Consider the following 121896-nt stretch of genomic DNA (forward strand, 5'->3'; position numbering starts at 1 on the left):
AGGGTCTGGATAAATTACTCCAGGCAGGCCTTGAACTCAGGGCTCAGGGGTTCCTTCTGCTTCAGTCTGCCCAGTCTGTACTAGGGGCTGCAGGTACAGTCACTGCACACGGTGGGAACTGACCTTTCTCTTTAATCTGTCCCACCTCCTGACAGGCTATATCCACGTGATGGTAACCGAGAAATCTCCACGAGGCAGCCGGGATGGGACCAAGTCTGCACAGGGAATAAAGAGGATTGTGCAGGGCGGTCTCAGGGCAGAATGCTTCTTTAGACAGGGTCTCTTCAGACAGAGTGCTCCCCAGGGAGGGTACTGCCTAGCCAGGATCTTCCCAGACATTATGCTCTCCAGGCAAGGTCCTCCTCCCAGACAAGGTGCTCCCTAGGTAAGGTGATCCCCAGCAGGGTGCTTCCTGAGGCAAGGTCTCCCAGGACATAGGGCTCCTGGGTCATTGGGGTCACACAGGCAAGTTGGGCATCGGAGTATGGACACAGCCAAAGAAAGGCTCAGCTCCTAAGAGTGTTGTGATGTGGTGGGAACACCTTGCTCCCACACAACTGCCCAGGGCCACCCTGAGCCCCACCCATGCAGCAGCTGCATTGCCCCAAGGTGTGAAGGAACCACTGGAGGAAGCCTGGGGTGGTAGGTGAAAGGGAGGGGGCTGGTCAGGTAGGAGGGCAGGGAGAGAGGGGGAGGAGGAGGACAAAGCAGGCCTGTGTGGTACCTGGGACATTCCCAGTCTCTGCCTTGTCCCTCCCTGATCCTACTCTGGAAGGGGAGGGAACAATGCCCCCATTGAGGCCCATTTCCCCAGGGATAACATCTCTGTGTCCACCGGGACAGAAGCCAAGCAGGTGAGCCTGGTGGGGGCTGAAAGCCTGCTCTACAGCAGCAGGGGCAAGACCTCCGAGATGAGGCCAGGGGTCCCCAGGAGGGAGACTGGAGGAAGACAGCCAAACTCCGCTCCTTGTTCTGGGGCCAGAGCAGGGGGCATGGAGGAGGAGAGCTTCGGGGGTGGGAATCAAGCACTCCCCAGGACAGTGGGGGCCACTTCCCAGTTTTGATGGAGCCCTCCTCTGTTCTGGAAGAAATACAAGTATGCCAGAGCCCTGATTGCTGACCTACCAATGTCAGGAGGTGGGTCCACCCTCTCTCTGTATGACAGATATACAGAAGGAGCAGGTGCAAGACAACTGTGGCTGTCTTGCGTTCAAGTTGTTCAAGTGTCTGGGGATACAGCTCAGTTGGGAGAATGCTTATCAAGTATACAAGAAGACTGGAGTTGGGTCTCCGGCACCATATAAAATGGGCGTGGTTGTGAATGCCTACAATACAGGTACTCAGGAAGTGGAGACTGGACGATCAGGACTTGAAGGTCATCCTTGGTTATGTAGGGAATTCAAGACCAGCCTGGCCTAGAAGCTGTCTCAAAATAAAGAAAAAATGCTGTTTATATCAGGGATAGCAACAGCTCAGGGCTTCTTCAAGCCTCATCTGAAGACTCCAACAAGATGGGAAGCTTCACTGGCTGCTATGTCAGTTGCTTGTGGCCTGTTCTGTTTGAAACAGAATCTCATTGGCCTCAACTCACAGAGGTCTGCCTGCCTCTGCCTCCCAAGTGCTGGGATTACAAAAACTGTGAATCTGTCCCTGAGCTGTGCCAGACACCCATCTAATTGGGTGATCCTGGACGAGCGTCAGTTTGGTATATAATGCAGGCTGGCCTTGTACTCACAATTCTCCTGCCTCAACCTCCTGAGGTCCAGAATTACAGGAATTCACCACCACTCCTGCCAATTTTAAAGCCTTGAGGTCACACCAACACTGAAAATAGCCCAGTAATGTAAAGGGAAACTCACTGAACTTTGGCCTCAAAAAGCCCATGGGCAATGGGAAGGTCACTGGGCTCAAGGGCTATGGGAATATTCCATCACAGTGGCTTAATCTCACATATGGGGGCTTCAGGAAAGGGGTTAGGGTCCAGAGGCACCAGAGATAACTCCAGAGGACGGTGAGACTCTGGCAAACAGCAACAAGAAGACAGTAGTCCTCCAAGCCAACGGGCAGGGTCTGCTCACCACTGACCCATTCGATGGCTAGCTTCTGTTTATTAAGCAGCTACTATGTACCAGCTACTGGGTGCTGGAGACACAAAAAACGTTGTGCCCCAGTCATCAAAGAAGCCACCCATCACTCTGTCAGCAGGAGCAGCAGCCACAACCTCCATCAATAAGGCAGTTGTTTCTAAGCCTACAATGGACCTCATAGTTGGGCTTAAGTCAGGTGGTTGAGAGGGGGCGGAAAGGGAATTTAGGTTATCATGTATTAGCATGGGTAAGAGTTGGGGGCCCATTAGTAGAAATCATTGAAAGGCAGATGAAGGGATATAGGTGTTTTCCTGTAGGCAACAGGGAGCAAGGGACTTCCACGTCTACAGCAAGGTGCTGGCGTGATGGCAACCAGAAGTTCGCTGCTCATCTTTTAGGCCCATTTTGTGATGGAACAGCCGGAGCCATCCGGGGAAGAAGGACTTCTGGAGTCCTGTTCAAAGAAACAGATTTTTTAAAAAAAAGGGTGAGCGGGCAGAAGGGGGGTGGGGAGGTGCAGAGAAACACACCAAGGCAGGAAGGATCAGGTCTCCCTAGTCCTTCCCTCCAGGCCATCTATCCTTCCTCCCCCAAGAAGCCTGCATTTCCCCCCCTCACTTCTAGCTTCTCTCCATCATGCCAGAGGGCCATTGTCTCACTAAGGCTTGCCTCTCTGGACAGACCATAGCCACAGGAGCAGGGACAGGGGCTGGGGTTCAGGAGGTCTCCAGGAAGCCTGCCTCTGGGGCCTCAGGATGGGGATGGAGATATCAGTGGGGAAAACGATATGACTGTCTTCCTGGCGCCGAATCAGGACCCAATATCACCGGGGCTGGTAGGTGTAGACAGGACAGCTGCCACAAGCCGACCCCCACGCAGGCTCCTGCCCCTCAGCCTCAAAGCCACTCCACTGAGCCACCTGTTTCTCACAGGTCCCAGTGGAACCTCAGAAACAGCCCCCTGAGGGGCTTCACGGTTCCCTGACTCATAGGAGAGGTAGAAGCCTGTCCGGCTCCCAGGTGGGCTGGGCTCTCACGCAGGCCAGGCTCCCAGGCATCTGGAAGGGCAAGGAGACCTGAGAGGAATGTTCTCCTCCCTGAGGTTGGGGGTGGGGATAGAGGACTGGAGTCTCAGAAGCCCATCCACCCATGCATCCTTCCTTCAAAATCTAGACCCTTCCTGTCCTTTTTAGAGACTTGCCCACATTTCCAGGCCTCTTTCTTTTCAAACAGCCCCTCTAGATTCTCCAGCGAATTATAAACAACAAGGCACTGTTCCAGTGTCCTGACCATCCTTTCCAACTCGATCCTGTTCTGAGTCCAAAGTCTGATATGCCTTACTTTGTAGATCTCAACAATGAGGCTCAGAGAGGGTAAGTGATTTGCCCCAGGCCCTATAGTGAGCAAGAGACAGAATATAAACCAGTACTTGGTTCCTTTCCAAGCACCAGATATCACAGAGGACATTTCCTTCTGACCATGGAGGCAATGGAACCCCGGTGTGTGACAGGGTTGAGCACAGAGGTTGAGTACAGAGGACACTGAATTCACTGCTTGACCTTTGATCTTTCCTTGGGCAGCCGCAGCACCTGGCCTGGGCAAGCTGGCCTAGGGGAGCAGTGCCCCGGGCTAATCCTTCTGGGATGAGACAAGAGGAGTTCAGAGGACAGGCAGGTGAGGGTTTGCTCTTCCAGCCCAGCTGGACCCTGACAGGGAAGATGGAGAACCACAGCAATTGTATCCTCCAAAAGGAGGGGTAGAGAGCTTGATAGAAAGTTCTGGGTATCAATACCACCTCTTCTGCGTCTAGCTGCATAATGGGCAAGCCACATTACCTTCCTGGGGCCTAGTTTTCTCACTGTAAAACAGGGAGTCACAGGGCCTATCTCACAGGCTGGTCCATGACTCCTGATGCCCATGTGGTTACTACCTGGCTAGCCATCAGAAGCTACAGTAGGGCCGCCCTGGGGTGGCTGCCAGATGCTAGGAGCCATGCTTTCTTACCCTGCCTCCTGGGAGTGACCCCAAAGATACTCCAGCTCCTCCCAATAGCCCCTGAAAGGCAGAAAAGAGCCATTCATCACTGTGACCTCTGTGGGGCTGTGGGGGCCTGCACCTGCAGGTGTCCAGCTTTCCCCCTTGGCAAACCATAGCTATGCCGCTCGCCAAAGGAAGCCGCTCGCCTGAAGGCTGGTGCTACGCTAGTGTCGACCCTGTGCAGACTCTGAGGAGGCCTGTGAAGGCCCCGCTGGCTCCTCAGCAGGGACAGGTATCTGCTAACTTGTGGAACAAGGCCTGGCTTCCCCTAGGGGAAGAGCAGATGTTTGCTTCCAGCTGTTTGCTGTTAATCAGTCCTGAGAGAGGACTGCTGGGCCTCCCCAGGGTTCCGCCTGACAGGGACTGAAAGGGGCTTCCAGCCTGAGGCAGAGGGCTAAGGCCTGGAGAAGTGCGGCCCAGGAGGCAGTTTCTCTCTGAAAACTATGCAAGAGCCCTATTTGGCCTTTGGGGTCTGAGCCAGGCTGGTGGAGGAGGGGAATGCAGCCAAACCAGACCTCTTCCTCATTCTTTGTCTCCTGAGTCCCTCCAACCATCACCAACAATGCCATGTCCTTTCCAGGGCACCCTAGTGCCCTGGAATGGCCAACTCCCACTAGCCATCTAGACTAACCCTTCCCCTCCTCCCACCCCTCCACTCCCCTGCTTCCTGCCCATCTTCCTCTCTCCTGCAGGCTTTTCAGGCCCAGATGGAGGCAAGGAGGGGGACAGTGGTCTCTGCTGCTCCTCTGTGAGGATCCAGCCTGAGTCCAGTGCTGTGCTAGATTTCCCACGACTTACCACCTTCAAGACAGAGCAGGCAGTGAGCTGGGTAGGTAGCCCAGCAGCTGAAGCTGTTACCATGCCAGTCGCTGCCATCTCGGCACCTAGGGACCACATCCTATTTAGGATCTCAGATTCTGGGACGACACAGTTGTTAGGTTTGGGGTGAGGCAGCTGGTTCAAGAGGACACCGAGATGGATTGCTGGGGATTAAAGAGGTTATTAGAAGAATTATTGGGTAGTGGTGGCTCATTCCTTTAATCCCAGCACTCGGGAGGCAGAGCCAGGCTGATCTCTGTAAGCTCAAGGCCAGCCTGGTCTACAGAGTGAGATCCAGGGCAGGCACCAAAGCTACACAGAGAAACCCTGTCTTGAAAAAAAAAAAATTATTGAAGCCATGGACAGACAGAGGGGTACCATCATGGCAGAGGCTCCAAGGGGAGTTCAGGACCCAGCACAGAGACAAACATGGCAGGGGTCTCTGAAGAGAAGCAGGGCTCTGACTCCAGTCAGGAATCCACAGGAAGCAGGACACAAGAGGTGTCAATGACGCCACTGTGGCCACTATCACCAATACCCCCTTTTGTGCAGAGGCTGGATCGTAACATTACATTCTTGCCGCTTACAGCAGCCCTGAGTGGCCACCTGGAGCACCTGGCTTTCCCATCTGCAGGGGCCCTCCTCCTCCTGCCTGGCCTTTCTAGACAAATCAGGCTTGAGTTCCTGACGACAAGGGCTCTCTGTGATTGTCGCTGCTCGAGGCACCTGCTCTGGGACATTTTGATAATGGGGATGGCCCGGGAGGGTGAATGAGCCTCACTCTAGTCCAATCCAGCTGTATCCCTTCCCAGAATTCTATGGGATCCAGGCAGGTGCTGAATCCAGAGAGTCATCCAGGGTCCAGCGCCTGCAGAGGACTCAGCTTCAGGACTGTACCCCCAGGAGGCAGGCTGACAGGGTAGGCCATGACAGGACAGGTCACTAACATCCCAAACTGTATGGTCTACACACTCCCTTCCCAGCTCAATCTGGTATAGATGGAGAGAGACAGGTAAACTATGTAAGAGCCTGTGTGGAGTTCAGGAGATGGCTAGCTCAGTAGGTAAAGGTGCTTGTCAACTAGCATGTCAACTTGGGCTGGACCTACATAAAGAGAAAAGGAGAGAAGTCTCCTGGCATCCACACAAGTGCCCCTGCACATACACAGTAAAAAAAAAATAAATGAATGAGTACACACATAACTAACTAACTAACTAACTAAATAAATAAATAAATAAGTTTGTGAAAAGAAGCCTGCCTGGTCTTTGATAACGTGAAGTATGAGATGGGTGTCGGGGGATATAGGGAAGAAAGGAGAAAAAAAAAAATATCTTCAAGGATTTCTGGAGAGCCCTTGGCCTGAGTGTGGAGAGTCCTGAGAACTACTAGCTCTGAATGTGGTATCTAGGGCATGTCCAGGCACTAAGAGCCTCAGTTTACCATTCCAAATCTCCTCTGCTCCAGAGCAAAGAAATTATCAAGGCTTCAAGGGAGAATGCCCAGAAGAGGTGGGGGCAGATACCTTGAGCTCTTCCAAAGAGAAAGATGGAGTATACAGGAGTGATACCCTGGGGCTACTCAGCTGTGGGGATGGGGCTTTCCCATCCCTCCTGCCATTCCTATCCAACAGGAACCTGGGCCCTAGTCCCCCTGAGAAAAATGGCCTGGCCAGTGATCTGAACGTGGGTGCCCCTGTGGTCACTATCCCTAGCCTGGATCCCTATTCCTTTTTCCATGTTCCCTCTTTCCCCAGCCCAACAGGGATGCCCATCAGCTGTCCAAGCTGAAAGCCTCCTCCTCTGCACTCAGGGCCAGGAGGAAGGGTGAAAAAAGTCAGGCCAAGCCCAGAACCCAGTCTCCTGTCTGGTCATTAAAACATGATTGGAGATCTTGCCTCGTCTGCCAGATCCAAGACTTCTTGGAGGAAAGGATGTGATCTTGGGGAGGGAGGAGTGTTCAGAGGTCGGAAGGGACCAAGAAAGAGCTATGATAACCCCACACCTCTGAGGAGACTCCTGACTCGGTCTCTCTGTTTCCCTCATCAGTCTCCCGCCTCCCAGGCTGTATCTTAGTCTTCCTTGGAGCCCCCTCTTCCAAGCAGCAGCCCCCCCATCTCCTTGCAACCACATGCGGGGTCTCAGGTTCCTTGTAACAGGGAACTGGTGCCACCATCTTTGACCCCATACCTGGTTACCCACTGGGGACCTCCAGAAGGCAGAGCAGAAACATGTGGCTCTGCTAGATGGTCCCCGGGCACCAAGCCTAGCAAACAACTTCTGCGGCTGCCAGTCCAGGAAACAACAAAGCCAGCTCCCCACACCTGGTGCCAGGAGCCCAGGGACATCTCTAGGTGTCCAATGCCCCATGAAAAGGAACTAGGAAGCCACACAAGGGAGCATTCTACATACCCAGGAGACTGTACCAGGACCTGGCACCGCCTACCTTCTTGTTTCCAAATCATGTTACTCCAGCAGGACCTGTTCATTTTACAATGGCCTCGCTTCCTGGGCTCCACCTCACTTCCTGACCCTCTCTCCTTTGAACATTGTTGGGCCTCCAGGCTTCCCAGCTGGGCTCCATATTTCCCTCTTCCAGGAAGTTTACCAGGACTGCCCAGCCTCTGCTCTGTTGGCCCACATTAGCACACCAGTATACCTCCTATATACCTACTGACAAGTAGAAGTGAGATCCCTTTTCTTTTCCTCCTCCTCCTTTTCCTCTTATTTTTTTTCTTTTTCTTTTTTTGTGATGGGTCTCATGTAGCCTAGGTTGGCCTAGAACTTGCAGCCAAGGATGACCTTGACCTCTTGATCTTCCTGCCTCCACTCCCTAGGATTGTGATTACAAGCATGTACCACCACATAGGAGGGTTGTTGCAGTTGGGCATTATCCCTCAGATGCTGGCTGAGCCCTCCTGTTGGAATCCCATTCCATACATGTGTTCAGACTACCTTTAAATTGCCCAGAGAGGGGGGACATTTAGGGTGAGGTATTCTCCCTTTTATGGAAGACCTTGTGACCCAAAGAGTAGAGATAAATCCCAAGAAGGTGACTGAGTCTTGCAACGGATCCAGCCTAGGCCTCCGGACCTTCCCTGACTCCAGGACACCTGATCAGATCGAAGGCTCTTCTGCGTCCTTGGAGGGGGAACCGAACCAGAGAGCGGAGGGGAATGTAGGGCTGGTGCCAGGTGGGGGCCAGGTGGAGACTGAGTCACGGTCATAGCCCGCCCGGCCCTGGGCAGCGTGGGAACCGGCTGGGAGTGGCTCTGAGCCGCGCGCGGGGAAGGGGCGCCGCCGTGCTCACCGCAGGATTCCGCCGCTCGGAGGGCGCAGACAATGGGGTCGCTGTGCCCGGCGCCCCCTCCCCTGGCTCGCCAGCCCGCGCCCGCCCCCTCTCCCCAAAGCTGCTTTCAATTTAAACGCCTCCAACCAGCGGGTGCTGCCCTGGGGGGCGCGACCGCAGTGCCGAGCGCCCCTGTAATTTCCGCGGGGAGCTGACCGGCTCAAACGCGGCCCCGCTGTGCCCCGACCGCAGGCCCCGAGACCGGAGACGGCGCCCAGACGGCCTTGCCCGGGTCGTGGGAGCGCCGCCCGGACGGCATCCTCCTGCCCAGTCCCAGTGCTTCCTCCTCCAGGCAGCCCACCGCCACCCGAGCCATCACCTAGCCGGTAACGCCCTGCTCTATCACCTATGAAGAGGCTGCCACAGCTCAGGGTTGGTTCTCTTGGGAGTAGATGCTCCACAGACAGGCATCCACTGAACTGCCACAGGGGCCCAAATACAGCGTGTTTATTAAACATATACGCCCATGCTCAGAGGTAGAGGCTCCCTGTGTCGTTCAGATTAGCCTTGACTTTGTCGTCATCCTTTTCCCTTGGCCTCCTGAATAGGGGTGTGTGTGTGTGTGTGTGTGTGTGTGTGTGTGTGTGTGTGTGTGTGTACGTGCACTCACACACATGAGCACCATTGCACCTGGATACATAAGGTTGTTTTTTTGTTTTGTTTTGTTTTGTTTTGTTTTGTTTTTGTTTTTCGAGACAGGGTTTCCTCTGTGTAGCTTTGGAGCCTGTCCTGGAACTTGTTTTGTAGACCAGGCTGGCCTTGAACTCACAGAGCTCCACCTGCCTTTGCCTCCCGAGTGCTGGGATTACAGGTGTGCGCCACCACTACCCGGCTTTCTTTTCTTTTCTTTTCTTTTCTTTTCTTTTCTTTTCTTTTCTTTTCTTTTCTTTTCTTTTCTTTTCTTTTCTTTTCTTTTCTTTTCTTTCTTTCTTTCTTTCTTTCTTTCTTTCTTTCTTTCTTTCTTTCTTTCTTTTTTTCTTTGAGATAGGATTTTATGTATCCCACACTGAGATCAACCTTTTTGTAGTGGAGAATAACCTTGATGGATCTTCTTGCTTCCACCTCTCAAGAATAGAGATTGCAGGCATGTACCACCACACTTGGTTTACTCTGTGCTGGGGATCGAACTCAGGGACTTGTGCATGCTAGGTAAACATATAGTTTGATCGATGTTGCCAGCCCATTTTTTTTTTTTAAGACAAGGTCTCTCTGTGTATCTCTGGCTGTCCTAGAACTCACTATGTAGACCAGGCTGGCCTCAAACTGATCCTCCTGCCTCTGCCTCTGGAGTGTTGTGATTAAAGGCATGCACCACCACACCCAGCAACATTTTGTTTTTCAGTGGCTAGCTAAACTAGCCATGGTAGCACACATTTGTAATCTCAATGAGATTACAATGCTCAGGAGGCTGAGGCAGGAAGATTACAAATTTGAGACAACCTTGAAGTATATAGGGAGACTCTGACAGGGCAGGGGTTTACTATAGAGCATGTGCCTAGCATGCTCAAGACCCTGGTTTGATCCCTAGCACCATGTACACCCAAAATATTTCTTTTCTTTCTTTCTTTTTTTTTTTTTTTTTGGAGCTTTGGATCGAACTCAGGCAAGTGCTCTACCACTGAGCTAAATCCCCAACCCCCCAAAAATATTTTTAATAAAAACAATAAAATGGCTAGCTGATATGATTGATTGTATAGCAAGTTTCCCCCAAAGAAGGGGCTTGGCGGAAAGCAGACCTAGTCTGTCCTCCACCCTACTTCTAGTACTAATGCTCAGCTCTCTCTCCCGACAGTCAGAATATGACTCTGGGAGACTGGAGTAGCCTGGGCCGGCACCTGCCAGGCCTGCTGAGGAATGGGGAGGGAGATCTGACCATGAGTTAGAGGCCGAGAGACCCCAGCCTCTTGGCTTGCAGAGATGGCTCTACATGAAGTGCTTTCAGTAGGGCAGGTGGAAGATGGGGGGGGGATACTCTGTACACGGGGCACATCTGTCCGTAGGTCCTTCCACTCAGGAAGGCCCAAGCAGAAATGATAGCTAGATACCAGGAAGAATTTCTGAGTTGCTCAGGGGAGGGAGGTACGTGCCAACCCCAAATCCCTTTCTGGCCTGAAACAGTCCTCATGCCCCCTCGTCCTCTGTCTGAAGTTCTGCCCTCTACCCTGCCCCCTTGGTGCCATGAAGGGGCATTTTAGGTTAATGCCATGATTGAGCTGTCTAAAGGATCTGATCACTTGGTTTACTATAGTTAGTCCCCCAGCCTGTGTAGATGGGGCCCTTCAGAATTTTCCAGTGCACTCCTGCTCCTCTCTGTCCTCCCCCTCACTCTGAGTGTGTGTGTGTGTGGTGTGTGTGTGTGTGTGTGTGTGTGTGGTGTGTGTGTGTGTGGTGTGTGTGTGTGTGTGTGTGTGTGGTGTGTGTGTGTGTGATGTGTGTGTGTGTTTGTGTGATGTGTGTGTGTGTGTTTGCGTGATGTGTGTGTGTGTGTTTGCATGTGTGTGTGTGTGTGTGTGTGTGTGTGTGTGGTGTGTGTGTGTGTATGGTGTGTGTGTGTGTGTGTGTGTGTGTGTGTGTGTGTACTCAGCCGCCCCAGGGAGGAAGCTCAGCTGGGGGCCATGGCTTGTCCTGAGTGTTCTGTTCAACCTTGTCCCCTCCCCCTCCCCCCATGTCCCAAACACCCCTCTCTTTTGCAGTCTGGCTGTTGCGGTGAAGCTAATCAGAAGTAATTATGGGGGAAGAAGGGATCCTGAGAGGAACCCCACAGAGACCACCTCATCTGCCTTGGACCAGCCCTGGTGGCCCCAGCCTCAAGGCCTCAGCCTGGCTCAGCTCCGCCTGGGGACGGGTGAACCCACGGGCACCTACTCCCTTATCCTACCCCTCCCTCACAGTTCAGCCTGAGCCCAGACTCTGCTCTCCTGTCCATGCTTGCCTCAGTTTCTCCACAGTCATTCCAGGTGCATTCAACACCCTCTGAGGCAGGCCTGAGCTGGGCAATGCGTGGAGACTGGTCCCTGCCCTCCCTGATGGGGACCTTGGTCAGGGTAGCCACTACAGAGGGAATTGTCTGGAGCCTTCAAAAAGGTGGTGGTGCACACCTTTAATTCCAGCACTCAGGAAGCAGACAGGAGGATCTCTGTGAGTTCAAGGCCAGCCTGGGCTACAGAGTGAGTTCCAGGACAGGCTCCAAAGCTACAGAGAAACCCTGTCTGAGGGGGAAAAAAAAGTGTCTTCTCTCCCACTATCTCTGATCCCAAGGAAGAAGAGCACAGCAGTCCCCAGAGCTCTGGGGGGCTTTTGACTTCTGCCACCCCATACACACATACATTCAACTCTTCTCCCACCCCCATAGAGGAATATAAGGCCTACCCTGCACTGGCCACTGTCTCTGGCCATTTTGCCCCTATAGCCTCCACCTGGTCTACCCTGTTCTTTGCAAGAAGGTCCCTTACTATCAATTGGCCTCTCTCAGGTACCCCTTTGGGCTTTAGGGCCCTCCACTGGTAGAGTGTTTAGAGACCAGGGTGACTGACGGGCTTTCTCCTTCCCACTTGGGGAGCTGGGCCCTAAAGGAACAGCACAAGTCAAACTCTACCAGAGCAGTGCTTTTCGTGTGTGCACCTGAGTGTGTGCACAAGTGTGTGTGCCTCACCTACAGGGCAGAACCAGAGTCTGGTCTTTCCTCAGTCTCCTCACCATGCCCACAAGGATGGACCAGCCACCATCAGCCTGCTTTCCTGACCGCCTCAGCTGCCTGGAACCAGGAACCAGGTGGTGGCATGCGGTTGGGTTGGGACGGACCAACCGGAGGGGGTCCAGTTGAGGGTCTCTCTCTAATTTGCTTCCGTCCCTTGATGTCCAGAGGAAAACAAGCCTCCTCTGCCCTAGAGAATGTCAAGCATAAACAGAGGTCAGTGCCCCCCTGCCCCTGCCCTGGAGGTGCCAAGGTAGTAATTAGGCGTGGGGGTACAGGCTGAGTGGGTGGGGGTGGGGAGGGCCTTATCCTGCGGAGCTGAGCTGGGCAGAGGAGCCGTGTGGTCTGGGCAAATGGGTGGTTTGTAGGTGGTCTGAGGATTGAATGGGTGTTTGGCAGGAAAGCTGGCAGAAGCAGGAGTGGAGGCAGCAGGGAGCACAAGCCTTGCAGAACAAGGATGCATCTTTCGTCCTGCTTTTCTTAAGCTGGGCTGCTGCCCGTGCATTAGAGGCATCCAGCTCCAAGGAGAAGCCTGGGCCACAGGGCAGCCTCAAGACAGCCTGGGTGCAGGCGCTCTGCCTAGGCTAAGGGATTCCAGGGAGCCTCCATTTCCCACCTGCTTCCTCAGCTTGGGGAAGGGAGGAAAGAGGGGGCTCCTGGCTGGAAGGAGGCGCTGGGGAAAGCATGCCCGTTCACTGAGCCTGCTCCCCCTCCCATTGTTGAGCCCACTCTCAGCCCGGTCCCATCCCCCTCACTGCAGGGACAAATTCCTTCTTGAGCTGAAAGCAAACCCCTCTTGGAGCTGCAGGTCTGCTGTTGGCTCCTCCCCAGCCCCCCGGAGCCCTGTCCACAGCTTCTTCAGGGCAGGCTGCAAAGGGACCTTGGGTCCTACCCTAACTCCATCTCCCAAGTGTCCTCGGTGTCTCCACCTGTAAAATGAGGGTCATCCAGTATTTAACTGCCAGGATTAAATAAGGCGGCACAAGGTCAGGGTTACTGAAGTGGCAGTTACAGCAGTGACTAATGCCCCACAAGATGCCCCTTGTGTCTAGAGGCCAGGACTCCTCCTGGGAATGGCCACACACGGAAGCTGGGACCTGGTTATGACCCTTAGCAGAGGGACTATGATGGTGGCTGGCAGGAGGTAGGGTGAGCAGGTCATGGGGAGGAGGTGGAATGGCTGGGAAGGTCCAGAGGCATCCTGCCCAGGCCCCAGGCACATTCTTCCTCCTTGGATCTCACCACCTGCTGGCCACCTGTACCTCCTGTACCTACCCCTGGCCTGGACTCTGCAGCAAGACAGTGTGAGGTGGTGACCAGACGTGGCACCTTGAGGAAAGGAAGAATCTGGGGGAATGTGGACTCTCTGCTGGGCACCTCACTGATGACTGATACAGTGGTGCTCAGGGTCTATGTCCTGGTTTGTCCTGGGTCTCTCATGGCCTGGGAGGTCCTCAGAACCAGAGCTGCTCCACAACCTCAGACTTAGAAGCTTCCTGAGGCCGGCATCCATGGCCCCAGGAGGCAGAGGTTGGGCACCCATTGTCAGACCAAAGGATCCCCAAAGGGGGAGCTTATATCAAGAACCTGGCCCAAAGGGGCTAGACTGGCATCAGCTGGGGTGGCCTCCCATCTCCATGCCGTCAACAGTTTCTCCATCTTGCTCGATTCAAGTTTTACATCTACGGGACTGATGGGAAGGTTCTGGGAGGAATGAGGCAGCTGTCAAGAACTGGGAAACCCGGGAAATTGCCTGGTGGGGCAGGGGAAGCATGGGGCAAGAGACAGTCTTTAGTTCAGGGTCATTCCCAGATAAGCTTCCCCTGCTAGCTCTCTCCCAGCCCCCCACCATTCCTGGGACATGTTGGGGAGGGGTGTAGAACTTGAGGTATTTCACAGTGGAAAACAGTCAAGGGGGTCACTTTCCTCTCTCAATCTGTAGTCAGCTGGCAGAGCAGCCTGGAGGGGGTACCCTGGTGGCTGGGGCATCAGATTGCCAACCTGAGGACACCATGGGTACACACCATGGTTCCCCATGGTCCCTCTCCACCCCATAAGGACGACCTATCTGAAGGGAGAGCCATTGGGTCAGTGTTCACAAAGTCCCCCAAGGTACCTGGGAGGGAACAGGCTTGGCGCAGGGCACATTTGGATGGAGAAAGAACAGACTTTCACCAAAAGGAATATCCAAGAGATTAACTCCTCATCCATCCTGTGCTGCTGTGCCAAACCTTGTGGAACACCTCCTGGAAGACTACTTCCTGTCTAAAGGTCGTTCCCATGCGTATTCAACACCGGAGTCGGCGTACTTGCACTTCAGAAGTAAGAAATGGCTGTTAAAGGCCTACTGTGTGCCAAGGTGGCACTCTAATAAGTAAGTAACATTCTTTCCTCAGATGCTCAGTCTTGGAGTCATGCTCCAAAAAGACTCAGGGATGAAGACCGGGCTAGGTAGGACATGTCAAGGAAACAGTGTACAAATGGAGACATTCATTCTGAAGGAAAGACAAAAACTTACATCCCCACCACTCAAGGGGTAACTTGAATCCCCTACCACCAAGGGCCTCCCATACTTCAAAGCCTTCTCTGAGACCCCATCTGAATCTGCCCCGTTCCTAGTCTAGCCTCTCCATGAGTGAGTTCCTAAGGACGGGCTGAGCTCAGGAGAGTATGTAAAGACATATTTATTTATGGGATTACGGGATTAATCCTCCTCCCCCACAACACCCTAAGAGCTAGAAACAAGCCCATCTGTGTGGTGTGCCAAGGTGGTCGGCCATGAAAACACACAGCAGGCCTGAGGTAAGACGAGCCCTAGGATGTGGCTAGGGTTGAAGGGAGTAAAGTACAAGATGGGGACCCAGGCTGGCAAAGTAAATTGGCACCAGATCAGGGCAGACTGTAAATGCCAAGCAATGCTGGGACTTTATCCTGCCGGCAATGAGGAGCCATCAAAGGTTCTGAGTGGGAGTGCATGCTCCAACCTGTGTTCTAGGATGTCTCTTCGTGCAGAGCGGAGGAGGGAAGGGAGCATGGGGGTGCTCCCTGGAGCTAGGGGAAATAGCCACTGTTGCAATAGTCTCAGGAACTGGTGAGAACAGGCTGAAGTGGGTCAGGAGAGAGGAACCCTTCTCACCAACAACTAAGAAAAGATCGACTTGACCGACAGAGATGGATCAGGGAACGGGGCGCTGAGGAAGTCTTGCAAGCCAGGCTTGGTCCCTCATGCCCATAATCCCAGCACTCTAGAAGCAGGAGGATTGTGGATTTGGAACCAACCTGGGCTACATACTGAGTTTGAGGCCGGCCTGAACCTAAGATATCTAATAAATACATAAATAAATACCTTACAAATTTCCGGGACCCCTGTCTTGGAGGTGGTGACACCTTCAGGCTGACTAAGCCTACCCAAGGCACAGTATTTGAGGAGTCACATTTGAACACACAGATCAGGAAGTTCTTTCTGGTGTCTAGCCCAAACCCATGTCACCAGGCCGCATGGAAACCCCTCTCAGGGTGTCATAGCTCCCCCAGAGTGTGAGGTTCTTAGAGGCCCTGCCGAAGGAGCAGAGGCAGTGAGGACTGTGGACAGTTAGCCTCCCCCTTTGACTACCCATGTTCTGCCCCTCATAGGTAGAGCGGCAGGAGGCGATGGGAGCTCTCAGGCCATGGCCCACTTTAGTGCTGGTTAACCACGTGACTTGATCTGTGAAAGATTCACTGGCAGGTAGAGGGTGGAGCTGAGGGAGGGCTGAAGTTGAGGTTCAGCAGGTTTAGCCCCTAGAGCTTTGCTCTCCTCACCTGCCCACCACATACTCGTGCACAAGTTAGAACAAAAGGTTTCCCCTTGCCCCTGGATCCTGAGAACTCTTAACCGAACAATAAGGAAGGAGGGTTTGGATGGGGTGTGGAACATGAGCACAGCTCCACCTGCCCGTGTGCTGGCTCTGGCAACATGTGAAGTGTGAACATGAGCCCTCGGGCTTCAGGACATGGGCTAGGACTGAGGACCCCAAGGTCAAAGGTATAGCCCTCCTCATAGAGCCTATCACCCAAAGGGGAGACAGCCCCAGGGCCTCAGAATACCCTCACCACCACCACCACCCCCACACACAGCCCCACAACTCAGTAAATGCCCAAGTTTCTAAAGTTCTGGCACTGTTGGCAAAGGCAAGACACAGAAAGACAACAGTGCTTAAACCTATCTTACACCATACCTAGCTTCCAAAACTGTCCTGGGTCCTGGGTCTGGGGGGAGTGTCTCTCAGGAGTGTGGCAGAGCCAGGATTGCAGGAACACCACCACCACCACCACCACAACACAACCCAAACCTGCCTTCGACCAGAATCTCTCCCTTTTAGTGTATACAGCCTAGGTATCCGCCTGAGATTCCACTCGGGGTCAGAATGGAGGTTGCTAGAGCTGGCAGGCCCTGGCCTTCAATCCAGGCTGTCATTCCCTACCCTGGGGGGAGGGGGGATTAAAAGCCCACTATCCGTTCATCACAGCTGAGCTGAGTCTGCTCCTAAAATGCAGAGGGATGCGTGGCTTTCTGGACTCTACCCTACAGCTGGCTCTACAGCTGTGTCTAGTGGAAAGTCCTGCTTTAACTGGTAGGCCTGTTTCCAGAGAAGTGTGCACATGGGTGTGGAGGGTCTGCGGCCACTGGGGTTCCCCACCGCCAGCACGCTGAAGCCTCTCCCTTCTTTCTAGTCTGCCCAGTCGGGCCCCATGCCTGGTCTAGTACACCTCCAGGTCAGCGACCACCCAGCAGCCGGCGGCAGTGAGGGGGTGCGGGCAAGAAAGGGTTAATCTGGCAGCGCCTTTCATCAGCAGCTTGGCGGTCTCCCAAGGCCCACAGGCTGGGTACCTGGGCGCCTACCTCGCCTGTGGGGCGGAGACGTGACCACAGGGCCGTCCTGCCGTCTGCATTCCTCCCAGTGAGTGACAGCCCTGCGGCCACGCCCGCCACGGAGGAGGGGCAGGGGGCTGGTCCACCTTGGAGTGGGGGGGAGGCGGAGGGGGGGGGCGCCCTGTTGCTGAGGCCTTGGGCCTGGATGGGCTCTCTGAAAAGAGAGGACATCTGAAAGAGCCAGAACACCTCGCCAGAGGTCAAAAAGGTGGTAGTGCTCTCTCCCAGATGGGGTAGAGACTAGGCATGGCCGGATGTTCAGGGCTTCCTAGAGAAGAGATGTTGCCACAAGATCAACCGAGCCAGGCCTAGGCCCAGGGCCCTGGGATGGGCTCTGTTCCCGATGTCCTTCCTAGGCTACCACCCTCCCATGACACAGTGGCTGGATGGCCATCCTCAATTCCTGGCCCCTGAACTCACCAGCCCTGGCCTTTGATCTCTTCTGGACCTGTTGGTGCAAACAGGAAGTTGCCTTAGGCTTGAAGCAAACTTCAACAGGGTGTAAACAGGCAGGCACCCCACCTGAGGCTTCTCCTCCAGGAGAAGCTAGGTGAGACAGAGTTCCAAAATGGAAGCCAAGACGTCCTGCTGGAGGAGTGTTCTTTAAGAGGATATACCCTATTTCAGCCTTGGGGCCAGGAAGCTTATCAAGATTGCAGAGGGGCCTTTGTAGAAGGGGACAGTTCCTAAGATGATCCTCTCCAGGATACAAGCTCAGCCCCAGGCCCAGCACCAGATCCTGAAGAAGATTCCAGACCCCCTCCTTCAAGCCACCCTCCCCGCTCCCAGGTCCGCTCAAGCACTCTAGAAAAGAGGGCTGAGTGACCCTGACCTCTGATGCACAGCCTCTGGTCTCAGGGTAGAGAACTTGCTGAGCAGGCTTGAGGCTCTGGATTCATATCTGAATTCTCAGACCCATAGTGAGCTAGAAAAAATGGATTCTCTGAAAACCCAACTTCCAACCCAGCTCCACTGAAAGAGCAAGCTCAGCCCAGCTTTCTCTGTGTAGAGTCTAAGGGCCCTCTGTCCATGCAGACACAAACTTCAGAGAAGCTGGGTCAGGGACATGTGGAGAGAGGCGGCAGAAACAGGGTTCTCTTTTCAAAACATTTTAAAGCCGCCTCTCACTCAGTTTTCTTTCCTGGAGGCCACTATGAACAAAGGCTGGAGTCTGGTCTAGTGTCTACATTTTTTCTGAAGATCTCTCTGCCTTTGCTATTCTGCCAGGGTGACCTCCTCCTCCATCTTTAATTATGTCTGTGATGTCTGGGGAGTGGAGCCCAGAATACTTTTTCTGGAAGCACTAGCAGGTTGCCTGATTCTGAGAGCTGAACTTACTCCTAGTCTCAAAAAAAAAAAAGAGCCGTCCACCAGGCCTACATGGCATATGCTTGTAATCTCAGCATTTGGGAGATGGAGGCAGGAGAATTGGGAACTTAAGGTCATTCACAGAGTGAGTTTGAGGCCAACTTGGGTCATATGAGACCCTGCCTCAAAAAAATAAAATAAAATAAAATAAAATAAAATAAAATAAAATAAAGAAAGAAGAAAAGAAAGCAGTCTGTTTTTCCAGAGCAACGGATTCGAAGGAAGGGGTCGACAGCCAGGAGACCTTGTTTCTCTCTCCCCCAACTCAGCCCTGGGGCCTCTGACTCCACCTCCCTCCGTTATCCCATCTCTAAAATGGGATAATAACTCCAGGAGCCAAACAGTGGGTGTTCTGAAGGTGCATCTGCTAATTAGAGATGGGTGTTGGGTGGTCGGGTGCCCTGGGAGGGCAGGGCAATCTGGTCACTAGGATCCACCCCAAGCTGTGGTTCTCAGCTTGAATGAGATAAACCACCAGCCCCAACCAAGTAAGAACCTCCTCCCACTATCCCAGGCATTACCCTGAAAAAACAAAAACAGCCGTGGACTTAGGAATGATAACAGAGAATCAAGCTACATCCAAGTAAGGATTGAATAAGATCCAGGATGACACCCAGCAGGTAAAAATGCCTGCCACCAAGCCTGACAGAGTTTGATCCCCAGGCCCCATGGGGTAGAAGGAGAGAACCAGTCCAGCAAGTAGTCCTCTGACTTCCACATGTGAGTGTATGCACACACACATACAATAAGCGAATAAACAAACAAACAAATAAATGTAATTTAAAAAAATTTCTGAAGCAGGCAGCAAGGTAGAAAACTGGTTCCCCTTACATTCCTCTGTCTGGCCTCTGAGGCTTGGGCTTCCGGTGCAGCGACCAGCTGCTGGAGATCGCTTCCGACTGTCCTAGCTTTCATACTGAAAGGCTCACGTCCGAGGCAACTTTTCATTCTGGAGCAAACTAGCGTGGCTGCTGACTTCCTCTAGCCAGATTTGAAGACTGGAGATGGTAGAGGCTACTGATGTCTCTCCACTTTGCCCTGTCTTCTATAACACCCATGATCTCTGCAAAATGTTGGAGGCTCAAAATGCTCGCACTGCCCACCCCCCAAAGATGCGCCATCACAACAAAGCTGCTCACCCACCACTGCACAGAAGTCTAGGACCTCTTCCTCAAGTTATCCAGTGACATTTCTCATCCAGGGACCGATATCCTGGGGCAATACACACGTGTGCTATCATATACATACACATGCATGCACATATACATGCACACACATACATGAATGCATACATATCTTGCCACGGACACACTACACATACAGGAACACAAATCTATATGGCTCGCGCGCGTGCGCGCACACACACACACACACACACACACACACACACACACACATACACACCAGAGCCTGGAGACACCTAGCCAACCAAGCAGCACCTTGGAGGAGACAAGCCCCAGGTTGCCATCTGGTGGTAATTCCTCAAGGAGGAGACTTGCCCAGGTGACCCCTAGGTCGGACTCCTTTAGACAGCCCCAAATTGCCTTTGACACAGGCAACCTGGGGTCACTGCTGGGGGAGGAAGACCCAAGACTTTGAAGGCCACACCCCCATTCTACCTTGAAGCCATTTCTGGGGTGAGCCCTCCAGCTGTGCAGCAGCCTTCCACAGGCATTCCCGAGGAGTGGCTGCATCAGAGGCATTATGGGAGGGGTATGGGTGCAGAAGGGTTGAGGAAGTGGGGAGCAGCCCAGCTGCTTTCTTTTAGAAAACACCAGATCCTTGTCTCTTTCACACACACGGCTCTGTCGACCTCAACACACAACCACTGTGGTGCAAAGAGAGAAACCAACTGTGGCCCAAGGGAGACCTGGGTGAGAAAGCTCAGTGACAGGACACCACAGGCTGGCTGAGGGTGGGCTAACACACAGCCGAGGTGAGACAGTCAGGTGTCTGGACCTGTAGGAAGTGTGGCATTGTACGGCATGAAGTCTCATGGTGGACAAGCAGCCTGGCCTTGGGCCTCTCACTCAGAGCCAGGCCCCCCAGGCTGGCCAGGGAGCTGTCAAATCCTCCACTCCAGAGACAAATGGAGCCGTCAGAGAAAATAGCTTGTAATGGGGAGCAGGAGCCAGGCTGGGCCGGGCTGGGGGAGGCCTCTGCTGGCCAGATGTGAATTCTTCGCTAATCACACCAAATTGGCCCAATTTGTTCACTGACACGTGGGGGACCAGCTTCATCTTTCTCCCACTGAGCAAGCTGGGGTGGGGGTGGGGGGGTGTCCCTCCATCCTGCATGGAAGCACCGTTGCTTCAGAGCTGGGGCTGGCCTTCCTCCCTGGAGACACAGGAGCTGGCTTGGGCTTGCCTCTCCTCTGTCACTGCTGGGGAGTGATCCTGGGGAGAAGGAAGAGAGAGGGCTGAAGTATCTGCTCCCTGGAAGCAGGCAGCAGAGGCGGGACCTAGAGAACAAGAACACTTTTGGGATGAGCAGAGAGGATTTCCAGGGGAGACAAGGGATACTTTAGGGCAAGACCATGTCACCTCTTAGGAGCTGCAGTTTTTTCAGACCCCTTTAAGACACAAGCTGGCAGACTGGGGAAGTGAGCTCAAGAGCTCCAGCCAATAGTCCCCGTACCCCTAGACTTTCCTTCTCCGGCCCTTGGCCCCCCCACTCCTCCACCCCCCAGGCCCCCACCTCCCCATCCCCGCTAAGGGCTCACCCCAGACCTGCCTTGAACTCACAGCCTTTGTGCCTCAGCCTAGGGGTTATAAGAGAGTGCCACCATGCCTAGCTTACCCCTTGAATCCTAGCACCAGAAACATATGCTGTGGCTGACAGCTTAGCTCCCTGTTAGAGCACTTGTCTAGCATGTGTGAGGCCCTGGACTTGATCCCCATCCCTTGGGGGGGAAAAAAGGAAAAAAAAAAGATAAAAAGGACAAAATATACACTAATGGCTCAGACTGTAGCAGGAGGAGTACCCTGGGCACAGGACACCCCCATCTCCCCCTCATGGGGTTTCAGAAGGCAGACTAGGAACACAGAGATCAGGGTCAGATAGGCGGGGTGTGAAGAGCCCTCACAGCACCTTCCTGTTGTACACCAGGAAGGGTGCTGGGCTTTTGAGGAGCTTAGTGCTGTGGTCCACCCTCTGGTTCCCTAACCTCCCCCTTATGTAAACAGCCTGAGGCTTGAGCGTGTGTAGGGGGAGGAGCGGGGAGAGCTGGAATACGGAGAAAGCCAGCAGACCCAGCCAGTGCCCCAAATGTTTAAGCAGGAATTCTGGGGTCCAGGGTCTCTCGAAAGGGGTGAGGTGAGCCTCCTCTGGATGTATCAAGCCCTCTCCTGGTAGAGGGGGAGGGTCTTTCTGGGAAATGGCAGGACTGGGGCTATTATTGACCCTTGAGGACAGAGTCGGGGACCCAGAGGCACTGAGGAGAGTGAGGCTGAGGGCCCCCAGTACCTGTCTGAGGACTAGGAGGAAGGTAAAAGCCTCAGGGTTCCAGGCAGGCCAGCTCTTGGGAAGAAAGCATCTTTCATTTTTCTGGTCCCCTCCTGCATTCCTGCTCTCCCCCACCTCAGGGTGAAGCCGTTCCTCCATTCAGGCTGGCTCGTAAGGACTTTCCCAGCTCACCTTTCGCCCCGGCCCAAACCTGTTACCCTCTGCCCTCCTTTAGAGCATGCCATCCAGGTGGGCTGCTGGGAATGGAGCATGGCTTCTGGGAAAGTGGGGCAGCACCTGATGTGGTGAGACCTTCTGACCAGGTGAGACTCACTGTTCCTGAGGGAAGAAAGAGCTGGAAGCTCAGCCCACGGGGAAGAAGGAAGGGTCATGGGGGAGAAAAGGCATGAACCAGGAAGGCATGCCTGACCATACTCCCTCCTGCCCTGCCACCGCCTTGATTTCTCTCAAAGAGAAAAATCTCAGGCAGATGTTGTGGGACATTTAGGAGGTTGAGGCAAGGCTACTGTCCATTCAAGGTAATCTTCAGCTATGTTATGAGCGCTAGGCTACAGAAGACTGTGTCTCAAAATAAAAGTAAATAAATAAATAAGAAACAAACAAAGAATAGAAAAACAAACAAAAGTATCCTATGACAAACCCTACCCCACCCCCACTGACCATGTCCCTGCTACCCTGAATCCAGGCACTTGTCTCCCTGGGTAACAGAGCGCCCCCTCTGGGCAGGGCCATTTCAGAGGAAATGGATTTCAGAGGAATGCCTTGGAAGACTGGGCTTCTCCCGGATTCTCTCTCTCTTCCTCTCTCTTCTTCCCTTCCTTCCTTCCTTCCTTCTTTCCTTCCTTCCTTCCCATTTTTATTTATTTATATGTTTTTGGGGTTTGGAGACAGGGTCTCACTCTGTAGCCCAGGCTGGCCTCAGGGTAATCCTTCTGCATCAGTTTCATCTGGTTTTTATTTTATTGCCTGATTTTTTTTTTTTTTTTTTTTTTAAAGATAGGGGTCTTACTATGTAGCTCCAGCTGGCCTGGAACTTACTCTGTAGCTCAGACTGGCATTGAACTCACAGAGATCCACCTGCCTCCAGAGGGCTGGGATTACAGACTTTTACCACCATCTCAGACTCCTCTGCATTTCTATTAGAAACACCTTCTCCCTAGGAGTTGTGTGCCAGGTTCCCCTCTGGTCTGCGGACCCACCTTCACTGACAGGTTTCTCTCTCCGGCTCAGAGTCACCTTGACCTGGGTATGGAGTCTAGCTCTGTCACTGCCCTGCTTTGTGACCAACACCTTGTCTCCTGTCACCGTGCAGTGTATAATCCATCTGGACAGCGGCTTCCTCGTGTGTGAAGTAGGAGATGTACTTTGTATGGCTATGAGAACCGCAGTCACTCACATAAGCCAACCACAGAGGGGTCTACTACACACACAGTAGCTCTGTTCAGTAACAGGCCTGGTGCCTATGCCTGGAGGCCCAGAGCTCGGGAGGCTTAAGGCAGAAGGATGGCAAATTCAAGACCAGCCTGGCTACTGTCAGAAGAAGAAAGCAGAGGAGGAGGAGGAAGACGAAGAAAAGGAGGAGGGGGAAGACAGAGGAGGGGGAAGACAGAGGAGGGGGAATGAAGTAGCTGGCATGGTGGTGAAAGCCCAGAATCCCAGCACTTGGGAGGTAGAGGCTGCAGGGTCGTGAGTTCAAGATCAGTCTTGAATCTTGGCTATTGAACAAGTTCAAGGCCTGTATGAGACCCTGTTTCAAACACACACACACACACACACACACACACACACACACACACACACAGACTTGAAGGAATTTCTATTTATGTTTTGTCTGACTTTCTTACCACGTCTCAGACACCACCACAAACAAGTGTCTTCCAACAGTGCAGGGAACCTGAAGTTGTGTGCAGATGTTTGTACAAATGTGGAGGCCAGAGCTGATGTTGGGGGTCTTTCCCTGTCAGTTTATACTTTTTATTATTTATTTATTATTATTTATTTATATGGTGTGTGTGTGTGTGTGTGTGTGTGTGTGTGTGTTTATTAGGGGGGAGCTGTAGCCCCAATGTGCTTGTAGAGGTCAGGTGACAACTCTGTGGAGTAGGTTCTCTCTTGCCACCTTTATGTGGGTTCCAGGGACTGAACTCAGGGTGCCAGGATTGTGTGGCAAGGGCCTTTGCCTGCTGAATCAACTTGCCAGCCTTACCACTTTATTTATTTATTTTTGTGACAGGGTCTCTCTCTTCCTCTCTCTCTCTCTTCTCTCCCCCCTGAGTACTGAGGTTAAAGGTCTATACACCACCACTTTTGTTTATGACATTTATTTATTTGTTATTTTGGGGGATGTGCACATACATATGCATCCCACGACTCTACCAATTCATGAGAGATGGTTTTATTCTTACATTATGTAGGCTCTGGGGATGGAACTTGGGTTGTCAGGCTTGGTGACCAGTGACTTTTACTCACTGAGCCATCTTGTCTGAGACAGGGTCTCTCACTGAACATTGAGCTGGCCGTTTATTTAGTCTAGGCTGGCCAGCCAGTAAGCACCCAGGATCCATTTATCTCTGCCTCTCGGTGCTGGGATTACAGACAGGCACACCTGGATTCTAAGTACAAACTCAGGTTTTCCTGCTTGTGCAGAGAGCACACTATTCCCTGAGCCATCTCCCCAGTGCAAGAGGAACAACTTAGTCTTCCCGTGCCTCTGTGCTTGCCTACAAGGTGAGCAACAGTCAGAATCCCTGCCTGCTAGGTTATTGTGAGGCTGAAATGCGGCAGTGCCGTGAAGATCATCAATCAGGGTCTTGTGCTTCTCAAGAGTTCAGTGAGCATGTACCATCAGTCCAAAGCTGTCTTGCTCAACTTGCACAGCAGAACCCTCCCTTAGATACACCAGTTTATGGTCTGCAGGCTTGAGCACTGTGCCACTGCCCCGGGGTCCCTCTCCTCTCTCCAATCTGGTTTCCCAGAACCATTCTCACTAAAGACCCAGAGATGGCAGACAGTCTGTCTGGTTCCACCCAGCAAGGCTGGTGAAGGCAACCGACTGTCTCCAGGACTGACCCTCCTGGTGTCCCTGCCCTGCCTCCTGTGACCTCCTCCTCCCTGTCTCTGTGTCTTCTTGCCACCCCTCTGGCACCCAGCCACCTCTCCCTAGGGTGGTACAGTGGTAGCGTGCAGACTGAGCCTGCACCAGGCCTTGGGCGGAGTATTGGGTGCAGGGACCAACTGGTGCCAGCAGCTCAGGCCTCCTCTTGCTGAAACCTGCCGCCTCCCAAGCCTGTGGACACACACTCATCCTCTTCCGCTGCCTCCGGGGAAGTACTGAGCTCCAAACAGCTTTCCCTAGAAACCAGCACTCCCTCCCTCCTGTTGCTTCTGTCCAAGGAGGGCGGCACTGCCAGCTTGATACCAGGGGTGGTGCCCAGAGCCTGCCTCGGCTCTGGCTCTGCCTCTGAGGCCAACATCCTCATTCTGGAGTGACCCCTGTCCCAAGAAAATGAAACACAGTGGGCTGTTGGCAAACAGTGGTTCTCAGCGTTCAGCTTGGGGCACCTCCATGAGCCGGCTTCATTTATTCATTTATTTATTTTTGAGACATGGCTTCAGGTATTCAGTCTGCCTCGGAATCACTGAGCATGACCTTGAACGATTTCTAATTTCTTCTTTTTATGCTCCTCCTCCTCCTCCTTTTGGTTTTTGAGACAGGGTCTCTCTACATAGCTCTGGCTGTCCTGGAACTCTCCATGTAGACTAGGATAACCTGCAACTCACAAAGATCCTCCTGCCTCCTAAGTGCTAGCATCAAAGGTGTGTGTTACCATGCCCAGTGACCTTGAACATCTAATCTTCCTGCCTCTATCTCCCTAATGCTGAGGTATGGGCATCTACCGCACTGTGCCCTATTTATTCATTACCAGAGACTGAATGCAGTGCTCATGCCTAAGAGACCAGCCCTCTACCAAGTGAGGTACATCCCCAATCATTATTATATCTTATCTTTATGACAAAAGTATATTTATGTACATACACCTTTTACTTTTATATGTTTCCAAATGTACTTTAATAAAAAGAGTCTCTCTCTCTCTCTCTCTCTCTCTCTCTCTCTCTCTCTCTTTTCTTTCCCCAATCCAGATTTTTCAAGACAGGGTCTCTCCGTGTAGCCCTAGCTGTCCCAGAACTCACTCGGTAGATCAGGCTGGCCTTAAACTCAGGAGATCGCCTGCCTCCCTAGTGCTGAGATCAAAGGCATGCATCACCACCACCCGGCAGAGTGTTCTAAAACATTTCTAGCTGACTTTGTTTTTCTTGAAAACTCTGTAGGTGCATCAGTATGTCAGAAAGATACAGCATGGCTTGCGAATCTCCTGGAGTATGCCATGTGTTTATAGCTGTGACGCTTGGACTTAGAAAACAGGGAGAGTAAGGTCTGGATGGACAGACTGGACAGATGGGTAGAAGATAGATATTGGGGAAATTCTAGTGTCTCTCCTTGGGACCGATCTGACCACCATTTATTCCATCAATAATTGGACCTTTATCTAAGACCAAGTTTCTCACTCGATTCCCCAACTGGCCCCATTTAGCTCAGGTTTTTCCACAGTGTAGATAAGATGGCTTCGCACACACCTCATTGTTCCCATTTCCAGCTGATCCGAGCCTTGGTTCCTGCCCAGAGAAGAGCCCTTGGCAGTTCCAATTCTGAGAGAGAGGCTGACACGCCTTGTTTCCTCCCCCACAGCATCTGTCTTCATCCGCCATCACTCCGCACCTCAGTTTCCTCCTCTGTAGTTATGGGGTTCAGCTCAGGTCTGCAAAGATTCCTCCCACAGTGAGCAACCTAATCTCCTTCTGGAAACTGTAGGCTTTGGTAGAAAATCAGTCTCTCCACCTAGCTAATATCCGGCCATTTGTTCTGCCAACATTTACTATGAAATTACCATATGCCCTGCCCCATGCCAGATGCCAGGGCTACAGGTAAGAAAGCACCCAAGACTGAAATGGAAGACCTTGTTATTGGAGCCTACCTCTTCTCCTATTTGATGGGCAGAAGGCCAAGACTAGGTTAGGGACTGGTTGCTGAAGCTCAGGATGTCATTCAGTTTTTAGAGTTTGTCCACCATGCACAAGGCACTGGGTTTGAGCTCCACACTATTTAAACTGAGTGTGGTGATGCATACCTGTAATCCTAGAGCTCAGAAGACAGGGGCAGGAGCATCAGAAGTTCAAGGTCATCTTTGACTACATATTGAGTTTGAGGCCAGGCTGGGACATATGAGATATGTCTAAAATAAAAAATACTAATAGCCAGGTAGTAGTGGCACTTTAATTCCAGCACTTGGGAGACAGAGGCAGGAGGATCTCTGTGAGTTCAAGGCCAACCTGGTCTACAGAGCAAGTTCCAGGACAGCCAGGGCTACACAGAGAAACCTTGTCTCAATAATAATAATAGCCTCACTTTGTAGTCTAAGGTGGCCTTGAACTTGGAACCCTCCTGCTTCAGCTATCCAAATGCTGAGATTATACATTTGTGCCTGGTTTAATGCTAGTACTAGGGAGGTAAAGTCAGGTGGATCTCTGTGAGTCCAAGGCCAGTCTGGTCTAAATAGTGAGTTCCAAGACATCTAAGACTGTACAGTGAAACATCCCCCCCCCCAAAAAAAAAGTATGTTTGTGTGTGTGCCACCATTCTTGACTGTATTTTCCTCCTTGTTTTTCTCCTTTTCTCGCCAGAATATCTATTCAAGAAGATTGGTTTTGATGTTGTTACTGGATCCATAGCCCCAGCGTCTACCATAATGCCTTGGCACATGGTAGATACTTGATAAATATTCCCTAAATGAACCTCTCTTCTTTTCCCAGTGCTCTAGATGAATTCAGGACATTTTATACCTAGACTGATGCTCTGTCATTGGGCTACATCCCTAGCTCCCGGCCTTTTGAGATAAGGGTCTTTTTCTGCAGTCCAGGGCCTCAAGATCTTCCTGCCCTCCGTGTATATTCCCATGCATGGTGGCCCTGAACTAATCCTGAAGAAACATATAGGTGAAGTATGGAAAGGAAGCTAGCTCGTGCCTGTCCAGAGCTTTTACATAGTCATGGGCACTGGGTTAGTGACCACAATGAGAACTGTTATTATTATACACACACCAATGGGCTTGACTGATAAAGACTGGAATTTCACCAGGAGAAAAGCAAGATTCAGCTAACATTACACAGATTGCTTCATGCCATAGATATTTCTCTTGTGTCTGTCATCCATCCTGATTAGAAGATGATTTACTTGGCTATATTTGCTCCAAAAATTCAGCCCGCTCAGCAATTGTCAAGACTTAATCTTCTCCAAGCAGATCTCATCCAACCTGAGAGGGAGATGCTTGGATCACTAATGAGGTGTCCCTTTCCTGGACTCGGAGCCCCCTCCCCACAGCTGCAGATGATCTGTAACCACCAAGAGAAGAAGAGGATTCCTACCCTCCTGAGGCATCCTCCCCTTGATCCTCCTGCCTGAGTCCTCTCAACTGGGAGCTCTGGGGGCACCCCCCACTCACTCCCCAAGTCCAATGGCCCACTCTGGGAGTTTTTCCTTTTCCTGTCATGGGCAGATCCTGTCTTCTGGGATCTTCGAGGCAGGGAGGTCACTAGTGGCTGTCTCTCCCTCCCCAGACTTATGTGGACAAAGGTCAGGGATGGTCCTAACTAGTCTAGCGGGAGATCTAGGTCTCTGACTTTGGCTACACTGTAAGATCCCATTCACTTATTAAACCAACTCATCCAATATCTTAATTCTCTAGTTTACGGTAGGGTAAAGAGTTTCAGAGCGACAAAGTTATCTACCAACCTGGGAGATGGGTTGGTGGGTCATTGACAAGGTGAACAGAAACTGGGCTTCCGGACCAAGCTGGCCACTCGGCTTGGGGTAGGCGGATAAAGACTCTAGCTCAAAACTGGCAGGGCTAAGGCAGAAAGGGGCAGAAAGCTGAGACGTGGACACAACGCTCCTGGCCTCGCCGCCGGACAGGCACAACAGGCACAGGCACGAGGCCCAGCCTTGCGGTCCCGGGTTCGAGCAGACAGCCGCCGCGGTGGAAATCTGGCGGTGGTGGAGCGCGACAGAGGGGCGGCGGGAGCAGGCGCCCAAATGGCCGGGTGGGGGCCCGCGGGGCGCGGCCCCGCCGCCTAATGGTTTTCCGAGGAGCCCCGGGGATTAGAGGTCGCTCCCCTCGGGGAGAGGCGGCGAGCCAGCACTAGGTTAGAGACGGGGACTCCGCACGTGCCAAGGGATGGGTGGAGTCAGGTGGCTTTTGTGCTAAGCCAACCCGCTGCGCACAGAGACGCGGGGCCAAGTTCCAGGGGCGGCGCTGGGACTCCTCCTAAAGCTGCGATGGCCCTTGGTGTCGCTTAAGACTCAAGTCCAACTGCGGAGCCACGAAGGGGGACAGCGTGAGGGGCGCGCTGACCAAGACTGGGGTTGAAACATCGCAGACTGCGTGTACTGACTGCAAGCTGGCGGTGGGGGACGCGAGGCGGGGACGGGGGGGGCTGTGGTTCAGGAGAATCCGCCTCCTCAAAAAGGTTCTTCACTCTGGCACCTAGGCGGCTGACTTTAAATCCTCTCTGTTTCTTAGCCCCTCCTCCTTGCTCATCTCTCTCCCCTACCCCCCTTGGGCTCCTGTCAATCCCCGTAGACCCTCGCACCAAGCTCCAAAGGGACTGTGGTGTGGGGGAGGGATGATGGCCTTGCTCCAGCCAGGTCCAGGCCTGCCTTATCCGCCCCCCGCCCCCAACTACAACAGCCCCTAGGCAAAAGCGGCTTTCTCCTGAGAAGACCCCACAAGCCTTTTTGGGGAGGCGACCCAGAATTGGGGCTGGGCTTTGAGTGCAGCAAGGTGACTTCAAAGGGCGGTGGGTGGGGTTGGCGCCTGGTCACAGGTGCCACTCAGGGTGGGCCAACCTGCCCAACCAGGTCAGGGCCTGTGCTGCGCCCGCCCTCCCGCCCAGAACATCACAACAGAAGCCTGACAGCAACCCCACCCACTAGAGATGCCCCGAGGGCACCGGCAGAAGACCTCAGACAGGAATCCCAGAACCCAAGCACCGAGGGTCAGGTCTTCTTGCAGCTCCCCACTTGCCAACCTGGAACACACCTGCCCCCACGTGTGCCCATGGAGCCCCCCCTATCGAGTGTGAAACACTTGGGCTCCAGGGCCTCAGGGCTGTCTCGATTTGCCCAAACTTCCTCCTGTCATTGACTCCACCTCTCCCGAATCCTTAGGAAACAGACACGGGGAAGCAAGCCTCCAGCCTGGCTCCACCCCTAGATTATGGAATCGCTGGCACGCTGAGAGGGGAAGGCTAGGCCTCTGCCTGGAGCCCAAAAGCACATGTTGTGTTAAGAGAACACTGAGGGGTTCTCTGAAGCTTAAAGACCGAGATGTGTCCCTTCAAGCTGGGAGCTGAAAGGCGGGTTTGCTCACCTGTGAAAGGGCAATACTATAATAGTACCTTCTGGGTGAGGCTGTCATGAGGCCTAAATGAAATTGCGCAGGGAAGTTCTTAGGACCTGACATACAGTAGGCACTCAGCATGTGGCAGGTCTCATGGCTGCTGATGTTAATATTACATTACTGAAGCAACCGCATCTACGACCCACATGCCCCGAGGGCAGCCTGACAGTCACAGATGGAGTGGGTCCCTGCCTTGAAGGAATCCAGCCTTTGCCTCTGGCCTCCTCAGGCTCCACCACCTGCTTGGCCTCCAGCATACTCCAGAGCGGCCATACGCAAGCATCAGACTGAGCTGTCCAGGACCAGCAGGGACTCCAAAGCCCCCAGGGAAAGTCAGGAATGGGCTGCTAGTGAACACTTGACTGAGGCTCCAGGGTCAAGGCTCACCCAGGGAGAAAAGTTTCCAGAGAGAATCCTCCATGATGGCATTGGGGGGCGGTGGAGGGCGGGAGGCTAGTAAAGGAGCTACTTCTACAAGGAAGTGGTGTTTTGGTGTAGGATAAGGAACGAAGGGGCCAAAGGGCCCCTCACATGCCCTTCTGAGCCCTGGCTGGCTGGAACAGGCTGGGTCAAGTGAGCCATGCCAGGCAGGTGGGTATTACTAGCCAGGTGCACTGTACCAAGCCCTGGGCCAGCCAGTTCTTATGTCAGAGATGGAGACAGACAGTGTCAGCATTGGGTACCTGAATCTGGAGGGAGCAGTGATCCCACACTCTCAATCAGAGAGGGCCTCCTGGAGGCAAGTAAGTGTCAAGTGAACAGGAAGGACAGACCAATACTGGTTAGAGAAGCAACTCTGTGTAAGAGGCCGAAGACACCCCCACCCCACCCTCCAAAGAAAGGGGACCAGGTGTGAAAAGTAGTTAATGCCTCTGAGGGTGAACCAAACCTGGAATGAAGGATGGAGCTGAAATTCTGCTCTTTGGCTACCTTCAACATCCTCAGTCAGTCGGTGGCAGCAGGAGCCTGATCAGCCACATTCCGAGGAGGCCTGGGTTGCCTTTCGACTGAGCTCAGAAGAGCCCCTGGGGGCGGGCAGGTCTCTCCACTGTCTCAGAGCTAGCTGGAAAAACTGGTCTTCCGCCCCCCCCCCCCCAGCCTGGAGTTGAGGAGAGGGTGTCAGCAGGAATGGGAGGTTCCTGACATTCCACTGGGTTGGGAATAGGAGGAGGGTGGGGACCAGAGAAGGCCCAGAGGAGCACAGGAATAAGTAATCGAGAATCTTCTCTACCCAGTACAGAATATGGCTTGGCAGGGTTGAGAGGGCTGAAGGAAGTGTGTGTGTGTGTGTGTGTGTGTGTGTGTGTGTGTGTGTGTGTACACTTTTTTAAAAAAAGACTTATTTATTTATTTATTATGTACACAGAAGAGGGTGCCAGATCTCATTATAGATGGTTGTGAGCTGCCATGTGGGTGCTGGGAATTGAACTCAGGACCTCTGGAAGAGCAGTTGGTGCTCTTAACCTCTGAGCCATCTCTCCAGCCCGCGTGTACACTTTTAATCAGCTTCAGAAACAGGACAGATATGAGTTAGGCCCCTCTCCTTCCCCCAGCCTAAGGGGGAAGATGCCTTCTTTGTCAGCAGGCGGATTTGAAGTTAGACGTTAAGAAGGACTTCTCTGATGGACAGATTCATCATTCCCATACAGCGCCACTGTGGGACACTGTACTACCTCCCTCACAGCTCATTTCTACTTCTCAGGGACCTAGGAGAAAGCCAGCCTCCAGCACTACCTGTATAGGCAGAGATGGTGAGAAATGGAAGGGGCTCTGGGGACCTGAGCATGACCACTCCATCCCCAAACTGATCTAGTCGCCTTCCCAGAATTCCCGCTTTGTTTCCTGATTTCCCACCCCCTGAGCAAGTGTTCCCCACCCCCATTTCCTCCCCAGGCCACAGCAGATGCCTGGCCATGGAATGGAGGGTTGTAGTGAACCAGCCACATCCCTCAGGCTACCTCAGCTCCACCAGTGCCCCTCTCCAGGAACCAACTGAGTCCCTCCCAGACAGGAAAAGACCAGGAAAGCTCCCACAGAAGGGATGGAGTTAGCATTTTCCAAACACAGGTGTGGGACCCCACTGCCTTAGACAGGGAGCATGCAATCAAAATGTGAACCCCAAACCTGCATGTTATCAGCATTCCCCAACAGATATCTCCTGCCAGCCCAGCGTGCTTCTTAGATAGGTAGGAAGCTCTTCAGGGGACCAGGCCAGTGAGCTGCTGGCCTGGTATGTGTGTGGGGGCTCCTAGACACGATTTCCCAAGGCCAGTCATCTAGACCAGGGCAGAAGCCTTTGCAAGCTCTGATTGCATGCTGTGCTGTGAGAAGAGGGGAAGGTCCCACCTCAAGTGGATGAGCATGAATACCTTCCCTGTGTCTTTTTTGTTGTTGTTAATTAATTAATTTATTTTTTGTTTTTTGAGACAGGGTTTCTTTGTGTAACAGTCTGTCCTGGAACTCTCTTTGGAGACCAGGTTGGCCTTAACTCAAGAGATCCACCTGCCTCTGCCTCCCAAGTGCTGGGATTAAAGAGACATGGTGCCTCACCACCACCCAGAAATGTCTTCTTTTTTAAGGGCTGAAGTTGGGAACCGGGGCCCTGCACATTTACCTAAATGTCCACCCACTAAACTCCATCTCCAGCCTCCTTCTCCGCTTTGCTCAGAGCAGGGTCTTGTTAAATTGCCCAAAGAGGCCTTGAACCCCCTGTCCTCCTTCCTCAGCCACTGCAGTAGCTAGATAACAGGTGTGCCCCACCAGGTCAGGCCACTGCTTGTCATTTGGTACTCACCTGCTAACATCTCCTGTGGGTCACGGAGCGTCAGGCACTGGGTCAGAGGCTGCTGTCAAAGATTACAGTTATGAGACCCCGCAATGTGTTAATGGGGAAGTCAAGGCCTCATTAGGCACTCTATCAACTGAGTTACACCTCATGCAGCCCCAGTCTTGAATGTGTTTTTGTTTAAAAAAAAAAAAAAAACAAAACAACAACAAACTTTTATGTCTGAGTGTTTTGCCTACACGTATATATGTATATTGAATGTATGCCTGGTGCCCACAGAAGCCAGAAGAGAGTGTCGGACCCTCTGGAACTGGAGTTATAAATGGATATGATCCACTGTGTGATGTTGGTAACTGAATCCAGGTCTTCTGCCAAAGCAAGTGTTCTTAACCACTGAGCCGTTTCTCCGGCCCCTTTGAATGTGCTTCTAACAGTGATTTTCCTCAGGCTGCCCTCCCATAGCCAACGGGCTAGGTCCCCTGTGTGCCTCAAGACCCCCACACTGTGCAGCATGCATTCAGCAGGGCTTTGCTTCCAGTAACTACAGCTACCTGGAAGAAGGGGATGGGCACTGTGCTGGAACTCTGGGCCCATATCACAGGTATTGGGTTATGGGTTTTAACAGAGTAGCCCCAGTCCCGTGGACTGGGTAAACCCCAAATTTACCCCCACACCGCAACTCTTAGTTGCAAGCACCTTAGTATTCTGAGATACTTGGTGAGTATAGAGGCAGACAGGTATACAGTGACATCCACTACCTAAAGCCTCTCACTGTGGCAGGTGGTGGAACCAGCCAGTGACAAAGACCACTTAGGAGGGCGGGACAGCTGGGTTCTTTCCCCAGCTCTCCCTGCACTCCCTTGGGCATTTGCAGAAGCCACTGCCCCCTCATACCTGAGAGAAATCTTTGTATAAATCTGATAAGTACTTTAAAATATCTAGTCCTAGCTGAGAGGACTTGGTATCCATCTCAAACCTTGGGACCTGCGAGGCAGGAAGTTCCCCTGGCTCCGCAACCCAGAGCTCTCAGAAAACAAGCCAGTACTCTTTATGCTGAATTTCCTGGGTCCTTTCCAGAACTTTCTCCCCTTTCTGCAAGAATTGCCCCATAAGGAGAGGAATGGTCCTCTTTTCCCAACACACACAATACCAGTCTGTAGGGATAGAGGATCTATCCCAGACCACAGCCAGCTGTCACCTCAAGGATGAGGAACCAGATCTGGTGATCTGGGAAGAACATTGCTCAGCTTCCCTTCCATGGGCTTTGGGTTAGACACAGACTAAAGGAAGAACTTCCTGACCTTCCTGTCCTAGGGTTGGATCTCTAAGGGAGAAGACAGTGTACCTCTTCTGGAGGTAGTTAGGAACCTCCTACACCCTGCTGGTCCTGCCGCCCTGCCAGCTGGGCAGGGCATGCTCACACCAGGGGGAGGATTCCAGCAGACTTTCTGTCCCAGTGGCACCTAGGAGGCTAGAACATAATGATGAGAGAGGGCAAACTAGTCATAGCACGGCCACACAACAGCAAGCACTCTGTGGCCCTGTGGGAAAGCTACAATTGTGTGCACAGATCTAGCACAGGAGTTAGGAACCATTTGCCAAGATGACTAGGTCTGTAAGCGTTTTTGTAACATTTAGAACGATCTGGAAGGAAGCACAACTGTTAATTCCTCCGGCAGAGGCAGGGCTTTGGGAATGCCTTGAACCCTGCTGACTTCTGTTTGAGGCTTGTGACAGGCACAGGGCACTAGTATAATTGTGTTTTCAGTGACAGAAACACAGACATCCAACCCGCCAAGTCCCTTCCTCAGGCCTGTAGACAAGCACTTACCACTGAGTTGCAGCCCTAGTTTTTTCCACTTAATTTTAACTTTTTAAAAAAGATTTATTTTGATTTTTTGTATGAGTGTTTGCATGTATTTAAATGTACCATGTGTGTGCAATGTCCACAGAGATCAGAAAAGGGCATCAGATCCCCTAGAATTTGAGTTACAGATGGTTGTGAGCCACCATCTGGGTGCTGAGAACAGAACCTGGGTCCTCTTCAAGAGCATCCAGTGCTCCTAACTACTGAGCCATCTCTCCAGCCCTTAAAAAAAAAAAAAAAAAAAAAAAAAAAAAAAAAAAGGTTTTAATTAGCCGGGCCATAGCAGTGCACGCTTTTAATCCCAGCACTCAGGAGGCAGAGGCAGGTGGATGTCTGAGCTAGAGACCAGCCTGGTCTACAGAGGGAGTTCCAGAATAGCTGGGGCTACAAATAGTTTCAAAAACAAAACAACAAAAAATATTGATTAAAAAATAAAGAGGCTGGAGAGATGGCTCAGCGGTTAAGAGTACTACTGGCTGCTCTTCCTGAGGACCCAGGTTCAATTCCCAGCACCCACATGGCAGCTCAAAACTGTTAACTCCTCTTCCAGGGGATTCCACATCCTCACACAGACACACATGCAGGCAGAATACCAATGCACATAAATTAAAAGTAAATAAATCTGGGTTGGGGATTTAGCTCAGTAGTAGAGCACTTGCCTAGCAAGCACAAGGCCCTGGGTTCAATCTTCAGCTCAAAAAAAAAAAAAAAGGGGGAAAAATAAATAAATCTTTTTTAAAAGTATGTATATGGGTGTTTTGTCCACGTGTATCTCTAAGCATCATGTGCATACCATGCCCATGAAGTCCAGAACGAGGCGTTGGACCCCCTGGAACTGGCATAGAAGGTTGTGAGCCTCCAAGTGGGAGCTGGGAATTGAACCCAGGTCCTCTAGAAAAGCAGCCATTTCTCCAGCCCCTTTTTAAATTTGTCCATCTCACTAACTTGTCCAGGCTGGCCTGGCACTCACTCTGAAGCCCCAGCAGGTCTTGAACTCATGATTCTCCCACCCCAGCTTTGGAGCAACTGAGATTACAGGCCCGAGCTGCCAGGCCCAGCTTGTAACTTCTTAAATGAAATCATCTCTTCCGTCTTCTCCTCAGGCCCTGGGGAACTGAACTCAAGGCCTACCACTGAGCTACACCCTATGTCCCAAAACATTTTGTTAAAACAAATATAATTTAGGGGTAGATGGGAGGAGCTGAGGCAAGTCAGGGGAGATCTTGCCTGATTCTTAAAGCAACAGGAAGGAAGCAATGACTTCTGGGACATTCTTCTTGCCTCATGGATAGGGGAGTGTGTGTGTGTGTGTGTGTGTGTGTGTGTGTGTGTGTGTGTACCCCTGTAGAGCTGCCCCAGCCACTTGTTGGTCACTGCCACCATCAATGGCAAACGGGCCTTACCCTCCTTCTCCCTTCCTTTATTACCCCAGGAAAGGGTCTGTACAGGACCCTCAGGGACAGGAAAAGAGCAGGGACCCTGAATCGGGGACTATAGGCAGGGGACAGGGTCCTTCACCTAAGCTGGCCTTAACTGCTCAGATACGCATGGTTTGCTTTTAGGATTTGTTTTCCAAATGAGATTTCCTTAGCTAGCCCTCAGAAGGGGAAATCTAACTGGTAATTGGGAAAGAGTGGAGCAGGGCCTCTTTCCCTTCTCCTTGGGACCCCGTACAAGCCAGAGCAGGCATCGGAGCCTCCCCACCCCCGGGCCCAGCTCCAGAGACTCAATTCTCTCTTCCTAAGACGTTTCTTGCCCTCCTCTGTAGATCTGAGGCAGGCCACCTGGCCTCTCCGTGCCTTGTGTCCCAGAGAGGTACGTATGGGACAGTCAGCGCACTAACAACAAAAGGATCAAATGAAGTGTTTGTGAAAATACTTCGTAGGGGTGGCTGTTTCTCTTTTCCTAAATGCAAGCAGCCGCTGCGGGGTGGCAAGACGGGAGGACCAGAAAAAGGTCAAGGGAAGGTGAGGATCTGCCGAGGAGGGGGTTGGGGTGGGAGAGAGGCGATGGACCAACAGCAGCCGTCGAGCGGCACCCAGAGGCCAGAGTGGGAACTGCATGCGGCCCGCCGGGGGGCGGGGCGGCCTCCGAGGGCAGGGCCGGGGTGGGGCGGGGCCTAGCCTTCACCTGCTTCTCGCTCCAAGTCTAGGCCTGGACAGCCATGGCTGAGCGAGCCCCGCAGGACAGTGTGGCCCGAGGTGCCAAGGTTGGGCTAGCCCCAGGCTTCAAGGGACAGGGGTGAAGTTTAGAGAACCATCCAAAACAGAATACCCATTTGGCCCAGGCCCCTGCCTCCAAGCTCCTTCACGCAGAAGGCACTGGATTTGCTTTCTGTGAAATTCCACCTGGAACAGAGTGTCCAGCCTCACCCCTTCCTCAGCTCCACCCCGAGGTCACTTCCCCAGGTCTCACCCTTTCTAAGGCGCACCCCCACTGCAGGCAGCCTCACATGTTCTCCCTCTGCTCAGCTGGGGGAGGGATACCACTGCCTTAGTCACGCCCGATAATCACCTCTGGTCACTCACTGTCTGGCCTCTTCCTCCAAGTCACTCAGAGTATCTCTTAGACATTATCTCACCAGGCAAGCTTGGTGGGCGGGTGGGTGGCAGGGAGGGAGGATGGGGGAAGCAGAATGCAGAACCAGCTCTAAGCCGGGAGAAACTGAGGCCAGAAAGGGACTGAGACATCCACCCACCCTGCTTCCTAAGGTGAGGTGGAGGGCAGACAGCAGAAAGAACTTTCTAGGGGACTGTGAATGCAGGAACACCTGGTGCCCACTGAACAGCATGTATGTGCCAAGCACTGTGTGAAGGCCTGACAGGAACTCAGCCTTAGGAAGGCAGACCCTGTCATCCTTGGTTCATGGATGAGGAAGCTGAAGACACAATTGTCCGAGATCAGCAAGGGGAGATGCTGGGATCCAAGCCGAGGATCCTAACTCCAGCAGCTGCCTTCTGGTGAAGCAAAGGAGCAATGAATCTGAGGCAAGGGCATGCCCGGGTTGACCCCCTATATGACCCTTAAGGGCTAACTGGGTGACCTTCAGGTGTCCATTAAAGCTACTGGTTCAGTCTACCCCATGCCAGACAAGCCCCTCTCCCATCACCATGGAAGGGCCTCACTGTGAAGCTTTTCTCTACTCCGGGTCGTCTGCTGTTTATTTGTTAGAGACAGTGTCTCAGTTAGCACAGGGTAGCCTTATATTCACTATGTAGCCAAGGATATCCCAGAACTCCTGATCTTCCTGCCTTTACTTCATGACTCCTGAGAGTGCACCACTATGGCCAGTTCTTCCAGTGTTTTATGTGACCTGCAAATTACGTCCTGTCCAGAAAACCCCTGCATACACCGTCACATGCCCCGCAGCAGGCTGACCCTGCAAAGCCTACAGAAATGAATAGACTGAATACTCTCCAAGTTGGGATCTGCGTATTTAATTGGGACTGTGTACTCCTGTGACCTGTGAAGTTCTTTCTACTGTCTGACCCAAATCCTTTCTCCACCAGAATAACCAAAGTTCTTCACAGAGTGAGAGAGGCTGCTACACCCCCCCTGCCCCCCCATCTTTGGTAGAGATATGAAGGACAGTCTAGATGCTTTCACAGGCAGACACTGTGGGACACTGGATGCCATACCACACAGCTCTTCTCAGCCAGGATGGGAAAACAGATGCCCCATGTCTGGAACACAGTCATCACCCAGGGTTGGCCCTCACTACAGCTGCCCATGGGGAAGATGCCCAAGCTGAGTCTCTGACGGGAGCCGGGCTTGCTCAGGGCCCTGGCCTGGGAAATCCTCCTCCTCAGCCCTTCTCCACTGCTGTCCTGCTGATGTGATGAGATCAGTACTGTTCAGCGAGTCTTCAAAGGGAGCCCCGGGCTGCGTGTAGGAGGGAGGGTGAGGGGGATAGTCTGAGCTGAGGTGGCAGGCAGGGACTCTACAGAGTGGACTGGGGGGGGGGGGGTGCACCAGGACTTCAGGGAATGCCGGAGTGTGGGAAAGGTAGCTCTGTCCCAGGAGCTAGAGGGATGGAGACTTCTTCCTCTCTCCCAACACACATATAAATGCTTAGTGGAGACACACACACACACACACACACACACCTCTTGGGATGTAGACATCAGGCTATGAGCAGAGGACAACAGTCCTGCTGTTCCCCCTCCAGCTCTGCCATCTTGCCTTGAACCCACAGCAATGCCACCAGCTACCCCAAGACGTCCCATCAGCCCCAGGTCTGGTAGGAAGTCTTCTCTGGTGTCTGCCCTTGGCCCTGCCTGCTGCACTCACACCTCTTCTTCTTGTGAAACCCTGCCTCTGGGCAGAGCCTTGTGGGCACTGGGGTAGTGAGGATTGTGTGCTGACATCCCACCAGGCTCTCTGGCACTTCTCTTCTTCAGCTGTCTGCACCCTTCCAGGGGGAGCTCTGTGGAGGACCCTCTCACACCCTTGCTCCTAAGAGGGTTTCTCAGCCCACCTGGTTTCTCTGCCTGCAAATGGGGATTCGAACAATCAAACGGCAGGATGATGGCAGACAAGGTATACAGGCTTGCAGTCTCCCAATCCTGCTCTCCAGCCCCTTTCTTCTTGGTTCACGTGACCTACAGGGTCTTTGTGGGAACGACCACAGGGTCACTGGAGCAGCGGCTCCTGGGGCAGACTGAAGATGCCACCAGCACAAATGTTTTGTCTAGAATAGTGACACTAACAGCAATGTTGACGGCCACAGCAGACTTGCTACAGCACAGCATGGTCACAGTGGACCAATAAACCTATATCTTGAGCCAGGCGGTGGTGGCGCACGCCTGTAATCCCAGCACTCGGGAGGCAGAGCCAGCTGAATCTCTGTGAATTGGAGGCCAGTTTGGGCTACCAAGTGAGTTCCAGGAAAGGCGCAAAGCTACACAGAGAAACCCTGTCTTGAAACACCCCCCCCAAACAAAACAAAACAAAACAAAACCATATACCTCGTATGGCAGTGCATGCCTATAACTCCAGCACTCAGGAGGAGATTAAGGGAGGAAAATGGCCACCAGAGGTTCATCTGGGCCAGTTGCTGAAGGTGGTAGGATGGAAGGTAGCTTTAGACCTAGCAATTGTTGATAGTTCTCTTTATATTTAAAAATCTTTTTTTATTTTTTATTTTTTTTTTGAGACAGGGTCTCACATTGCCTAGGCTAGCCTCAATCTTCCTCTATAGATGGAAGATCAGACTTTGAACTTCTGATCTCTTGTCTCCATGTCCCGAGTCCTGGGGTTGCAGGCATATTCCACCACACCCAGCTTATGTGGTGTGAGGGACGGAAGCCAGCGCTTGGTGCGAGCTAGCAAGTGCTCTCCTGACAGAATTCCATCCCCACCCTTAGTTCTCCGCTTTAATGTGTGTGTGCCAAACCATGATATCACAGACATTATTGCTCTGAAGTATCTGTGTCCTTATCATATGTCACAGACATCCACGAAGCAGTTTCTATGCACAGGCACCCTCTGGCCACTTTCCAGATAACGCTATGAGGCAAGTGCTATTAGCCCCATTTCACAGATGAGGAAACAGAGGCCCAGGGACTTGGGGATGGGCCCACGTCACACCCCTAGTAAGTGGCGGAGCTTCGCCTTCAGTATGGACTGACATCAAATTTGCTGGCAGCAAAACAGTCTCAGGTGCAAAATTGGCGATGGGTGGTTCCCGCTGATGGTTTAAGGGGCTGGAAGGCACTGAGTTTAAGGGATGTCCCTGGAACTTCCCGTGGGTCTCTTTCACTGCATAATTGTTAGCGAGGAGTCACTTAAAGGGAAAAGAACATGTCCCATGTCCCTAGGAGGTACTGCCTCCTTGCCCTGGTCCAGTCTCTGCTGATGTGAGAAGGCAAAGGTGCACTGGTAAAATCACTTGTGTGGGCTCTAACTGGAGGCCTCCTCTCTCTCCTCCAAGGACATTGCCCATAGCCTGTACAGGTTCCTTCTGTCCCACCACTGTCTCTAGGAACTGTACCCTGGAAGAAATCACAGACCATTTGTTTTTTGTTTTGTTTTGGTTTTGTTTTTTGTTTGTTTTTGTTTTTTGTTTTTGTTTTTCGAGACAGGGTTCTCTGTGTAGCTTTGGAGCCTGTCCTGGATCTCACTCTGTAGACCAGGCTGACCTCGAACTCACAGAGATCCGCCTGGCTATGCCTCCCGAGTGCACTACCACCCAGCCAGACCATCTGTCTTAAGCCCAGCTCGTGGGGTGAGAGTTCCTCAGACCCTCTGTGCCTGGGCACTGTGCTAGAAGAAGAATCAAAGGGAAGATACATGCGTGTATCTACAAGTTCATCACACACCTACACACACCCACAAGCCCATCACACACCTACACACACCCACAAGCCCATCACACACCTACACACACCCTCAAGCCCATCACACACCCACAAGCCCATCATCACTCAGGAAGCTAAGGCAGGAGGACCATCTTGGGTTCAAGGCCTGCGTGGGTTACTACAGCAAAACCCTGTCTTGAAACAAACCGATAAGGCCAGGGAGATGGCTCAGAAAGGAAAGGTACTTGCTGCTAAGTCTGGCAACCTGAGTTTGATCTCTAAAACCCATATGGTGGAAAGTGTCCTCTGCAAGTGTCCTCTTCACAGACACACACACACACACACACACACACACACACACACACACACACGCATGAGCGTGCACGCCACGCAGCACACAAGCCCCCCATCCCCAATAAATAAATAGATGTAATGAAAATTTAAGAAATGAAAATGGTAAGAGGGGACGGGAAAAGGGGCTGGCAGAGACCTCCTATGACTTTGCTCTGGTCGAGTCCCACCCCGCTGTCCCTTGACTCTCAGGTCTTGACTGGCCCGTCCAGGTCAAAGGACACAGCCCTCTGCTCTGTGGGCTCGGTGCCCCTGGCCTTCTGGTTGGCCCAAGAGCCCTTGCTGCTGATCCTCCATGGGGTTCAAGCCTGCTGAGGAGGAGCAGGCTCAAGTCAGCTGTCTTGCCTGGAGAGACCCCAGCCTCTCCTGAGCAAGCAAGATTAGGGCTCTCCAGACAGATGTCTTCATTTCCCTGGGCTAGGGCCAGCTCCCTTGCTGTCTGCCAGGCTCTTTGCCTACAAGCTCATCCACCTTCCCTGTGGGACTTACCTCGCCTCCCGCCTTACCATCTCCCCTCCTCCCAGGCTGCCCCTCAACAACCTTCTTCCTCCTAGCCCTAGGCTGCCCCATGTTGCCAGTCTCCAGGGGACTCTCTCCCCCAACACAGGCCTATTTATGCTGAGCGTGAATCTCTCTGGCTGCATGCTCAGCCATACCCAGGCATCTGAAAAGTAAGAAGATGCAGGGGTCCCACTGGGCCACACTGCTTCTTCCGACGTTCCTGTGTGGCCCTCCTTCAGATACGTATCCCTTCTGCCCAGGAGACACCTGCAAACCCTAGCAAGAGTGACAGTCAGGAGGCAGCAGTGACGTTTGGGCAGTATGCGAGCAATGCAGGCCCCTGTGAGCTCAGGCCACAGGTCATGTCCTTACTCAGGGCAGGGTCACTTGTTCCTCATGGAGGACAGGGAAGGGAGAGCTAGGGGTGTCCAGGAGGGAGCAGGTAGTCCAAACACATACAGTACTAGTGCTGTACATCACTAGCATCTAGGGCTCACGGACTCTCTCCTCCAAGCAAGCCTGTGAGGAAGACACTATTTCCATTCTCTTTTTACAGAGCGGAGAATGAGGCACAAAGAGGTTTAGTAACTTTCCTGAGGTCACACAGTCCGATATTGAGGGCAAGATTTGAACTTGGCCAGCCTAGCTCTTAGCTCCCCCTGGGTAGTTTTTCTGCTTAGAAGCTCTACACCTGAGATCAAGCTGAGGCTTGCTCCTCCTCAGACAGTCAAAGCCCTTCCCGGGCTGCCGCCGGGCACCCCCCCCCACCACACTTCTGTGCCCACTTCTTCTGTGCCCTACTGGGCACCCGACAGTTTGGATCTTGTCTCTGCTAGCTCCCTAGCAGGGAGACCTTGTGACCTCGGCTAAGTTACCCCACCCCACCCCCTGAGTTTCAGCTCCTCATCCCTAAACTGGGGGAATTACTGATGCCTGCTATTAAGTAGACTTAATGAGATCACTTGGGTAAAGTGCCTGCTACACATGCCTGGTACAAAGTAACAGTGCAGTACAGAGCAGAAAGAGAGGAGAGAGGTTGAAGTTTAGGTTGTTCAGTGGGCCAGGAGAGGAAGGGGTCTGTCTCTAGAGAGGGAATGAAGTGGGGGAAGGGTGCTCTGGAGTGGCTGGCCCATGACCACGAGAGATCACGTTGACGCTTGAGTTCCTGGGGTGGCTGGAACCAGATCAAAGGGCTCCCACTTGCCCATGGAGAGGTATCTCTGTCTGAGGCCAGCTTCCAGAAACCCCTAGAAACAGGGTGCTGCCCACAAGGCACTGGCTGTTCCTGCTGGGCCCCATCTCTGGGAGAAAGGGGGCAGCGACCTGGTGGGACTCCTATCAGGGGTCCTGAGCCGGCAGAGGTCTGGTGCTGAGGTCTGAGTCCAGCTGAGTCTGGCTCCTACTGTCCATTCTTCACCGGCTCCAGCCCCTTGGTCTGAGGCAGACACCGTTGCCCTGGATGGATCTGAGAGATTAAATTATCCTGGGAATTTGATAAAGAATAAAGGCATGGTGATGAGATGGGAGCTGGGTACGGAACCCGGGCTAAGGGGCAGACAGCCATGCCATCCTTACCCTGAGCCTCCAGGGTGGCTACCCTGGTGTCGCTGGCTGCAGGCGGGAGAAGTGCTGGCCCATCTCAGTGCCTGACTGAGAAACTCCAAATGGCGGTGGTGTCTGACAGTTCCAAAACTGGAGCCCTCACCTGAGACGCAACTGTATCTGCTAGCTTCAAAGAGAGTTTCCAGCACCATGGCTCGGCAGGATGGCTTGTATCATATTTGACAACTGCCTCCCCACACTCTTGAGGAAGGGAAACCAGTCTGCTTTGATCCTGCAGCTCCTTAACCTTCCATCGAGGAGGGGGCAGGGTGAGAATCTGTCACCAGTTTTATTCTAGACCTGCCCATGCTTGGTCATCCCATGATCTTCCTCCTCCTTGGAGCAGGAACCGTGTGATACATATTCTGTAATCCTCTGAATGGATGAAGAGGGGGTGCCAGGAGTCTGTCTCCATCCCCTAGCTTTCTTTTAGAGGCTACAGGCAGCCTTGAGAGCACACTGGGAATGGGTGAGGACGGAAACCCCAATTTTCTGACCTCTGGATCTTCCCCATAATAGCAGCCCTCTAGTGCTGGACCAGGGACAACCTAGGAGTTCTTTCCACTGGAATCCACCCCTCCCCTCCCCAGGCCTATAATCCTCCCCCTGAGGAAGCTGGGGTGCATCTGTGATTTCTAGGATCTAGGAAGGCAGAGAGTGGATTGTTGTTTAATCAGAATCAGGAGACTATTTAGGAGGAGGGCCCTTGCTGGGGAAAGAAGGTCACTGGAGGCAGGCTTTGGGAGGCATACTCACCTTCTTGGTTGGCTTCTCTCTCTGCATCCTGATCCACTGCTGTGTCAACACTCAGCCACACACTCCCACTGCCATGAACGGAGCTCCACCGCTTTGCCAAAAATCTTCCCTCCATTCATGTTATTTTGTCACAGCGACGCAAAAATAATTAACACAGGAGCAAGAAAGAGGTGGAACAGATATGGGAGCCCTAGCTGCACCCCGCTCAGCCTCTGTTCTGAGGACCATGCCTCCTTCTCAAAAGCTGAATGACAGACAGGTAGGGTGGCTCGGGCCTGCATCCTAGGACTCAGGAGCAGGAGGATCACAAGTTCAAGGTCATCCTCATCTACATAGGGAACTGGAGGCCAGCCAGAGGTACAGTGTGAGACCCAGGCTCACACAAGGAGATGGAGGCTGGAGGGAGAGCTCACCAGAAAAGGCACCTGCTTGCCAACTCAGGTGACTTGAGTTCCATCCCTCGGAGGGCCCACACGGTGGAAGAACACACACTCTATCTTCTCACCTCCGCACATATGTTGAAGCACGCACTTGCCACCCTCACAAAATAAATACATGTGGGGGGAAAAAATAGCAGGGCTGGAGAGATGGCTGAGTCTGCAAAGCACCTGCTGTGCAAGCCTGACGACCTGAGTTCAATTCCCCCAACCCCAGACGGAAAAAGACCACCAGCTCCTGAAAGTCCTTCACTGACAGCCTTGTGTTCTCCGTGGCTTGCACACCTACACTCGCACACACATAGACAAACAAACAAACAAATAAACAAGTGAATAAATAAGTAACTTTTGAAAAATACAACAACAAAATAAAAAGCTGCGTGTTTTGGGGGAGCACCACAGATGTCCTTTTACGTGTCCCCTGAGCTTCCAAGTATCAAGTCTCCCCAAAACATCAGTGGGAGACCAAGGCAGAAAGAGAAAATTGTCAGGAAATGGTGTCACAGGACATGGGCTTCAGAGTCTGGAGAGGTCCTTTGGCCGAAATAAGTACCAGAGGTCCACAAGTCTGGTTTTAGGGGATAGATTGGGCTGTTCTTATGCCCTGGCGGCCTTCAGGGAGCTGCCAGGGCCTGGCTCAGACTGTCCCTCCCTCTCCTCCCCTGCTATCTTCTTTCTTTTCATTTGTTTGTTTTCTTGGGGGACAAGGGGAAATGGGTAGGGGGAGGTACTGAGACAGCATTTGCTCTGTTTGTTCAGGCTGGCCCTGAATTCACAATCCTCCTGCCCCAGACTCCTGAGCGCTATAGGATTACAGGAGACCCTGCCCGGTACTTCATTCTGTCTAGCTCAGAGGCACCTCTTTATTTCAAGGTGTATGTGCCCAGCTCTCCGGAAGTCCAGAGTACCCAACCCCTCCCATCGTACTGAGGGGTTCCTAGGCCTGGTTCAGGCCTCCACTGAGTAGGATGCTCCAGGGCAAGTGCTCTGTGTACCCACAAGCCAGCCACCCCCGAGGGGTGGTAGGAGGAACAGGAGCTGGCCAGTGCTGGAGCCCATCCCACCCAGCAGCAGAGCTGTGCTTGGACAAGTCTGTCTGGAATGAGCAAGCCAACCTCAGCCCAAATCCCTGATTTCTAAAGGCAAAAAAACCTCCCTCACTCCTCCAGCCTCCACCCCAGCCAAGAACCTCAGACCGCAGGCCCCGCCACGCTGGCAGAGTCAGGGAAACAGGCCAAAGTCGCCGAGGAGGGGAGAGGGTCGAGCCAGGTCTTAGAATGTAGACAGACCCTTGCAGGTAATTCCCAGGACCCAGGGCATCAGGAACTGCTGCAGGCCACAGGGAGGACGAGGACCTCAGCCCACAGAGCTCCACTCAGGGCCCGGATGACAGTTCTGGGCCTGGGGCTGGTGCGGGGAAAGGAAGGCAGAGGGAGTCGCTTCCTTTAACTCCTCTGCTTCCAGAGAGCCCTGAGGGGACACTGGGGCTCTCCGGAGTCTACACCCGACCTGGGCTGGGAGAGTGGGCTGTGCCCCTCACTTCAAAGAGAGCAAGAGTGGCCTCACAATTGGAGAAGGGGACAGAACTTCATACAGTGGGCGCAGAGAAGGAAGGAGAAAGGAATGGAGAGAGAAAGAAAAGAAAACAGTTCAGTGCTGAGGGGCTAGAGAGAACGAGAAGGCGTGTGTACACATGTACTCCTGTAGCTCACACTGAAACACACCATGCACACTACATTCCCAGCCACCTCTTACATGGTCCTTTTTTTTTTTTTTTTTAAGATAAGGTCTCATGACGCTCTAGCTGGCCTCAGACTTTCTATGTGACCAAAGATAGCCTTGAACTTGATCCTTCTTCTGCCTCCACTTCCCAAATGTGGATGTGTGCCAGCTTGCCAGGTTTATATGACACTGGGAATTCAACTCAGGGCTTTGTCGGCTGGAGCCGAGCATTCTACGACTGAGCTACATCCTCCTCCCGTGCCAGCCCATCTCAGTCCTCTTGGCCTGGGCGGCAGAATCCAGTCATAGCCACAGGCAGGACTGGTCAGGACTCAGCTGTTGATACAATTGCCCTCACAAACCCCCATCCACTCACACAACCATCCTCATGCACACGTATCTAGGCATAAACCCTCCCTTCTGGACACACGGTGCACATGTAGAGCATGTCCACAGTCCCTCTGCTTATGGACACAGAGCCCACATCCCTCACACACACACACACACACACACACACACACACACACACACATCTGTGGATGGTAGGTCAAGCCTGTTTGTCCAGGTCTGGTCAATCCATCCTTGGTCTATCCAGCTCTTGGTGCCAAGCATCCCTGTAGACCTCCCAGGCAGGTCTTCTCTCTTCGGTTCCCATCCACTCAATGTGTGTCCATTATACCACGTCAACCTGCAAAAACTACCTTGAGCTGAAAACCAGTGAATGAGGCCCAGTCAGAGATGTGTGTTTTGTCTTGAGTCTTGACTTCTGGGGGGCCCTGAGTCCCCAAACCAGCCAGCCTGCCCTCCCTCTCTAGGAGGGGCCGTGGAGACAGTGTGTGAGACCCCAGTGTACTCTTCCGTAACAAGGACATAGCCAATCATGCCACACTCTTGTTGGACACACTGAGGTTCCCCAGTGACAGAAGAACACTGTCAACTGCAAAACATGGTATCTACCCCCACACATACTACCCTCCGTGTCCTGAGAAAACCAGGACCTCGGGAACTCAAGGTACCCATCTAGACAGAAGACCAGGAACAGAGCTGGGAAACAGAGATGGAGAAAGCGGAGACTCAGGAGAAAAAGGAGAACATTGCTGGTAGAGGGTCTGCTGAGCTCAGGGGAGTTCTAATTACAGCAGGCAAGCCGGTGGGGCAGCAGGGCTGAGAGCCTGTTTGAAGTCTGTGGCCAGGAAAGCATCAAAGGGCCAGGAGGCAGGCCAGAGGCAGGGGAGATGAAGGAGGGACCACACTGTCTGCCTGCCCTGTCTGCCTGCCGGGCAAGCCAGCACTTTCCTACCCAGATGTTCACAGAGCCAGAGCCCTGCAGTCCTGAGCCACTTGGTCACAGACAGGGCCATGGGCTTCCAGGAGCACGGCAAGCTGCTGTTCGGGCCAGCCCTGGCCTGAGAAAGGCTCTCTCATAGCCCCCATAGCCACCGTCTCCCCATCTCCCAGGAAGTGTGTCCTTGGCATCTCTCGGCCCCGTATCTGGGGACCTCAGGTGGGTTCTGATCCACTCAGCTTCGACACCCTGGAACCTGTCCCCATGACTCTTTCCCTCGAATTCCAAACCATCAAGCTTTAGTGATGCCCAATGAACGCCCAAGTGAGAATACCACCAGTCTGGGTGGCAAAGGGACATCCCAAGATGGCTCCGAGCAGTCTCCTGCCACAGGTCAGCAAGTTGGCCTCAGTGCATGAATGCAACAGATGGCTTTTCCAAGAATGTCGTCATCCCCCCCTACTGCCCCCACCCCTGCAGAGTTCCACATCCCTCAAGGCCAGACAGGGCTTCTAGGAGTCTCACCTCCAAATCATGTTGCCTCTTGGAGGTCTCCCACTTGGCCTTATCCTCTAGAGGACTCTGGAACATCTTCCTGGTATATTCTTTCAGGTCCCCAGCAGGAGCTGAGAAGGGATGGCTTCAGAAATGTCAGGCAGTGTAAAACAGGACTGTCAGGTGATATGGACAGGAATCCAGCCTCCAGGTCTCCTACATGGAGACCACCCTTAGCTTTAGCGACCATCTTCTCTTTCTCTATATTTTTTCTTCCTCCTCCTCTTCTACCTCCTCTCCCCTTCTTGCTCCTCCTCATCTTTCTCTCCCTCTTCTTCCTCTTCTTCTTCCCCATCCTCTTCTTTTGAAATAGGGTCTCACATAGTCCAGGGCAGCTCAAATGCACTATGTACCGAGGATGATCTTGAACGTCGGCCCTCTCCCAGTCACTGGGACCACAGACATACACAACTACATGCAATACTCAGTCTGTGCCATGCTGGGGAACAAGCCAAGAGCTTTACACATGCTAAGCAAGCACACTACCAACCAAGCTATGCCCCAGCCACATTCCTTAGCTTCCTCTGGTTTCTGGTCTGTGAGGTGGGTAGGCACCTACTCTCTCTACCTCAAAAGGACATTGTGAGAGTTCACTATGGTCATGCGTATAAGGTGCCTGGCTTCCAGCAGGTCCTCAGGACATGTCGGTGTTTATATAGACAGAGGATCAACAGACTGCCAAGGGAGCCATTTCCAGAAGAGAGCAGAAGAGACCCTTCCCTATGGATAGGCCCAGAACTCCTGCAGGGCAGGGAAGTGTCTACACAGCACAGTGCAAGCCTCCTGCAGGGGGCGCCACACTCCATCTCCAGCCCCCGGCTTCCATTTGCCTTCCCCTTGTGTCCACCCTCAGCGGTCAGGCCATTTTGCCACTGTCCATAGCTCATGATTGTCCCACCCCGCGGCAGGTGCTGGGCCAGCCCCCTTTCCTCCAGGCCACCGTGCTCATGGGGACAATTCCTTTTCCCTGCTCTGGAACAGCACCTGTTCAGCCTGGACTTTCGCCCACTGAGGTCACATGCTGTCCTCATGGGGAAGGAAGGTGGGTCAGGACAAGGGGAGGAAAGTGAGTCAGAGCCGAACCCTGAGCAAGCCATGCCCACCTGTACAACTTCACACCCTAGTGCTGGGGAGGGGGGGCATACGTCACAAGGGGGAGGGGACTAAGGTCACTCCAAATGTGACCTTGGTTGGGATGGAACCAGCCATCATATTTTTCCACACCCTAGTCTCTCTCCATCAGCCTAGATGATTGGGAGCTAACAAAAGCCAAGGCTGTAAATGAGGTATGGGGACACATGCCTGAAATCCCAGGGCCTTGGAGGCAGAAACAGGAGGTTCAGGAATTCAAGGTCATCCTTAACTACACAGGCTGTTGGAAGTTAAAGATCACCCTGGGCTACTTGAGACACTGACTCAAAACACCAGAACCAAACAACAAAAACCAACCAAGGTCTCGAAACATTCATACCCAATGTGTTATATGTGGCCTATCTTTTAAAGGCCCTGCCCTAAAACCTTCCCAGAGGCCCATCTGCTTCTTCCCTCATCCATCTGTGTTTTCCCCCTTTTCTGTCCATCCACCTGATAATCCAGCCATTTTCTCATTCACCTCCACACCTATGACTTAATGACCCACCCATACTTCAAACACCCTGTTTGCCTCCCGCTTCACCTTACATATCCATCCACTGACCTACTTACCCACATGCCTACTCTGACGGGCCTCCTCTCCAAGCTACCTACTTCCCACATCCCAGACGCTGGGCTGGATCCCCAACCTCTCTGGCCTCCCCACCTCATTGGGATATCCCAGTCTCCTTATTGGTAGCACACTGCCTGGGAAAAGATGGTCATTTCCTCCACAGCTCCATGGAAGACCAAACAGACGGGGGCAGGCTGCACCTGGGACAGGGGCCAACCTTGCACAAGCATTTACTAGAAGAGAAGGATATGAAGGACCTCTTCTTAAACTTAAAATTGTTTTTATCTGTTTTTAATGTATGGATTTTGCCTGTGTGTTATGTCTATACACCACGTGACTCCTGGTGCCCTCAGAGGCCAGAAGGAGGCATTGGATCCCCTGGAACTAAAGTTACAGATGGTGGTGAGCCATCATGTGGGTGCTGAGAATCAAACCCAGGTCTTCTGGAAGAGCATCAAGTGCTCCCAGCCACTTAGCCACCTCTCCGACCCCTGGGGGTTGGTCTTAAGAAGAAAGGAGATCTCAGCCCACTAAGCAGGAGGGAAGGTTTCCATGGATACTCCTAAAGTATGGGATGGACAATGAGAACTGTCCATGGAATGGGCTTCAGATATTTAAAGGTGAGGTGTGACTCGGGGAAGGGCAGGCGTCGCTCCCGGCTCTCCCTGACTTGTCCCCATTCCAGTTTCCCAAGAACACAGGAGTGGAGGGAACAGGGCCTCAGGAGGTAAGGGCCAGGTGACATGGATTATGAGGCATCTGAAGTAATGTAAGTAAAGTAAGGTCCTAGGTCACAGGGCAGGTGATGCTGCTCAGACTCTCAAGTCAGTGACTTTGGGTAAATCTCTCTCTGTGTGTCTTTTTTATTGTTTGTTTCCAAGACAAGGTTTCTCCATATAACAGACTGGCTGTCCTGGAACTCACTCTGTAGACCAGGCTGGCCTCGAACTCACTGAGATCCCCCTGCTTCTGCCTCCTGAGTGCTGGAATTAAAGGCATGCACCACTGCTGCTGGGTAAATCTCTTAATGCTCAGAGCCTTGCTTTAAACACCTCTGAAATGGAGGCTTCTGCTGCAGAAATCTCACAGGACATATAGAAGGGCTTGGAAGACCATCTCTAGTTGTTTTTATTTATTCGTTTATTCATGTATATGAGTGCTCTGTCTTCATGCACAACGAGAGGAACCTGATCCCATTACAGATGGTGGTGAGCCACCATGTCATCGCTGGGTATTGAACTCAGGACCTCTGGAAGAGCAGTCAAGTGCTCTTAACCACTGAGCCATCTCTCCAGCCCTGACCATCTCTAGTTTTGCACAATATGAAGAAGGTGCTAATACTTAAGGTCTAAAAGTCATGGATGCTGTTACCCCAACCATCACCTTACATCCCCAAGATGGAGGACAAATCACAAAGAGCACCCCAGAAAACTCAGACATGATGCCACCCCTAGTACCAACCCCCCAAATACCCAGTGTCACTCCAATAGTACCCCCAATGCAGCTCCCAGGGCCACTTAATGCGATTTCCAATGCCACTTCCAATGTGATCCCAAGCACGCTCTGGAGCTGCACCCCTCTGGAGAGCTCCCCTCTCTCCACTCACAGCCGATCCTGCCTTTCCCCACATAGACCAGGAAACAAGGGAGAGTCTGAGCGGCCATGAACAGTAAGGAGATGCACCAATGACGTCATGGGAGGTTTGAAAACATGGATCTCAACTGAGGTGGCTGGGGATGTAGCCCATTTAGTTAGCCTACACAAAGCCCTGGCTGGCTTCGATCCCCAGTACCGCATAAACTGAGTATGCATGTGCACACTTGTAATCCCAGCACCGGGAAGCTGAAGGCAAGGAGATCAGAAGTCCAAAGTCGCTTTTGGCTACACAACAAAGTTTGAGGCCAGTCTTGGACCCTCCCTGTCTCAAGACAAAAAGCGCATGCGTAGGGTGGGCAGCAGATACCAACCGAGGCACCGCCAAACTGCCAAGCATCAAGGCTGGGAAAGCAGAGGAGAAACTGAGACCTAACCCAGGCCAGGCATGGAAGGTAAAGCCCCAGGACCCACCTCACAACAGCCTGTAAAACACACACACACACACACACACACACACACACACACACACACACATACACACACACACACACACACACACACACACACTGATGCAGAAGCTGTGGCAAGGGCACCACCCCTAGGCTTGAGGTGTTGGTGCCAGCTGGGTGGGCTGGCATGAGATGGGGAGAGGGCGGCGCGGGGAGCTAATCCCCCCAGCGTCTCCCAGACGCCCACAGAGACCAGGGTGAGCTCTTTGTCTGCAAGGGGAGACGACAGAGGGCGGCGGGCAGGCGGGCAGGCGGGCAGGCAGCCGGCTCCTCTTTCTCTCCCAGCCTCCGCCCCGGGGCAGGTAGAAGCCTGCCTTGTGGAGGATGGGTTGGAGGGAGTGGGGGTGAAAGGATTAGAGGAGAGACAGCTGCTGGCTTCCAGCGAGTAGGGTTCCCTCTCCCAGACCCGAGGGTCTGCGGCTTTTGGGTGGGAGTCCCCGGAAGGGCAGTGGGGCATGAACCTCAGATGGGATCAGGCCTTGTGTGCAGTGGGAAGGTGTGGGTGGCTACTGGGACAGTGCTGTCACATATCCAGTCATACTCAGAGTACACACACACACACACACACACACACACACACACACACACACAGAGTCTAAACCAACCAGCACCCCCTGTGTTTATAGAGGCAAACTCACAGTGGTGCTGTTTAAAGCAGCTCATTTGGCCTCAGCCACCACACTCCCAGGAACCCCTTGGAAACACACACTGGAGTCACCACCATCCTCGCTACCCACGTCGAGCTACGCCAGTCACCGGTGGTCACCTCACACCCAGCAACAGTCCTCTACAGGAACAGGGCTGCAGCCTGGAGCCCATATAGCACCATGATGCCCAGAGGCACATAGAGGGTGTATAGGAAACACCGGCATCTTCCACAGCGTCAACACAGGCTGCACACTATGACCTCTCTTTCTGCTGCCTATGGATACCTGCCCCCAACTCTCTCACCCTCTGCAAATATGAACATCGAACATAGCAGTGAGTCTCTTAAAGAAAGAATGAAAAGGGGCTGGGATGCAGCTCAGTCAGTAGAGTGCTTGCTTAATATGGACTAAGCCTTGGGTTTGATCCCCTGCACTGCATAAACTGAGCACAGTGACCCATGCCAGGATGCATGAAGTGGAGGTAGGAGGCCAACCCGGGCTAATCAAAACTAATAAATAGGGCCTGGAAAGATGGCTTTGTTAAGAGCACTTCCTGCTCTTCCAGAAGACCCGAGTTTGATTCCCAGCACCCACGTTGGGCATTCTCAGACCCCTGTAACTCCAGCTCCACAGGAGACGATGCCCTCTTCCGGTCTCCTTAGGCAGTGCACCCGTGTGTGCACATGCACACCTGTGCACACATAAACACACACACACACACACACACACACACACACATTTTAAAATAAAAATCTTTTAAAATAAGTAAATCTTTTAAAAATCTTAAAAAAAAAGAATGAAAAGGATATCCCTTCCTATGTCCCAAGCTCTATTGTCTGCCTACCTCTCCTAATGAAGGCTGGACCCTGACACTTTGGCCAGAACTAAATACAGAGAATAAGCTCTCCCCAGGCTGAAGAACTCAGCCAGGCTGTGCCTGGGCTGGAAGAACACGCGGCAGGTGCCATTGTGGCCTCTAATATGTTCAGTAGCCCTCAACCTTCAGGGACAGATTCTCACCATCAAAGTCAAGCTCTGTTGTCCCTGTTGACAATGGCATCTGTCACCACCTCCTAGTGTCAGGGAGAGGCCAGTTCACACTGGACCCTTCCCTCCCTGCCCTGAAGCCTGCCCGCCCTGCAGCCCAGAGGCACAGCTGTGGCAAGCCGAGTCCCACTGTGGCCGGCGTCTCCAAGGATGAAAGATCTCTGGCTCCTCAAGAAACCAGGGCTAAATATACCCCTTGCCTGCTTTCTGGAGCCTAACTGGAACCAGCTGGGTGAGACTCACCCTTTCCCCTGCAGGACAGGCCTGGGGCCATCCCTGGGCAGACAAGCAGGCCACGCTATGCCTAATAGCCCCAGACCCAAGGAGCTGAGTATGGAAATAGACCAGGAAGGAATCAATGTCTAGATGCCATTCTCCTTCCAACCCCATCAAAGACAAGGATGAGAGAGTAGATCGTGTGAGACTAAGCCCAGCCATGGCGATGAAATACTTGAGAATCTCAGTTTTCCTATCTATAAAATAAGGACAAAATAACCCTGACCTCAGAATGTGATCAACAGTAGATTAATACAGGTAAAGGGCTGGGACAGCACCCAGCACACAGTAAGTGCTCAATAAACCCTGGTTGTAGGGGCTGGGAGATAGCTCAGAAATCAAAATGCTTGCTGCATACACATGAGGACCTGAGTTTAGATCTCCAGCACCCACACACAAAGCTGGTGTGGCAGCGTGTTCTTGCATTTCCAACATTGGGAGGCTGAGACAGAAAGATCTTGGGAGCCAGTTTTAAGCAATCTGTGAGTTAGGGAGATAGCTCTGTGGATAACAGTGTTAGCCTTGCAAGCCTGAGACCTGAGTTTGACCCCATGAACCCACTGTGGAACAAGAAAACTGATTCCAAAAGCTGTCCTGTGACCTACACACACTGTGGCACGAATGTACTTGCACTCAGACACACACACACACACACACACACACACACACACACACACACACCAACAACAACAAAAAGCAAACAAGGGGCTGGAGAGATGGCTCAGCAGTTAAGAGCACTGGCTGCTCTTCCTGAGGTCCTGAGTTCAATTCCCAGCAACCACATGGTGGCTCACAACCATCTATAATGAGATCTGGTGCCCTCTTCTGGTGTGCAGACAGAACACTGTATACATAATAAATAAATCTTTTTAAAAATGTCATTTAAAAAAACAAAAAACAAACAAACAAAACCCAAAACAGTAATAATGAACTTAAAAATAATTTTTAAAGGGCCACACAGGCCAGGCAGGCATTGTGGTACTCATCTTTGATTCCAGCCTTCAGGAGACAGGCTGACAGACCTCCGTGAGCTGGAAGCCAGCCTGTCTACCCAGTGAATTCCAGGCTAGCCAGGGTTGCATAGTGAGACTATGTGGGGTTTGTTGTTGTTTTCTTTTCAAAGGTGGAGATCAAGAGGAAGAGGTTGAACTCTGGCCTCCAGATGGGCACACATCAGTATGCACACCAACACAAACATACATACACACACATGAAACAATGATTGTTACTATGAACATTCTGTATCCTCCCTTGCAAGGCCACTGACCCAAAGATAATGGGTACCCAATCTTAGACTCAAAGACTGAGGACCAGGGCTAACTATTCAGACCAACAGGGTTGAGACCAGAGGGATGAGCCAGTATGGAGCAGATCAGTGAGGGGTCCATGAGCCAAGACACACCTCCTCCCCCAGCCCTGCTCTGGCCACGTCTTGAGTTCCCTGGACCAGGACTCCGCCCACCTGTGGTCTGCACTGTGGCTGGAGCTCCCACGCCTCGGCTTACTTTAGCGGCTCCAGGCCACGGCCCCAGGACAGCCCACTCTCAAGCCCAGTCCAGAGGCCTGAAATAGGAAGGAAGAGGGACCTAAAAATAGCCCTAATTACAGAGGGACCCTGGATGGGGGGTGGCGGCTATTCTCTGGCTCCTCTTGGGCACTGCCACAGCCTGTTCAGGATACAGTTCAGGCCCAGGGAAGGACTCCACCCTTGCCCTCTGTCCTCTGGTCTACAGGGGCCTCCCAGTGGGACAGGGAGTGAGGGGGCAAGGTTGGGGTGAGCAGGGAGCCCAGGCTGACTCCAGGGCTGTAGCAGCCAGCCTCCCCTGTTCCCCCACCACCACCACACATACCTGAAAATCACTGAACAATTCTCCTGCAGAGTTCTTCAAAGGATACTGCCCTCACCTTGTCCTGATGCCTGCCTCCTCCAGGAAGCCTGCCTAGACAACTTCCCCAGCTCAGCAGTCACAGCAGCAGAGACTCCTAGAGCACATTTGCCAGCATCAGCTGCAGAGACTGACCAGGGCATGGGAAATGCCAGCCGATAACCAGGTTTCTGAGTCCTGCGGCACCTAGTGCAGGATGATCACAGCCCATCTTGAGGCAGATTTTTTAAAAATAATTTATTTTTATTTTATTTGCATTGGTGTTTTGCCTGCATATAATGTCTGTGTGAGGGTGTCAGATCTTGGAGTTACAGGCAGTTGTGAGCTGCCATGTGGTGCTGGGAATTGAACCTGGTTTCTCTGGAAGAATAGTCAGTGCTCTTAAGCACTGAGCCATCTCTCCAGCCCCTTGACACAGATTTGAAGGAAACCCAGTGGTCAGTGAAAGGGGTGCTGGCAGAGACTTCGTATGAGACCCCTGACGCTCAGAAATCCCCAGGGTTTTGGAACCCACAAAGCGTACATTTAAGTCCCTTCCACGACGCAGGTACTGTCCCATCTGCATTTCTGAGATTTGTTCCTTTAGTACATACCTGAGAAGGATGAGCTGTGAGGAGTATGTCTTTGACCCACTGGCAGGAGACTCCTGAAGGAGTCAGCAGAGCCCTTGGCCTGGGAGCTGGGAGATCCTGTCTTCAGCTGAAGTTTCCAAGAGGCACTGGCCAGTGTGGGGATGTTGTGAGGGGTTAAGAATGGTGTGCACTCAGGGCCAGCCTGGTCTACAGAGTGAGTTCCAGGACACACAAGGCTACACAGAGAAACGTCTCAAAAAAATAAAATAAATAAATAAATAAAAGAATGGTGTACTGCAACTTGATATACCATGGCTGGCAGAGGCCTGCCCGTTTCTTAAGAGAAGCAGAGGAGGAGGTGTGGTGGGTGGCGGGGAGGTGGGGGGTCCAGGGGGAGAGGTAGGAGGGGAAACATTGGTTGGGACATAAAAACAGAACAAACAACAAACAAAAAGAATGTTGTGTATAGCCAGGTGGTGGTGGCTCACACCTTTAGTCATAACACTCTAGAGGGCAGAGGCAGGCAGATCGCTGAGTTCGAGGCCAGCCTGGTCTACAGAGCTAACTAGAGGACAGCCAGAGCTACACAGAGAAACCCTGTCTCGGGGTGGGGAGGTGGGAGTGGTGGTAGTGTGTTCTCCCGGGGTCAGGTGCTCAGCTGTCGGCATGGGAAAACATGCGATGTGCTGGTGCCATCTGGTGGCTACAAGTGGCAATAACAGCCATTTAGACGGCGGGAGAGTGAGGGATCTGAAAAGTGGAAGCAGAAAGGAGCCAGGAAAGGGGGAAGAGGAAAGGAAGACGGACCCGAAGCCTCAGCGAGAGAGGGCTGGCATTGCGGAGGACAATAGTCCCTGCCATGTTACTGTGAGCCAGGCAAGCTAGAGCAATAGACCAGGAATGGTTTCCTATGACATTGCAAGGACTCCCAGAGGCCAGAAGGGGCCTGTATCTTTCAGGTGCAGGCACATCCAGGTAAAATAAGGTATCACTCCTTGGTGACCACCAGTTCTAGACTGGGCTTCATATATTTTCAGCCCTCAAGCTCTAGCCTCTCCAAGAGCCCTGTTCATCTTCCAGTCCTCAAAAGTTTGGCTGTGGGCAGCCCCATGGATATGTGAAATCAAGGGTTCACCCACAGCAAGAGCCCAGTACATGCCAGCTAGTCCCGGGGGGGGGGGGTACCCACGGCATGCGCCTGGGTGGTGCAAGGGTCTTGGGGGGGCCTCATTTCATGCTTTCTCAGCTTCTTCACAAGGGTGGAAGGTGGACTTGTTTACCACTTCTGCTCCGGGCAGTGAAGATGAGCTCAGACTGGCCCTGTGCCTTCCACGGGCAGGGCCAGGCCTGAGTCATGGGGGTCAGATGACTGCTGAGGCTAAATGGGTCCTGTGCTACAGCCCCCGGGAGCCAGGCATACCCCGCCCTTCTAAAGCAGTCAGACACCTCTGGGCCAAAGAGAGAGAGGGTGGAGATGGTACAAGGTTCAGGCCACCACTTGCTCCTCCTCTGGCCAGAGGACACCAGGGAAGTCCATACTGCTCCATCTTTCTCCAGCCAGGCTCGTTCCCCTGAGTATCCTTTTAGGACTGTTCTTAGCACCAAGGGACAGCCTGGCTAAGCCAGCGCCCTTCTAGAATGCCACAAACCTCTGCAGTCACAGGCCCCACATAGACTTCTGACAAACTTCTGGGTTGTGTGGCTTCCACCTGGGCCTTAGTCTGCTATCCTGTACATCAGGGAGGGGCTTCCAAGTCCTCCAAGGGGTACATCCCAACTGATCTCTGCCTTTGACCTCCAATTCCTGCTCCTGGGGCCACAGCAGGGAAGACCTGAGAGAAGCCCTTAGCTCTGTCCCCAGGCAGGTACGGGGGCCTCAGGGATCTCTGCCTCTCAGAGACCCAAGTCCTGGCTCACTTAGGACAGGCTGACAAGGTCAGCCTCAGACACTTAGCAATACCATCTTCTCAATGGGTTTTGCCTTTCAAAGACTGTCCAGGCATCATGGAGCATTTGGTTTCCATTAAAAATCAGCCTTCTGGGGCTAGAGAGATAGCTCAGTGGTTAAGAGCACTGTTGTTCTTGCAGAGGACCCAAGTTCAATTCCCAGCACCCACAGCAAACCTCAGGTTTCTGGGTGCTGAGATCAACATTCAGCTCTTGAAAATAAATCCTTTTTTTTTTTTAAGATTAAAAAAAAATTTTTTATGTGTATTGGTGTTTCACCTGCATGCATGTCTTCATGAAGGTGTCAAAGCCCCCAGAACAGGAGTTACAGACAGTTGTGAGCTGCCATGTGGGTGCTGGGAATTGAACCCAGTTCCTCTGGAAGAACAGCCAGTGAGTGCTCTTAACCACTGAGCCATCTCTCCAGCCCCTGAAAATAAATTCTTAAGGTGGTATGGTGGTGCACACCTTTGATCCCAGTACTTGGGAAGCAGAGGCAGACAGATCTCTGTGAGTTTGAGGCCAGCCTGGTCTACAGAGTTCAAGGACAGCCAGGACTACATATGGAGACCCTGTCTCAAAAACAAACAAACAAACAAAGTCTTATTGGATATAAAAGTTTCTCATTTTTTGCTGCTCTGTAAAAGCTGGAGATTCTGTGGAACCCCCTTCTCTTAGGCCCAGAATCACAAGGTCCACTCCACTGTTGATCTAGAACATGTGCCCAGTAGTGTTCCTGGCCTTCCGTCTGCCCTGTTTGGAAGCATTTGGGCCTCATTGCTCGACAGTGGGGCTTTTGGCCCTGGTCAGCATGGAGCCCTTCCTCACACCCCTCCCATATGCCCCCTCCCTCCCACCATGCAACCCACAGGGTTGGCACACATCCAAACACAGAGGAAGCTCCGGTTCAGGTCTTGTCACTAGACTCACAGGGTGGCCTTGCCCAGGCCAGTCTCCCCACCCCTGGGCATGGCTGTCCTTTTCTGTACAGAGGGCCCCAAAGGCCCTCTGACCCTGAAACTCCAGGATACTACAATATGGTAACAGCAAAACTGTGTTTGTCACAAAACTGAACCGCTGAAGGAGACCTGAGGACACTAGGCCCAGAGTACCCACCCATGCCCTCTGCCCCCCAGCCCCAAGCTGGCACCAACTGCTTCCCACCACACTCTTGGCAATACCCACTTCCTCTTGGCCTCCCCCAGCTTTGCTGATCCCCCACACTCCACCCCCATCAGCCTCCTGCTTCAAGCCCTGACAATGCCCCAGCACCCCCATCCGCTCCTCTGATCTTCTACCCTGGCAGCCCCTCTGCCCAGCTTGGCACTGCATCCTTCACCCTGCTGCCTGCCAAGATGGGGCATCACCCACTCTCCATGCCCAGGCACTGGGGCTTGGCTTTAGTCTCCCCAAATCTTCAAGCCTCAACACTGTTCTTGCCCACCAGCCCCTGGGCGCTGGAGACTCAATGACTCCTGCGGAATTCAACATGGTCATCCCCCTGCCTCGGGGTTAACTACCACTCTAGCTGCACTGGCTAATAAGGTCACTGAAATGAATCATCCCTTCCCATCCCTGCTCATTGCTGGGGACTGAACTCATGGCCTCAGACATGCCAGGCAAGCATTCTGTCTCAGCCACATTTGAGGCTGTCCTCCATGGTTCTCAGACTCCCACTGGAGTCTTCTTTTCCAGAACTTACTCATTGTATAAGGCACACCAACGTGTGCAAAACCAGAATCACACCCGAGCTTTACACACCAGAACTGGGGCCAGTAAAATGACACTGCTTGGTATCAACTGTGATGATGTCCTGAGTTCAGTGTCTGGGACCAACATGATGGAGCCAACCTGTGTCCCTTCCAGATCCCCTCTCCTTCCCACTCTCCTTCCCCACAGGTAATGTGCTTCCCAGATGGATCCACTATCCTCAGAAGTGTTTGCTACTTCCATGGCATCTGCATGTATCCATTTATAAATGGGCCTGGTTTCCATGGTATTAAACAGATACAATCACCTTAGAGACATCCTACTATGCTAGCCCCACACCCGCTCCCCATTGGTTTTACCAGCTGCTGTACCAGCTCTAACTGACCCACGTCACGGTCTTCATCTTCAGTTCATTCACGTTTCTTTGGGCGTCCCCTGCTCCCATCCCCAACCATGTGTTCGTCTCAGAGCTCAGAGGACAGCCTCAGGGGTCGGCTCTTGCCTTCCACCCTGACAGGGCATGCCAGGCTGTCCGTCCTTGAAATTCTAAGAATTCTCCTGTTCCCGACTCGAATCTCATGTGGGATTGCAGATTCACGCACGTTACCCAGTCTGGCTTTTATGTGAGTCCTTGGTATTTGCACTCAGGTTCTCAAACAGCAATCTCCCCAGGCTTTGGGGGATTTCTTGGTGTTCCCTCACAGCCCCATGTACTGGCCTCACTTTACTCCACACCTTGCTCTCTGAGCCCTATGCACCTCCCCCTGGACAGTCACCGGCATTTCCACCTGTCAAACTGTCCAGAAAAACACTCAGGCATCCTATTTCCTTGAGACATATCCCCTTTCATCATCCCAGGACCTCTCATTTCCTGTCCTCCAGACCTCAAACCCAGGACACCCTCTGCTGTCACTGAGCTCAGCCCTCTCTTCTCTAGCTCAAGATCGGCCTCACCCAGCCCCACCCCAGGTCATCCCTGAGCTATTCCAGTGACCTTTCTCCACCCCTCCTCATATGGCACACACAAGCTCTAGACAAAACTCCACTACACCTGCTGAAGAGCTATGCATGGCCCAGGTTGACTGGAAGCCCTAGAGCCTTGTTTGTGAACTTTTTTTTTTTTTTTTTCAAGTCAGGGATTCTTTGTGTAGCTTTGATGCCTGTCCTCGATCTTGCTCTGTAGACCAGGCTGGCCTCGAACTCACAGAGATCCACCTGGCTCTGCCTCCCGAGTGCTGGGATGAAAAGCGTGTGCCACCATCACCCGACGTGAACTTTTTTTTTTAAAGAGAGGCTCAGCTGGGCATGGTAGAACATGCCTATAATCCTATAATCCTAGTACTAGAGAGACAGGAAGATTGAGTTCAAGATCAGCCTGGTCTACAAAGTGAGACGGCCTCAAAAATCAAACAGGGATCTGCAAAGATCTCTCAGCAGTTAGGAGCACCGGCTGCTCTTCCAAAGGACAGTGGTCGGATTCTCAGGAGCCACATGGTGGCTCACAACCATCTTTAACTTCAGTCCCAGGGCATCTGATGCCTGTTCTGGCCTCCATGTGCACGGGGCACACAAGTGCTGCATAGACATATACACAGACTAAACACCTATATGGGTAAAATAAAATATACATTTTTTTTTTTTAAGAAAAGAAATTTTGTAGTCCTTGAGGGCTGAGCAGAGATGGGATAAGAACTAAACCTTGGTTGTCGCAATCTGCAGGGTCAGAACTGCAGGAACAGGGATCAGGCACACTAGGAGTTGCAGAGCCTAGATCCCAGTTCCAGGTCTAGTAGACCCGGGGAACCCAGAGCATCTGGACTTGAACCTCCACAGCTGCCTGTCCCAGTCCTAAGTGCTCGCACAACGGGCCAGAAACGGCTTGGAATTCTCTCCCATCCCACAGCTCTCCCCATCTGTTCCATGGTCGCCTCAGACCAGAGTAGGGCTGGGCAGATCCAGGAAGGACCCAGGAGAGCATGGAAGCCCCTCATCTCCAGCTGCTCCCTTCCTCCCCCACCCCAGTTGTGGTGGCTTAGGTGTCCAGGTAGTGGTTAGGAAAAGCAGGACAAAGAACGTCCTGCAAGGATAGTCCCAGGTCCCCCTTGAGCCCAGCTTCCCAGGCCCCCACTCCAAGACACTGCATCCATACCAGTCTTTGCAGATGAGAGTAACACGCTGTTCTGCAGACAGTGGGAACTGGAAGCTCCGTTCAGGAGACCAGGGGCAATGCATTATGGACATTTTCAATTAGCAGTTCACTCTCCTCCAGCACTCAGACCAGGCTCCAGGAAGAGAGAGGGTGGATTTTAAACAGAGCTTCTCTCCCTTCACTAATGGGGTCAGATTAGAGGGCTTAAGGCTTGCAGGCCCTGGGAGAGATGAGCACTTCAGAAAGGTTCCTTGGTTCCCCTTGAGGCAAAGGGCAGTGCTAGAACCCAGAACTCCTAACACAGGGCTTCACCAGCTTCCCTGGGCCCACCCTTTAAGGTCTAGGGTGCTGAACTTTAGCTAAGGAAGAGACCTCACACAGGAGGGTGGCAGGCACCTTGTTGCCATCTTTAAAGAAGCAACTGGATGTCGAAACATCAGGGAATGCCCCAGTGACTTTCCTTAATCTGGGCTTTCCCAGGGAATGTAGATGGATGTTGTCGTTTAATTACATTATTAACGGCTGTAATTGCTGCCATTTATTACATGCTGACAGCGAGCTAAACAAACGCTGTACAAAGTTCTTGTGTTATCTTCTTAGCCCCAATAACCTCTCCCTCACTCTCTCTCTCTTCTCTCTCTCTCTCTCTCTCTCTCTCTCTCTCTCTCTCTCTCTGCTACAGTAAGGGAAGTTCAAAACAGTTAAGTAGCTTATCTAAGGTCGCCACCCATGGCTAAGTGACTAGGTCATACTTTGAACCTTAGCGCTCTACCCTGACTCTCTTGGTTTACACCCACCCTGGTGTTCCTTTCCCCGGGTGGTGTCTGACTTTAAAGAGATGGGCGAGCGGAGGCTCTGCAGGGCTGAGAGAAAAGGAGAGGAGCCCAGAGAGGGCCCCAGGCTCTGCACCCCTGAGCCTGTCTTTGACAGTGAGGGAAGGGACTAGTGACAGGGGTGATGCAGAACAGGGGTTCACCCCTCGTGATCATTCTCAAAATTCTGATGGGGGCTGGAGAGATGGCTCCGCGCTCAAGAACGAACACAGTGGTTTTCTTCCAAAGGATGCTGGTTCCATTTCCAGAATTCACATTGTGGCTCACAACGCCCTCTTCTGGCCTCCACAGGCAGAGACCACGTGTAGTGCACAGGCATACATGGAGACAAAACACCCATACACATAAAAGAAAGGTTAAAAGAACCAAAAACAAAACAACCGAACTTTGATCTTGGCAGTGGACTTGGCAACACATCAGGCACTTTCTAGACCCTTCCAGAGATGGGGGGGGCGGGGGGGGAGGCAGAAGCCGATAGCCTAACAGGACTAAAGATGCCAGGAGTATGAGAGATTTGGGTTAAATCCTCCAAATGTGGGCAAATATCTGGGCTCCATCTCCCAGTGTGGTAGAGACAGAGTTCTGCCCCGTGTGCCTGATCTTCTGCAGATGCCCTGCTGTGTCAAGAAAATCCACCATCAATGAAGGGGAACAGTAAGGCAACGGGGTGAGGGAGAGAGGTGTGTCAAGCTGTTGCAATGGAGGTCCAAGCACAGGGTTTATATTTGATGTTCTCCGGGTCTGGACTCCGGGGTGACCTGAGCCACTTTACTAACAGGTTATCAGAGGGCAGCACGCAGCTCCGGACCCGCATGCACAAGGTGGTCTAGGAGGGGCGGTGAGTCGGTCGGAAGCTTCCACATGGGGGCGCTGGAAGGGCATAGGAAGGACGGAAGCAGGGTCCGTTGGTGTCCCTAGATTGTTCTCTAACAACGCTCCTTATCCGCAGCCGAGACCTCTCATCCGAGCCCCTCCAACCTCGCCCTCCCCTACTCCGGTTCCTTGATTCGGGAGATGAACCAACACCCGAGCCAAATGCAGATGCAGGTTCGAATCCCGACTCTGCCACCCATGGCGCCTGGCCTCCTGGAGCCGGCCTGTGCAACGGGCCCACGACCCCCCTCCTCTGGCCGAGTGGGCGCTTGGAAGCGTCGGCTTCCTGCCCGCAGCTCGCCCGCCGGATCTAGTGTTTCCCTTTTCTCCCTCGTCTTTTTTTTTTTTTTCCAATCCCTCCTCGCTTGCATCTTTTTCTTCTCGGCTCCGTAATCCTGGCCAAACCGCAGCCTTTAGTAATCCTTCGCGCCCACCCGGCGCCCAGCGAGCCTCACCGCTGCCGCGACCCGCCCCGCGGCCAGAGCGCCGCCCGGGACCGGGCCGCCCACACGCGGCTGTTCCGGACCTGAACCTGCGGGCGTCGGTCGGTGAGGGCTGTTACCAGCCTCAGCCGATAGAGGGCGCTGCCCGCCCGAGGAGTACGGGAGTCCCAACCTGCCGGGCCCCGCCCACCCAACCGCCGGGCCCCGCCCACCCCAGCCTGCCGGGCCCCGCCCACACTGCGTTTTTCCCAGAATGTTACCCTCCCAGGCCCGCACACGTTCCTCCTCCGGTGGCCTTGTCCTCCTTCTGGCTTCGGCGCCCCAACCCAGCAGCCTCCCTAGCCTCAACTTCGAGGGAAAGGGACTCATCGGCCAGGGCCTCGCCCGGGTGGCCGAGGACACCGGGCGGGGCTGCGAACCCGGTCGCCGGGCCTTCCAGCCCCAGCCTGACCGCAAACCTAGGGCGACGCTGCAAATAGCGGCGGTTTCCAGCTGGTGCCCTGCTTCCCTCTCGGCCTTCCGGACCTTTGGGGTTTTCTCTCTCTTCTCTCCGCCCTCTCATCAGCCCGATGCCTCCCGCCTCGTCCACACAGTGCGCCCACCACATCCTGCCCCTGGCACGGTGGTTCCTTCGCCAGCGAGGTGGGGAGCCTCAAGACCAGTGCTGAGGCCCAGGCTTCCTCTGTGCCTGCGAGCACTTTACCCACTCCTTCATGAACTACTCGCCCCACCCTAGGTGGTTTGCAGTCAGGGAAACTGAGGCTCATAAACTGCTCACGGGCTAAGGTCAATCTGTCTGTGCCTGCAGATCTTCCATGGCCATCTTCCATGTCCAGGCCATCCTGCAAGCCCTAATGGCGCTGAGTAAAAAAGACAGGGTGACTTCCTGTGATGGGCTGAACCAGGAAATCTGCATTTTAGCATGTGCTGGCATTCTGAAACAATTCCCATTGCAACCCACCAGAGATTTCTGGTGATGAGGTCAGGCACAGTGTCTTCATCATCTTCCCATGCAGTCAATAATAGTAATAATAATAGCCGGGCATGGTGACACATGCCTTTAATCTCAGCATTCAGGGGGTAGAGGCAGAAGGATCCCTGATTTCAAGGCCAGCTTGGTCTACAGAGCGAGTTCCAGGGCAGCCAGGGCTACACAGAGAAACTCTTACCTTAAAAAAAAAAAAAAAAAAAAAAAAAGTTAACAATACCAATAGTTAACGGACATTAAATATTTACCTTTCTACACTCTGCTGAATGTTCCAGGAGCATTATGTTGCTTCCTCCTCAGCCTTGTGTTACCCAGGAGGGTCCTATGGTTTAGAGGGGTTAATAGCCAGAGGTCACAAAGCTATTCAACAATGATGCTCCAAGTGGACCCTGGGTCTCTGACCACAGGGCCCTGGTTCCAGATTGACAGATGACAGATGGATGAATGGCCAGGCAGAGGGAGGAGCTGAACAAACAAGGACTGAGCACACATGCTCAGGAGCTTCGAGTTCGGAGAAAGAAGAGGGACAGGGAAGCACATGGGGTACAAGTAGAGGGGACAAGGGTGGTGCAGTAGTAGAAGGTCATTTTGGCAATGGTGGGACATCACTGAGGGTCAATGGCTGACATTTGGACTCAGAGGCCATTTTCTGGCAAATCTCAGTTCCCACTTGCAAGACGCCTCACTTTTTTAATGACTGGCACCTCCTAGGGCAAGCGGTGTGTTCTAAGCACACGTGGGGGCTGTGGATGAGCAGAGTGAAGAGGGAGAAGAGATGGAGAGGGAGTGGTTGATCGGCAGTGACTTATTGGCCAACCTTGAGAGCGCAGGAAGGGAAGCGCCATCCAGCTCTCTTCCCATTTCCAACGACAGAGATACGGCCCCGGGGGGTTGTCCCTGGCAAGCTGTAATCTCCAGGCCCCACATACGATGCCATTGTGCACCTGTCACAGGAGGGAACTCAGCCAAAGGTGAGGCTGGCATCGCATCAGTGTTAAGCCTCGGGATCAAATGTTGGGGGTGGCTGTGGGGCGGTCTGGGCTCTTGATGGCATTGGCTCAAGCAGCCAGGAAGAGAGGCTGTTAGTGAGGCAGCCCAAAGATGGGATTAGCCACAGGAAGGAAGCAGAGGAGCTGGGGAGCCTGGAGAACAAGGGGAGATTTCCCACCCACACTGGAGTGACCGACCCAGTGGGGACTGCTGAAGGAGGTAGCATCAGGCTGAGGGGCTTCCTGGACTCCCTGGACAGAGCAGCACATGCTGACCATGCTGCCCCTCCTTGCCCTGTGTCTCCTGATTGGGCCGTCAGTGTGCAGGACAGCAGGGGACAGAGAGGAACTGACACTCGGCAAAGAAGCAGAGTCCTGGGTGACCGTGAACCTGAAGGTACCTTTCTGAGCTGATGACCCATGGTGGAGGGCTGGGAGATCCCTTTTGAGGCTGCCAGGATAGCAGAGTGCACCCCAAACCCTGAAAGGCAGACTGCTTGACTCCCCGGACTGGGTGGGGGAGGGGTCCAGCCCTGATCTGTCCAACCATCAGAGGCACTTTCTGGTTGTACGTGTGAGAGCAACAATGTGTGCTGTGTGTGTAGAAACACTTAGTTAACACCTACAATGTCCCTCATATTGTCCCGACTGTCTATATTATAAACAGGAACTTGTTTCAACTTCATGGGGAAACTGCCATTGTTATCCCCATTTCGCAGATGAGAAAACTGAGGTACAGAGGTCAAGGAGCTTGTCTAAGATGTACTGCTTCAAAAGTACGGCTTCCACCTTAGCTAGGTTCTGACTCTGTATCTGAGCATCAGAGAACTTATTTTCAAAGGACCAACTGGAGCAGGATTACTATTTTTGTCTCACACAAAAGAAACACTTTTGTCCCCCGGCAAGCACCAGTGTTTCACTAGAACCAGGAGGGTAACTGGAGCCCCTCTCCCCACAGTCCCAGGACGGAAAGGACACTCAGCTGATGTTGGGGTGTGTTGCTGGGCCACGTGAGGTCCCTGGAAGCTATTAGAACTGGGAGGTTGGGGCTGTGGCTCAGTTGGTAAAGGGCTTGTTTGAGACATGAAGCCCGAGGTTCGATCCACATAAACACCACATAAAACGGCATGGTGGTGCATGCCTGAAGCCCCAGCACTCAGGAGGTCAAGGCCAGCCTAGGGAGAAGAGGAAGATTCAAAATGAGACCCCAGGAAAAACCATGCACAGACAGCCCTACTGAGGGGGTCTTCTCTAGTTTGACTAGGGAAATGTGGGGAGTGGGAGAGGACAGCAGGTCTGGGAGACCTGGGTTCAAGTCTCAGCTTCTCCACGGACTCCTGCTACTCTCAGCCTCAGTTTCCTCATGTGCAAGATGGAGGGAAAGAAACTAACCCCTAGCTGCTTTGGAGCTATGACTTTTTTTTGAGTCGGTGACAGACATGCAACGTGTGAAGGTCCTGTTGGGTCACAGAGAACACTGGCGACGGCCATATGGAAGTGTGTCCTCAGTTTCCCGTGGCTTTGGCCGCTCTGGTTCCCACCTGCACTCAATTAGCTCCTCCAGCAGCAGTGAGGAGAGGCTAGAGGACCAGAAGTCCTGCAGACTGACTCTGTGGGTTGCTAAGTGTCACTGCAAATGGGATGATCTGACGGCTGCCAGTTCCCAGGGTGCCCTGCCTGCAGCCACCTCCGGGCTTTCTGGGTAAAATAGAATGGCCCTCCCTAATGCTTCCCCTCCCCTAGCAGAAACCTGGTGGATAGAAGGGTCTGCTCTATTTAATTCGTAAAAGACCACTCTTTCAAGTTCCTGCTTGAAGGATGGCCTTTATTAAGGCAAAGTGGTTTTCGTGAGCTTTTTCAAAGATGGGCCTAACTCTCCAAAGAGACTTTTCTCTGGTTTCTGGCTAGGCTGGGCGACTCCAGCTGGCGACAGCTGGCCCAGCCACTGACATCTCAGGGAGACAGATTGGGAGACTGAATCAGGCCAACACTTAGAAAACAATCTATCGTGAAAACAGTGTGTGACAAGCCCCAAACAGCCCACGGGTCTTCCCTGACTCCCTGCTGGATCCCTGGAGTCCTGTGATCCTACAGGAATCCTGAGTCACTGAGCTGTCCCCAGCTCCCAGTCTACAGCCTCGAGGCTGTGGCCTGTCTTCAGCCTTGTGGGAAAAGGCAGTTCCTACCTGTCTCAGTTCAGAGATGGTCATAAAAAAGGTGCTCCCCCAGAGAGTCAAGGTCACCGAGGGAGTTGGGGTGGGGGAAGAACTCAGGTTTACAGCTGTTGGGAAGGATAGTTGCCGTTGGGCTAGACTAGAGGATTAAAATGGCTTTTTCCAGGGCAATAGCTCCACCCAGACCCCATGTGGGACTCCTCCCAGGATGCCCAGCTCTGGGAAGGGTAAATCTGGGACAATGGGAGAGGGGACAGCCATTAGTCCTGGTTGGCCTGCTGTTAAGTGACAGCCACTTCTGGTCTTGGTTGACATTTCTCAAGACCTTTGAATCCTGCTTCTTCTGTTACCCTGTTTAGGGTTAGTTAGCTGCCTCCCTTTCCACATATGTAACATGGACAGGAGTCACACGTTTTGTTTTGTTTTGTTTTTCCTTTTCTGAGACAGGGTTTCTCTGTGTAACCCTGGCTGTCCTTAAATTAGCTCTGTAGACCAGGCTCAGAGATCCACCCTCCTTTGCCTACTGAGTGCTGGGATCAAAGGTGTGCACCACCACCACCACCACCACCACCAGGCACACATCCTTTTTGGGACAGTCATACTATTTATCCCTAGCTGACCTGGAACTACAATAGACTAGTTTAATCTCCAGTTTGGGGCAATCCTCCTGCTTCTGCTTTTGTGTGTGTATGTATGTGTGTGTGTGGAGGTGGTAGTGTTCTGGCTATGTGCCTCAGACTTACCTTGTTCTCACAATGCTCCTGCTTCAGCCACTCAAATGCTGGGGTTACCATCATATGCCCCCGTTTGCTCAGCTCCATAGTCTTAATGGTAGTTATAGTTATATTGAAATTGTGACTGAGTCTCTGAGAGCCTGCCCTTTGATCCAGATGGCTTTGGTTCAAGTTCTGACTCCACTTCTCACTTATTTTTGGACACACTATTTCATCTCTATGTACCTGTATTTCATCTGTAAAATGCTGACAGCAATCATACTGGGCTATTGTCATGAGGTCTGGGTGAGAATTAGTGAGTTACTAAATGAAAGTGCTTGGGACGGTACATAGGAACACAGCAGGTGAAATTTTACATCATCATTAATACAATGTTTGGGGTGAAATATCCACAAGACCCTTGTGCCAGGCTGTTATTTAAGTGGTAATGGCTCCCCTGTCTCAACAGCTCCGCACTCTAATGCTAACTCTTGGCTTCTCCAGGGAATCCCTATTGCCAGCATTGAACTCCAGCTTCAGGAGACGAAGAGAAGCAGAACTCGTCAGTTCTATGGCCTGATGGGAAAGCGGGTGGAGGGTAAGTGGCAAAGGCAGCAGCTGTGGTTCTGAGTGGCTTCTGCAACACCACGTAGAGGGTGTTCATGGGATGCTGAGGTGCACTGTCCCTACTGGTCATCATCCAGGCAGGATGCTGTGGGGACCGCCAATGGCAACAGGTGTATCGGGGCTGATGCTCGACACCCTGGCTCCATACCTGGGTGATGGGGAGTGTTGGGAAACGGACAGCCGCATCTAGATGTAAGGCAGGCTTTCCAGCCAGTTCTGTGCAGTTCAAGCACAGTTATTGTGGACCTGAGGGTACTAGAAACAAGGAAGCTGTCCCAGAGATAGAGGGAAGTCGTACTGCACAGAGCCCAGTTTTTCTTGGCTTGCCATTTTCTTCTACACTGTTGTCCTGAGCAGTGAGTCACGCTCTGGCTGGCACTTGCACTGTCCATCTGAAGCACACTGGCTGCATCCATCCAAGTAGGAAATGTGCGCTTTTCTCCCCCCAGACAGGGTTTCTCTGTGCAGCCTTGGCTGTCCTGGAACTCACTCTGTAGACCAGGCTGGCCTCGAATTCACAGAGATCAGACTATCTTGCCTCCTGAGTGCTGCAATTAAAGGATGTACACTTTTGACCAATAGTTTCACATCAGGGAATCTTAAATTTGTATGAGAATGTCACGTGTGCTCTGAGATGTTTGCAGTACAGGAAGGCTCATTGCCAAGTTGTTCATAACAGTAAGAATTTGCAAAACATAAGACAACCAGTGGGGGAAAGATCAAAATATGGAACGTAAGTGGGACATGGTGGCATATGCCTGTGATCCCGGTACTTGGTTGGGTGGACACAAGAGTATTAGAAGTTCAAGGTCATTTTTGGCTACATAGTGAGTTTGAGGACAGCTTAGGCTACACAAGACCACCTCAAAAAGAAAAAAAAAAAAGAGGTGGGGGAATCAGGGAGATAGCCCGATTAGTAAAGTGCTTGCAACACACGCATGAGAGCCTAGAGTTAGCACTCGACACCACGTGACGATCTAGGCAGCACACCTGTAATCCTAGCACCGGGGATGTAAAGACAGGATGATACTGGGGACTTGCTGGCCAGCCAGTCAGACCAAATTGGTGAGCGTCAGGCTCAGTGAGAGGCCCTGACTCAAAAAACAGAGTGGACATTGATTCAGGAAGACAATTAATGTTCACCTCTGGCTTCCATTTATGTACACACACACACACACACACACACACACACACCTTGTGACCAGACATTAAAAGAGATGAAGCACTAGCTAGGCATGGATCTCAATGGTAAAAGGGGTGTTTGCTATTTGTAAGGCCTTATGTTTAATTCCCAGCACAAGCAAAACAAACAAAATGCTTAAGCAGGCTGGGCATGACACATGCCAGCAGTCCTAGCACTAAGGAGGCAAAACAGGAAGCTCACTACAAGTCCCAGGCCAGCCTAGACTACATGGTAAGACCTTGTCTCAAAAACAGTTTTGTTTTCGTTTTTGTTTACCCCTGAGCACAGCAGAACCTCACATAGAGATAGTCCCATCTCTATGTCAACAACACCCCCATATGCCCAGTGGGTGACTGAGGTTCTGATAAGACCTTTCCCAAGGATGCTTCCTGGCTGATGCCAAGTCCCAGTGATGTCAATCAAAGCTCACTCTACTGCCTCCTGTGGGCACATTCCCACTGTGACATAAGGACAATGGGGTTCCTAGAGTCCCTGTGAAGAACCCCTCACATCTCTCACCAAGCCTCCAGGGAAGCAGCTCAGTTTTCATCCCCTTTCTCCTTCCAGGGATACGTCCGATTCAGCCAAAGGAAAGAATGGGTGAGTGCTATCCTGGTCTACTCTCAGCCTGCTTCTGGGGTGGGGCTCACTGTGCTGGCCTGGAACAAGCAGCGAAGCTCTCGGGGCATGCCTGGCTGGGGGCATGCCTGGCTGGCACTGCGGTACCATCGGAGGACTGCTGTGACATGACCAGAAGATGGATTTTCTGGTTATTTCCCCAAGGGTGGGATATGCTTGTTCAGGGAATGCCTGCAGTGGTGGGAGACAGGGCCAGAGCTTCAGAATGACTAGAGTTAAGAAAATGAATCTACCAGGAAGAGCTCGGAGATTCAACCCCTTGCCCCTTGAGGATGTTAGAAGTGCAAATCCAGGTAGGCTTTATTCTACTTAAGCCCTTCAGCAGAAAGGGAATCACAAGAGGGGTCAGATTACACCTGTAATCCCAGCACTTGGAAGGCTGAGACAGAGGGATTACAAGTTATAGGCCAACCCGGACTACAAAGCATGCACCTGTCTCTAATGAAATGAAAGAGCACAGCAAACACCAACTTGTCCCCACAACTCCTGAATGCTGTGCGCAACAGGCCGCCCCTCATGCCCTTTGGGGCCATTACTGATTTCATTGCCCCATCCTTAGCAGCTAATGTGGGCCTGCCCCTCCTGAGCGAGATAGCTTGTCTCCAGGTTCTCGTAGTGAGTCTCCTTGGCACACTGCATTGTGTCACACGGCTGTTGTTCTCAGCCTGGAAACTGCACAGAAGACCCAGGGCTTTGGTCACTCTGCTTGCTTAACATTCAGCCTAGTTTCTGAGCATGGAAATATTGGTGAAAGGTCTAGCAAGGGTGAGGAGTTGATGAGTAAAGCCATGGATGAATGGAGGGGTGCAGGGCATTCCTTCACCTCCCGAGTGAGAAAAGGCTGCAACTGGAAGGCCCAGCTCTACCCTGCCTGTCCTCACTCCATGCTCAAGGCAGCTGCCTTTATTCTTCCTCACTTCCCTCTCTCCTCCCTCATCAGGGTATCAGCTGGGACGAACAGTGCAGGACCTCCTTGGCCAGAGAGGTCTGTCCATAGAAGGTAGGAGAGGGCATCTAAAGGTGACAAGAGCATCATGGGAAAACAGCCAGGCACTCTGCTGCCATCAGACAGAATAGGTTCCTGTACCATTCTTTCTAGCAGAAGGGTCCATGGGAGGCAGGAACTGAGTTACAAATCATGGGAGAGGCTCCTGCGGGCTTTTTTTTTTTTAAAGATTTATTTATTATTATGTATACAGTATTCTGCCTGCATGTACCCCTACAGGCCAGAAGAGGGCAACAGATCTCATTACAGATGGTTGTGACCCACCATGTGGTCGCTGGGAATTGAACTCAGGACCTCTGGAAGAGCAGTTGGTGCTCTTAACCACTGAGTCATCTCTCCAGCCCTCCTGCTGGTCTTCTGAGTGTTTGTGTATGCCACAGCATGAGTGTGGAGGTCAGAGGTGAACTTGCAAGAGTTGGCTTTTTTTTTTTTTAAAGATTTATTTGTTATACATACAGTGTTCTGTCTGCATGTGTCCCTGCAGGCCAGAAGAGGGCACCTGATCTCCTTACAGGTGGTTATGAACCATGTGGTTGCTGGGAATTGAACTCAGGACCTCTAGAAGAACAGTCAGTGCTCTTAACCACTGAGCCATGTCTCCAGCCCCAAGAGTTGTTTTTTTTTTTTTCTTTCATCATATGCCAGAGACCCAACTCAGGTGGTCAGGCATGGTGATGAGTACCTTTACAGGCTGAGCCATTTTGCTAGCCCTGGTGAAGTTGTATCTTCCCAGCCCATGTCCTCTAGGTTCAGTGGAGCCCATCTCCTATCTTTGTCTGTGTGTAAAGTCCTAGTTGTTGATCCCTTAGTCCACAACTGTCATTAAGTGAGCAGCCCTAAGGGGAGGTGATACCTTGAACAGCTAACACCTTCCTCCCCAAGCAGAAGAACCCTTAAGTGGTCCCTGAAGCCAGGCATGAAAATAAACAGTTCAGGCTGGGGGAGGGGCAGAGAGCCAGTGGGCCACCGAAAGAAGGGAGGTGGTCAGATGCAGGCCACACTGAGCTGTTTCCAGGTCCTTCCTGACTTCCAGCTCCTCCCTATCTTTCCGGACAGAACATTGGCTATTGGGAGGACAGACAGGAATGAACTCTTTTTCCCCTGAGATTTTCTCAGGGTATGAGTCTCTGGAAATCACCCTGATATTAAGTTGAAATAAATGTTCTACATGCATGGAGTGAGGTGGTTGCTTACAGACACCACTTTCCAGGGATACAAAGTAATCTGTCCTAAGCCACACAGTGAGCTAGTAACAAAACCAGTTTCCTGGTCTGTGGCAGTTCCATGTCCCCAGGAAAATCTTTTGGGCTTTAGGATACCATCCCCCTTTCTGTGGCTGATGAGCGAGGGTTGGCTGGAAACGTGGCAGATAAACCTGTAATTTCTTTGCTCTAGGAACCTGCAGACAGGAGACACACCACCAGAGTGCAGAGCCTGAAGCAGTGGCCAGAGATGGCCTCCAGAGTCAAAGAGGAAGGTCAGACTCTCTCAGTCACCAGCAACGTGTAGCATTCTCCCTGGGCACAGAAGAGGATGACCAGGGTTCAGAGTGAGCGCTAAAGATCGCTTCCCCAATGATGCCATGCCCATCTTTCCCTGAACATCACAGCTGAAGAATCTCAGGCCAACAGTCCAGTGTCTTCTGTCCTCAGCTCCGGCATTTCATGGCAGGCCTGCACTGAACCCCGCATTTCCTCCAGGACTCTTGACATCAGGTAGCAATGGCACACAGAGCAGTGTTGTCTCACAGGCTGGAGTGACCCAGCTCTCCCTTGCGCCCAGGCTCTCTTGCCTATGTATTACAGGGTAAGCTTCACACCCTGTATCCTACGCCCAACATACAGTGGGACTCAATAAACGAGTGAGCAGTAACGAGTAGCTTCCTCGGCCGTATAAGGCAGAGGACAGGATGTCAGAATAGCAGATTAAGATTACACAGCCCAGGTCCATCCTCAGGTGGGAAAAGATCCTGAGGGGAAGGCACTGTGTGCACCTGCGGGTGAGAGGGGGGTGGGGTCAGGGGCCTCTTCTCCTTGGATTCCTGATGACCTGCCTAGAGCTCACCATCTGGGCTGATGATATGGCTCAATGGGTTAAGGCATCTGTTGCCAAGCCCGACAACTTGAGTTCAATCCCCGGTACTCACAAGGTGGAAGAGTAAACATTTCCAAACTGTCCTTTGACCTCTACATGTGTGTCATGGTATGTGTGTACCAACACACACACACAAATAAAGCTTTAAAAAAAAATTGTTTTTTTAAAGAAGTCACCCTCTAGTCCTAATTATAATTTGGTCCCGTTACTCATTAATCTTCTTGTATAAAGTGGCCCCTTCAACTGCTTGTCCCCATTCAAACAGAACTCTAACCTCAGAGAGCCCCAAACTAGTGGGAGACACCCTCTGCCTGCGACAGAGGACCCTGAGATGTCTAGAGACATCAGAAGCTAGGTATGATGGCATTTATCTGTAGTTTCAGCTCCAGGAGGCTGAGACTTGAGCCCAGGAATTCAGCCTGGACACATGCTGAGACTATCTGAGAGAAAAAAAAAAGATGCTGTTCCAGTGAGATGGTTCAGAGTAAAGTGCTTGGTGCCAAACCTGGTGCCATCCCTAAGACCCACTCGGTGGAAGAGATTCTCAGACCTTATCCTCTGATCACCACACAACACATGTGCTGCGGTATCCATACACACACACACACACACACACACACACACACACACACACACACACACACAAGTCAATATAATTTTTTTTCTTCTTTTTTTGGTTTTTCAAGACAGGTTTTTTTCTGTGGAGCCTTGTCTGTCCAGGAACTCACTTTGTAGACCTGAATGACCTTGAACTCACAGAGATCCACCTGCCTCCGCCTCCCAAGGGCTGGGATTAAAGGTGTTTGCCACCTCACCCAGTTAGTAAGTGTAATTTTTAAAAAGTTCCTTAGTCACAATGAAATCCAAGGAGAAACACTGGAAATGAGATTGGTAAGGAGATGGGGAACAGCTCAGCCTGCAGAGTACTTGCCATGTAAGCATGAAGACCTCAGAGCTGGATGCCCAGAATTTATACAAGATTAAAAAAAAAAAAATGCAGGGCTGTGGTGGTGCATGCCTTTAATTCCAGCACACAGGAGGCAGAGGCAGGCCCATCTCCGTGAGTTCAAGGTCATCATGGTCTACAAAGTGGGTTCCTGGACAGCCAAGGCTACACAGAGAAACCCTGTCTTGAAAAACCAAAAACCAACCAACCAAACAAAAATAACAAGCCAAAGAAATCGGGCATGGTCGTGTGTTTGTAATCATGGTGCTGGGGACAGAGGGTACAGACAGGTGAGCTCCATGCCAATGAGAGACCCAGCCTCAAAACAAGACTGTCCTCTGGCCTTCACATGCTGTGAACACAAATGACAGGGGCTGAACCAAAAACACACTGGAATTCCGTGGGTAGGGTTAGCAAGGTTAGGGTTAGGGTTAGCAGCAAACAAAGTCCATTCACTCAGTCACTGGACCACAAAAATACGTTTCTCTTCTGTGTCCCTCATTCTGAAGAGGAAATGGTTATTTTTCGGGGGGGGGGGGGGGGGACTTGATCCCTTGTATGTATGACAGGGTGGGGGTAGGGGATACTGAACAGGAAGGAAGGTAGGTGTTTGTATGCTTGGGTGCTGACAGCAGAGGCTCCTGAAGAGAGGTGACCGAACAAATCGAGACTACCACTAAGACAGCCTTCATTTTTTTTGGAGACATGGTAGCCTAGGATGGCTCTGAACTTTCAATCCTCCTGCAAGTTCAGCCTCCTGAGTGCTAGGATTACAAAGATGTACACCATGCCCAGCCAGCCAGCCTGCTTTCACTAGATCTATAATAAATCTGTTCTAAGACTTCCTGTTAACCGTTAAGGCCCAAGCCAACTTCAAGCCTTTCTTCCTTCTCACACATGGAGATGAATATGGGAGTGGGGGACAGTGTGGACTTCCAGTCTGTCCTTACAGCAGAATTTCCCAGTTCATACCTTCATCTGCTCACCTCCCAGGTGCATACTCCAAACAAAGCGGCACACCCACCCAGGTCGTGACCCCAGCATGATTCCCTACAGTCACTCCATTTGAGACTCAACAAGGGAGAGGACTTTTATTCTGATGCTTCAAGTTTGGGAGGCTTGAGAAAAATAAAATTCACCGAGTAGGCTCGTAGGCTCAGACACCACTAGAATTTGAAAGCCTTAGAAGACTTGACAGCTTTTGGGAGAGAGCTGAGATGTAACCTCTGAGAGCCCACTTCTGGGCACCTGTCCTCTTTCAAACCTGGCATGTTACCCCAAACTCCCGATCTCTGCATACCACACGGTCTCCATCCGGGTGATTTCTAGTACGTGGCCAAGCCAGTCTTTGAGTAAGGAGGGATTTCTCAAAGTCAAGTCTAACTCCAGCTAATGGCAGTGCTGGCGAAAGCTTTGGAGAGAATCTGGAAGGACTCACATCCCTTGCTCCCAAGGGGTCTGTCCCCAGAGAGCTACACAGTAACTGAAACAGTAGCCACCCTGGGCAGACAGTTATAGTTCTGAAACTCATTATGTCTCGAGTGTGGTAACACACACCTGAAATCCCAGCATTTGAAGAGGAGGATCAGGAGTTCCAGGTCAGCCTGCGGATTCCTGAGGAGGTTGGGAGTGTGGGGTTTGGTGCTGTCAGCAGGAGTACCTCAGATCCGTCTGGTCTCTATGCGCTGCAGGTCAGCTTCTGCTTCTGGGTTACAAGCACCAACCCACCACCCCGAATCCCAATTCTGACACACTCTGTCAGAAAGTGAACCACTCACAAGGGGCCTACACACACACACACACACACACACACACACACACACGCGGCTGCAGCAGTATCTAACACACTCTACACTGTGAGATAAGAGAACAAGTCTCCAACAACTTGCGGCAGAGTAAGCCCAGGGTAAACCATTTTCAGAAACAACCCCTACTGGAACATGACTTGTAGAGAACAGATATTTCTCTCTCACATGGAACGCCTGGGAGGCACCAGGAAGCCAAAGTGGTCAACAGGCCAGGTTATTTTCTTTACTCCAAGGCTCAAGTGAACAAAGCCAAGCGTCCGAACTTGTACCTGAAGGCACAGGAGGGGAACAACAAACTGATGATTCGCCCAGGGGGCACTTCCTCACTGCCAGCCTTGTTTCTGGCTCAGTGACATTCATTGGCATTGCTTAAGGTACCACAAAGGAAATGAGCAATTTACGCTGCCCCCACCAGTCTGGGAGAGGCAGCCATTTGCAAGCTTGTGGCCAAAAAGACCTGAAAGTAAAACCAGTTGAGATCCAATTCCTAGCACACATCACATCCTATTATTTAGCAAAGGTATTCTCATCTTCTATTCTCAAGACATAGACCCTGTGAGGGAGCCAGACCTCCCTCTCCACTTTACCATTCACCAGAATCGGTTGTGTTCAAGCACAACCCAGAACTAGTTCAGAGTCCCGAGTAAGAGCAAAGCAGCCAGAACATGTTTCCTGAATTACCACAGAGGCTTCTCAATCAGACTTCATTAATCCCATGTGTGGGAAGGGGCTTCAAAGGCAATTTCCTGAACTGTAAACAAATGTGTGCATATTTGCATTGTTGTACACACAAACTAATGCATTTATCAGCTTCCCAGAGGCCAGAAACAAACAGAAAAGATGACCGTGGCTCAGAGCCCTCCTGCTTGACCATGCTGGAAGATCAGCCGCTCTAGTCATTTGTCTTGGTACCTCTCTCCCTCTGGAGAGTGGGAAAGTCTAGGACTACCCTTGGAAGGTAACCAAAATGCTCATTTCCATTGGTTTCATGTTCCAGAATTGATGTGTGCTGCAAGCCAACTAACTGTGTTCTATTCTGTCTATAGGTTTCAGATGCTCCAGAGCCTCAAACTACAGCAGTTTGCAACCTGTGGATCATGACCCTTTTGGGGGGTCAAACGACCCTTTCACAGGGGTTGCATAGTAGATATCCTGCATCAGTTATTGACATTACAATAGCAAAATTACACTTATGAAGTAGCAACAAAAATAGTTTTATGGTTGGGGTCACAACATGAGGAACTGTATTAAAGAGTCGCAGCATTAGGAAGGTTGAGAACCATTGATCCAGACCAACCAGCCTAACAGATAACTCCATTCCAGCAGTACCTAATCCCAGCTGCACTACCTGTCTAGAACTACAGGGACTAATGATGGCCAAGTCTAAGTAGGAAGCACCACCATGCTCTACAAAGTGTATACTACACTGCAAAAATGCCTCAGCAGGATTTATTATTCCCATAAGAAATGGGAAAACAGAGGTATCAGGTGACCAGAGCTCACTACAGCACGGCTTTTGGAGGCAAGAGAAGCAAGGCTCTCATTCAGTATCCGAAAGTTCTCAGCAGATTAATGAGTATTCTTTCAAAAGAAGCCTCTAGAAACATGGCTGTTTCTAATGGGTGTATGTATCTACCTAGAAGAGGAAGGAGGATTCAACACTAGGGAACTGAAGCTGAAGAAGACACTGGCAGAGGCAGTACAGATTCACGTGGGACTGTACAATGGCCTTGTGGCTCCTGTGCTGCAGCAGGCTCCGGGTTTCCTTCTGTGTAAGCAGTGTGAGCAAACTGCACGGATGAATACAAGGGTCCAGGGAAGCAGTGCTAAGCAAGCACACAGACGGCCACTCCACAGGCCCCCGCTGAGTGGCTATCAGGAATCAGACCCAGGACTACTAACTGCAGACTATTGCTCCAGATTTCTTCTAAGGTAGGCAAGTCAAGTAGGCTGTCAAGGGAGGTGAACACTTGCATACCAGTTAGTGTCAGACTTCATCTAGAGACAGGATCAGGACCGTGTGTACCTTTCTCCCTCAGCATTCAAGTCCATGTTAACAACCTTCAATCTTCAAACCTCGAAAGAACAAAATTCCCCTCTGTCTGCTGCAAATGTTTACAACACGGAGACCTGAACAAACCCTGTTCTAAGATGAATAGAAGGGGGAGCTGTTTTTCTCCATTCCATTTCCCAAGTGCAGTAGGAGGGCCTGCCAGTGAGCAAAACCACCCTTCCACCATACAGATGGCAGTGCCCAACCTCCTATTCCTGCCCGAGCAAACACAGCAAAATACAATTATTTCCAGAAGCACAATCTGAGTTGGGTAATGATTAGAGATGGCAGAGCTCACTACTGGTGGACATACTTGGAGAAAAAGGCACACACTTGTTTCTGCCTCCTACGAGTGGAATGGTACCCCTCCCTACCTCAACTTTCCACTGGTTCCAACTCCAAACCAGAGGCAGAAGAATCCAAGAATGTTATACTAGCTAGCCACTGTTGTGCATAACTAGTTCCTGGAGCCAAAGGGAAGCAGATTCAATTTGCTCTACCAACTCTGAGTTCAGAGTAAACAGTGACTCTGTCAACAACCTGTTTCACAAGGGAAAACAATCCACAGCTACAAACCCCACTCCTAACACTTCACTGAGCCATGAACCACAGATCAATCATACTCAGATTAATCAGACGTGAGCAGAGAACATGCTTTATTGAGTAGATATAGAAGAGCACATTCTACCACATGTGGGGAAGGGTTCAGCATCTGTAAAAGGCCTTTACCCTTTAAGAAAAACCCCCAGTGAAGCGGCATTTGGATAAATTTTAACAGTGACACTGAAACTGGAGGGGCTGCCACTGAACATGCTTCAAATCAGTCCCCTCCAACCCACAGTGAGTATTAGTAGTGTACAGAGATGACAAGAGAAAGGCACAAATGACCAGAGTTAGGGTTGTGGTGAGGGTGCCACGTGAAGACAGCAGTGCTGGAGGGGACCAGGTTGGGAAGAGCAACATGTCAGACATCAAAAGCTGCCCCAAGATAGCAGGTTATATAACGGGACAGGGAGAAATGAGAGGGAACACTTCTTCCTTCACTTAACACCACTAAAAATAGGAAACCAGAGAAGAGGACGATGAAGTCCCACAAGGGGGTGGAGTTCTTAGAGGGACAGAGCACTTCAGCCTGCTGTGGGGAGTCGCTGGGGAAAAGGGAAGCAGACCGTAGTGGTGTGGCCACTGTCTTGCTGAGTCATGGGCTGAGAAACAGAAGTCATTTTCAACTACCTTCCACTTCTCCCAGGAAGCTCTGGACAAAATCAGTGCAGCGTATGTGGAAGTACAGCTGCCTAGACCAGACTGGCAAAGGCAGGTGGAAATATCTGCAGTATGATAAATCAATTAACATGTGGCACAAAAGAAAACTGTTAAAATACTTGGCAATTGCCAACATAAAAGGGGCAGGAAATAAAGAGAGGGGCACTTTCTGCTGTGGAAAAAAGAATTTCCATTTCTTTCCAGCAAGATATTGCCCCAGTGCCCACAAGTGTTAATACAAAGGAGAACATGAAGTCACCACCTCTTCCTCTTCCCCCCATCTCATTGGACCAGGGGCTGTGATCCCCTGGGAAATGCTTCAGGAGAACCTAGCTCGGGCCAGCCTGATCCTTTCCAAAGGCAAATCATTGGACAAAAAAGTGGGGAAAAATCAGTGACTGTGAGATGAAATCAAGGGCAATGGACCCCTCCCAGTAGACACACATATACTCACACGTGCTGCCTCTTTCCGCCCCTTCACGAGGAGTATGTAAGGAGTAACTGGAAAGGGCCTTCGGTGGCAACCATGTTTGGAGGTCTGGTGACCAGGTAGGAAAAAGCACTAGCACAAAGTTCAGGACACAACAAACCTCATGGGGATAAAGAGCATGAGGCGGGAACAACCAGTGACTGGACAGGTACAGTACCATAACACAACTCCTTGGGTCAGTGCTATGAGGATCTGTACTTGAGCCTAATACAGATCCGTCCAGGCAACCTCACTGAGGCCGAAACAACAGTTCCTCAGAACTAGTGTCTGCAGTGTACACGAAGGTCGGAGCCAGGACAGTCCTGAGGGGGGTGGCCTTCCCAAAGGATACTGTACTTGCCAATCACAAGAGCAACAGAAATGACAGACAGATCCCTAGGGTACGGATTCCTACTGCTGGGGCTCGCTGGCTCAGAATGACAGGTCACTTTAAGTGCCCTTGGGAGGGGTCCATTTTAAGCAGCTTGGATCCATGGTTTTATTGGAGTTGGACCTTTTGGCCTCTTTGGCTATCCATTCATCTATCAGGTCCTGTGAAGAATAAGGGAGCGATTATTACATACACGGAACTAACACACTTTAAAACAGATTCCAAAATGACTAGCAATAGATTCACCCAGGTTCCAATAATATATTAAAGGTAAAACATGATATCATCTTTGGATTTGCAAACTGCTTTCCTTTCTAATCTATTTCTTCCTATTCTGCCTTCAGTGAGTACTGTGGATAGCTCTCTGTATAAATAAAATGCTGACTGGCCAGTAGCCAGGCAGGAAGTATAGGTGGGACAAGGAGAGAGGAGAATTCTAGGAAGTGGAAGGCTGAGGCAGAGACACACTGCCAGCCGCTGCCATGACAAGCGAGACGTAAGGTACTGGTAAGCCAAGAGCCATGTGGCAACTTATAGACTAATAGAAATGGGCTAATTTAAGATATAAGAACTAGATAGCTAGAAGCCTGAGCCATTAAGCCAAACAGTTTAAATAATATAAACATCTGTGTGTTTATTTTATAAGTGGGCTGTCAGACTGCTGAGGCTTGGCAGGATCCCGAGACAAAACTCCAGCTACAAGTGAGAACTGAAAACTATTAATTCATGTATGCTTATTACATGTAAGGAACTAAAAATGGAAAATGGGCATGAGCTGAGGTGGCATTGGACAAAATAATCTCAACCCACTTCTGAGAATCCTAGAACTTATAAGAATCGGCATGGATGGGCAGAAGTATTACGCCACACAAAGCTGCTTGCTTGTGTCACACAGATCTGACAGAGCTGACCAAAAGCTCCGATAAGGACAAGGGAGGAGATCAGTTCAGCAACAAAGGCCATGTAGACCTCACTGCCAGCTGGAACCAGGCCAGAAGGAGCTTCCAGTCATAGCCTCTAAGGGGAGGAAACTGTGGGTAGTGCAGCCCAATGAGCTCTGCTACTAAGCTCTAATGACACCACGGGCAGCTGAGGGAACTCTCACCTGTCTCTTTAAAACTAGGTGCTTGCCTTTCCAATACTTGAGCATCTGAAGGGCTTGCAGAGTGCTGACAATGTCCACAGGATTCACAGCTGTTTCCTGGCTGATTTCTGTAACAGAGGAACTACTGAGATCCCAGCTGAAGCACAGACCCCCACACCCATGTCTCCCAAGGTTCCCTTTCATATAGTTTTCCAGAGCTCAGATCTGTGGTACTTAGGCTACTTGATCAGAATGTTTCACCAGCCCAAGTAACTAACAAAAACAGATTTAATGGTAAGAAGCTACTCTGGCCAGGCGGTGGTGGCGCGTGCCTTTAATCCCATCACTTGGCAGGCCAAGGCAGGCGGATCTCTGTGAGTTTGAGGCCAGCCTGGGCTATAGAGTGAGTTCCAGGACAGCCAAGGCTACACAGAGAAACCCTGTCTTGAAAAACCAAAACAAAAAAGCTACTCTAAGCCCCTCAAAAATCAAGGTCAAACTGGAACCCCAAATTCTTCCTGTATAAGGGCCAGATGTCTTTCCTAAAATTCCAATGTTTCAAAATCCTTAAAGTCTTTCTTGATTGTTTAAAGAAATGATATATATTCACATGTGTATGTATGTATTTTATGTACAAGGGTGTTTTACCTGGATGTATGTCTGCGCACATGTGTGCCAGAACTGGAGTTACATACAGTTGTGGGCTAAAATATGAGTACTGTGAAATGAACCCATGTCCTTCAGAAGAGTAGCCAGTGCTCTTAACCACTGAGCCATCTCTCCAGGTCTTCCTCTTGGTTTTTACAAGAACTGAGTGTTAACAACTCCAGATGGGAGAAACCACTTTATAGCCATTCCCAGGACCCAAAGTTCTGGGATCATGAGCCCTGTGGTGAAGTCTCTTCATTGCTCTCTAGTCACAGTCAGATTAAACAGAATAGGGTCATTGTCATCAAGTGCACCTACCTTTGATGGAGATCTCCTTGCCTTGGAAGTTGTGCAGGTACCGGAGCAGCACTTCCTTCCAGTAGCTCCGGTAGCTTATGAGGCCCAAGTCAGACAGGGGGCGCTCTGGAGAGCCAACTTTCTCTTCCACTTTGGAAAGTAAATAACCTGCCAAGAAAAAACACAGACTTGGTTTTTTGTTTTTTTAATTTGGAGAGAGGGCCTTAAAAAATTATGTTTACTTATTTTGTGTGCATACTGGTGTGGAAATCAAAGAACAAGTTGCAGGAATCAGTTCTCTCCTTGTACTATGTAGAGTACCTGGGAATCGAACTCAGGTCCTTAGGCTTGGCAGCAAGTGTCTTTACCCACTGAGTTATCTCACCAGCCTTTCAGTGAGGGCACTTTTTTGAGACAAGGTTTTCATATGCAGTGCTGGCTGGTCTATAATGCACTATATATAGACCAGGCTGGCTTGAACCTTCAGTGAAATCTTCCCCATTGCTTCTACCTCCAGTGTTGGGGAGCCGAGTCAGACTTTTTAAAAAACACTAAGCCTCATCCTAACAGCAAAAAATAGTGTGCAAACAAAAGACTTAAGGACATCTGCTTTGAAGTACCAGAGAGCCAGCCATTCAACAGAGTATGTTGTCTGGCTGTTGAGACATCCTGGCTTTGTATAAACAAGAGTGAAGAAATGCGTACTTACAGTGTATCTAAGCACCTTAAAACAGGCACTTAGAAACAACCCTGGAAGGCTTCACAAGGAACTTCAATAGCAATGGTTCTGTAAGTGTCTGCTAAGAACCGAGATGTAAGTCCTTCATTACAAAATACAACAACCGCGCTGGGCGGGGATGGTACACGCTTTTAATCCCCAGCACTCAGGAGGCAGAGTCAGGTGAATCTCTGAATTTGAGGCCAGCCTGATCTACAGAGCAAGATCCAGGACAGGCACCAAAACTACACAGAGAAACCCTGTCTCAAAAAACCAAAAACCAAAACTAAACAACCCAACAATTTCTTTTTCTTTTTTTTTTAAAGTTAAACCAAGCTGGCTATGAACATGTGGCAATCCTCTAGATACAGGAATGTTAGCATTATATGTTCAATCCACCATGTCTAGCTTAACATTTTTTTACTTGGGGTTGGAGAAATGGCTTTGCCGTTAAGAGCACTGACTGATCTTCCAAACAACTCAGAGTCAATACCCAGAACCCACATGGCAGCTCACAACTGTCTGTAACTCTACTTCCAGGGCACCTGAAGCCCTCACATAGACATGTGTGCAGGCAAAACACCAATGTATATAAAATAAAAATAAATATGGCCGGGTGGTAGTGGTACACACCTTTAATCCCAAACCAGGAGGGCAGAGCCAGGTGGATCTTGTGAGTTTGAGGCTAGCCTGGTCTACAGAGTGAGTTCCAGAACAGCTAGAACTGTTATATATAGAAATCCTGCCTCGGGGGCTGGAGAGATGGCTCGGAGGTTAAGACTGCTCTTCCAGAGGTCCTGAGTTCAATTCCAAGCAACCACATGGTGGCTCACAACCATCTGTAATGAGATCTGGCGCCCTCTTCTGTATACATAATAAATAAATAAATCTAAAAAAGAAAAGAAAGAAAAGAAATCCTGCCTCAAGAAAACAAAATAAATAAATATTAATTAAAAAATTTTCTTCTAGGGGTTAGGGAAATGGCTCTGCAAATAAAGTACTTTCCATGCAAGCATAAAAACTAGAGTCTGGATTCCCAAAACCCTCACAAAAGTAGGCCAGGCATGGTGGCTGCCAGTCACCTCAGCTTTCTGGAGGCATAGGTAGGCTCTCTGGGACATGCAGACTAGCTTAGACTAGTCAAAGTGAGTTCCCAGTTTAGTGAGAGATGCTGTCAATAAGGAAATAAAAAATGGAGGAAGACACCATCAACTTCTGGCTATCACATATGAACATAACACACATGCACATCACACATACCCATGACAAAAAAAAAAAAGACTTAAAAACATGTATTTGAGCCGGGTGGTGGTGGCGCATGCCTTTAATCCCAGCACTTGGGAGGCAGAGTCAGGCGGATCTCTGTGAGTTCAAGGCCAGCCTGAGCTACCAAGTGAGTTCCAAGAAAGGCACAAAGCTACACAGAGAAACCCTGTCTCGAAAAACACAAACAAACAAACAAACAAATAGATAGATAGAAAGATAAATAAATAAATAATAAAAATAAAAAAACAAGGGTTGGGGATTTAGCTCAGTGGTAGAGCACTTGCCTAGCAAGCGCAAGGCCCTGGGTTCAATTGTTAGCTCAATAGCTCAAAACAAAAACAACAAGAAAAAAAACCACGTATTTTATTTTATGTGTATTGGGTGTCTATCTGCCCACATGTATGAATTTATGTATGTGCACAATGTGTGGACAGCATTTGATCCCCTAGAGTGCTGGTTGTGAGCTGCCGTCTGGGTGCTGGAAACTGAACCTAGGTCCTCTGCAAGAGCAGTCAGTGCTCTCAGAGGCAGCTCTCCAGCCCACCTCCATTCTTCCTTTGACTAAAATTCAATGACACATGCTGGCAGCACACAGCTGACTCTTGTCTGCCCCAGTGGTTATATTCTATATAGGCACTGGGAATGCTGACTCAGGAATACTGAATCACTGCTCACAGGACAGTGAAGTTTGCTTCTTGAGAGCCTCTGACCAGAGCCATGCAACATTCTATGTATAATGTTCTCTTTGTTTAAAAACATCTTATGGCCGGGCGGTGGTGGTGCATGCCTGTAATCCCAGCACTCAGGAGGCAGAGGCAGGCAGATCTCTGTGAATTCGAGGCCAGCCTGGTCTACAGAGCGAGTTCCAGGAAAGGCACAAAGCTACACAGAGAAACCCTGTCTCGAGAAACCCTGTCTCGGAAAACCAAACAAACAAAAACTTACAACACCTTCTGCTGATTCAGAGGTACTGCCCTCGTAGTACTATAATTCATGTCTGCAGAGAGCTTATCTAATCCCTGCAGTCTTCCTGTGCTAACGACCATCACTTCAGCACAGTGCTCACAACCATTTTATTTTACACAACCATTTTATTTTATTTTATTTCATTTTAAAGAGTTATTTATTATGTACAGAAGAGGGCACCAGATCTCATTACAGATGATTGTGAGCCACCATGTGGTTGCTGGGAATTGAACTCGGGACCTCTGGAAGAAAAGCCAGTGCTCTTAACCTCTGAGCCATCTCTCCAGCCCTCACAACCATTTTAAATAACAGTTTAATTAAGATACTTGTCATCAAGCTGATGATCTTAGTTCAAACCCGGAACCCACCTGGAGGAGAAAGACTCCTGCAAGTTGTCTTCTGATCTCCACATATACCCTCCAACCAACAAACAAATGTAATAAGACCCTGCCCCCCATTGATCCGGGAGGTACACATTAGTGGGTAGACAAATTCAAACCAGTACCCATGATTAATGAAGAGTGAGCATAATGCCCAAAGCATGCATCAGGTTCATGGATTACCGCTGTAAGTGCTTACAGAAGTGAAATCCCAGGCATCAAAGGACAGCTTTAAGCCTTAGACACGCATCTGTGCTGTCTCAGTCTCAAATGGGATAATCCTGCAGAGCTTACTTTATTATTCTCTGCATCTCCTACTGATTCAGTGGCAACTCCTGGTTCTGTTTTCATTGGGAAATATTTGTGGCGTCACCCACCCCCCTTTGTTCATTCAGTAACTAGCTGTCAGGGTACTTCCATTACATGTTACAAACCACCAAGAGCACACATCAAAAGTGACCAACAACATCCCCAGGGTCCCTGGGGATGCTCAGCAACATCACTTACTGAAATCAATGAGCATTTTGCCATAGCCCTGTCTCATATACTGAGGCATGGTAAGGATACAGGATACATTGTAGTTGAGAAATGAATTCTTCTCCTAAAATCAAGAACAGACAAGCAAATCATGAGGCACCGAAGAACAAAAATTTCACCACCACCATCACCCCCATTCTAGATTAAAAAAAAAAAAAAAAAAAGGCTATCAGGCCTTGCAAAATTAAATTATTGTTAGTCCTAGGAAGTAACTATGATGTCCACAGCTGTTACCACAGCATTATGGTCAAAGCTATTAACCTAAGGATGTCTCCAGTTCAGACCTCCAGTGTCAATTTAGAGAGACAACTCCAAGAGCACGCACGCACACCAAAGCTAAGATTGCTGGGACAACCTACTGGGGACTCTCTTTAAGAAGCACTGTTCCAGAGACAGCTTGCCCATTGGGAAGACAGGAAACCAAACAGAATTCCCCTGGAAGATCAAAATACAACCAAATCACACAATAGCTGATTCCATTTATAAATATCCAGAATAAGCCAATTTGTAGGAGACAGGAAGGTCAGGAGGAAATAGGAACAGACTGCAATGTCCCTTCTTGAGACAAAGGAATGCGAGGACTGCACCAGCCACATGACTCGACATTACATTAGAAGCCACTGCCCTGTACAGTTTAAGGGATGAATTGTGTGGTGTACTGTTTTTATATTTTAATTAAGTTGTTACATTACTTTAAAACTGTTAAACTACACTAAAGCTCACAACCACAGCTATGATGACCTTTAATCCCAGCACCGAGGCGGCAAAAGCAGGTGGATCTATGTGAGTTCTAGGCCAGTCAGGACTACATAGGGAGACTGCCTCAACAAAATGAAAGAAAACCTTACGCTGGATCTAGTCTTACATATATTTTTAAAATATGTAATAATGGTAGTTATCAGTTTATTACACAGATTAATCATTCTTGAACGTACAAGTTGCAGAGGAGCAACTGGGTCTTTACACAAGTATTTCCACCAAATGAATTTTCACCTTTACATTGAAATAGGCCTACAGCAGTTAAAAACATAAGAAAATGGGCTGGAGAGATGGCTCAGAGATTAAGAGCACCGACTGCTCTTCCAGAGGTCCTGAGTTCAATTCCCAGCAACCACATAGTGGCTCACAACCATCTGTAATGAGATCCGGCTCCCTCTTCTGTATACATAATAAATAAATATATCTTTTAAAAAAGATAAGAAAAATAAGAGCTATTAGCTATGTATTAACTGAGAAACCACATAAAAACCAAAGATGGAAAGGGGCTAAAAGAGGAAGGCTGAAAGAAAAAGCAGGGAGATGGGAGAGTCCTGGGAAGAAAGCCCAGTACATTCTATGTACTAACAACTAACACTGAAATGTTCTTCAGTTAAACTTAGACCTTAAAATACAGCAGGCCGGCAGAATTTAATCTGTTTGGTCATAGCCTTCACCTAAGCTGTGGCTCCCTCAGGGTGAAATGAATACACAGCTTCATGTTCTTCACCAGCTTTTTATGATTATTTGAGATTTGATGGATTCCACTCAACAATCCCCCACAGGTCACTGGAGCTTTTTTCCTCTCATCCAAGCACACACTGTGTATCTAGCTCCCCTCACATCTTTCCACTATCCAAATTTAGGTCAATAAGGAAAACTTTTAGTCTCACACCTAGGTTACGCCTGGAGAACTGGCTTCTCACACACTTCTCTGCTGGGAGGCAATGTTGGTACAGAAGTACAGTATTTGTAGTTTATTGTTTCAAGTGTGTACAACACGCAGCATGGCTGTGTCAAGTAAACATGCACAGGGGAAGATGAGGCGTGGGCTCACAGAAAGCAGTCAAATCAAAAGGCCTTCCTCTTTCAGAGTTCCCTAGCTTTATTTGTAGAGGTTATCTAGTAATTTCTTTAATTAAATCGCATACTTCTGAGTCCATTCCTGAGCTATTCTGTTATACTTTTTTCTATCTGTCTTGTAGATCCCAGCAATCTCGGGCACTAAAACATCTAGATTGGGATCACACAACAGAGAACATTTTGTACCTTTTAAAGACAAAGAGGTATTACCACTAAAGGGACTAGTCATGCTACAATGATCCAACTGGAGAGCAAGCAACTAGAATATGTTCCTGGTTTTAACCTAACAACAAGGAGGAAGGCAAAACCAGCAGAGTTGGCTTGACTACAAGACGTGTTTTAAACTCACAGGAAGGGTCCAGGCCAGTAGTAGCTCCAATCCACAAGTACAGAAATGAATAAACTAAAACCTTCTAATAACAGCATCAGCCAAGTATCTCGGTTCATGTCTGTAATCCCAGCCCTGTGGAGATTGAGGCAGGAGGACTGTCCTGGGTTTCATGCCAGTTTAGGCTGCATAGTAATTCCAGGCCCGCTAGGTAACAGAAGAACCTTGACAGAATATGTTCATGAAGCTATCTGTCATACTTGTACTTGCCACCTTCTTTGGCTTACAGGAAGCCTAATCACCACTGTCTGCTTCCTCATCAGAGATCTGAGCTCTCTAACGCCAATACCCACAATGCTGCTGAGGTTGTTAAGCTTCTAAATTACCAGATCCTGCTGACCTTAGAAAAATACCCAATCAGGTGACAGCCAGTATTGTCCGCTTCTGTCATAACATAGAACAGGAAAGGTTCTACATCATAGTATAACGTCTTATGGTCCAGAAAAAGCTTCGCCAAAAGGCACAGGTTTTGGCAGTAGATCTAGAAGCAGAGAAAGAGTTTATGTGTGTGGGGGAATCAGTGACTAGAAGAGTTTAGAAAACACCCAAAGCAAAGAACGGCCAAACCAGCACTATCCTGAAACAGATCTAAGCCCTAGTCCCACACAAATGTTTTGTGAAGACAAAACACACCTGGGAACCAATCAATGCTTGACCCTAGCACCTCTTTCTCTCACGTCACCACTTTTTACCTTGTTTTTCTTGCCATCTACTTCAAACACAGAGATGGAGCCTTTGCGGTATATCTCATCACCAGGGGGATGTTTCCACACACACTTGGCCTACAAGAGAATGGAGTCCACATGAAGCAATCAGATTTTTCTACAACCCTGTTCCTTAAGAGGGAAAAGGAACTGTAGGTTAAAGCTGGTTAACTGAGTTAATGGACAGCTGAACACACTAGAGGACAGTGAGATCATTGTCTTCAGAAAAGCTAGAGCCTTCTTAAGCTGTTGCACTGTATCTCTGGCGTTTCTATGGCTGTTTGGCTCACATGTCTGGATTATTTCTGGCATTATCTCAGCCCAAGATATTAAATCACCTATAACATAAAAGCCAGATAAATAAGAATATCCTTGCTTACAATAAAATGTCTCATGCCAACGGGAAATTCTTAAGCAGCTTATTCTGGCAGCTTAGTGTTGCTAAGTATGTTACGCTCACCTTTACCAGTCATTTCCCATTACTATCCTGCCTCCAGCATCCGTTCTCAGACTGGAAAGCTGATCCACAATGATGAAGATCAGGAGCCACTCGATTATCTGCCCACCTCCTGCCACATGTTAGAAAGAGAAAGCCTTTCTCTGGCTTATTGTAAAAGGCAGGAGGGCTGGCTAAGCAGCAGGAAGCTGGAAGGTACTTGGTTCCAAAGTAACCCCATTTTCTGAGTCTCAAGATGTTCGACTCCTGGTGCCGAGGACAGTACACAGCATCTGAGGCAGCAAGCCAAGTCCTCTTACCCTGCCAGGGAAAAGTTCCAAGCAGGTACAGGCGTTTGCTGCCAAGCCTGATGACTCAAATTCAATTCTGGGACTTAACATAGCAAGAGAGAACTGACTCCCACAAGTTGTTCTCTCATTTTCCATGTGTGCCATGGTGTATATGCACATGTACACACATCTGCGCGCGCGCACACACACACACACACACACACACACACACACACACACACACACACACACAAGCTCACACATATAGAAAATTTCTTATTAAACAATTCCATTGGACATAGTGGTTGGTCCACAATGGTAAAGTCAAGAAACAGAGATATGAAAACAGCTACAAGTTTAAGCCTGAGCTAAAGACCCTACTTGTAACAAACAAAAACCATATACACGCCTGCCAAGAATGATGTTCCAGGTGTGGGAATGTAGCTCGACGGTACAGTAGTAGATGGTTTAGTACTTACCCAGTAAGTGTGAGACTGCATTCTCTCCCTAGCAGAGGGCTCGAGTGCATGCATGCGTGTGTTTAAGGCCTGGATACCATGTTCTAATCTTCACAGGTAACTCAAAAACTTAATTAACTGGAAATGTTTCAAAGTTCCATCTATGTTCCTATCTCCTCCCCTTACCTGTTGAGGAACTGAATATTTGTTTAACTATGTAAAGATGTGTTGCATTTGTTTTACTTTGCCTGCCTAAGGCACCTGGTTGGCCTAATAAAAAGCTGAATGGCCAATAGCTTGTCAGTAGAGGGATAGGTGGGGCTGGCAGGCAGAGAGAATAAGTAGGAGGAGGAAACTAGGCGCCAGGAGAGAAAGAGGGAGACACCAGCCAGCGAGATACGAAGGAAGCAGGAAAGTAGGACACACAGAATGAAAGAAAGGTAAAAATCCCTAAGGCAAAATGGAGATGAAGAGAGAAACAGATTTTAAAAAGTTCGAAGAGCTAATGGAACAAGCCCGAGCATTCATAACTAATATTAAGTCTCTGTGTCCTGATTTTGGGGGCTGGTGGTCCATGAAAGCTTGCTACACTTATTCCTGCTGGTTCTTTCCATGATAACCAAACCCACGCAACACCTATTTGTTTAAAACATTAGCCAAGCCAAAGAAGCCATTTCAGTGATTAAACCTGTGGCAATGGGAACACAAGCAAGCTTGCATTTCCTGAAATCTGACTTTTATACTCATAATTCACTAGACCAAGGTGTGCACATTTTTCTTATTTTAATATGAAGAATGTTCAGAAATACAAACTATCAATCAATTCTGTTACTTTCATCATCATTTACAAATGGATCTCCTTTATATATGCATTCATTCAACACACATTTCATAGACACCTACCACCTAAAATATAAGCCACACTGTCCTGTCTTATCTAATGAAATACATGTATTTCGTTGGAGTTTGGGGAAAACACAAACTGTAGGGAGGGCAAATTAATATTCTGAGGAAGATACAAAAAAGATAGGAAAAAGAAAAGATGCTTGTGAACAGGATGAAGTTAAGGTGCTCATACAGCACTGGTCCTGGTGGACAGTCACCCTGAGATGTAACTTTCAATTCCTTCAGTCTCCACTCCATCGCTATGGACACTTGGGAGACGTCTTCTCTGGGACACAACTGAAAAACCATATAACAGCCCCCACCCCCCCATGGCCATGGTCACAGTAGTGGAACTCAAGAGAACTTACCATGTGTCGGCGGAGTATTGTTTGGCTCTTCATGTATTTTAAACAGAATTCACACATGTAGAGACGCCCCAGCCGTGCATATTCTTCAGGATAGGGAGAATGGTACCAAGTATCCAGCTCATAGCGGCCAAAAGCAATTGTTTTAATCATGTTGCTTCCCTCTGTTATTTGGCCTTGAAGCCTTAACTTCTCCTATTGCCAAGAGAAACCAAAACAAATAAAGATTTAACCAAAATAAATAAGGATTCCTTATCTTTGATTTTAAAATTAGGTTTTTGTTTTGTTTTTGTTGTTTTTCAAGACAGGGTTTCTCTGTTTAGTCTGTGCTGTACTAGAACTCACTTTGTAGACTAGGCTGGTCTTGAACTCAGCGATCCACCTTGCCTCTGCCTCCCAAGTGCTGGGATTAAAGACATGTGCCACCACTGCCCAGCCTTAAAATGAGATTTTTAATCTATACAGTATGTATGGATGTTTTGTTTGCATACATATATGTGCAACACAAGTATGCCTAGTGCCTACACAGGGCAAGAAGGACATCAGATGCCTAAAATTGAGAGTTATAGGTGACTGTCAGCCACCAGGAGAAGCTGGGAACTGAACGTGGTTCTCTGCAAAAACAGCAAGTGTTCTTAACTGCTGAGCCATCTCTAGCCTCTATCATCCTTGTTCTCAAAAGCCTCTGCCAGGCCGGCAGCTAAGCTATAAAAACCAGCTAGATTTGGCCTCTAGCCATGAGATGGCCACTAATGAGGGTTACCTGAGCATGGAAAATCAAGCAGCTCACACAGAAAACTTGTCAGCTGTATTGCCCAGAAATCCTTAAAAAAAAAAAAAAAAAAAAAGGCTCTTGCATTTTAGCTTGGCCTCAAATAATGAGGATGACCTTTAACTCCTGATTCTTCTACCTTCATTTCCAGATGCTGCAATTATAGATGTGCACCATCACACCAAGTTATGTAGTGTTGGAGATGGAACCCAGCAAGCACCGTACCAAAAGAGCTACAATTTTAGCCCATTCCTGGTTCTGTTGGTTTTTAATTTTCTTAATTTTTATACTGTATGTATGTAAATGCAAGTAGAGGTCAGAGGTCATCTTGTGGGGAGTCAGTCTTCTCCTTACAAGAGGATCTTGAGGATTAATTTAGGCTTGAACTCAGGTTAGACCTGTTTGTCAAGCAGCTGCCCTCCTGGTCTTCTTTCCTCCACCTCACAAGTGCTAGCATTACAAGTGCATACTAGGCAATTACTTGTAACCATCGGGAGAACTGGGAAAGGCTGGCCTTAGGCATTATCTTCATGATGGAAAAAAAAAGCAGGAGGTGGCAACCAATAAATATTCCAGCCCAGAGAAGCCACCAAACTCTGCCCCCTGCAACTGATATAATAAAAGGAAGGAGTAGAGGAAATCAACACTACAAATTAAATTTCCTTGGGCACATTTAATTTGTTTTATCACAGGTAGTCTGTCGAGGTGATGGGCATGGTTGAACATGACTACAATCTTAGCAGGAGAGACAGTGGCCAGCCACCAGTGAATTCTAGGCTAGCCACAGGTACATAACAAGACCATATCAAAGTAAACAAAAAGGGGCATTTCTGCAAAGATATGGAGTGCATCTATGATTAGTGGGAGGATGACATGAGCCCAGAAGTTTCAATCTTGCTTGAACAACAAGATGAGACCACCCTCCCTGTCAAAAATCAATAAAACATCTGATTGTAGTCTTCCTTACCATTTTTCTTCACTGTTATTTTCATGCTTTAGGGGTAAATGTATTTATTAAAATGAAAAGAAACCCTATAAAAGGATGGTGCTGCAGCCCCCCAAGTCCTGAGGTTCTCAGAACTAAATTTTATCCAAGACAAAAGGGCACCCAGAGTTTTAACCAGCCTCACTACCTCAAGCCAAACTGGATCTTCCAGTTGAGAGAGATAGAGGAAAAACTTCAAGGGGAAGGGATGAGAAGAGGGTGATGTGTTTTACAGAAATGGGAAGATTGTCTCTAAAGACAGCTGGGGAAGGAAAGAGATCTCAGCAGTAAAGCACCCAACTCCCATCAGACTAGTTGCTAATCACTTTTCATGGCAGTTGTAAGGGCTTTTCATAAGGGTCCTCCCCTCAGTGTGGGGTTTTTGATACTCACCAAATCCTCAGAAGCCCGGGCTTGTGCTCTTCGGAAAAGATCTAAGTCATATTCGCTTGTCAGGTTTTCCAAGAGAGGCTCCCGAGTGTTCCCATAGGTCTGTCTGTGTTCCTAGGAAAAACAACCAAAGGTGATACTGTCTGTAGACCTTGGTTTATTTCATTCCCATGAATGCCAAGCTGAACTAGAAGCTATTTACAAATTACTTACACACTGGGTGTGGGGAACTGAGCTCAGGCAAACTGGTAACAGGTCAGTGTCAGAGGATACCCCTATATGGATCTGAACATGTAAACGACAGCAGCCCCCATGAGGCACCATAGATCCTGGAATCAGGCTGGTGACACTCCCTGAGAAGTAAGCAGATCCTCTGAGATGCCTTAGTGCTTGAAGACGCTGCCTGGAAGGGAATCTGCAGCAAGGAGAGCCGCTGGACGTGGTCCTTGGGAAACTGCTCCTGACATGACTTCATGACTGCAAATGTGCAAGGCTCCCACATTACAACCCCAGCCCAAGTGCACAGTTGGAATCTCTAACAATGTCTTGCTAAACATCAAGAAAAAATAAAAATAAGAATATAAAAGAAGCCAGACCATGGTGGTACATGCCTTTAATCCCAGCACTCAGGAGGCAGAGCTAGGCGGATTTCTGTGAGTTCCTGATCTACAGAACGAGATCCAGGACAGGCACCAAAACTACACAAAGAAACCTTGTCTCGGAAAAAACAAAAACAAAAACAAAAACAAAAACAAAAACACAGAAGCAATCCTTTTCACCAAGATGGCGCCAAAAACGAAGAAGGAAGCTCCTGCCCCTCCCAAAACCGAAGCCAAAGCAAAGGCCTTGAAAGCCAAGAAGGCAGCGCTGAAAGGTGTCCACAGCCACAAAAAGAAGATCCCCACATCACCCACGTTCTGGCAGCCCAAGACCCTGCGCCTCCGGAGGCAGCCCAAACATCCTCAAAAGAGCGTGCCCAGGAGAAACAAGCTTGACCACTATGCTATCAAGATCCCCCTGACTACCGAGTCAGCCATGAAGAAGACAGAAGACACCACCACACTGTGTTCATTGTGGATGTCAAGGCCAACAAGCACCAGATCAAACAGGCTGTCAAGATCAAACTCTATGACATTGATGTGGCCAAAGTCAACACCCTCATAAGACCTGATGGAGAGAAGAAGGCGTATGTTCGGTTGGCTCCTGACTATTATGATGCTCTGGATGTTGTCAACAAAATTGGGATCATCTAAACTGAGTCCAGCTGGCTAATTCTAAATATACTTTTTCACCTTAAAAACAAAAAACAAACAAAAAAACCCAAAAAGAACATAAAAGGAATCCTGTTTTAAGTAACTTTCAAACCTGATCAAGCTGGTCACTACAAGTATCCTTTCCCTGGAAGGACAGTGGAGGAAAAGAGAGGCTTCTCTTTCAGGTTCTAGCCCTTCTCTCTCTGCTCTAGGCTCCATCTCCCCCAGAAAAGAGGCAATGGGAGTTACTAGGAGTAGAAGACTCACCCCAGGAAGAGCATTCCACATTTAACACACACCAGCATTTGAAGAAAGCACTCACCCTATGAACATTTCCTACAGCGAATCTGATGCAATCTGTTGTAGCTCTTTTGGAAATTTGGTCTTGTGACTTCAAATTTAGGCTCTAAGTATTACTGATTTCTTCTAGTTTGAAAATGTCAATGCATCTTCTCCCTTTCCTTACTTTTTGAGAAAGGATCTCATGTAGCCCCTTGCCTCCACTTCTCAAGTGCTGGAATTACAAGTAGGGCCCAAACCACAGCGCTGAGGAAACAAACTCGGCGTGTTCTACACACTAGTCCAACCCTCAACCAACTGAGCCACTTCTCCAGACCAAAAAACAAAAGCAAACTAGCCAGGGGTAGTGTCACAGGCCTGTAATCCCAACACTTGGGAAGTGTAGAATCAGTTTAAGGTTAGCTTTGGCCACATATTTGCAAGTTCAAGGCCAGCCTGTGCCACACCAGACCCTATTTCAAAAGGCAAAAAATAAGCATAAAAAAAAAAAAAAGTTCTTTTTTGGTTTTTTGAAATAGGGTTTCTCAGTGTAGCTCTGACTGTCCTGGAACTCACCCTGTAGACCAGGCTGGCCTCAAACTCACAGAGATCCACCTGCCCCTGCTCCCAAGTGCTGGGATTAAAGGGATGTGCCACCACCACTCAGCAACAAGAAAATTTTCTATCCAGTATTTTTACCTTTTTCTTTTTTTTTGAGCTGAGGATAGAACCCAGGGCCTTGCACTTTCTAGGCAAGCGCTCTACCACTGAGCTAAATCCCCAACCTCTCTATCCAGTATTTTTAAATCAGGAAGGATCCAAATAACATATCTCAAGCTAGTGAAAAGCAGATGTCTGTAAAGTTAAACAGCTCAACAGCTTTTATATCATCTACTCATATTATCTGCCTGTATTAACTTGAAGGTTCATGATCTTTTCTAAGCCCTTTCCCATCCTATAGCATGTGTCCTGGGTGAAGAAGAGTGTGTCATAGTCTTTCAGTGAATGACATCACTGGGTTTCCACAACTACTTAACTTGCAAACAAGCAGGGACAAACATGCATCCTGACCTGAGGATAGCCCACCTTGTCCACAAAACTACATGTGTTTAGTTACAGATTCTTGGTAAGTTCACTTAAGACAACTTACAAGTCACACACTTCTTACCTATTCTAGTGACAAAGCAGAATAGTATTCCAATTCTATGAAGGAAAAAAATACTCAGAAAAAGACCAAGAAAATACATATCAACATGTCACTAATATATATAAAATCTTGGGTGGATGATTTTTACTGAGAATATCCTATAATTTTTGATCTCTCTGCCATTTTTTTTCCCCAAGACAGGGTTTCATTCTATAGTCCAGGATGGCTTAGATATCACTTTGTGGCTCATGCTGGCCTCAAACTCATGGCCTCCCTGCAGGTGAGAGTCATCACTTCTGACTTTTCTTCTGGTTTGTTTTTGTAACAGGGTCTTACTATGCTGCCTAGGTTGGCCTCCAGGCATACCACCATGCCTGGCATATTTCAGTAGAAAACATGTACTAATACATTTTCAGTAAAAATAAATTTTTACCTAAAAAGATACACACACACACACACACACACACACACACACACACACACACAGATATATATATACACACACAGGATTTCTCTGTGTAGCCCTGGCTGTCCTGGAACTCATTCTGTAGATCAGGCTAGAACCAAATCCAGAGATCCATCTGCCTCTGTATCCCAAGTGCTGGGATTAAAAGTATGCACCATCACTGCCTGGCTAAAAAGCTATACTTTATGCAGAAAAGGTTTGAAGACTTTAACATGAGGATATTAGTTCAAGATCTCTAAGTGAAAAGACAGACAACTAGGGGCTAGGGCATAATGATGAAAATGACAAATTACACAGTTACAATACAGAAAGCCAGAAATTTCATAAAATGCTAATTATGACTATTTTTAGGTAGATTAATCTCCTGTGTGCTATTCCTAATTTTTCTTTATAAAATGCATATTATATTCAGAGTTAGTGTTCTGGTGCTGAGCTGTATCTCTAGTCTGTGAATATTTTACTGTCTACAGACATTTCTAATGTCACCAGTACTTGTTCTAGTAGGCAGATTTGCTCTCCTTTTCCCAGGACTGTAGACTGAACCGAGGCCCTTTGCACATGCTACCACTTTGACATATATGACCAGCTCTTCATTTTACACTTGGGCACGGGGTCTTGCTAGATTGCTGAGGCTGACCCAGAACTCACTTGGTAGCCAAGTAGGCCTGGAGCTCATCATCTTCTTGCCTCAGCCTTCATAGCAGACAGGATTACACCTCCTTAAATGTAATTACCTAAAACTATAGTGAAAAGATTCTACCAACTGAGCTGCATCCCCCAGGCCTAGAGGATGGAATTTTCAAAAACATAAACTGTTTCCCCTGTGTAAATTCCTTTGTCTCCAATCAACAGCTCTAACTTGGGGGAGGATACTAGGTGTCAGAAAAGAGCCCTGGAAGTCCTCTTAGAGGAAACAACCAAACAATGTGAAAGGCAGAAGGTTAGACTCAAATGTGATGGGGTTCAGGTTAAGTAAGGACTGGATTCTCTCCTCACCATGTATTTCTCTTTCTGCTCTTTGCTTAGTCCGGAGTTTCTTTTCTTCCTGAGTTCAGCCACCTTTTCCTTATACCGCAGCTGCCTCTCGGTCGGTGCCTAAAAGAAAAACAAAACAGAGACACTAGAAAACTCATTATGAATTTGATTTTAAGGCTTTTTTCTTTTTTCTTTAGGATCTTATGTAGCCCAAGCTAGCCTCACACCTGGAACTTCTGTTTTTGCTTCTATTGCCCAAGTGCTGGAATTACAAATCCAATCTATCATGTCAGGCTTTTTTGGTTTTTTTTGTTTTTTTTTTTTAAAGAGAGAAAGGTCTTCTCTACATAGTCCTAGCTGGCAATCCATCTCTCTCAGTCTCTAGAGTGCTGGGATTATAGGCTTGGGCCACCATATTAAGCTTGTAAGGAAAAAAAAATTTTTTTTTTTCCTAAAGAAAAAAACAGTTGCCAGAAACAGTAGAGCCACACAGTTAATAATGTTAATTTCACAATTCTAAATCAGTAGGTTCTTTTATCATCTAAACCATTGTTCTTACTGCCCTTTCAGGAATGCAAATTTATTTTAATTAATATGAATGAAGAGTGAAGTCACAAAGGAGGAAGGAGGAGCATTGTGATTCATGTTGATAACCCCAGCAGAATGGCAGCTGTTAAGTTCCAGGCAGGCCAGTCTGGTCTACACAGCCTGTAAGGGCTATGCAGCAAGATTCCCAGTAGAAAAACTAAAATAAGATGGAAATCTCTACCAAAATAGAAATAAAGATTATTTTAACTATATAAATACTGATTTCTAAGTACCGTTACTTAATGCTCCATCAATGATGGTGTTCAAAGAAATACAGCAAAAATAAAACCTATGACAATAAAAAAAGTATAAGGATTTATTACAGATTGCTTTTGCCTGTCAAGCACTGAGGTTAGGTACTATACACACGCTAGATGACTACCCCAACAGGTGGGCATTATTCACTCCTTCATATTAACAAAGAAAGGAAGTTTACCAGCTGGCCTGCCCAGGACAACACAGCTAATGAGAGAATCAGAGTATTCAGATCCAGATGTCTCTCCAAAAGCAAACACATCTTTCTTACCACTGTGCCTCCTCTGCTGGTCACCTACAATCTAACTGCAGAAACAGATACTTAGATGACAGCTATGACTAATACTTTACAAAGGCTGACATTTGGGGGAAAGGACACGAGAAGAATACGTGAGAAAGATTTACTAATTGCAGAAGGTCTTGGAAGAATTCCTATAAGAGCTAAGACTTTCTCAAAGCCTTGAAGGATATACATGTAACCTCTTCTTGGTAATGACACAGAGTTCTCAGAAAGATCAAAGTCATCAGGAAGAAGCAAGGCATTAAGTGCAGTCTACACAGCCTGAATGCTCAGAGGAAGACTAGGACAGAACAAGGATGCTTTCTGCAAATCACAGAAAGACAGAAGTACAAACTGGCACAACTGACCAGTGTCAAATACTGAAGAAATGCCACAGGTGATGTTGAAATATGCCAGCGAAGTCAAAGGTGTTTGAAAGCCAACCACAATGGGTTAAAATAAGGATGCAAAATGAGGAAATGGAAATGCAATGTAGCCTTTCAAATAACCAAAATGTTTTTATACTATTATGACTGCTATTATTACTATAAATAGCTTGATTCCTCCACTTATGAGAAAGAAGTGTTTGCTTTATGAAAAATTACTAGTTGAAAGCCAAACATGATTTCAAGCTGGAAGACCAGTGATTTTGATGTGCCATGGGAAACAAGAGGCATGGATTTGCCTACAAAGACAGTTATGGGGCAAAGGAGATCCAAAAGACAGACCTCAGACTGCGGCTGGCCCGAGCTTTCACAAGGCCCGTACCTGGTGCCTGGTTGCATGCCTGCTGTTGTCATCTTGCCTGTGGGACAGCATCCTTTCTTCTAGCTGCTTATCCCGGCTCTGTGCTCTCACCTGCAACCATCAACAATGTCAATAAATTCACCTGCTTCTAAGACTACATATACTTAAAGCATAAGAATCTGTGATCATTGCTGGGCAGCAGTGGCACACGCCTTTAATCCCAGCACTCGGGAGGTGGAGGCAGAGCCAGGCAGATCTCTGTGAGTTCGAGGCCAGCCTGGTCTACAGAGTGAGATTCAGGACAGGCACCAAAACTACAGAGAAACCCTGTCTCGAAAAACAAAACAACAACAAAAAAAAGGAATTTGTGATAATCCCTTGTATTTGCACTATTCTTTGAAAGTAAAAGTATTCTTATTATTGATTATTGCTATCTCTATTAAAAAGCTATGAAGGCAAGGCTCACACGGCGCTTTCTCAGCCACTAAATAGCAAAGAAAAGAAATGACCCCAGCTAAATGTTGTACAGTTGAGTCCTGCTACAAGAAGATGACTCTGGCCTGGACTTCTTTCACTATGCTGACAGGAAACTGTGAAGAGTACAAGGGAGTGACCAAATATGAAGAAAACATCAGAAAAATCTGGGTTCAGGATGAACATGGTGACATCTGCCCATAGTCTTAGTTAACAGACAGGTTGAGATAGCTTAGGAGTTCAAGACCAGCCTATGCAGCATAAAGAGACAAGCCCCTGTCTGGAGGACTGGGAAAGGGAATGGGGGCTGAAGAAAAGGAAAGAGGGGGAACCTGAATTCAAGTCTATAGGCACACAACCCTGTAGATACAACACCCCAGAGAAATCACATCAGCTCTCATTAGCTTCCGTTTTACCCTTTGAGAATGGATACTTCACATCTGCTTATTGGGTTGAATCACTTAGCAGGCTCAAATCAGACAACCAGTGTTTCCCACATCTGCAGTATCAACAAATGGTACCATCTCAACAGCTGATCAATTCAAAACTTGTATGTAATCCTTTGTTCCTTGTAGCACGAATCTTAAAAGGTCTTACTAATAAAAACAAACCCAGAGCCAGGTATTGGGGTAAATGCTAAAAGATCAGAGAAACAGAACAAGCCACAGCTAACCTCACCTTGCCAGTTCCTCAGCTGATCTTGTTTCCTCAAACTAAAAGCCTGTGTCCTCATCTGAATGGATCTCAGCTAAAACCTAAAAGCTTAACAGGGACTCTAGTTCCTGGTCCTCATGCCTTATATACCTTTCTGCTTCCTGCCATCACTTCCTGGGATTAAAGGTGTGTGTTTCTCTGTGCTCCCACCTGCAACCAAACTGGCTTTTTCCAGTGTGGCTTTGAACTCACAGAAATCCAGACAGATCTCTGCCTCTGCCTCTGGAATGCTAGGATTAAAGGCGTGTGCTACCACTGCCTAAACCTATGTTTAATATAGTGGCTGTTCCGTCTCTGACCCCCAGATAAGTTTATTGGAGTGCATAATATATCAACCAGTTTCGTTTTCTCTACACTGAGCCCTTCAAAATACAGCCTGAATTCAATTTTTGTTAAGACATTTTACCCACACCACACCAGTCCAAGCTACTATTCATTCACCGGAAGAACTAAGCAGGCTTTCAATCCCATCCTGTGTCATCTCTTTCTTCCCCAGTCATTTTCCACATGCTCAACAGTTCTTTCAATGACATACTCTTCCTCTGCAGGACCCTCCAAATGCTTCCATTGCCATCAGAATAAAAACAGAATTTTTGTGTTAAGGCCACAGGCCTTTATGATCTCAATCCTGCTTCTTCATTTCCTTCTGTGGCACACAATCTACTCCTGGCCCAGTAAGTTGGTCTCCAGTGCCTGGCCACTGCATTAACTATTCCTTCTTAGCCATCTCCACTCCTGGGTCTTTACATATTGTTGCTCTGACACATCCATGGTCTCTACTGCATGCCAAGCTCAGGGAGGGCTTCCTTGACCTCCTCTAGCAAAAGAATATGTTACTTCCACCTTAGAAAAGTCTCTTTTTCTCTTTTTGTTTCTCATGGTGTTTATAATTACATAAACTTATATTTACTTATTAATATACAGGTTTCCCCATGAGAATGCAAACTCCTTGATCACGGGTTTTTTGTTTTTGATTTTTTATCATTGTCAACTGAATCCTTTGTTATCCACAAAGTTACATGCAGCCACAAAAAATGTAAGACAATAAAGAGGTTTACTGCAATCATGTATATGCAGGCCATTGAAAATTTAAGAGCTTTCCTCAGGCTAGGGAAGTAGCTCAATAATGGCGTGCTTGCCTAGCATGTACAAGACTCTGATTCCTAGTGCCCTCCTCCAAGCACTAGGAATAAAAAGGATGATGCTTGTCTCACTTCCCCTGTACAGGACACACAGGAAAATTTACAACAGAAATGTTTCCCTTTATTCAGGATTTTCTTCCTTAGTTTGAAATTCTCCTCAAATTTCTAAAATAAACTGCTTAAGGTCCTTTGTAGATACTGCTTCAAGCCAAGCTCTTCACAGTTCTGCTTCAGGAAGACTGGTGTAACACAAAAGCACTATCAGATTGCTATATGTAAAATAAGCAGTAGAGGAACATTATGAAACACCATCACGGTTATTTTCAGAGAAAGAAGTACAAGTGTTTGGTCAGCTTCTGAATCAGGTGCTGACCCCACCATGCTTGCTCTCAGCCAGCTAAAGGAAGACAACAGCAAGAGCCAACATGGAAGCTGTCTCAGACAGACAGGCTTGGAATGAAAACCAAGAGCAGGGTCTTTGACAACATGAAAAATATATGCTGTAAGCATTTCAAGTTTTACTTGGTGAAAATTTAAACAAGTGAAGAAACACTTTCCCAACCCCACCCTGAGACCTTGAAAATATGAGCAAGTTTCCAAGGAAAGGAGAACAGGAAATTGAATTCTTTTTTAAATGAGACCTGCTCACACAAGCACAAACCTGTGACCAGGTCTTGTGAACAAAGAACAACAAAAAAGCAATGAACACTTCGGTGCAGTTTAAGTTCTTAGTTTGGATAACTTGTCCAAAGACTACCTGAGCCCTCTATTTAATTACTATTTGCAATTCTTGCTTCCCCATAATTAGCATGATTCCATTCTGGTAGAGGAAACCACGCAGGAATGCACAAAAGAGATCTTAGGCTCGAGTCTCAAACACATCAACCCCAAGTCCCAAAGGTTGTTTAGAAACTGTATTTTTGAAGAATTTAAAAGAACTAGCCAAGAACAGATGTGACTGATAAGAACAGATAGGAACAGTATTCTGCAGAAATGAACAGGAGAGGAACATTTGAAAATGGTTGAAAAAAGCAAAACAGCTTCACCTGCTTCACAGATTTGTAGAAACCTAAAGGGGAACAGTGGGATCAACTATGCAAACCCTGTCTGAGTAGAAAAGGTCTGCTCCTGGCAGAATATGAAGTCAGTTACCAAGGGAATGAATGTGCTAGTGGTGAAGTTCCCAATATTCTAAAGATAAATCTCCCTATTCATTTCTTCCCTAAAACTCATTACATATGACAATTCTTTTATTTATTCATGTAGCTAGCGTTTGTTAAAAAACCACTTTTTTAAATTGCTCTTCCACTGACTGACATGGAAGAATAAGACCTTGTCCCCTTGTTACTGCTGTTTCCTGAGAGCTTAGCAAAGTGCAGGTCAAGCAGCAAGCATTCGAGAGCACACCCTGAATAAAGGAGCACACGGTTACCTTGCATTCGTCAGCTGAGAGGTTATGATAGAGCGGGCATCCTGAGATGGAGAAATGTCTCTCGTGTTTTCCTGTAAGATGTCCTGTTAAAGGAGGGAAAACTTAATTTCCAGGAAGAACATGCACACACACTTATGAAATGAGATTTTTCTTGACAACAAATCTGTTATTTTCCTTTGCGTTTTAACAAATTAATGTTACCAAAAGGAAGTGCTGTCAAGATCATGATTTGCAGCTGGGTAGTGGTGCATATCTTTAATCCCAGCACTCAGGAGGCAAATGCAGGTGGCCCTGAGTTCAGGGCCAGTTTGGTCTATAGTGTGAGTTCTAAAATAGCCAGGGCTACACAGAGAAACCCTGTCTCAAAAAAACAAACAAAAAACCAACTAAACAAACAAACCTATGTTAAGTTAATCGGGTCTAATAAATTTAAAAGAAGTATACTATTCTTTCTACTATGCAAAACTATCCTAATCTACACTTAACACCTCTCAATAAGCAAAAGAAATTCATTAAAAATGAAGAAAATGGCCAGGCAGTGGTGGCATACTACTTTAAGCCCAGCACTCGGGAGGCAGAGGCAGGCAGATCCCTGTGAGTTCGAGGCCAGCCTGGGCTACAGAGCGAGTTCCAGGAAAGGTGCAAAGCTACACAGAGAAACCCTGTCTCAAAGAAAAAAAAAATGGCCATTTCTACAATATGGAAACTTTTTTTTTTTTTTTTTAAATGTATACCATGTTCTGCCTGCATGTATCCTTGCAGGTCAGAAGAGGGCACCATATCTCATTATGGATGGTTGTGAGCCACTATGTGGTTGCTGGGAATTGAACTCAGGACCTCTGGGAAGAACAGCCAGTGCTCTTAACAGCTGAGCCATCTCTCCAGCCTGATGGAAACATATTTGGATAATCTTGAATAAGATTCAACATACTTTTTTTTTGAAGAATGAATATTTAAAGGTTTGGACTTCTATAACTAAACTCTAAGATAGGACAATGAGCATAAGGTCTTCTTGGGGAAAACACTAGGGATGACTAACTAAAAGGCAGTCAGTCTTCCTGTCTTCCTTCTCTCCTTTCTGGGGTGAATAGAACCCAGGGCCTAAGCCATGCTAGACAAGCACTCTATCACAGAGCTAGATTTCTACTCATTCTTCTATTTTTCAGACAGGTTTTTGTTTCGTTCTTATTTTTTTCTGAGACAGGGTTTAACTGTGTAGCCCTGGCTGTCCTGAAACTCATTGCACAGACTATGTTGGCCTCGAACTTAGAGAGATCCCCCTGCCTCTGCCTCCTGAGTGCTGGGATTAAAGGTATGTGCTACCGCTATCCAGCTAGACAAGTGTTATTATTACTGCTGTTGCTATTATTATTATTATTATTATTAATAATAATGTGTGTGCGCTGAAGAGGACAACTTTTGGAAAATGGTTCTTAGGGTTTTTTTTGTTTATAATTTAGTAAAACTTAATATTATAAAAAGCCTGCATGCAAACAAAAAAAAAAAAAGAAAAGAAAAGAAAACTCACACACACACAGGGAATAACCAGAGATTTCAAAGAATTTCTGTACAGTTAAGATAACTAATCCAAAGCTGTGGAGTTTTACAATGGATTTAACACTTTCACTATTAAATATATGCACCTCTCTTCAACCAACAAACCCAAAACAACTCATGACAGAGTTAAAACTAGCAAATTAGCTTTATACTCTTTTTCATGACTTAAGTGTCCATTACTTGCATTCAGTCCTTCAGCTACTATTTACCCTTTCTTGTTCTACATGTTATTTTGTGCCCATATGTACATTTGTTTACATGTACAGTGCGTGTATAAAAAGATCCGCAGATGAAGGAGAACATGTGGTGTTTTGTTTCTTTTGCCTTCCACCTTGTTGAGGCAGGATCTTTTTGTTTTGGGTGCTGTACTCCTCGCTCTCCAGCTTCCAGTAGTAATTCTACCTCTGCCTCCTATTTCAGAGTAGTAGGAATGCTGGGCTTAACAGGTATACTTCATGTAGTCCCATTGTCAGGCTTGCTTTTAAGGCAAGAATTTTTACCCACAGAACCATCTTCCTAGGTCCCCTTAGGCAGTGTTTTTCTGTCTGTCTGTCTGTCTGTCTGTGTCTCTGTCTCTCTCTCTCTGTTTTGAGACAGGGTCTAACTATGTAGCTCTGGCTGTTCTGGAACTCAAGCTCAGAAATATGAGTTCAATCATATTTTGATTTGATTTGATTGATTCACCCACATAAAGGTGAAGGAGAGCAGAGCCTCCTCTATTCTCCACACCCATGCTGTGACAAGTGCACCCACCTCTATACACATAATATAATAAACATTAAAAATACAGAAAACTGAACATTATTTCTTTGCTACACTCTTCCAAGAGGATTATAAAACACCAATGATTCAAAGAGCAGAGAGATAATGCTAGTGAGGGAAAAAGATAAACTAGTCAAGCTAAACTGTATGCCTACAAAAACCTTCACCTTTCTAAGAACACCCAACACCCTCATCTTCATGCCACAGGCACCTGCACATAGCACACAATTTTCTTTCAAAAAGTTCACCATTCTTTCATGATGAAAAGTTGTAATTTTTGGGTTAATGAGACATTGGGATTTTAAAAATTATATAGCAGGGAGATGGGGTTCAATCTGGGAGTTGGGGGAAAGGATATGATCAAAACATACAGTATGAAATTCTCAAAAATAAATAAAAACAAAAACTCACAGCATAATCCATAGAGTAAGCTTTGAAGGGTGAAAATAATTCACCTATGAAGGAATGGTAATTACGACATTCACGTGGTCAGTTCTCTGGGATTGTACTTTTAGTAAGGCATGGTGGAACATGCCTGTAATGCTAGCACTTGGGAGGCTGAAACAATTTCTCTGGGGGCTGGAGAGATGATTCAGAAATTTTGAGTACTTGTTGCTCTTCCAGAGAACTGAAGTTAGATCCGAGCACCCACAACCACCTGTAACTCCAGTTTGGATCCTACAGCCTTTTTGACCTCTTCAGGCACCAGGCACCAATGTGGTATACATACATACATACATACATACATACATACATACATACATACATGCATACATACATGCAAGCAAAATACTCATACACATAAAACAAATCTCAAAACAGTAACAAAAAAATTTTTAAAAAATTTTTTTAAAAGAGAATTTCTATAAATTTGAGGCCAGTGTAGGCTACCCAGTGACCATCAGGCCAGTCAGGGTCAGGAAGAACCTGTCTCAAAAAAATTAAGGTGAGAGGAAACAACTTTAGAGAGCCACACACACAGTCATACACTGCCTAATGTTCCAGTAAACAGGGAACCTCTAAAAACAAAAACAGCACCACACAAATAAGGGTTCCATAATATTACACTGGGGCTGAAAAGTCCCTATCAGTTTGTGATATTGCAGTTGCCAAAACGGGTAAAGTGGGATGCACAACTCATGTATCTGTGGTCACAGGGATATAAACAAACCTACTAGGCTGATTATAGAAAAACACAGCAAATACAATTAATTCTATATAGCACATAATGATTGACAATATAGCAACTATGTTACTGGTTTAGGGCATTATATTTTCATCATTTTCTTATTTACTTAAAGATAGTCTCACTAGACAGCCCAGAGCAGCCTTGAACTCAACTGCCTTCTCCCTAGGCCTCCCCAGTGCTGAAGTTAAGGCACTTGCCACACACCCAGCTCATCCTTAGGGCAGTGTAGTCAGTCCTTCTGTTTAATGGAAAAGCTCACAGTAAAGCAGCATCCAGGTTACAGCGCAAGCCTCCCAGACATTTTGAGTTTACTAAGTCTCTAATCCGCACCATGTTCTTCTGTCTTTGACTGCAGGATGCTTGGTTCACTAGGGTGCAGGAGGAACAGGCTGTGCTATATACAAATACATGCATGCACATATCCCACAGCCTAAGTGTATAGTAGGCTAAAACCATCTAAGTCTGTCCAAGTACATGCTCTCAAAATATATCCTTGCCATTAAGCAACATGAGGCCATTTCTTAGACAGAAAAAAACTAATTCTGTGATCAAATACCATGCATAAAGTGCAGCGTCACTATTTGGCTTTCAAAAACTGCACGTTTTAGGTGGGCGGTGGTGGCGCACACCTTTAATCCCATCACTCAGGAGGCAGAGGCAGGCAGATGGATCTCTGTGAGTTCGAGGCCAGCCTGGTCCACAGAGTGAGATCCAGGAAAGGCTCCAAAACAACACAGAGAAACCCTGTCTCGAAAAACCAAAAGCACATTTCACCAAAAAACTAAAGGCTGTGCAGTTCTGTTTAGCAAGGGTAGTGACACCAATTTCCCGACTGCTTCTAATCTCTAGCATCTTGAACAAAGCATGTTTAAAAGCATTTACCTTTTTAAAACACACAATACTGCTGGCACACATCATAGACCACAGTACAGGCATCAAGATAAATCCATACTGAAAGGCACCTTATCTATCAGCCAGCACCTTCCAACTTCAGGCAAAGGCTCACTTTCAACAGCTACACCCCAGCTCACTCAAGCAGCACAAGTAAGCTTCAATCACTGCAAGAAACCCTAAAATGATTCACTAGAAGTTAAAAGTCTTGAGAAAACAAGACACTTATCAGAGAAGTTTCTCCCATTTATACTAACTCAATACACAAAGCCATAGGAATTTGAAACTCCTGGTCATAAAAGGCCAGGTCTTATGCAAATGCTCTTAGATTTATGGCCTCTTAGGAATTCTGTTTTCCTCATTTCCTTATCAGCTGTAGCTGTGCATCCACTATACTTGATATTATGTATCTTATGTAAGTGTTAGTCCTCATAAGCATCGACCATGTACCACACGATGAGGCATTTCAAGAGAACTTGTTTTCCATTTTGGTTTCTTTCTGCTGAGGATAGGAGGGAATTTTTCATTGGGAAAAGCACATAGTGAAGTGAACGGTTCATCACAGTTATATTTCCCTGCAACTAGATCTGCTATTCTGCATGGACAACAGGCCAAGAACAGTTTTCATTCATGACTGCTCTGATTCACAACTACTGAAGGGTCTGAAAAGCTGGATCACAATGGGCTCCCTGTACCATCCAACAGTCACAAAGCTGGGGCACACTCACCTAGAGAGTTGCAGCCTGGTGTAGGACACTTCATATTGAAATTGTAGCTTTCATGAAATCGACGGCGCTTGGGACGGTGAGAGAGATCGCTGCCTGAGTCCTTCAGGGACATGTCCTTGGCAATGCTCTCATCATGAGACACGTTGGGGCTAGAGATATCTATGTCAGACTCAGAAGAAGGTGCGTTTCCAGTTGGAGTTCGAGGTGGTGACTCATCATGATCAGCTGTATTTTTAGTTTCTAAAGAAAAAGCAATTAGAAGATTCACTCGATTGAAGAGTTTATGGACTTTGCAGTTCTCTTTCTACAAGCTTTTTTAAAAGACAGGGTGTCACATAGCCCAAACCTCTAGGTAGCTAAGAATGACCTCAAATGTGTGATCCTCCTGACTCTACTTCCCTAGTTCTAAGCTTGTAGGCATGTACCACCATGCCTAGCGTTTTATGAAGTGCTAGGAACAGAATCAGGGCCTCAAACATGCTCTGCCAGCAGTCTACAAATAAGCTATGTCTACAGCCTCCAAGACCTCAACCAGTCATTTTTAGCTACTTATCAGCTATAAGACACTGAAATCATCACTTTGGAATAACTTTAAATTCTGATTGAATGTAAATTGGGGTTCTCCTACATGTTACTTCTCTGTTTCTCCTAAGCTTTTAATCTGGGGTAATCAAAAATTGAATATAAATGAAGACTTTGAAATATTATCAAAAGCACTCAACTATGATGAACTGTGTTCTCACCATTCCAAGTATTGTTCAGTAGTGAAACTTAAAACTATTTACTGTCATTTAAAAGTACGTTTACCAAAATGTATTATGTTCTTTAATAGAAAAGTAAGTAAATAAATAACCAACCCATTTCCCTTCCTGAAGATACACAAACAGAAAATAAATGAGCTGGGTGTGGTGGTATGTTCCTTTAATCCTGCCTCAGGAGGGCAGACGGAGGCATTCTCTATAATGAGTTCAAGGCCAGTCTGGACTACATAGCAAGGCTACATAGATGGCTCAGAGGTTAAGAGCACTGGTTGCTCTTCCAGAAGTCCTGAGTTCAGTTCAATTCCCAGCAACCACATGGCGGCTCACAACCATCTGTAATGAGATCGGGTGCCCTCTTCTGATGTGTAGGCATATATGCAGGCAGAACAGTATATACATAATAATAAATCTTTGTTTTTTTAAAAAAGACCCTGTCTCAAAACCAAGCCCCCACTTTAAAAAAATAAAAGGAAAGAAATGAAACTGACTTAAAATTTTCAATACTTATTTTATGTGTATGAATGTCTTGTCTGCACGTGTGTGTATACTATCAACATGCCTGGTACCTGAAGTGACTGGGGTCTCAAAATCTTGAAATTCACTTTGTCTTTAAAACAAAACAACAAAACAAGACTCTCATTATTTATTATTTATTATTATTCCTGGCTGGCCTGGAACTTTCTATGTAGAACAGGTTGGCCCTAAACACATAGGGATCCACCTGCCTCTACCTCCCAAATGCTTGGATTAAAAATACCATACTCTTGTTTTTTCTTTTAAAGATTTTTTTGTTTTTGTTTTTTGTTTTTGTTTTCCAGAGACAGGGTTTCTCTGTGTAGGTTTGTGCCTTTCCCGGAACTAGCTTAGACCAAGCTGGCCTCGAACTCAGAAATCTACCTGACTATGCCTCCCGAGTGCTGAGATTAAAGGTGTGCACCAACACACCTGGTCAACTGCACACTCTTAAATCAATGATTACAAACAAGATACCTACAGGGTTATACATGGTCAAATACTCTCATTGTCTATCAAAAGATGATAACATTGTTCAGCTCCAGTTAATAAATACTGTGGATAAATGGCCATCCAATATTTCCAGATCTTCCTGTTTTAAAAATTAACTATTGGGGTTGGGGATTTAGCTCAGTGGTAGAGTGCTTGCCTACCAAGCTCAAGGACCTGAGTTCAATCCTCAGCTCCACCAAAAAAAAAAAAAAAAAAAAAAAAATTAACTATTGATCTGTGAGTTCAAAGCCAGTCTGATCTAGATAGTGAGTTGCAGGACAGCCAGGGCTACGTAGAGATCCTGTCTCAAACAAAACAAAAACAAATAAACAACCAAAAAATTAAGTATTGGGGCTAGAGAGACAACTCACTGGTTAGGAGCACTGCTATTCTTTCAGAGGATCTGGGTTTCATTCCCAGCACCCACACAGCAGCTCACAATTTTAATTCCCATCCCAGAGGATTTTACGCCCTGCCCTCTCCTGTCCTTCATGGGTACCAAGCACAAACGTGGTTCACAGACTTACATGCAGACCAAACACCAATATATAAAATAAGTAAATGAAAATTTTAAAATTAGTACAGATTTTTATATGAAAATCTTTGTACTTCCAAGTATTACCAAAAAAGTTAAAAAATTAAAAAAATTTTTAAATTAAAAAAAAAAAAAAAAAAAAACAACCTGTAACTGGGCAAACCATTCGAAACTGTGCAAACCAACTGACCACATTGCCTGGCTGAAGAATCTTAGTAGCTTGTAAGATCATTATTCTATCGCCTCTTGCTCTAAGGCTCTTGAACTACTGAGTCACAACCTCAGGAACTAACCTGTCTATTACCAAAGGTCTCTTCTAGTCAACAGTCTGGAGGGAAAATGGACTAGTAATCATGTCTCAAACCTTATTCATTTGGAGGTTCAGAAAGCTCTACCTCCTTTTCCCTATTACAAAGCCAATCTAATACACTCCAGCTGCTTGGACCTTAACACTCTAGCAATCAAAATAGACTGTGCAAGACAGTAAGAAATTAGATAAATTGAGCATAGTGGCACACGTCTGTATTCCCAGCACTCAGAAGGTTGAGTCAGGAGAATCACAGGTTTGAGGCTATATGCTGCGAACCCTATTTCATAAACCACAAAGCCATAAACCCCAAACAAATACGAACAAACAAACAAACAGGAATCAGGTAAACAGTGTTTGCCTACCTAAACTCTGACAGTATCTCTCTGCAGTGCCAAAGCAGAAAAGCAACTGACCAGATTCTCTGTACACAAACAAGTCATACAGGTCCACTTACCTCTATCTGAAAAATCAACCACCTGTTCCGTTTCAGAGCCAGATGACCGAGTCTGCCGAAGAGGGTACTTTTTTGGAGTCACTGGGGTGGGCTGCTGCTGACTACGGGTCACTCTTCTGGTAGAATAAGCGGGCTCCTCAGTGCCAAAAGATGGCAAATTTCGAACAGGGCTGGAATCTGATCCCAGTTTTAAAAGGCCATAAAATTAAGGGAAAAAGAAGAAAAAACCATTTTATTCCCATCCACATCATTAGTAAGAATGCAGTTCCTTCTCTTCATATCTCACCAAACCTAACAAGTCCTGAGAATTTATCGATCTGACTAAATAACACAGGACAAAGGAGTTTAGCTCAGGTATAATAATATCATAAACAGCAGAACATGAGAATTTAGGCTCTGTAGTAAAGACTGAACGCCATTTGATTCCACTCCACATAGCAACCATATGTGGCATTTGGGCAATTTAATGTCTCCAAGCTTGCTTCTTTTCCCATAAAAAAGAAAAATATTTACCTTAGTGTGGGAGAAAAAAAGAGAGGAGGGAGGGAGGAAGGGAAGGGGGGGAAGAGAAAGAGGGGGAGGAAGGGAGGGAGAAAGAGGGGGAGAGGGAGGGGGAGGGGGGGAGAGAGGGAGAGAGGGAGGGGGGGGGGAGACTGGCAGCACATTCCTTAATATCACAAGGAGAGTTCTTTACCAGTATTAACTGCACTGCCAGTTTCTTCCCTTGCTACAGTCCATCATAATACAAATGTCCTAAAGCTAACAGAATAATACATAAATACTGTATAAGGGATTACTTATTCTTTCTGACTACCCTTGTTTTCTTATGTGAAGTCATGATGGATTCAAAAAGTACAAAAGTTTTTAAGACAGACCTAGTGATATATAAGCATTCTTAGTACTTGGGAGTCTGAGGCAAAATGACAGTAATGTACAGTCCAGCCGCGGCTACACAAGAACAAACTGGCTCAAAACAAACAAATGAAACTTATGTTTTAAGTTTGGGTTTTTTTTAAGCTGTATTTTATTTTCATGTGTATGAGTAGAAAAAGAGCATTGGATCCCCTGGAGTTACTAATGGCGTGAGCCACCATGTGGATGCTGGGAGCTGAACCCAGGTACTCTGAAAGAGCAACTAAGTGCTCTTACCACTGAGCCATCACTTCAGCCCTGTAAATTCTTCCCATAAACTTATTCTGAAGCCTTCACAGACCTTTACATCTCCAACAAGGGAAGAGAGTCAAAGTTGAAATTGAAGAATATTTTAAACAACATCCTATGACAATGTGTGAAATTCTCCTGCTGTCAGAAGAAGTAAGTTTGTACAGAGCCAGGTCCCCAAGTCTGTATACTTTCAGGGGCTCTTTTCACAAGGCTGTCTATATTTCACACAAGCGAGGGTGGTCTTACCCTGCGCCGATGCTCAAGAGTTGTGTAGCTCTGTGGCCAGGATATAAAATAACTGCAGAGACCCCAAGTTCATGTGTCTAGCTGTTTTAAATATCCACCACCTCTGGGCATTGCTAATTACAGTTTCTAAGAACCCCTAGGACTCTTTGCATATATGGTTCCCTCTGCCTCCAACATTTTTCTCATCTTTCAATTTGTAAAATCCTAGTAGACTCCTACTAGACAACAATGCAGTTGCCCCACCTCTGGGCTTCCACAGGATTCTTTAACAAATCACATTTATTTATTTATGTGTGCACATACACACATCCATATATATCTATCTATAACTTATCTATCTATCATAAATAGATAATACATCCATAAATACACTTTTTTGGGGGGTGGGGGGAGAACCAGAGTCTCAGTATGTAGTTCTGGCTAGCCTTGAACTCTCTATATAGATCAAGCTGGCCTTGAATTCAGAGATCTACACACCTCTGCTTCCCAAGTACTGGAATTCAAGGCATGTACTACAACACCCAGCCACTTTTCCATTTACTCTATCATCACGGATTGATAATCACCTTTGTGTATTATCTGAAACCTCTCTTCCACACTGACCAGAACTATAAGGGGCAAAGGCTACCCACCAAATAAGCACAAATGGCTAAGTAGACTAAAGAACCTTCTAACTCACCGCCTTCTAAGTACCTTCCTAGCACAAGCCTTTGTTTTTCCACTACCAAAGCAAATTCTGGGTATTTAGTCACACACTGTTATATCTAACAAATGTGACTCTACATTCCATAATTAAACATGCTTTTAGAAGCATTAAGCCTCACTAACATATTCAATAGTCATTTTAAGTCCCTAAGCCATTTTATAAAGTGATAATATTCTCAATTTACCATTTTATGATGACTGATAACACCATGAAGTCTTTTAAAAAGTGATGAGACACCTGTCTCTTACATCTGTGCAAGCCGCAGCCTGTCAACAGGACGTGGTATCCGACAGAAGTCATTTGGACGACTGGCTATTTCTGCATTTGCCTTACACTTTGACACATTCTATCATCTACACTAAGCCAAAGGACCAGTCTCCTTATGAACTAGCACAATAAAATGATACCAATCTGTCCACTGTGAGGAACATTTGACTCTTACCTTGAGAACTCTGGCTTAGCCTGGCTGAAGAGCGGGTGACTCGGGCAGAGCGTCGCGACGTGCCGTCACTCTCTGAACTGTCTGTGTGCTCGAGATCTGTAGAAAAATCGGAATCTTCGGTTCCATCTGAACTACTGCCTGCGTTCCTCTGAAATACCAGATCCAGACATTAGCGTGGGGCATCTACTGCTGGTCTCTAGTAGCACTGCATTCCTCTGAAATACCACAGGTCCAGACATTAGCGTGGGGCATCTACTGCTGGTCTCTATTAGCACTGCATTCCTCTGAAATACCAGATCCAGACATTAGTGTGGGGCATCTACTGCTGGTCTCTATTAGCACCGGAAGTAAAATGAACCACGATGCTGAAGTCCCAAGTCCCAATGTAAGAAAGGACTCCACCACAACTTCCTCTCCCTGCTCAGAGAACTGTCCCTCATTTCAGACATTTCAGTGAAATATCCTACAAATAAGACACACTTGGAAAGAGAAGCAATTCTTATTGTATTATCACTAATTCTGAAACAATTCGGACTGAATTATTAGAACTCTCATAAGAGATTAGCACAATTTGGAAATAAAAGCACCTAACCCAACAACAAAACACCCAAATCAAAATGGTCTGGCTAGCATAACCATGTCAGAAAAAAAAGAAAAAGCAGAGACAGCCCAGTGGCTAAGAGAAATATACAGCTCAGGCAGAGGCCCAGAGTGCAATTCCCAGTACCTACATGGTGGCTCACAACTACCTATAACTCCAGCTCCAGCTCCAATGCCTCGTGCCTCCTGGGGCACCTGTACTCATACATACATACACACAGTTAGAACAATATAACTAAATCTTTCTTTAAAAAAAGAAAAAGTCCAATATAGTGTATAAAATGTTAATGCTAGGCCCCATTTAACTTCAGAGTAAATTTTGTTCACACTCTCCATCAGCAAAAATCATATTAGCTGGGTATGGTGACATATGCCTTTAACTCCAGCAGAGGTAGGAAGATCTATGTGAGTTCCAGGACACCTGACTCCAAAAAACAAACAAACAAACAAACAAACAAAAAGCCCCACATTAAAAAAATACATCATTTCAAAATATGGGGCAGGAGATGGCTCATTGGTTAAGAACATGTGCTGTTCTTGCAGAGGACCTGGGTTCTATTCCCAACACCCACATAGGGACTCACAACTGCCTGTAACTTACAACTGCCTGTAACTTTAGTTCTAGGAGCGTCAACAAGCTCTTTTGGACTCTAGAGGTACCTACTTACATATATGTGGTAAATCTATATTACATACCTGCATATATATATATATACACAAACTATACATGCAAAAAAATCTTTTTAAAAACACAACAAACATGTTGTGGTCTATAACTCTAATCCCAAAATAGTTTAAGAAAAAGATACAAATTATTTTCTTAGCCATCTGTCCTTAAAGTTTCTCCACATAGATGTTATAAGTGCTGGAAAAGGAATTTTATACTAAAGATTCATAGTTGGTCAAACCAGATTTTTTTTTAAATTATTTATTCTATTCTATATGTATGGCCATTCTGCCTGCATGTCTGCGATCTTAGAGGTCAAGGGAAGTTGTCAAATCTGGAACTGGAGTCACAAATGGCTGTGAGCCACCATGTGGGTACCTGGAACAGAACCCAGGTCCTCTGCAAGAGCAACAGGTGCTCTGAACCACGGAGCCATCTCTCCAGTCCCATATGCCAGGTTTTTAAAAATCCACCTCACAAGCGCTGGGATTAAGGTTTGTGCCATAACACCCAGTACGAATTTACATTTCTCAGGACTCTGGTTATTTGGAAAATGCTAGAAGGAGACTGGACTTACTCCAACATACCCGTATGTATGTCTCTTACATTTGATCTACCTGGACATAAATACAACCTGTCAACTCCAGTCATTTTAAGAGACATTAATGTAAATATTCAACCTGGAAATCCTCTGTAAAGAATAATCTCTGCAGAAATATTAATACCAACCATCATATATTTCATTCATAGTCTGACCATAAAGGCTCCAGAGTCACAGAGTATCACTAAAATAAAAGGCAATCTTTAAAGTCACCTCATCCAATGGCCCAGAAGGGAATCCATCACCTTCTACCAATTCTTCCTGGCTTAAACCTGAAAGTCAGCTCTTCACCATTTATTTGAGTTAACTGCTTCTTTAAAGTCTACATGATTTCAAGCAGAGACTGTACTGCAGCCTTCTGTGGTTACTTCTGTGACTCCACTCAACTGTGATACCCTTAAACCAGTGACCATTCATAATTTTTGAATCCCTATCGACTAGTATGTAGCAAGTGGTCAGTAAACATTTGTGGAACTGCATTACATTTGTTCTGTAGTTCTGGCTTGCCTTTGCTTGACAGGTGGCCTAGACACAGCTCAGCTGTCCTCCACATGTTCAGTTGTAGAATGCAAAGAGCAGGGTCGGGGCTGGAGAGACGGCTTAGCAGGCAAGAGCACTCACTCTGCTGTAAGCGTAAAAGCCTCAGTACAGATCTCCAGCATGCAATTAAAAAAAAAAATAAATAAATAAATAAATAAATAAATAATTGCACGAGCCTAGAATCCTAGCACTGAGGAGACAAGACAGGTGGATCTGAAGAGCCTGCTGGCCAGACAACCAACCTAGCTTCTGATTCAGTAAGAAAGCCATAGAGGAAGCTAGATGTCCTGCTCAGGCCTTCGCATACACCGTCAATCGCCCGCGCCCACACCCTCAAGTGCATGCACCACACAGAGCATCATATATTTCAAAATTCAAAAGACCCTTCTAATTCCAAGTTTTGTGTTGTTATTTTTCCAAAATGCACTTCCTAGGCAATGTCAAACTGAACAAAAAGTGGAAGACGACGTCTGAGATGCAACAGGCCTGCAGAGGTATCCCTTGGGAGTGGGCGCTGGTTTTCCCACCACCCATTCCTCCGCTCTGTTGTGCCCCCCACCTGGAAAGGAAAGTGGTCTCCCCAACTCATCTTTGCACCTATCGCCATCTCTATCCGGAAGGGCGGGGCCTCGGGCGACCCAATCCAGGCCTTGCTAAACCGCACCCGCCACAAGAACAGACTGCGAAGCTGGGCCAATGAGGGGAAGAGAGAGCATTTTCCACAGCCAGTCGCAGGGCACCGGGGCCAGACCCAGACACCGCCCACGCACGCGGGGAGGTGACCGTTGGGCCCAAACAGGCGGCGTCCCCATCCAATCAATATGCTTCCAGACGCTTCAGCGACCAATTAGCAAGAACGCCTCCGAGCCAGGCAAGCAGAGGGCGGGAATAGTTACTAGCATAGGCCGAGGCCAGGGTCGGGCCCACATTTTTCTGTCTGGTACCGAGAGGAGACAGGGTGGCTAGGCTAGGTTTGGGGGAGCGGGAAGTTGGAACCCAGCCACTGCGAGGCGTGGCCAACTGCGTCACGTTACTCAATCGACTCGCCTTAGAAACCCGCCATCCCTTCTCTGCGCTTTCTCACCTTCCTACGCGGCATTGCCGGCGGCTGCAGCCCGACGGTTCCGATTCGGGCGGCGGCAGCAGCAGCAGGAACGGTGGCTCCGGCGGGCTCCGTGGCGGCCTCTGTAGCAGTCCCAAACCCTGCGGACGATCCCAAGTGCCTCCTGCCTCTCAGCGTCTAGAGCCTTCTGCGCAGGCGCCGCGGGCAGAAGCGCTTTTTCCTTCACTTCCGGCTGAGGCTCGCGTCACCTGACGTTTAGGCCAGAGAGGATACTGGGAAGTTTGCAACTTTTAAGAGGCCAGTGAGCGCCATTTTGGAGTCGGGCAGGCAACACCACCAATAATGAAACCTTGGGCCAGCCATTTTTAGTTAGGTGTGTGGCATCCTTTGTGGGATTAGGTAGCCATGATTGTTTGGGGCAGACGTCTGACAGTGGAAGTTAACCGTTTTCATCTTTATCTTGGGCAAAATCTCCCTTCCTGGTCGTTTTAATTTCTGGCGTGGAGGAAGGAAAGCCCCAGAATCCATCAGGTTGTCGAGCTTTAACCCTTTCGTTTCCTAATCGGTCAAAGGACGTTTCCGTTTATCATGTAAACTCCGAGTTGGGAAGAAATATTTTGCCGAAGAAACTGTTCTAAGACCTATTCTTGTTCCGGCGTGGTGTGAATGGGGCTTGAATAAAGGATTGGCAGGGTTATGTCGGTCATGAAGTTTCCTGTTTGGTAGAGGAGACATTGCCCTTCCATTAAGAGAGCAGCAAGTAAGTTACGTTCACGTTACAGGATGGTGCAGAGCTGTTCTCCGAATGCCGTAGCGCCAAAGGATTCCCAATTTAGCCCTGCGGTGAAACGCCCCTGGCCGAGCAGTTTTCTGCTTTGGTTTGCGAGCGTTGGGTGGCTGGAGAGGGGGCGATGAGGTGATGTGAATATAAGGGTGCTAGGTGCTGTACCGAAGTCGGAGAAGCGCTGACCTCCATTCAGCCTATGTGACCTCGGCAGCCCAACTGCAGGAGCCAAGAATGGGGGTGAGAGGTGGAGAAAGAAGTATTTTTAAAGACACTGGAGCCCCCCCCCCCAAAAAAAAAAACAGGAATGGGTGTTTAAATAATAATAAAAGGGCATAGGAAAGAAGTTGGTTAAGGCTGGAGGAAGAGCTAGAAGAAAAGCCTGGAACCGGGCGTGGCGATGCATGCTTTTTGAGGCAGACAAATCTCTGAGTTAAAGGCTAGCCTGTTCTACACAGGCCAGATCATGTCTCAAAAAAGAAAAACTGGAAAGTGATTGGCAGGCCTTGAAGTTTGGCGAGGAGCGACTTGGGATCAGAGCAAGCTCAGTTACCAAGTTAGGATTCCGGTTCCAAATTCATTTGTCTGGTTGAATGTTTGTGTGTGTACACGCATGACTGAGGGCTCAGAGAACAGCTTTGAGGAGTAGGTTCTCTCGTCTACCTTTATGGGGTCTCAGGGGTCAAACTCAGGTCTCCAGGCTTGCTGAAGGAACAAGTGCCTTTATCCAATGAGCCGGTTCACAGGCCCCTATCAGAATTTCAATCTGAGACCTAACCTCTGGAGAGAGGCTTAAAGAACAGAATACAAACACCTGATTGATATGCTAAACAGAGGACTCTTCAGAGTTAAAAGTTCCAGACCCTTAGCCCACACTCCTTGGGGATAGCTTGAGCCATTGTTGACACAGGCAGCGGTTAGTATTTCATTTTTAGTACTTAGCATAAATACCTTTGAACAGTCTGTGTGAGTTGAACTTCACATAAAAACATACTTGAAAATGACTCAGCCGGGCGGTGGTGGCGCACACCTTTAATCCCAGCACTCAGGAAACAGAGGCAGGCGGATCTCTGTGAGTTCAAGGCCAGCCTGCTCTACAAAGTGAGTTTCAGGACTGGCTCCAAAGCTACACAGAGAAACCCTGTCTCAAAAAACCAAAAAAAAGAAAAAGAAAAAAAAAATGGCTCACATTTTTTTCCTCTATTATTTTAGCGCTCATGTGTTTAATTTCATTCTATTACTGTTCTTTTACATTCATGGATGTGTTCCTGGGGTTAACTGGAATGTTATAACTCCCTAAATATATTTGAATGACACACATCTGTAATCCCAGTACTTGGAGCAGGAGGCAGGAGATTCAGTTTAAGGTTATGAGCTACATGGTTCTAGAACAGCCTGGGCTATAGGAGACACTGTCTCAAAAAACAACACCCCCTCCTGCCAAAAAAGAAGAGACGTATATGTATGATTTTATATTTGGCTTTTCTGTGCCGGCCTTTCTAGAGTACCCAGTCCATGTTCAGTCCACAGTGGATATTGCTACTCAGAATCTTCTTAGCGTTTACATCATTGCAGATGGCAGATGTTCAATATTTTTGTTAGTTTACAGTCTCTTTAGATAGGGTTCTTATCTTTTGAAAATGCACTCTGGAAAAGATGAAGAACTAACACTACTAGGATAGAAATATGATCTTTGGCAAAAATATGTGTTCTTGAGGTGAGAGTGGATGTCTGGAACAGGGAAAGTAGAATCCTAACGGCGTCTTCTCTTGGATTCGTTCTCATTCTCTCTCCTT

At 48.8% G+C, this 121896-nt stretch overlaps 2 protein-coding genes, 1 non-coding gene and 1 pseudogene across 4 annotated transcripts; 3 read left to right on the forward strand and 1 right to left on the reverse strand.

Annotated features, from left to right (window-relative positions):
* The first annotated feature begins 66846 nt into the window (after positions 1-66846).
* Positions 66847-74464, forward strand: Tac4 (tachykinin precursor 4). Its single transcript, XM_036194798.1, has 5 exons — positions 66847-66966; positions 69961-70054; positions 71834-71866; positions 72846-72905; positions 74307-74464. The coding sequence occupies exons 1-5, from the start codon at positions 66847-66849 to the stop codon at positions 74462-74464; spliced, it is 465 nt and encodes a 154-aa protein (XP_036050691.1).
* A 5976-nt stretch (positions 74465-80440) lies between these two features.
* On the reverse strand, positions 80441-119525 carry Kat7 (lysine acetyltransferase 7). 2 transcript variants are annotated; one of them, XM_036197266.1, is made up of 15 exons: positions 119338-119525; positions 115846-115993; positions 113288-113464; positions 110223-110462; positions 105096-105178; positions 101355-101444; positions 99485-99583; positions 95347-95457; positions 93200-93391; positions 90751-90840; positions 90399-90539; positions 87802-87895; positions 83986-84132; positions 83041-83147; positions 80441-82096 (listed from the first exon to the last, which is right to left on the reverse strand). In XM_036197266.1, the coding sequence occupies exons 1-15, from the start codon at positions 119350-119352 to the stop codon at positions 81995-81997; spliced, it is 1836 nt and encodes a 611-aa protein (XP_036053159.1). In that variant the 5' UTR covers positions 119353-119525; the 3' UTR covers positions 80441-81994. The 2 variants fall into 2 exon arrangements, with proteins under 2 accessions (XP_036053159.1, XP_036053160.1); XM_036197267.1 differs by lacking the exon at positions 101355-101444.
* LOC118589736 lies at positions 96127-96596 on the forward strand (annotated as a pseudogene).
* Positions 112112-112187, forward strand: Trnag-acc. The gene has a single exon. It is a non-coding gene; the product is annotated as a tRNA-Gly (tRNA).
* Positions 119526-121896: the final 2371 nt, after the last annotated feature.

Source organism: Onychomys torridus, chromosome 8 (genome assembly GCF_903995425.1).
Source record: "Onychomys torridus chromosome 8, mOncTor1.1, whole genome shotgun sequence".
NCBI classification, from domain to species: Eukaryota; Metazoa; Chordata; class Mammalia; order Rodentia; family Cricetidae; genus Onychomys; species Onychomys torridus.

What these genes read in the sequence shown, in the direction of transcription:
- Tac4 (XM_036194798.1), top strand. Translation starts at nt 66,847, where the DNA reads ATGCTGCCCCTCCTTGCCCTGTGTCTCCTGATTGGGCCGTCAGTGTGC. An exon ending in GGGTGACCGTGAACCTGAAG is followed by an intron (nt 66,967 to 69,960) that starts GTACCTTTCTGA and finishes TGGCTTCTCCAG; the next exon opens with GGAATCCCTATTGCCAGCAT. An exon ending in GAGAGGTCTGTCCATAGAAG is followed by an intron (nt 72,906 to 74,306) that starts GTAGGAGAGGGC and finishes TCTTTGCTCTAG; the next exon opens with GAACCTGCAGACAGGAGACA.
- Kat7 (XM_036197266.1), bottom strand. An exon ending in CCCGGGCTTCTGAGGATTTG is followed by an intron (nt 93,392 to 95,346) that starts GTGAGTATCAAA and finishes TCTTGGCAATAG; the next exon opens with GAGAAGTTAAGGCTTCAAGG. An exon ending in TAGATGGCAAGAAAAACAAG is followed by an intron (nt 90,540 to 90,750) that starts GTAAAAAGTGGT and finishes CTCTGCTTCTAG; the next exon opens with ATCTACTGCCAAAACCTGTG.